The sequence below is a fragment of the Anguilla rostrata genome, chromosome 10 (assembly GCF_018555375.3).
Source record: "Anguilla rostrata isolate EN2019 chromosome 10, ASM1855537v3, whole genome shotgun sequence".
Taxonomy (NCBI): Eukaryota; Metazoa; Chordata; class Actinopteri; order Anguilliformes; family Anguillidae; genus Anguilla; species Anguilla rostrata.
This window is the reverse complement of record NC_057942.1, coordinates 33,982,768-34,104,663: the sequence shown is the minus strand read 5'-3', so window position 1 is coordinate 34,104,663 and position 121,896 is coordinate 33,982,768. Positions and strand designations below refer to the sequence as shown.

The 121,896-nt window shown below is 41.9% G+C and overlaps 1 protein-coding gene across 1 annotated transcript; it reads left to right on the top strand.

The window, feature by feature from the left end:
• The first annotated feature begins 19,084 nt into the window (after positions 1–19,084).
• Positions 19,085–80,974, top strand: antxr2a (ANTXR cell adhesion molecule 2a). The gene is made up of 17 exons (XM_064296656.1): positions 19,085–19,662; positions 22,170–22,241; positions 25,905–25,976; positions 26,990–27,071; positions 28,201–28,305; positions 28,700–28,768; positions 29,106–29,186; positions 32,447–32,507; positions 32,618–32,713; positions 33,581–33,650; positions 38,085–38,163; positions 38,856–38,951; positions 43,075–43,119; positions 43,681–43,776; positions 45,515–45,682; positions 46,174–46,254; positions 77,116–80,974. Exons 1-17 carry the CDS (start codon positions 19,520–19,522, stop codon positions 77,152–77,154), a joined length of 1,455 nt encoding a protein of 484 aa, XP_064152726.1. The 5' UTR covers positions 19,085–19,519; the 3' UTR covers positions 77,155–80,974.
• The last annotated feature ends 40,922 nt before the right edge of the window (positions 80,975–121,896 follow it).

Genomic DNA, 121,896 nt, shown 5'->3' with positions numbered 1-121,896 from the left:
GCAGCATATTATCATTTTGCCACAGTTGTTCCACTTCTATCTTTGTTATGTATCATTAATGTTCTGTTACAAATACACATCTGCCAAGCCAAGTAAATATTAGTGTGTCCAAACAATTTATAATTTCAACAGCATTATTAAAACTCATAAATAAAACACAATTACATCTTGTTTTGTATTGCCATCCAAATTGTTTTGACTCAGGGTCAGGGTTGTAATTCCAAAAACTATATTATAGGAATGCACAAAACGGTGTAGTAACGATGTTGCCCTGTGGTTATGTTTATTGTCAGCCTGTGTTAATTAGATCAGACAACAATCGACTTATGTTATTCACAAAATAATGTTAACTCTACAGCTAATTGGCTACTTGTTTGCAGTGGCAGGAGAGTTACCACAGCTTGTGTTCGATATCACATAACCACTTTAGTAATTTGGCTGTTATTCACTGAACCCAAATGCATTTCCTTTCCTTAAGTAAGCCTTTGTATTTGTAAGTGTTTCAAGTGATATAATGCTTTAAAATGTAACATCACAATCATTTGCTCTAAGGAACCCGTACAGATATGCATGCTGAGCCTGCACATATTTAACATCAGAACCTTTTTTTTGTGATCAAATGTAAAACGTATTTGTCAAATACATCTGCGATATGTTTACAATATATAAATGGCTTTGAACATGAATAAGCAAAACAAGAACATGATTTTCTCTCATTTTTTTCTCCTAAAGTCCAGGTCTACTGGCTTTCCTCAGCAGTGTAAACCCACATTCGATTTAACTTAATAATCAGCACCAACTCATATTTACTCAACTGATAAATTCTTTATTTCTTTAATCACCAAACATCTTTGTGCTGCTGCTGTAACTACTGTAACCACTGTTCTGTAATAGCAAACCATATTTATTATGCATGGATTAGATTGCTTCCCATATGAACTCCAATGCTTGAGTACAGATGTTGGATTTATGCAACAATCTATTTATTCAGGTTACTGAACTATTAATCACTTGCTGTTAAATATTGTTGTTGTTTTCTCTCTTGTGATTAGGTGGCCTGAACAAGGGGAGCTGGCTTTCATCACAGTGCATGTTATTAATTTTCCTTTCTAATTTATGTGATCTCTACAGTGAATTATAAAATAGCGAGTTCAAGTGTCAGTTGGGCATTGCAGTGGAAAAGACAGAAATTCAAAATCATGTTGTTTGGAGCAAAATAGAATAATATCATTCACAGAAGTGTGTTGTTTTTCATTAATCATTTTTTGTTGAAATTTATATTGTAAAAAAAAAAAAAGTGTATAAACTAGAATAAATATATTTATTATGATTATGGAAATATCACATTTATTCCGATAGCCTGTATGTGACAGCACAGGAAAAAACACAAAGAAATTTAACTAGCTTTTGTGCAACCGGGCGCAATAAGAATCGCAGATGATAAGGGCTTTTATTTTTTTGCGTAAAGTTGATTTTCTCTGTTTTGCGAGCTGCAATGTAAAAAGATTTACAGGGCTCTTAGCAGTAAATCTCCTCCTGTTCCTCTCTTGCCCATCCAAGCATGATAAGGACCTTTTCCATACAGTACCCAGAATTAAAACCGCAGAGCTCGCCCAATCAGATGCCATCTGCTTCGCCCCTAACTGTGGCTCTGGGTAGCAGTCAGAGAGGCTGGATGGACAGAATGGATGCCCCTCTCATTGTTTTACAACAAATGGCCATGTTAATACCAGTGTTTTAAAAACGCCTGCTGCTCTCCTGTCTACCCTCGACTGTTTTGTTAAAAACAGCATGCCATGGCCAGAGTACAGACATATTTTTTTTGTGTGGCCTGACCTGATAGGCTAATTGCCCTCTCTGAGGTTAATATTTTATACTGGCAATTACAGAGCGGTGAAGACGGACGATAAAATATAACGAATAAATGCCACATATTTATTAGGCTCGCATGTTTATGTACTGCATATTTAAATATTGCATATCTGCAATATTTGCCTTTTGTTGTTGCAGTACCATTGTAAGGAGGCCAGTTTGGCTGTCGCAAAATAGCAATTTGTCATCGCGTAATCCCTGGGAAAGTAATGAAAAAAAGATTTTTGTATTTTATTTTAAGCTGTTTGTGGATTAAAGCCTCGTCTATTGCGCGGATACTTAGGTGCTCTGTGTTTACTCACAACAGATAGATAAAGGGTTTTCCGTTATCTATCTCAGACACAGGCATCGCTGTTCCTAAGTACAGCGTCAAGTGATGGAACAATCAGGATCCGTCAGTTCCAACTGGGACAGATCTATTTGAATGTTGCACCAGTATTACAGTGATTTCTATCTCGGAGATTACGAAGGAAATCATATACTGCTCTTCATAATTACAACGGGTATTAGGATGAGGATAAAGGAGGTCTGGTGTATTTTAAACCTGTAATGGTCTTGACTGGTGCTAAATACACCACACATGAAAAGCGACATGTTTGCTACGGTTAAATAAACATCTTTCAAAATACCGGTTATGCATTATGCATATGTTTGTTAGTGGAAATACAGTGTGATTTTGTCGCCAGATTTCCTGAAAAAACAGCATTGTGCCTCATTGCGATGTATGTCTGATTCCTCTGAATGCATACATTGCACTGAGAGGCTTGTTAGATAGATTTGCAGCGACATGCTCTCATCCTGCAAATGCATTAACACTAGAGCATTTGCTGCACTCCAAACAAAGCAAACCGTTTCCCTTCCCCGCAAAAAATGAATACCAACATTCAAAAATTTGGATAATGAAACAATGTGGTCGTCATAACTGACTGGCAACTGAATCTAAAATACTTTCTTGCAGTCTCCTCTTTTTAAATATTCATATTCAATACATTTAATAATTCCAGTGCTAATATATCAATAATTTAATTTATTTTTGAAGGACTATTAGTTATGGGGTAGATTAAGGATAGAGCTCTGTAGATTTTCTTTCCACCTCAACAGAACATAAGAAAAAGAACCCAAGAACAGCTTGAGCCACTGTATAATTTAAATGCACGTGTAATTGCTTTCAGTTTTGACTTGTGAAACACTCACAGTCAAGACAAGCGTGCTCCTCTGTGCGGAGGGACGGTTGTTTCTGAGGCGATATTTTTTTTATGGTGTGATTTTGTGTGTGGGTCCTCCAGGCAGTGATGGGGGACACAGAGAGGGCGATGGGGGACACAGAGAGGGTCGAGGCAAGCCCGGGACATCTGCAGCGGGCTGGGAGGTGTGTGTGTGAGTGAGAGAAGAGCTCACTCTTAGCTGCTGCAGACTTTGCTTAGTCTTTCCAATGGAGGGCAGAAGAGATAAGGAAAGAGAGAGCCTGAACCAGAGACTGCCGTGAGTGGAGGAGGAGAGGAAGTGAGCGTGCCTGTGTGTGAGTGCATGTGTGTGTGTATGTATGTGCGTGTGTGTGTGTGTGTGTGTAAGTGCGTGTATGTGTGTGTGTAGGTGTGTGTGTGTGTGTGCGTGTTTGTGTCTAAGAGTCTGTGTATATGTTTGTGCGTGTGTCTGAGTGTGTGTGTGTGTGTGTGTGTGTGTGTGTGTCTTTGTCCGAGTATGTATCTGAGTGCACATATGTTTGTGTGTTCCTGTATGTGTGTGCATGTATTTGGGTATGTATTTGCATGTACATGTGTATGTGTGTATTTGTGTGAGTGAATGTATATGCGTGTCTGAAAGGATCCAGCTTCCCCTCCTTTCTCCCTCTTCACGGACAGCCCCGATACCTGTGTACGCTCGACCTCGTTTGCATAACCACACCCTCCGCATCTTGCAAACGCCTTCGCCGGGTCGTTCTCCTCTAATACGTCCGCCGCACCTTAAATCGACAGGCCGCGTCGCGTCTGTCTCAGACGCTTCTTCTGCGAGAAGGAAAGGAAGGAATAAATTAATAATGAGCCACTTTTTATACCGCGTCCAGCGATTATACAAATGGATGCAACAGCCAAAAAATATTCTGTATGGCATATGGCACTTCAGCTGGCATATGTGCCAGTATTCACAAAAACTGGCACCGAGGCGCATGATGGTCAGTTGCAACTGCCAAAAACACAGCGAGGGCTGTGGAAAAGCGCTTCGATGCCTCTGACGGCTACGCTGATGTCCCTCCACACTTGCCGGTGTACGATCAAGAGGAGGCGCAGGATGCAAAAGTGAAGATTTCGGTGAGATGAAAGGGATTTGGGCCTCAGACTGCGCTCCCTCTGTAACTCCCCGCCATTTTGTTTCTGCCCGGGCCAACGGCGGTGGCCTGCTTTCATTTTGCCCCTCCACGCTGAAGTGGAAATGAAACTTGGTGTCGACTCACGGTCGGCAGAATTAGATTGGCTGCCGAGCCCGGGTCGCCGCGGCGATTCCAATCAGACCGCCAATCGCGCTTTGTAGAGCGCCTTTGTGTCGAAATGAAAAGCCGGTCGGTAGACATAAACACAGCTTTGACCTTGCTTTATTGTGAAATTGTGTCCAATGCAAATAAGCCGCTTTTTGTTGTCTTAATTGGCAGATAGTACCTGGTTTTTTGTAAAAAAAATATTTTCATATTTTCAAGAGGCACATGGGGGCCTCACCACCTCAATTCAGACAAGCAATTAGCTTGGATGTCTCATTTAAAGCACTGGCATTAAAATCCAAACAAATCCATTTCAATGTATTTTAATTTATTGGGGTTAGGAGGTAGGCTTGGATGGACTTCCATAAGATTCTGTATTTCCCGTTTCCCATCATGGAATGAAGACCAAAGAGCAATCCAGGCACTTCTTACTTCTATAATCAATATGTAATAAACTGATAAACTCTGTTCAGTGATGTGCTATATGAGCAATAATACATGTTACGTTTTGCAAGGCAACATCAATGATAGCCCATGATAGTTTGAATAATTAAATCTTGGAAAAATGTATGGTAACATTCAGTCTTCTTCCTCTCCTTATTATTGTTATAAATGTTTGTGTTGTTGTTTAATTACTTATGTTCAGATCATTCATCTGTGTAAAATGCTGCTGTATTGCAATGCAAAGATGTACCATACATTGGTTTTCATAGAAAAAATAAAAAAATCAAGCAGCCATCATGAGAGAAGCCATTTTTGCATTTTTAAACAAATGTTTCTTTTGCGTATGGGAGTTTTTTTATTTTTTTGGGGGGAGGGGGTGTGTTTTGATGTCGGAGGGGAGGAGGAGATGACAGGAGGAGTGGAATGCCTTGAGGAGAGCTGTCAGCACTGCCTCGTCACCTCAGTCACCTCGCCGGCCCGGGACAGCCACCGAAATGCAAATCAAAGCGAGGCCCCGGACTCCCGGGTCCCCCTGAACACACGCAGTGTTTGTGAGGACCGCCGGCGCGCAGCTGCCCGTCTGCGGCGGAGCGCCCCGACCGCACGCATTCCTCTCCGCCTCAGGGGGGCACTCCGCTCTGAAAGTTCATCAAAGTTTCATTTCAGAAAAAAAGGAAAGGGAAGAAGAAAAAAAAACAAAAAAACAAAGGGATGTCCAGGTTCGGGGGAAATGACACAGTCTGAATGCCAATTTGTTTACATTTAGTTTTTTTTGTTTTTATTCAATCTTCTGTTTTTTCTTGATGTCTGATGAAATCTTTGGTCTTGAGGACTTGGCCTGTATTTAATCAACACTCGCCCTTAAATTTGACATCCAAATAAATGCTCTTTTTTTTAATAAATCGCAGTTTGGCCAGTTAATTTTGGTGACTGTGGAAATCACTAAAGTTTGTGTGAAGAAAAAACTAACACTTCCATTTATTTGTAAGCCAAAGTTAAAGACAAAGGTTTATTGAATCCAGAACCTCAATCTGTGATGACTAAAGTATAGTACATAACCCAAACTTGAAGTAAAAATAATCTTTTTGGGAAACATAAAGTTCTTAACTTGGATTCCACATATTTATTTCACACCAGATAATTACTGATGTTCACACAATAACTACTGTTTTAAAGACAACTCATGATTTGTCGAAAACACTCAGAACAATACTTCTCTATGTTATGTATATATGGGTTTGGTAAGAGAGCTCTTTAATGTACACTCTATTTTGGGAGGTCTTTTGAAGCCATCATAGCTGAGAATGAAAGTTCAAAGAAAATGGCAATTGGCCAAGCCAAAGCAATAGCGATACTACTCTTACTGTAGAAATACAAACTAAATATATATTAATCAAGGTCTCACCCTTCTTGGGTAGCTGGACAGCACACAAATGCAGGAAGACAGTCCACAAGAAGCAGCGCTTTTTATCATCACCTCAAAGAAGTGTTATAGCTGGAGACTGCACAAAGAATGTGGGCTCCTGTACCTTCTAGGATTTGTCCACAATGGAAGTGCCACCATGGCAGAGTGGAATCATGGGATTGCACGCACTTCAGAGCCAAATCTCATGAGCACTAGCTAATGTGATTATTTTAGGACAATTTAAAAACGCTGAACTGTGGGTTCAGAATATTCAGAGAGGTGAGAAAATGAAGGAAGGTCTCTGTTCATTTTGATAACATGCCTCGTAGACCCTGAGTACTTGGACTTTTGTTCTCAAGGAGATCATCTGCACCGTGGACCGAGCTCATTATTTCCATGTTATTGGCAATATCATGGTCTCTCACCATGTATTAAAGCAGCGATTTCAGATTCAACTCACAGCGTATTATCTCTCCCTTTCCCTACTCTTCCATAACAAGCTTGACCGGTCATGATTCACGCTGCTGTTCCCCCTTTGCTTCATTTTAAAATATTTCAGACCGGACATAACCGCAGAGCCATCCGGTTCACTTGTCTAACGCGGTCCGAACACCGCCCTGATAACGTGAAGAAAGTGAGAGCGGGAATCTTCCCAGGACTGTCACCGGCCCACAGCCTCAACTCTAATTGGTTCCACACATTTGGCCTCAAGGAGGGCTTCATTGTGCCTAACTCGGAAAAGGTTGGACGAGCCGATGAAACGCTCTCGCGGGCGAGCGGCGAACGTCCCTGTCGCCGATCCCGCGTACGAGACTTGAGTTCGAGCGCCTGCCGTCGGCCCGTCTCTCGGCCCAATGAAACTTCTCACGGAACGCTCTGTCCGGTCCCTCAGTCCCACGCGTGTGGCGCCTCGGGTTAGCCTAACAGGGGTTGAAGTTTGATCTCCGCGGCTCAAAGTCCGGCGGAATATCGCCAAGATTGGCCAAGAGTTTACTGGTATCGTACGCGTGTCCATTTAATGCCTCGGCCTTCAAAAATACACTCATTACTGTCAGAGCTCTTTAATATTACATTAGGGAATCCTCGTAAATTACGAGGTTGGCCCACAGGGCAGTGCAGTTACAGTGTGGAATCTGGTAGGACATTACCCATCATCCATCCCGACCTCTTATGTTCATCTCAGAAAACCCAACGCGTGAGCTGTACTCGTGTCGCCCATTAAAAGTTCACTCAAAGAACAAGAAGGAAAAGTATGTTACTTTGGGCCCCTTATGAAGTTACAACCGAGAAGAATGGAGGGCTGCAAAAGAACTACATTTCACAAACCAGATTGTACAACAATTAGTAAAGAAGAAGAAGCTTTTTTCAATTTATTACCCCAAAAGTTCAAAAAAGATTGTTATACAGTGGGGAATCCGTTAACATGCTACACTGTTATTTTCTTCACAGGAAATGTTGTAACACCATAAATGACCAACTCAAATAGTGATATTCATCGTTTGGGGAACAACCCAGTGAGACTGTTGTAAGACAAAACTTTCGATGTCCTTACTTCCCTTAACTTAGCATGCACTATCCCACAAGCCACTTCACCATGCTCTGATCTTGCTTAGTCTGGATTTGATCAAAGAAACTGGTTACACTGCTGTGGAAGTTCAGGAAATGCAGTTTTGAATGCTGATATACACCTTGTTGCAGAACCATATGGTAAACAGGCCCAAGTTCAAAGTCTGTCTGCAAAGAACTTTTGTACATAACCTTAAATGAGAAATTTAAGCAAGTGTTACATTTACTTTTGTTCACACATTTTTTGTGAGCAAAATTTTTGGCAACTGCTAATCTATATGTTTTATAAGCAAGGAAAAAGTAACACTGCATTTCTAATTCAAAAGTAAAGTAGGGAAAGTGATACTGCACTGGGGACTCCTTAACTTTGACTCAACTTTAATTGTGTTTATTCTCTTCATCAGGTTGATGAGTTCAGTGATACCAAAATGAGTATGAAAAACGTATGTGGACAGGCGGTAAGGTGCGGCGGTGTTGGGGCCCAATATCCCCGGTGGCACACCTGTACATGAATTGAAGATAGCACTTGCATTTACCTGAATTCCACCATTCTGTCACCATTTTCTCTGATCAAGTTTTTAAACACGTGGTACACAGTACACTACTTTCAGTGTACTTTAAAAGTGTGCAAGACTTTTTTATAGTGCACCTGATGTGAATTGTTTACAAACATTCCCCATTAAAGATTGGTGTATTTAATGTATACGTAAAGGTTGTGGGAAGCCATGGAGATCTTGCTTACCTTTCTGTACATACAAGAACAGAAATATCAGACAATTATACTGTCACACACCGCGACACACCCCTTTCTGAACAGAAGAGTTGGACACAGGGAGATACGTGAATCCGGAAATATTCCGGTTTTTATTTACACACTTTAGAGCAAGAGAGAGTGGCCATTGCCACACTGTTTATTGCATTGTTGTCGTTTCCACAATGTTGTTTGTATTTCATGTTTCCTATTCCTGTTTCTATGTGCACGCTTTGGCAATAAGTACAAGTGTATTTCATGCCAATAAAGCATTTTGAATTTGAATTTGAAATTTGAGAGAATCCAGTCTAATACAAACAACAAACAGCTTGGCCCTTCACCCTCACAGGATCAGGGTAAAAATAAGAAAGAAACAACAAACTAAAATAACAAAGACAAAATAATGAAACTGTGACACTTTCCAGCCTCTTCTCATGCTGGCACATGTCTCTGTTCGCTTCTTTCTCAGTCACAGACACCTACTGGGAAGAAAGCACACTTTAAATACCTGGATTAATTACTGATGCACTCCAGGTGCGTGTGCCTACTTAACCAGTAGGCGTGTTCCTCAGACTGCCCCGAACCTCTCCCACAAACTGAGCCCTGCCACATATACCAATTAATAAAACGTGAAATCAGAAAACAAAGTAAAAGAGTGAAAAGTGCCTATAATGTGAAAGGGGACATTTTATTTTTGCACGTTGTAAAACAATAATTTACAACCAACAAGGGTGAATTTATAAACTGTGGCACTAATTAAAAATCTTGCCACCATTTGGGTCAGCTAGCAGATTGCCTAATACTTACAAACAAAATGGATATTATAAACAGTACGTACAGACCTTATACCGTATTTTCATAACATTGCATACATAGGGAAAATATTGCCTGAATACCAGCTTCTGTTTATTAAATTACACTACAAAGATGAGAAGCAAATCAGTCATAACAGAGAGCAGCCGAGGCCAACACATTTCAGAGAATTGATACAGCGTTTCATTTCAACATCTTGAACCCCGCTCATTCAGTCCACACAAGTAGCAATGGGAAAAAAAACTCATATAGTTGCTTTCCATCACAGTGGAAATTAGAACGTGAAATCACATTCAGATTCAAGAACAATTTCTACAGCGATCAAAGTGTATGCTCGTGTTTTACACCTGTCTCTACCTCTGCACCAAAATACACGGGGTCTGAAACAGTCTCTAAAATCCAGGCAAAATTACTCCTTGTTGTTCGTTGGCTGTGACAGGGTGCCTTCACCTCCATGAAATCTTAATTCCCTCCAAACCTGAGAGAGATCGAAAACGCGGAGATCACAAAGTTGATGACGACGTGCGGTCCGTGGGCACGTGCGCTCCGCGCTGAAAGTGGCAGCTGTCAGGGGAGCTGAAGGAGAGAGGCGTGCGGGTCTCTCCGTCGGCCGAGTTTGTCATGCGCTGTTGACGCTTCGCGACTCCCGCGTAAATGCTGAGAGGCAAGCTTGTCAAGTTGAGTGAGGGGGCATTCCGCGCGCAAAGTCACGAGCGGCTACTTAGGTAAATCTATTAAAATAAATCTCCCCCCTGATTCGGGACGCAGTTCTGTCCTTGTCAGGCGACGGTGCACGTATTTCGCTGTATGCTGACTGCAGTTCCATACAGCCTTCATGGAACATACTCCACTCAACTCTGATAGAGTAACTCTAAATTACTATCACTCTTTTAGAGTATTTTGCTGTGTACCCATTTAGCATGTTATCTAGTAACCAGGGATAGCATATTGTCTAGTAAGCAGAGAAGGAAACATTCTCAATATATGCTGATATATTTGATAATATTCATGCCTTTCATGATACATGAATTTACATTAAACATCCTCATATATGTATGTTTGGCTTTTGTTGGCTCAGCTTAAATTTCCACTTCAAATGTATTGTCTGGTGTACATCCTGGAGAATGGTTCTGTTGTACTTCATACAGGTGGAAGTGGAGTAAGCTACATATATGTTTTTGCAGGGTGACAGTAAGCCATGATAGATCTTTCAGATGCTAAGGCTCTGGGGAGGGAAGCCATGGTGTCCTTGCATAGCACACAAACACATCCAAAGTCAAGCTGCGCTGATTAGTCCATTGTAATCTGCATACCTGATTGCATAGCAAGTTCTGGGTTAGCGCTGCATGCTGCTGGGTCTTAGCTCACATCTTCGCCGTGTGTCGTGTTTGCCGTGAACAAACACGCCAGGCAAATGTGTGAACAAACGAACGGAACACTGAACCAACAAAACGCCTGTACTGCTCGTGCTGAAATGCAGTCGAAGCGAGCTTGCGTATAGTCGCAAGTTGTTGCTTGGGAAAAGATGCGCAGACGTCTCCCTTGATGGGTTCTGTGAGCATTTCGAAGATGAGGGCTAAACACAGCGGTCGTCCACAGCTTCGGCAAAGCGCTCAGGGCAATATTGGCGGTGGCGAGGCGTGGGGAAGGAGTGGGGGGGGGGGGGCTGATAGTTACCGGATTATTTGTTGCGCATTAAGTAACGATACGACTCGTGCATTTCCTGCTTTGAAAGTGCCTGTTTCCCCCCCAGGGACTGGACTGTGCATAACAATCTCCAAGCTGCAAAGCTATGCCTCTGCCCAATCAGCACACGTCAACATTTAGCGCCCAACGGTAGGGAATGGGAAGCAACAGCAATTGAAAATATATTATAGTCTGATTTAACTTCAGCTTGCCTGGGATAATGACTGGAGTCTGCCTGTCTTTGTGTGTGTGTGTGTGCGCGCGCGTGTGCATACATGTGCATGTGTGTGTGTGTGTGTGTATATGTGCTTGTGTTAATGCGTGTGTGAGAGTGTGTGTGTGTGTGCATGTGTGCGTGTATGAGTGTGTGGGTGTTTGTATATGCATGTGTGCCTCTGTATGTGGGTGTGCATGTGTGGCTCAGTGTGTGCGTGTGTGTGTGTGTGTGTGTGCGCGCATACGTGAGTACACGCAAACTCGCTTATTGGGCCTCTGAGACATTTCGTTGAGAAAAACAAAGGTGGTGGGAGAACAACACTGACAGTAATCTATACAGCTCCGGACAGGAAGTTGAGCAAACAATCAGGGGGAGCAGGTGCCGTTTGATGGACAGAGGTGCCAGCGCAAGGCTGCTTGTCAGGCAAGCAAATAGAGAGAAGAAACAGGATCCAGGGAAACAAACACCCACATGCACAAAGAATCACATCCTCAGCACATGACATATTCAAATTGATGCCGGAAGGAAATATTTTAGAAAGACAGAGCATCATGCCCCTCGGATAGGTTTCGCGCTGCACACTCATTTTACTGCTCTGCGCAATTCATCATCTGCACTGCTGTTACAGCCACCAGCATTTCCCAGCAAATATCTACTCGTATGCTAGGCACTGTTACATTGTTGTGCACAAGCTTTCTTTTAAGCTGTGTTTCCATTCAGGGCAATAGCATTCTCCATGGCTGCTCCTCTAAGTATAATCTGATAATTGAATAACAGAAGACATCAGACAAGGTACATTTCTCTCTGCTTTTTAATACTGCTACTGATTTAACAATTTATTGGTGAAATAAATTGATGAAGTGGACTTTACACATTTGAAATATTCAATTGAATTTCTATTTTTTAAGTTAAAGGTACACATGAACCTCTAAGGTTATTACCTTTACATTAATTTAAAAACCTATAGCTTTTACAGTATTTGTTTTTTGAAAGAAAGTCATACGTCTACTTCCCTTGTTTACAGTTACTTTTATGGCACTAACTGTACATAAATAGATACGGCCAACTTTGTTTAAATACAGCGCATTTGTATTCTTGGCACTGTTTGAATGGGTGGGCAAGTGTCCATGTAAAACAACCCGTTGAAAGCTCAAGCGGGGCGTGACGTCTTAGCCTTCACTCTCTCGCCATGCGGGCGGTGGGCTGCGGCCGTCACTCACCAGTCAAAGGAGAGCCGCGCTTAACGTTCTGATTGAGTCTTCTTCGCAGGTCGGTCTTCGCCAACCTAGCCCTGTCCGCTTCGATTTCCACCAGGCCCGTTCTGGTACGTTTGCGGGGGCGGAGTGGGGTGGGTGGGTGGGGGAGAGAGCAGGGGCTCCGCGGACCACTCTCATTAAATCGACAGGCTCGGCAACAGCAACAATTAACTCCATTCAGCCTAGATTATCACTGCTACCGCCGCGCGGGGTGGAGAGTGATGAGAGTCGACGTGGGGGTTTGAGTTAGATTCGAGGCGCCCATTCAGGAGGATGCTCGCGCACCCTTATTCAACGTGTCATTGAAGGAGCTCTGGCTAACCGCGAGCTTTTGCGCGGGTTGTCTAATTCTGTACAATAATTCATCTGGGGTTGCCAAGTGGTCGGTTTATAGAATACAACAGTGTGTTCTTGGTGATTTCAAGCTCAATTGGATGTTTTCGTCTTCCCTTCTTCACTTATTTTGAAACAAGTGATCTAATGCCATAAAAAGGAGTCTAATGGCTTTCCACGCCAGCAAATGGTTAATAACAAAGCTCACGTTGCCATACTTTGTGCAGTCACCATTACCCTCACTCCTGCGCCGTCAGTGGGAACTTGGGACTTGGGTATTTGGGTATTCTTTGACATTAATCACTTTTGATTCTCTCAGCTGTATCGATATATGCAGTAGGCTATATATATAGTTAAATTCCCTTTCCCTGTTACTTAATAGTTGGTTTTGCTTCATCATATTATGTAAAAAAAAAAAAAGGACTTTGAAGTGGCTTCGTCACCTGTTTAGAGCCTGCATTTGAAAATCTATTAATACCGACTTATTTGTTATCCAATTAAGCCCTACCACTGACATCGTGTCAATGCGAAACATGTTCCTATGTGAAAACTGAATAGAACTCTCAGGACAGATTAATCAAACGATTCTTAATTCTTTAATTATAAAGCGCATGCTGTCACTGAGAACACAGACAAACTTATACTGGAAGACAGTTCCCAAATTTCATTTGAAAGGGAAAGTTTCTCTTAATGAAATCAAGATTAAATTAATGTGGCTGTCACTATCTAACTAGCTTTCAAAAGTGTTATCTTGCATCTCCTAGGCCTGGAGTCCAAAAATATTGCCCCTTTATTTTGACTCCATAAATGAATAAATGAAAGTGGGTTTTCACAAGTACAGATTGGAAAATTTGGCAACAACCAAAATGAATGGAAATATATATATTTGCAAACTGGGTAAGATAGCCTGCACATTTAGCAAGATATTTAGGTCTATCCAAACTCTTTTGGGGAGCTAATACCATTATACACCAGTATATGACTTGACCGTTCACTGCAACAAAGCAACAGCTCTATACTGCCTACTGCTGATTTCACTGGTTGACCTGAGTCCAGGCACGTCATTTATTTATTCCCTCACTGCCAAATCAAGGACAACATTAAACAATCCCCTTGGCGTTTGAACAGATGCATAAAATAGATAAATTCCAAAGTAAAATTTCAAGGACTCTTATGCGGAGCTTTGTTGAGGAAAAATGTTTGACCTGCTTCTTCTTTTCTGCTATCCTCACGGCTGTGGTTACCACTTAACTTTCCTATTGTTTGGAACCTATTTATTGTTATAAAATCTTTTTATTTTTGTCATGGGTTTATGTCTTAATGAGTTTTATCACCTCAGTGCTTTTCACCATTAGCTGTGCCGTTTTAACTGTCACTTTTAATTATCAGCATAACTTAAAAGTGCATGACAAATAGGTGAAATAGAACTTATTCTCAATCCAATGCGTTTTCAAATAAATAACTATAATCAGATCATCAAAGGAATTGGATATGAATATTCTAGGTTAACAATAGCCATGCCATTCAAATTGTGTAGTAGGGCACATCGTGTAGAGCAATGAAGAGGTATGCCAAAACATTTACATATTCCTTCACATTAATTAAAATTTCATTCTTTTTTTGATCCACTTGATAATTGTATCCATGCATTCTTGTTTACTGAAAATTTCAAATTTGATAAGGTTTGATGTTTTTAATGCAACATTTTAGCCGGTGGTGAAGCAAGTAGAAATGAAAACCAGATCCAATTTTCAACACTTTTATTTATTTCACCGTAAAATTTAAGTTTAATATTTTATTTTATGAACTGTGTTTTGGTTTCTATGCTGCTGCTACTCCAGACTACCACTGACATAACTAATATGCCATTTAAAGCTATTCACCAACATATTTACATATTTATGTTTCATATTAAGAAAGAGAGAGTGAGAGAAAGAGAGAGAGATAGAGAGCTATATAATCGATATTATATTAAAACAACAACAAAAACATCAACAACCGAGTACCACAGGAGAGTGGCAATGCAATGTGTTATTACAAATACAGTCATACTGGCTGCCTTTTCCCTTCTACAAACATAAGAAAACAAAACTCCCACACGTTGTATGCTGCATCGTGCAAAACTTCACATGACGTAATCACATCCCATGGTGACTAATGTTTCGTTCTCCAGAACTTAGTCGGGTATTGACAAAGACCATCTGCAAACAGTGACATACTTAGGACTGTCAACCAATACTGGCCAATAGAGGGAGAAATCACTCAGGCACATTTGGAGGAATTATTATGACCTTGGCCTCCCTGGATTGTTAATTAAGCTTACTGACATCTGGACCACCAGTACCAACAAAGCCTGTAGCAATAGCAATCTGTACAGCCCCTGAATCCATGTAGACCTCCCTGCTTTCTTCCTTTGGCTCTGTATACTGTGTATTGTATCAGCCTAATTCAGCTTACGACTCCATTCATAGCAAATTGTTAATAAGATGTACATTTTGTAAACAATACAAAACAAGTAACTTCACAAGCAAAACAAAAATGCCATCTGCACTGCAAACAAACACTGCAAAAATAACAAGTCATATAAATAAATAACTTATTTTTCAACTTGTGCATATAGTGCTCAAGTGAATAAGTGAAAAAAGCAAGAAAAAGGCAAATGTTTCATAATTCAGCTATCATCGGCACCATTACTGAATTGAACAGAAAAATGAATAACTATAAATATATTCAGTAAACGACACTAGAAATCACTCTCTGTAATTATGTAACTTCTACTTATTTTGTAGAATATCAACATTCCTTGTCATTCAAACTGCAATGTTACATTTTAACGCTTACATGTCCCATCACTTGCTTCACAGATTGTCCATCCATCTCCACCTATCTGTATCCTGGCAGTCACGGGGTTCTGACTATCCAGCGTCATTGGCGAGAGCAGAATCCTGAGCCATCTTGTAGGTCACAGATGGCATTATTAATTTAAACTAGGCTATCTATTTTCAATTTTTTGTTGACCACTACTTATCACTATAAGGTGCCATTTCTTTATGGCAGCCAGGAGTTGTGCAGGTGTGGGCTGCCTTCCCCACTCCATTCTACTGGCTACACTCATATTGTTTCACTGCTTAAATCTCTGGGGATGCATTGTAGCAGCTACTAAAATTGTTATTAATATCTGATTTATCCTATTAAAGGAATTAGCAAGCCACATCTCCCAATGGGCTACCATCTGAGATTATCATCAGATTGGACGACTTAATTAATTTAAAGTTTTCTTAAAATAAACAAAAAACTGTAAGTACTTGAATATTAACCATTGGGATAGTGTTTTGAGTGTGCCAGCACAAAATAGATGGTATTTATTTATTTAAAGCTACTTGATGTGTCTATGCAAACATGTTCCCTTCTTTTTTTCCCCCCTTATACCATCCAGGTTTTCTCTATTGGTGTAGTCACCATGGCTTCAATACACAGTATGCCTGTAATTTACATTCGTAATGTTTGTAGATGAAACAAGCACACAGAACAATCTCAAATCAATCTCTTGCCACAGTTACAAATGCCAGTGTAAGTGTATGACTTTGATCATACAAAAGCATTTTGCATTTTGTGAAAAAATAAATCTTGCTTTTCAAGAAGCAGCAAGAATTGTATTGTTGTCAATGGGATGACAGCTAAAAGGGCAATGCAACACATAAGCATGAGTAGGTTACCCACCACAGTGAAAAGGGAAAGGTTAAACACTATTTCCATATCCTTCCAAGTGCATTAAATATATACACATTCCATAGAGCATGTTAGAACTATATCAAAAAGCACCAATGGCTTATTTCAACTGTCACACACATGGCCTAGATATCTACACTCTCTTCCTGTTCTTTAAGTTGCCAGACTAAACAATTTCATGCAAAATACTGTTCATGGAGATATTGCGCGTCTGCCTAACTTTTATGAGGAACAGGCAAAATATTGTAATCAAGTATTGAAACTGGAACTGTATATATTTACAAAAAAATAATAGTCACTTGCAGGTCACATTATGTTATATTGTATTGAATATTGTTAATGTTCTGAATATCCATGCTTTATTTATAGGAAAAGACAACAGGCTTAATAAAGACTTGTGGAGTAAACACTGAAAAGCACATGACTTTTTGCTTGATAGCAATAGTGCAGCCTTCTGTTGTAAATGATTTTAGGTTAACTGGCAAGTTGACTATGTATGACAACCTTAATCAATAGTCTAAAGGACTACAGATGAAACAAGCATTACTGTGCATTGCATGTGTGACTATTTTAACTAAACAAAATACATGAATTAATAAACATCGCATGGCACTTATTTAGTTTTACATTTGAATCAGTGAAATTATTAGTAAAACAAATCAGACAAACAAGGCTCAATGTCATAACATTTTGTTAGGAAGATTTAGTTGTTTTTTTTCTTCCTTTCTTTTTGAACAGAGGTCCTGGCTCATTGTAATCAATCCATGGCACTTATTCCAAAGAGTAGCGGGTTCCCTGGTGTCCTGGCAAAATTCCCAAACTGGCTCTCTAAATCTGGCCATCTAATTATTCCCCAGTTTATCTGCCAAAAGAAATTCCATCCACTTCACCCCAGTTGATATGCCATGAGTGTTCTGGTGCAAAATGGCTGCAGGTAGATTCAGTACATGATAATGGCTGAAATGAGTAATCCTCTGCAAAACAAACACAATCATTGAGGGACCTGTAGAGAAAATGTATTATTGTACATTATATTTGCTTTAAATTGTGGTAACATGAACAGGAGCTTGCATGTACTAAATTAAATGTCCAATCCCAGTTCTGTATGGTTCAGTTAAGTTTGAGGTCACCGTCTGACACTCCAAGATCTGAATAGCCTACTGCAAGTGCCCCTGTCAACAGTCTACAAATATGTGGTTAACAGTGCAAGCAGAGACCACAAACCCTAAGTTGTCAGTTTTTGGGTGTGGTTGTGGGCCTTATAGCTACGATTTGTGAGTTTCAGTTTGTCAAAGAGCAACTGCCCATGTTTCGCTAACATTTCAAATAAGCCTAACAAACAGCCTTTCCAACACATAGGCCTAACGAAGAAATTAAGTTGGCCACATCATTGTATTCAGCACCTACACTAGGCCCACTTAAATCGGATATTTTCCCTGTTCCCACCGTAGAAACATTGGGCCTCATTCATCAATATTTTCGTAAAACCGTTAGTAAATGTATGCGGTATCAGATTTATCAAACGCTCGTGGACACAGCTTGTATTTCGTATCCACATGCATATGCTGATGAATACCAGTCAATTGTAAATGAAAAGTGCGCTCACAGAACTTGTGATTAGCATACATTTACGCCCCTAAAATGCCATATAAGGAGCTTGGAATTCAATTTCAGGCAATTTCAAGAGATTATTATTAAAAATTATTTAAAAAAAGGTTTGTCTATGTGAAATTCAGCCTTCTATCACTTCCCAAAGTAACAGAGCATTGTCGGGAAAAAATTCCAAAAAACTGTTTTTGAGCTAGCTAAGTAGACTAAAAAGCCGTTCGGGGAGTAATTTTCGGGTAGCCTACACGGCTTTATTTTTATTTACAATAAATAAATTCACGCATCATTAAGTGTGTAGGCCTATCATAGCTAAACATGATGTCCTCATCTGTTTAAATGTAACAGCTGTTACAGTTATTCCGCCTGAGTTGTTATAACAAACAACGTGCTTTTTTTCTTTTTCTTTTTTACTGTTAGCCTATATATTTATAGAATGCCATCTAAATGGAAAACTAGAGGGTTGGTACCCAGGAAGGTCACGGAGAGGGTTTCAGATTAGACTAGGTGGTATGAATGTAACATCGGATTGCATGCATTTTTGTTTTAATTGTACCTGGATTGATTATGAATGTATCCTAATTGAAACGGCTTATGACCACTGACATGTTAAAGCTGTTTTCAGTAACATTTCATAAAGCTAGGTTAAATGAGTAAAATCCCAAAACTGTTACATTTATGGTGGCTCTCGCCTAGGTATTGCTGTAAACCTTGTCTCGATTTCTACGTAACAGGTAAAACGAAAAGGTTTTGACATGGAACTGGAGGCATAGAAGAAAATCTTCATTACTAATTTCAGTTATAATTGTGTACATTCAGGATGTGTGGTAGTGGATATGAATATTTTCATTTAAAACGTTATTGTTCGTGCGGGGGAGTGGGGCGACTGACACTTGGATTTACATTTCAAAGATGCTGCAGCTGTTGGGTGTGCGCTCCAGGCTGCAGGACGACTTTGAGGGACTCCAAAACTGCACATCTGTTTGCTGCTGGCGCATGCTCGTTACAATAAAAAGGTTCAAGTTCACGTTTCAGGTCCCATGGGTTTGCCTGGATTTTTAGTACGATCGAGCCACATAAACAAAACAGGAATATTGCTACACTAGTTTAGGTAACAGTCAACGTGAATAAACGGAGTGAAGAAATTAATGTTGACGTCAGCGCTCTGATTTCCTATTTCGCAGGAAGCAAACTTTTTTTTTGTTTTGCCTTAACTTATTGCAGGAAACTTTGGGATGCATACTTAGTCTGCGTTTATGCTTTGTCGTTATTCGGTTTAACTGAAGAGCTTTCTCGTCTTCCATCAGAGTTTGTATCATAACTTTTTGTTGTTTAGGCTACTAGCGATTTCTCGAGTTGTGTGACCGTCATGAACGAAAAAAGGACGAACGAACAGAAACACTGGACCTTAGTGACAGCATTTGTACTTCTTACTTTAATCTTTGCATCATTTTGCACGGCTGAGGAAGCGTCGTGTCACGGGGCATTTGATCTTTATTTCGTATTAGACAGGTACGTATACATTCCAGATGCTGTTCTGCTACATCTGTTTAAACGACAGCTATCATGGAAGATTCACATAGCAATCTTATGACCAGTGAAGAGAAGCTGGCTAACGAGCAACTCAACTGTTGTCTATATTTTTCACGGGTTAGCTAGATATTTTTATTATGGTCATCACCGTTGCATACTATTACGTTAGCTAAGCTGTACATTTTCTTTCTCATAATTAGTACGGTATAAGAAGTTAATTGAGGTGTGTTAGAGTTTTGGCAGCCAGAAGGTTAACTAAGTTGTAGCCTACATTCAAGGCGTTCAGATGTTCTAATGATACACTGAAATTAGCTGAAGGCATCTAGCAAGCTACTTTGGTTGGCAATTATCGGTTGTTAATGATTGACAGTATTACTGGTTACATGCATCTCGTTCCAAACGCGCAAAATCTGGTACATAACTTAGGCTACATATGAAGTTACACAAGTTAGACTTAAACTTGTTACTTCCTTTGTTGCTGTGTAGCTAGCGTCATCTATGCTAACACAGAATGGTCTCCTTTTGAGGGTGCATACAAAAGGTGATGATTCTTAGGGGCCTGTCTGTATTTTTATTGCGATGTCCCGTTCCTATGCAACTTGGCCCGATGTCTAAACTTGAAGACTTTTCTTTTTCTGGCTGTATTTTCTCCTTGCTAGCTGGACGTTTGGACCGTTACAGATTTAAGACCTCCACCCGTGCGATAATTATAAAATTACAGGATGATGATTGAGATAGCCTACTGTGTTTGTGCTGCCTCTAACCGGCTCCATACACATTTCGGGAATTTTCTGCAAGGTTTTGTGTTTCCGAGTTCAAATAGCCTATTTGTCTTTTTCGTTTTCATTGTTTGACAAATTGTTTGCATTTAATAAAGATTAGTTACTGCACAGCATACGCGTTCTGTGATTATTTTGCTTATAATTCAAGCATCATGGGAGAATTCCAGGGCAATTAGCAAAGGTTTTGATACACAAACTAAGATTTGACACGAGTATATAAACGGCAGTGTTGTGTAGTAAAGACACGAACTCATTCAACTTGCCCGGGGTGCCCTCCATGTGGTTGGACAGTACACTTTCAATGTGACCTTTTTGTTCTTTCCAAACATATCTCATTGACTTTGTACAAGGAGAGGGTGAGGGGGGAAAGCTGAAAGAGATAATTGTCCTAATGGCCTGGCTCTATTTTATGTTCTCTGCACATACATTGAACTATAATTATTAATTTAATTAACCCCCAGTCATTACCTCAAGGGCATATTTTACACGAGGTGTCCAGTTAGGCCGTGTTGCCTTACTGAGCTCAGTGCATGTCATACATATTTTAGTTACTCTCCACGGTTCTATAATAGCGATTGATAGTTTACTCTGAATGTAATTAATGTGTATTAAGGGGTTTTTGGATTCTGTGTTTTTAATATGTGCTATTTTGGTTAGTTTTGTGTGTGTGTGTGTGTGTATAGTATGCATATGTGGATTTGTGTGTGTGTGTAGGTTTGTATGTCCTTTTCAGCAGTCATCAGTGGAAATGACGTGAACTAAGTTCATGTTCTGAAGTGCAGCGTAGTAATTAGACTGGTATGAAGAGCGGCAGAATATCTTTGAATTAGTGCTGCTCATCTCTCGCCCATCGAACTCTTTGAGGTGTAAAATCACAAATATCTGATCAGAATGTTCTTAACTGAACATTCTAATGCCGATGTAACAATCACTACTAGTTACTGAAAGCAATGGAGTTCTAGAACACTGACTTGGAATTTTTATAAAAACAAAAACATCCCAAAAAAGTACTTAGTCTTGGGGTATCACATCAAAACACGCTGGGTTAAAATGATGCATCACATAGTGCACAGTCAGCAGCACACACCACAGTTAGACACATGTTTGATAAATGGCAGACCTTACTCAGCAGTCTCTCTCATGGTTGGACTAAATGGACTAAATTGTTTTGTTTTTTTTACTTCCATGATGTAAATCGAATGTACCCCCCCCCCCCCCCCCCAATAAAACAGCCTCTTTTTGGCCCGGTACACATTCTCTCTGTAAATTACATGCAATACATGTCATAGATGTTCTTTCAGATAAGTCTGTGGCTGTTTATACTGAAAGGTGATTATTCACCTTGGTATGTGATATCTTGGTATTGTTAGTCCTTGGTTTGGCCAACTTGACCAAGGTAAAAAAAAAAAATAATAAAAAAAGTCCTAGATGCCTTTCAGAAAACAATGCAGGTTTGAGGTTTGAGCTTTGAGTCTCTGTGACCATTATTTAGACCCTTGCTAGACAAAAGTGTTTTATAATCGTCAAGAAACTGGGCCTGTAACCAAGGTGTTGCAGGTTCGATTATGAGGTAGGATGCTGCTCTTCTAGCTCATCATTGATACCTGTAGCAAAGGCTTGCTAAGGGGTCATTTCAGGTGAGGTAGTTTAGAGTGGTATTAGTTCTTCTCTGAATGACTATACCCATTATTTTCTGTATTGCAGATCAGGAAGTGTGTCGAACGACTGGGGTGAGATCTATGGATTTGTTGAACAGCTCACTAATCGTTTTGTGAGGTGAGTACCCTTTCAATATATACAGTTGCTGAATGAAGGATATTGGACAGAAGTCAGGCAAAAACTTCCTTTTGAAGTAAACTGACTGAACTGCTATTTCAACAATGTGTTAGCCAGATTGCCTTACACATGTTTCTTAAGTGTAGTTGAATATTCTAAAATATTCCTAAATAATGAAGGCAGCATTCAAAAAGGGCCGATTTGGTTTTGTTCAATTAGGATTGTGGACACAAACCCACATATGTGGTGAGCTGTGAAAATATCTTGTCCCAATTTTGTCTAGAGCACCATTAAGAACAAACCTAAACTACACGCACACACTCGTGCACAGACACACACAAACACACATACATGCACACACACACACACACACACACACACAAACATGCTCACACACACACACCTAAAATAGGCAAATAAAGATGACACCAAAAATCCAAATTCCCTGTATCTTAAAAAGAGAGGAAAAAAAGAAATTATATTTGTTAGATGAATTTGAACTTACGTAACGTTGACTCAATGTGTGTGCCAGTACAGACGGTGGCCACCCAGCCAAAATAAACTGGTTTGCTGGAGAAAATAGCTGAGGGACCAGGTGGGAGTGGGTGGCAGAGAGGATTAGTCTTCTGGGCTGTGAGGATGGCCATTTGTACTGGGGAGCTCCATAACCACACGTTCTGTATGCAACAGGGAAGAGGCAGATCATGTACAGTAAAGAACGACCATAGGAAAGCAAGCACAATCTGCTGTGCACTTCTGATTTACTGTAACTGTCTGCTGTTGTACCATTTAGAATGTCTTAAATTCAGATATCCGTTAATTTCATTTTGTATATATTTCACCCCTTCAGGTGTAAGATCACAGATATGATTGGAATGTTCTTAAGTGAGCATTCTAATGCTGATGAAGCAATCACTACTGATTGTTACAGCAATGGAGTTCTAGAATGCTGATGTGGAATTTTGAAAAAAAACATTCCAAAAAAACTAGGCTAGTCTTCAAAGGGTTAAAACTTGTTTTCCCAGTCAGTATAAGGCCTTAAACAGGGTTGAACCAGTGGGCTTCTGTTATGTCTTAAAAGGAATGGTGAAATCTTAGGATTACATTTAAAGTTCTATAACTGTGTAATACACTCTAGAGCCAAAATAGACCAACATTCCCACATTCAGTGAAGTGGTGGAGACTTATTATCCCAACCAGGAAGTAGCACTCACGCTGTGTAGTTCCCAATGGGCTGTAAAATAACAGTGGTAGTCCCCCAGGTATATCTGGGAAGGCAGCAGAAGTGCCGCGTTTAACGTAAATTCATGGGCTGCAGGGCTGCGTGCATCTCTCAGTCTCCATACTGAACTTGCTCACACCCGAGCAAAAATTGTCTCGCGAAACACACGTGAGAAAAGTTCTATCGCAAACGGGAAACAAGCCGGTAAATCGCCGGCTCGGGATTTTTTTTTTTTTCTTTCTGCCGCCTCGAGAGAAGTAACGTGCCAACATGAATGTTGATTGGAATGAGCTGGCTGTCATCTCTCCTTACCAAATCTGGCCATGGCACTTAAAGGTTGTGCAGAAACTGTGGGGGAGGATCGCAGCTGCAGCATTCGTCTGTGGGTGAGGAGAAGCAGCACCGCTCCTTATGCTCAGACGCCTCAGAAGTGCTGAGGTTGGTCCAGAAAAGGCGATCTCCATCACTTCCCGCCCGCAAATTGCTTTGGAAAAAGTAGAATTCGGACATTAGCACATGCGTAGGCACTGCGTTTCGTACTCCTAAGGCACCGGGTCAATTTACATTGGCTTATCCCTGCTAATAATCCTGTTTCTTTCCTTGTTTCTTTATTTATACGAGTACAGATTGTGGCCTGGATTCGATCAATATTTGACCTTAACTCTGACTTAAAAATAGAGGCAAATGTTTTTCTTAAACATGGTTTTGTGGGTTCATTTAGAGTGATCATTGAACTTTCCAAATGGTGTTTGTGCAGACAAACGAACACGTGCATTTATATTTAAGTCAATATTAAACTTAAATAATCACAACAGAACAAATGCCGATTTAATCCAGGCTACAGTTTTCTGCAGGACATTCTAAATGGAGTCAAATCAAAATAATTTTATTTGTTTTGTGCTTTTTACAGAAAACTGTTATGAAGATGCCTTACAATGTGGCGGTAGAGAGCAAAAACGTAGCAAACATTAATGGCAGGGACTTGATATGTGCACTTATCAAATGAACACACAAACAAATACAAAAAATTCATAAATACGTTCATTAGCAGAGGCAAAGCAATGTTAGTTGTCAGTGTGAAAGTACAAACTAAAGGACAAATGTTGATTGAAGGCAAGCCTGTTGGATTGGTTGAGGAAAAAAAAAAGTCTTCTGCCATAAATGAGAAAGCAACTGGCTTTAGAAGCGTTTGATGTCGTTCTACATAGGAAGGGCTGATCAGCCGTTACACTGAAAAAAAGAGGTGATGTAATGAGTCATTTTCTGCCCTGTTATGGTGTTATGAAAGGCACATTCTTAGGCCCACAGCTCTCTGCTCTACCCGACAGCTGCATTTCATCATGCTTCATTGCATGGGGGCATCTCCTTTTCATTTACTGCAGACAGATAACGGCAACCCAGAAATAGCCACACGAATGTAGCCGAGTTTAACTCAGATATAACTAGGAGTGATACATTCATAGAAAATATTAGCCTCTTGGTCAAGAGAGACAACAAAGAAGAGCCACTGTACAGTCCTTAATATGCATAGTTATTAAAATAATGTATAATGGTATTACGTTTCCAAGCCTGATCATGGCACAACATGCCATGGTATGAGACTGAATACAATAAAAATAGAAAAACAGGTTTTCAGTAGTAGCGAGTCACTAAAAATAAATAGACTGTTAGTGGTCACAGTCTTTGGAAAGTTAGCGATCCAGCTAGTATTTTACACAGGCACCCCAGAGCATTTTATAGAAGTGTTTGGAACAAAAATATAACATACGACAGGAAGTGCCTCTGTGTCGGCATGAATCATACCATGACAGCTCGCATCCTGACAGTTTTTCAATTAATCACATCCTTCCTTTCCAGGAGAGGCCCACCTCACTTTAGTCCTCTTCTATAATTAGATCAGTCAAATATACAGTCTGTGGCACATACCCTCTATGGCTTTTTTACATGTGGTTAAATGCCTGTGCTTATGGTTGCGTTTCATTACATGGCAATATGAGCATTTACAAGACGCTTTTTTCCAGAGCGACTTGCACATCTTTTGTATTTTTGACATGTGATCCATTTATACAGCTGGGCAAGGGCACAACAACAGTCTCCTACTTTGGAATCAAACCTGCAAATTTTAGGTTACAAGACTAGTTAATTAAACTGTATACTACACTACCAAACTACATTTCAAAATGGGGGACATGGTACCCAGGTTCTTTGTATCATTAATGCTACATTTCCTGTATGTATCCAATGATCCAGTCACTTGTACAACATCTTATCCATGGGTGAATTATTGGGTCCAATGTCTCAGGTCCTAGGGAGGCACAAATGAAAAGAGTAGTATTAAAGAGTTAACATTCTCCTCAGGATGGTACATTGATGATATGTCACATCTAATAAATAATTTAAGCTAGCACCATTGTGTAATCATATTTATGTATTTTTTGCAGCCCAAGCATGAGAGTGTCCTTCATAGTTTTCTCCACCAAGGCTGAGCTCATGTTGCCCCTCACTGGAGACAGGTATAGTGCAGCTATGAGGGTATTTCCCCTCAGTTTGTTCCTCCTTACTCATTACTTTTTCTTCCTCTAGTCTGGCATATCACTGTAATCCTTATTTTGTTATTTTTCCTTTATTGGTTTTGTAGGTGGCTGTGGGTGGAATTTAAAATCACTGTCTCGGTGCGCTATTCAGTCTCTTGGTCTCAGACTTAGTGTCACAAAGCTCACCGTTTAAAGCCGCCCCAAACCCGGCCAACCTTTGAAGACTAGATAGGGTCTAGTTAGTTGCTTTGGGTTGGGCATTTAGGGACCAGAGTTAATCGCCTATTTGCAATAGCCTTTCCCATAAGCCATTTCGCTTTCATTTCACTTTACCTTAATTTCATGTTTCGGTCTGACCTGGGCCTGGCTGTAACACATTCTCTATCACTTCTGGAGAGCACAGAGTGTATCCTCAGAAACTTGCGCAGCCGGCTGCAGCTGCTTTTCATGCTGCAGTCCGGCAGTGGAGCTGCGCAGGCAACGCGCTGGAGGACTGCGTTAATTGCGCGGCTAGCAGCAGCAGGCCGCAGCCACCTGGATGACTCAAGGACCTGCTCTTGCACACTGAGACGGGGACTACCCTCCCGCATGAAACCCCTCCCTCCCTAAGCAGCATCACTGCCGGGTATGCTCCACCCTGCAGGGTTGCCAGATGCAGTTGCTCCTGGCTCATCCGGTTTTAATTCTGGAAGGTGGGGTGCACCACTGCACTGGAAATGAGTGCTCTAATTGGACCCAGCACCTGATGGCCTTGGGAAGGGTTGTGCATTTCTGTAATGTAAATGTGTTAACTTTAACTGGAGTAACCATGAGATACACAGAAGCAGTGTGTTCTGTTCATTTATTTGTTCACAATTGGTAAAAAGTACAGACATACTCAAGCTATTTGGCAGTTTGCACACAGATGCGAAATGCATCAACCGCTTGCTAGTTTAATCACAGCTATTTGTCTTTGGCTTTTAACTTTGTTTAACGGATAAAATTGTTTTCAGCGACAAAATTCAAGAGGGTTTACGGCGGCTGAGTGAAGTGAAGCCGGCAGGTGAGACGTACATGCACGAAGGATTTAAAAAGGTAGGCGATCGCAGCGAGCAGAATTGTTTCTCATTGTGCTGTAGTTATAAAAGCAGAATCGTGCCTTAGCTGGGTTTTCAATGGAAGGCAAAATCCAAGAAACCCGTTACAGACCCTGCTAGAAAATGAATGGAAATAATTTGACTGAGCACTGCAATTGCTGCAATGGTCACTTACTTTATGAGCACTCAAAGTAAAGATATCGATTAGCCTTCCTGATGTACTATATCATACATAAATAATGTGAAATTGATTTATATGTACACGTTAGTGAATGTTTTATTTTGCAGGAATGATACATTAAATGCATTTCACAGAAGCAACAATAAAATCAGCTTTACTGGTACAACATTGGGAATAGATTTTTGTAAAAATGAAGATATGCATTCTGTACAATGAAATAATGAAATTATGATTACTGTGTTTGACTCTAGTCCCACCTGTGTTCTTCCTGTTGTAAGCTCTTCTGTATTGTTTTATTGTCGTGACAAAAAGGTAAAGATCACATGATTGTGTTCTTATATCTTATGAGTCAGATAAGAGTATAGTTGGTCAGGTAAACATTCCTGTGTAATCCTGTATCCTAGCAGTAAATAGACCCTAGAACACCCTTACGAAAAAATCAGGTGTTCAAAAACAACGTGTCCAAAAATCATGTGTCTACTGTAAAACCACATGTGAACACCCAACATGTGAAGAGTACACACTGTAAAAATAATCCCACTTATTAGATGAGAGCGTGAAAAGGTAACCTATGTCACATGGTTTGTTTTCAGGTGAAAAGTGTAGTTCACAAAAAAAATCGATCACGTGAAAATGTGGAATTTCACATGATTTCATGTCACATGTTTTATTTTGCAATTGGAAATTTTCATTCATATGTGAAAATATGAATGAAAATGTGTTCAGATTTTTTCATAAAGGGCAATCGGTACATGCCCTTAACTTTCTCAGAAAAAGAAATGCCAGTGTTAACATTCTCTTTCAAAAACAGCATTTTTATCTTCACCAACACACTCGACAACTCGGTTGGTGAAGATAAGAATTCTAAAAGTTAAAATCAAAGGGATTGTCTCATTTAAATTAAATAAATTGCACAACCCCCCTCCCCCAATGTGTTGGCACTTAGGCTTCGGAGCAAATGAAGGCGCAGACCACAAAGTCCTCAAGCATTATTATTGCCTTGACTGATGGAAAGCTTGAGCCTTACCTATTCAAGCTCACGGTAGACGAGGTAAGATGACCCTTGTGTGAATATGTCCACCGTCTTTGTGTGTCTATGGGACATGCAGGTTCCCCAAAATGTACCTGGTCAAACCAGAACAATGTATAGAAATACATCCATAAATATGCTACAGCCTGGGTTAGCGTCAACCCTCGTGCTTTAACTGACAGAGAAATGTGGTTGCACTTTTTTATTGGAAAAAACACATTCGTTCAGTAAATCTTGTGATCACACTTGCTAAAAAGTGTCCATGAACGAGAAAGCTAAATCTTAATTGCGAGCATTTCATTGCGAGTAAAACATAGAGGTTGATACACATTCCGATATTCTGTGTTGTTTTCTTCACCGTTGATCATTTTTAATGACAGCCCACTGTGCTTTTTTGCACGCATTTGTCTTGAAGGCCAACACTGCGAGACAGTATGGCGCGAGGGTGTACGGTGTCGGAGTGAAGGATTTCGACGAGGCGCAGGTAAGAGGCCGGCCTGGCTTTCTCGTCCAGTTTCCCAAGCTTTTTTTTTTTCCTGGTCAAAATGTTCCTCAGAGCCGTTGAGTCCATTTGCTATGTTTTTATAAAAAATACAGCTCCAAGGCTTAAATGACTCAGCTTCCTGTTCCTTGTTGCATAAGGATATGATCAAAGCCGAATAATTCCGTACCAAAGCTGGCATTATAAACACGAGAGAACTTCATTCTCAAAACGTGTTTTTTTTGTGATTAATTATATATTTTTTTGGTGCTTCAGACTTTTTTTTGTTGGTTTGTTTTCTTTTCTGTTTGGTCACTGCTGTCTTCGTGCTTTCCGACAGCTCGCCGATGTTGCTGACACAAAAGAGCAAGTATTCCCCGTTAAAGGCGGGTTTCAAGCTCTCAAAGGAATCGTCAATTCGGTGAGTTCAATGCCTCTTTTGTGGATACGCTTGTGTTAACGACTTTGGCACTGACAAAGAGTCAAGTGAATTTGAGGAGACCACTTCAGTAAGACTACTTCATTAACATATTTTAGGCAAAACATCTGCATTTATTTATTTATCATTTTTTATATGCATATACAGTATGCCCTTTCCTGGTAAAAGAATCCAGTCATTTCTGTATAATCGTTTGCATAAATGAATCTTCCCAAGGAGCTTTAATTTTTTCATCCAACTGATCTTGGATGTGCTGTAAGAAAAAAAAGAATCCTCTTCACACAACAGATGTCAAGAATTACGCCTGGACATCGTTCAGTGTGCTCGACTTTCGCCTCATGCTTTCTGAAGACCGCCCCTCAAAGTCTATATGACATCAGCGAGTACACTATTCCAAGGGGTTACAAGCAAACCTGGTCATATTGTATGGTTTTTATAAATACATTAAGCTATGGCTGCGTACATTTTTGTCCTCGTAGAGGCTTAAGCCTGTCGGAATTGTATCCCCGCTTCTGCGCAGTGAATGTGGAAGAGGCGATGATTAATTGATGTATATAATGTGTACGTTATATTTTTAGTTTCTAATTAAACTTGGGTCTGTGGCATTATTGTTTTTTATAATTTATGTGGAGAGCACTCATATCCTCAGACATATGGCCCACATATTTCAGCGTGGACAACCGCAAAATGGTTGCTTCTGAAACCCGTTATGACCTCATGAATTACTTGTTATGAGGTCGGCCTGTCATTGTGACGGGTGAATTTCTGAATTAGTTTTTTGCTATTCATACACAGGCATGGGTGGCATACTGTAAAAGCCTCCAGTATATTCATTTCCAATTCACATATTTCTTCACTGTTATGCTACCTACAGTACAGTATCTTCCTCGGAGTGTTGAGGGGGAAGTTGTCAGATTAGTTTTGAATGCCCTAGCTTTGGCAAGTGTCCTTAAGTTACACTTTTTCTCCCATCCCACACTGGAATTAATTTGCATTAATTACAGTGTGACTTGCAGGGTGATAATCCTTTGCTGCATTGATCAGTTAATTTTTTTTAGTTTAATTCACCTGTCATATATCACTGTTCTATAAAATGTGGTTGCTATAATCCCGTAAATCACAGTTCCTCTCCTGTTTTACTTCATATTGAATCGGCCCTGTGCTGAAAAAAGGCATGGAAGACTAAGCAAATAAATAAAGAAATCAAGGACTTGGCTTGAAGAGAGGACAATATTTAGCCACTGCCCACAATAAAATGAGTGGTCAGTCGGTCGCAAACTGTCAAATCGCCATCTTGACAGATATGTGGAGCGATCGGGGGGTTAAGTTCTCTGTCACCATATTTATGCAGGACTGCTGGAGCGGCCTCTTCCTACGTAAAATGGCTGCCAATGTGCATCTGATACTTTCCATTCCCTGAACTCCTTTAACAGTCCTCTGCCAGGAGCAGTTTGTGAACTGTAATGCTCATTGCATTTGTCCGGCCTTCAGGAAGCTGGAGAATTCTCTTTCATATTTTGTTGTTATTTGTTATATGTTTTTCATATTTTCATATTTTTGTCCTTCAGAAGATCTTTCATGAATGCATTGAAGGTAGAAAATATATAAATACCTTTCCTGTTGCCTGGATGTAGCTACATCAGAACAGGACATTGGTTATTGCTCAATATTGTTTCCATAGAGGCTAAAAAGGGTTTGGTGTTTTGATGAAGGACCATCACGTGAACCTGGAAATTTAATCATAATTCCTTAGGAAAAGGCAGGCTGCAACTGAGACATTTTTCTGCTGTGTGTTGTGTTAGGATGTTGGTGGAAATATACTACACTATGTGTTTTCTTTTGTCATTTTTCAGTCTTAAATGGCAACAGATGTAGATGTAACCACTTGAAGAGTAGGATGTTTGGAATGTTGTTTCAAAATTCTAAGTAAGTGTTCTACAACTCCATTGCTCTCAGTTACCAGTAGTGATTGTTACATCCACTTTAGAATGTTCAGATAGGAACACTCTAATCACATATTTGTGATCTTACACCTTTTAAAGGGTTAAACATGGATACAACCCCTGAAAGCAAGCCTGTGTGCTCTGCAGAAGTGAGAGTCGGACGCAGTTTTTGTTATTCAGTTGTGAGAGGAATCCGGGGCATTCTCTAGTGATTAGTAATTCTGGACACAGGAACAGTTGGCGCTGCGTTTCTCCGTGGTCGGATTTCTCGGATTTCAGATCATCTGTGCAATTCTTGACACTCAATTCCGAGTGATTTAAGGGCAAACATTGCACACGTGTGTGTGCCAGGATTTTGTTTTTTAGCCAGGTTTTTGTTTGCTTTATTTACATGCCTTTAGTTTTCGAAAATATCGGGACCACTCCCAAGCACTTTAGGCTTATGTTGTTGTATTACAATCCTTTATGAATAGTGCTTTGTTTAATGTTTTACGATTGCAGTACATAGAGTACTTTTTGTTGTTTTTAGGTTTTAAAAAGTGAGTAATGAAACTTACTAAGGTATTACAGTGTGGCATTGTTTGACTCTTAATGGACATTTTTATTTTATTTTTTAATTAGCTTTCTTACATTTAATAATTTACTTTCTAATCATTGCTGCCTTGTTTTTGGCTTAGCAGCACATTGTGAGAAAACTTGGTTTTAAAACCCAAACAAAAGGCCTCAACAATCCTTAAAAAGGAGTATATTACACCCATATAACCCTAGAGGCCGTACCATATAGAGTCCGTACTGGTCAATCTGTGGTGTTAGGTGTGTTTACAATGCATTGATGTTTCAATTTTATTTTTCCACCTGCATTTTGTAAAACATGCCCCTGTGAACAGCCCAAATGCCATATATGCTCGTTTTCAAGCGATTTTGTACAGATATTTACATAGCTTCGCCGTTTCTGGATTTATCTGATAATAGAAGATAGTCCTTGTGTGTGGTTGTGGATCGCAAGGGCCTGTTTATATGATAATGGCGGCTTGGAGACTTTAATAGACTTGGAGAGTGTAATAGACTTGTATAATTTCCCCATAAAGATGGATATAGTTTCCCACCCGCTTCCTTCCAATGAAATCATTATTTTTTTTTCTTTTGCTGGCTGAGTGACAAGTAGTGCTTAGATGTAACAAATATTGCAGGTACCTTAGTTGTAGCATCCTAATAAATGTTTGAAAGGGACAAGACAGATGTATGATGCATTCGTTATGATACTGAATGACGTGCCGATACCATTTTGTTTTTGAACAGATTTTAAAGCAGTCCTGCACTGAGATTTTAAGCGTGGAACCCTCCAGCATTTGCGTGAACGGTAAGCGGGGAGGGGGGGGTCACACTGCATGTCCTGTATCGATGAGGTTTTTTCTACTGATTGACACAATTAAATTGTACCTTGCGCCCATTTTCTCGACCCTCCTTCAGAGTCTTTCGACATTGTGCTGAGAGGAAACGGGTTCACTCTGGGAAGGAGCGCGGAAGGAATCGTCTGCAGCTTCATCCTCGATCAGCAGACCTACAGTAAGTGTCGCGGAGGAGTGTCATTGCGCCCGTTCGGCGTAAGGAAACGCCCCCTGGTTTACATCGACCACTTTGGACGCAGTGACCCGCCGTGGTTGGCTGTGGACCCACCTGGCAGTCCACAACGATGAGGCCGTTTCTCTCTTCCCTCCTCTTAGACACAGCAGTTATCTGCCACAAAAAAAATTAAAGGAAGTAGCAGCTGCAGACTTCAAATATTTCCACAACCTCGATGATACTTAAGGTACAAGGCTTTGAATCAGCTGCTGCGGGGTAGTTTTTGTTCCAGATCCTTGCACCATAAACCAAGAAAAGCAGTTTCTTTTCAAACAGAGTGGAGGCTCATATGAAGAAAGGACGAAGCTGCTAACAGATTTATTTCTGCTGGTCATGTTCAGTGCTGGCATGTGTTTCTTTTCCTTTTAAGACACCAGAAGCAACTGTCCTTGCTGGACCTCAGAGAAGCAGGGCACTTCGAGATTGTTTTCAGGCATACTGATGCCTCTAAAATAATTCTACACAGATGGGAAGCACATGGTTCTGTCCTGCCTTCCAACTTGTAGAATCCCATAGTTTTCATAGAAGGCTTTAAAATAAAATAATAAAACCATTCCCGGTGCTGCTTTTGATGACATATAGTGAAATCCTCTGGCCCCATGTTGGACTGTAATGAAAATGCTGGTGGTCACACCAAGTTGATCATTTTCTGGAATGTATTTCAAAATTGTGATTGTTTAGATCGTCTGCACGTGTTACTGTAGAGGACCCATGCTTGCGGCTGTACAGTACGTTACACGCATCTGGAAACAGGTTTAGTGCAGACAAACAGCACACTCAAACTTTTTTATTTTATTTTTTATTTGCCAGGCCAGAAGCCGACCGTGGTGAAACACAACTACCTGCTCTGCCCGGCGCCGGTGCTGCAGGAAGTGGGAAAGTAAGTAAGTGGCCGCGGAGAGCTTTCGCGGCACCGTCGTAAAGATCCGGGCGCGGTGGCGGGACTCTGTGAGGGTCTGTTAGGGGGCAGCGGTTTTTAGCAGTCCCCGCTTCACGGTCTGGTTTGAGTTTCCCGTGGCTGCCACGTGTCCTGGCTCCCTTTAATAGCGCGGCGGCGTGCGTAAAAGCTAAAAGCCGGACGAGGACCCGCCGAAGGTTTCCGCACCGCGTGCGCGAGCCTCCTCAGAAAAGTGACAGCTTTTAGCTGCCATATGCTCTGTAAGGCTAAGCTTGCAAAGCAGTGTTATGTAGAGAGGAGTGTCTATACTGCACGATGGGAAAAGCGAAAACATAGAAGCAATTTCATGAGGTAGCTGTTCTATGAACTGGGCCTGTTTGCTTGGCACAGTGCCTTGACCTTAAAAATCCCTGCCAACACTAGAATAACACTGAGAATGACCCACTTAAAGTTCCTGGTTCTGGAAGCAGAGACTCTTTAGCGTTTGCTGGGATGTAAACTTGGGGGCAAGCTTGGGTTGCCCTACTTTCTAACCATTTGGAGTGTAAGATCATAAATGTGTGATTAGAATGTTGCTAGCAATTGAGTTCTAGAACACCGACTTAAAATTTTGTAAAAACATTCCAAAAAACCTACTCTTCAAAGGCTTAAAGTTATATCTGGAGATAATAATTCAAGGGTGCTCAGGGGAACAGTTATTTAATGCATTATGTATATGTTGATATAATTCACACTACTGATACTTAAATGACTGGAATAGCGTAAATGGTAGTGGTTTCTACCCGTTTTCATCATGTTCATCCAGTGATGAAACTGCAAGCAGACTTGACAGTAATCAAAGGTGAATACAGTGACAGGTTCTCATGTTTTTATTTTGTTATTTTCTTGTGTTAAATAATCATACGTAAGTCCAGTTATTAGCTCGGTCCTGCAGTGCTACGTAATGTATGTTACTCGGCGGATTGTGTTCAGGGGTTTAATGACTGTGTACAGTGTACAGTAGACGCGCGCTACGTGACGCAGAGGCGGGGTGAGCTCGTCTCCGCGGCGACCGTTCCGAGCGCTCGCTTAATTAACTCTTGGCTGGCGACGGCGACCCATTAAGTAGTTAGCTGGTATAAGCAGAGAATAAACACATCTGGTGGAGGGTTTTAAAGGGATGCGTGGCAGATGCGGCGATTCCCTGTCCTGCGGTCCCGTCTAAATAATTCACCGCGCGCCGACGGTCCACGCGCACGCACCACCTGCGTAGCGTCTGAGCAGACGAGGGCTTCGTCTCGGGCCATCTGGCCGCTTCTGCACCACCGCCGCCGCCGTATTCCGTCCGCACGACTGTGGAGAGCGCGGAAGCCCGCTCCCCACACCGATTTCCTGAGTGTCGACGACGGGATGCTCTGTTGTCCGTTGCCGCCCGGCTCTCGCCTTCAGTCCGCATTTCGAAGGCGTTTGCGCTTCGTCCGTAGCCGTTGTGTTTCGGGGAAGAGTTTGTAGGCGTTCTCGCGATAGGGTGGGGGTCGTGGGGGGGTGGGGGCAGCACTGCGCATACATTCTGGAGCCGGGGGAACCCGGTCGGACCGGCGATGTAGCGCGCTCGTCACCGGGCCTCGTCTGGCGTGACATCTGCCGCGTCAGTTAAGGGCGGCGGCATCTGTCAACCGTTAGTGACCCCCCCACCCCCAGCCACCCCCTCCCCCCACCCCGGCCTCCCGCACCGGCGGTTGTAAAGGTTAAGTGCCTCTGCTCCATCGCCACCTTTCCCTCACCTCCAGGTTTTCACAGTAACGGTGGGCTGAGCCTGCAGCCTCATCAATAATCAATCTCACCCATAGAAGCTCGGGGTCCTCCATCGCCTAGCGACGCACGTGGACGTGTGAAGGTAACGCGTGAATGCGGTCGCTCACACCGTTGGTCGTCCACCATTGTGGCTCAACCTCTGCACCTTTTCTCAGATACCCATGTTGTACGTCTACAGTTCGATTGAACTTATCAAAGACTAACAGGAAGAACAACTTGATAGCTGAACGGCGTGCGGTTGCTCAGTGAGAAGATGAGTCTGGGATTAAAAATGAAACGGTTTATAGTCTGCATTCTTTGCCTTTGACTTTCCTTTGGATAACCAGCTTAAAGAAGAGATCAAACGGGCTTCCAGGTATTCTCCTCCTTTCTTTCTTTCTCAGTTGCCGTTCGGCACTTGTCACGGTTTGATCTCCTTATTCTTGGCCTTTGATGCCTGTACAGCATCTTCACATTCGAAAGAGCTTGTAATGACTCCATGCTTATGTTGGAAAAACTGAATTATTCAGACCTTTCATTTTCATCTCCTACAAAGCAAATACGCACAAGGAGATATAGGGACTCATTTAATCCAGCAGTCGAAAGGTTTTATAATCATAATTTAATTATGGTTGCTGTGTTGATTTGTCATGTTTATGTATCTGTTATGGCATGGAAACAGCAGACAAATGAATATCCCTAATTGGGACAATGAAGTATCACTTGACTTGAAGTTACAGTACAATAGGTTGACATTTTAAGTGGCCATAAATTGACATGCCTTTATAATTATTATTGTTCATATCTGGCCCCGTGACATAGATGTCAGTACTGTTTCCCATATACGCTTGGCTGTGGTCTCTGTCTCTTGGCCCCCATAAAGGCAACCTTTGGTCCACAAACTGGATGTTGTTGTCTTATTCTCTCAGCGCTCATATTTCATAAATGGTAATTACTGTGTATATTTAGGAGCTGGCTGAGAGGCGATTATCCTCGCCTCATTAAATGGCGTGTGCCTGTTTACCTTGGCCTACTGTTTGACCTGGCCTCAAAGACCTGGATTTATGTTTGTTGTGTCTGTGTGGGGCTGTATATTTAGTAAAGTCATGATTCAAGCATAGGACAATGGCATACAACAGCCGTGAAGACAGAACGCCCTTCACAGTTTAAGAGAGCTAGCTATGTAACTTCATGGAGCAGCACTGAAAATGTGTGAGACCATGTGTGAGACTTTGTGCTCCACCTGTTTGCATTTTAGTATATATGCTCTAGACCAAGTTTGTCTGATGGCATACCTGCTACTGCCCCATTGTCTGTAATGGGGCTTGGAGCATCAGAAATGCCCAATGATGTCTCAAAGCAAAGAGAGTATTTGATACAAGTCGCTTGGCAGGTCCCAGCGTTCTCTCTGTCTAAAATCCCTCCTTTAGTGACCGTTTGCCCACCATAGTCATCCATTGGTGATGTCAGATTAATTAGGCTCTCCCTTCGTCTATTCAAGAGAATTGCTTGGGTGACATTCAGGAAATTGTAAAGGCTTTCTGCAGATGGTGAGTCAGGCAGCCCAGGGTACTGGGTATACATACATTTGTGTTTTATGAGCTTTTTGACCATTTACGTCTGCAAGAAGCCGCGAGGGCGTCTGTTCATTTTGCAACGTATTAATGTATTATGGTTATTGAACAAGGAAGTGGTGATGAATGTTTATCAGATCTCATTACAATGCTGTTATTTTTTTCTGCGGCTCTTCCCATGGCAAACAGGTTACAGAGCGGTGCATGCTGGGAAGGGAGAGATAAGCACAGTGCAACGGCACAAATTGTTTTTTTTTTATTGCAAAGATGGCTCTTGAACAAACAAAAGAAAAAAAAAAAAACAAAACAAAAACTACCTTCAGTTCTTTTGCCATGCCAATTTATTGTGTTGCTAGTCCCCGAGCGAATTAAAAATGAGCTTTAGCAGTTTTTAATTTATCAGGAAGCAAAGGACAAATGGCGTAGTTTCCAGTCTCTACTTGACCCTCTTGGGAGCAGAGGGGCCCACGGCAACGCCTGGGGCAAAAAGCAAAGCAAAGCTACCTCCCTGGTTATTATTCCGGAATAATCCTTCTCAGAGCACTCCTGCACAGTACCACAGTCAGACAATAGACCAGTCTTTTATACATATTTCCTATTTTTTACATCTTTTTTTTTTTGGAGTGGGGTGGGGGTGGGGGTGGGTTTGAGGGCATTGAAGTGTTCTATTTCCTGGTCTTCGACTCTCATTAAACCTGAGGTAATTGGATTCCCTATAATTGACATATGGAAATTGCTGTGCCGTTCATCATTAGTGCTTTAATTGCACCCATTTTGGTTCCCTCCTTGATAAATAAGTCATATGTATCTTCTCTGTCTTGTTGTCATACGTTAAAAGCGTGTCCTTTTTAAGTGGCAATAGTAAAAGAATTTTAAGCTCATCGAGATATTTGTCTATAAAGACCCCAAACAGTGTTCTGTCTTGGATTTGGTCTATAAAATAATACATTGACTTGGTTGGTTAATAGAGGGAACATTTATTTTTTATTTCTTAGCTACAGTGAGTGTATGACACCTGGCATTTAACGTCAGTCAATATCAACGCTGTTCCTTTTCTCTTGCTCGATAGATCTATAGATGTGCTGATCAGCTTGAACAACGGCAAGTCCTTCATCTCGAGCGCTTTCACCATCACTGCTACCACATGCGTAAGTATGAAAATGAATTCAGCTCCTTTAGATCTGAAAGGTCACCTTTAACGTCATGCTTTAGCATGTTTAGCACACGGGGTTAAACATGTGAGAGAATACCTTTCGTTGATCACTTGGGTAAGAATAGACAACGTCACAGGACATTAATGACTGTTGAGCATTGCTGTTGTCAGTCACTAGGGATATTGTAAATAGCTTCAATAAAGGCCGTTACCTCGCCCTTGTCTTAGCAAAACACTTTTTTAGTGCTGCTTGTTGGAGCTTCCAGTGTCTCCCCAGTGGAAAGACTAGATTTGGAGAAGATGCACTATGCTAACCTCACAGATTCATCCTAACTAAGGAAAGATTGGATTTTGGTCTGATGAATTTTGCTAGCTTGGTACGCCAATTCATGTGCAGCTGTTTGGAGAGAATGGACAGGCACTAATCTGCAGTAATACACCAGTTATCTTCATTCCTGGTCCTGGTGGACTGCAGGGTCTGCTGGTTTTTGTTGTTCCTCCACAATTAATTGATCAGTTAAAGCAGTCGATTACACAGTTAACTCACCTCACCTGGTTTCTTGGGTCTGAATCGGTTGCTGATATTGAGGCATAAACAGACCCTGTGTCCTGCCAGGACCAGAAATGAAGTCCACTCAACGAGACTAGGCCAGGCTAGGCATGACTTTGACATGTGGCCTTTTTCAGTCTAACGGGGTGGCTGTGACAATTGTGTTCCTGGTGCTGCTCCTGTTGCTGCTCCTGGCCCTCATGTGGTGGTTCTGGCCTCTCTGCTGCACCGTGGTGAGTTTTTCTCTCAGGAAAATAAGGTTGCTCTTTCTTCATCCCAACACCTTGTTATGTCACTTCTCGCAAGAGCATTTGGCAATCTCCGTATGTCCTACCGGATTACCGTTTCAGCATCCGGGAACAATGATGTCAACCTTTGTGTCAGTTGGTAGGCTTCCTTTTAAGGATGAACGTAATAACATGCCTGTACAGAGTCCTTGCCTGGTCATTTTTCAAAGCGTTTTATAAAGATAGGTTGATTCCCACATCTATGAAGCTAATATATTTAGCTAATATTGCTGACACAAGTGATGGTTTGAATGTTCACCGCTTACTCATTCTTGAGGTAAAATTGGTAGTGTTTCTGTTTTTTTTTTTCTTGGGAGCACCATTGTACAGATGCAACATCTTATAGGTACATCTCACATGACTCTTAGACCTGTGATATTTGTGCTCTTCACACATCTACATTCTGAGTTGTGTGAAGAGCACAAAGAGGAAGTGAGGGTTTGAAACAGGATGTTGAGCCTCTTCACATCACGCCAAGCTTCTATTTACGATTCAATTGTTTCCTATAACCTCTTAGGAAACATTTGTTGAGCCGCCTGCTTCACATTGCTAAGAAACACTTGCATCCAATTTCCTGGCAAGAAAATAATTAGCACTGAGACAACGAAGCTAGAAGACACAAAGAATATATTTAACCATCAATAAATTACAGCACCTTTAATTGTTATTTCTGCAGATTACTGTTGTAACAAAGTGATTGGAAAGAAGTATGGAAACAAAGCAGTGTTGCAATCAGAAAAAAAAAATCATTAAAAAGAACAAGACAATTTCACTATAATTTCACAATAATTTCACTGAAGAACAGTGAAGAACAGCAAGTTTACTTTGCTTGGAATGTAGTAATATATACAGGATATAGCTGTCCAATATCAACTGTGCAGTTCGCAGTAACTCCATGCTTCCTGCCTGTGCAGATGCAGTTTCTTCACCTATTCCAAAATAAACCTCCTATCTGGTGGGGTTTTTTTTTGGTCTGAAACTCATCTGTTGTCCTTACTGGTGATGCGTGAATATTTACCGGACGGCGGCTGAGACGCGTCGAAGGCTGCGACCCTAACGGACGCCGCCGACAACGTGCCTCTTTCGCTCGGCCGCCGAGGCCGCGGTGACGGCTGCGGACGGGCCTGCCAGAACCGCCGCGGCGTTCGACCGCGACGGGCCCGAGCCTGGCGAGCGTCGCCGTGGCGGGAGCAGAACAACGCAATACGCTTCTCTTTGAGAACCAGGTGGGACCCCGGCCAGGACGGGACCAGAGCATATTTTGGAAAACCAACAAAAGCATTAAAATGTAAACGCCCTGCAGCGTCTCTGGATGCGGCCGTGTTTGCCTTGGTGGCGGGGAGGCTGCTTTGGCCCGCCGGGGGACTTGGAGAACAGGAGGACCATGTGTGTGTTGTTAATATTTAAACTAGATGGTGCAATCACAACTCAACTCGGCATACTCCCTCTTTACAGGAAGCGGAGTGTTCGTTTTCAATCATTGTGTGAATCGTCTCTCCCGCTGTGTCCAAAAGTGGTCCATAGGCACTGTCTGTGTCCACCCATACACCGGTGCATGCATGATGCAGTTAGTGCGGTTGCAGAAGGTTTATTTTTTATTTTTTTATTGTCAAAATGTGGAAAATAAATGGGAAAATATTATATATATTTTTTTAAGAGAACCGGTATCATTAATGATGCATTTTGACTCCAGCATAGAAAGTTTAATCTTTTGTACTTTGATGCGACACCAGTTTCAAACCATGTTGTCGAGCCAACCAGTGTTTGCCAGAGACACATTTGGTACGAATTTAGTTCATAATTTTCTCCAACCAATTCATTCTGCAGCTCAGGGACTGAAAAACTGACACGTCGACATTCTCCTGTCCGGCGTTCTAGGAAACCGCGCTTGATTTTGAGCTGGCCTTGAGTTCGCCTGAGCCTCGCATGGGAGTAAATCTTGTGCGCAAAAAAGTCACCGGTGCCAAAAGACACACATTTGAGTAAAATTAGGCCATTTTTGTTCGTACAAGTGGGCTGTCCCACAGAAGGTTCTCGGTGTCATTGAAACTGCTTTACTTTCATTTGCAAATATACTAGCCTCCACTTGTCTGATGTCATATTAAGCTGGCAGCTTGACGCAGCATGGTGTGTTTTGGGGTTGGGGACGGTGAGGGGGGCGGGGGATTGGATTATAAAATCAAATCCAATTGGACAATTACGGAAAGGCCATATGGGAATGGGACCTGCGGTCTCCAGCCCGGCCAGGTCTTGTGTTGATGTGGCGGTCTTTAGCGGCTTGCGCTGCCGTCAGATGGATAAGTACCTTCTGTGATTTTAGTTTTTAATTACTGTGGGCATTTTAACAGCACGGTGTGGGGTGTGTGTGCGTGTGCATGTGTGTGTCTGTCACATCTGTATGCCAGGTACTTCCAAAGCCTCGTTGAGTGTCATTTGGATAATGTTTTATTTATTCCACAATATGTCCCGGAATATAAATCTGTCTCTTAATTACTTAATAAAAGAGGTAATCGTTCAGCGTAAGGTCTGCCTAAAATTATGTTAATCATTGTACCCAAAGCTGACTAATAGATATTACAGGATTTGCCAACAGTTAGCTACAAGTCAAAGAGTAATTAATTAACCCAGAATGATTATTTTCTATTATAATAATGGCAACACTATATTGGCTGTGTAATGGTATCAGTGTTCTTTAAATGTGAGTGAAACAGCTGTTCGGCCTATGATCTGTGATTATTATGTGGCTTTTTTTAAACTAATTTGGTAAATGCATAACCTGTTCTGATAGGGTATCCGTCTTTCATGAATAATGCACTGTGGATCTGCCTCTAATTTTGGAGTGTTCCTCAGGAGAGTGGAGGGATTGAAAGATAGTGACTCATTCGTACCACAGGCAGTTCTGTGGAGAACGTCGAACGCTGCCGTAGTGTAAGCCAGTGGATTAATGTGCTGGGTGCATCCAATCTAGGGTAATTATTCAACCGGTCCTGTCTTCACTTGAAATGAAGAATCACAGCTGTGCTCTCAGAGAATCATGATGTCCCTGTAACGGTTCCAGTGGTAATGGTGCGTTGATCAGGCCCTGGCGTGGTCTGACTTCCCCGTGCCTTGCCGACAGATCACACCTTTCAGGTGTAACATCTGAAATACGTGATTCGAATGTTCTTAAATGAACCTTCTATTGCTGATGTAACGATCACTGCTGGAAACTGAAAGCAATGGAGTTCGGACCTTTCTGGTTTTAAAGTGAACAGCTCATTCTAGTCTGTGTGTGCCAATCTGAAATGGTGAAGGTCTCTCATGTTTAAAGCGCCATGCTGTGCTGTTGACACAAAAGGCACTGATGGGACAGTCTGGCTACTCATCTTAATTTTGTTCCTGACGGGGGGAGAGGTGTGTGTGTGCGTGCGTGCATGCTTGCGTGCCTGTCTTTGACATGTGATTCTGTGTGCGCTTGCACGTGTTTGCATGTATGCACTGTGTGCTTACGTGCGTGTGTGTGCTTGCGCATGTGTGTGTGTGTGTGTGTGCGTGTCTGAGTTTGTGTGTGAGTGTGCTGAGCCTAAGTACTCATCCACCAGACGAGGTCTGGAGCAAAGCCCAAGCCGTCCCTCTGCATCTGATTGAAACTAATTAACTCCTTAGGACTTTATGATTGGGGATCGCTCGGAAGCGCTGAACCTCGTCCAATTAATTAAGAGATAAACGGGCAGCCGCCATCACCCTGAAGACTCCCTGTCAACAAGTTGATTTTGAGCTTTTATTATTACTTACTTTTATTTTTTATTTTTTTACCCGTGCACCGAGAGGCCCCGTGTCGGTTTGCAAATGGCTCCCAGTAATCAGCCATTTGGGGGACCGTTGTCAATTTGCGAAGCAGGCCCCGGCGAGGCCGCGTGGCGGTCGCGGGACGCGGTCGGACCAGCGGCGGGGTCGCGGCGCCCGCTAAGCCGCTCCCCCCACCTCCTCCGTTCTCCGTGCCGGGGGGCCGGCGTGCCTGTCTCCCGCCGCCTTCCGCTGATCGCTTCCGTTCTCTTCCGCTGATCGCTTCTGTTCTCTTCCGTTTCAGGTCATCAAAGACCCTCCTCCACCGCGCCCTCCAGCTCCTGAGCCCGTGAGTACTCTTTTACCGCTTCTTTTCCGAAAAAAAGGCAGCCGGGCCAACGGTTTGCTTAGTACACCTTGAAGGGTGAAAAAATAACACAGAGTTTTAGAACACTGACTTGGAATGTTGAAAAAGAATTCTAAGGGTTATTAACTTTTATTACTCACTTCCTTTAACGTTGATTTGAGCTGTTTCATTGAATAGAAAGGGTCTGATGCACTCTGCCCCTTCCCCTCCCCCCTGAGCTCTCCTGCCTGTTTCCGAGCGCCCTATTCATCTGTCTGTACTTGTTCTCATCAGCTCGGGCGGCCTTGACAAATCACAGTTCAAGAGGCGCTTATAGTCCTCGGCGATGAAACATTCTCGCGCTTCAGTTCCCATTTGCATCACATTTCCGTACTGTAACTTTTAATATTTTTTTTTCCCCCTCCCCCTTGTAATCGGGGAGATCACCGTACGTCTCCCTGTACGTCTTCATCTTCATTGCGAGGGGCGTGCGGTTCCCCGGTGGGTTGTTTTTTTTAAAGGAGATGACGCTCTCTCTCTCTTTGCTGTCTCAATGCCCCGAAGGAGCCGGAGGAAGACCAGCTGCCGAAGAAGAAGTGGCCTACCGTGGACGCGTCCTACTACGGCGGCCGGGGGGCCGGCGGGATCAAGCGCATGGAGGTTAGACGCCCGACCGTCTCCCCTCTCACCGCTCACACGCACCCCGCTAACAGCCCCCGCGCCCTCCTGGGTTTCGCCGTGTTTAAGAGGCTCAGTGGCACCTCCAATATGCCCCGGCCTGGCATTTGCAGAGTTTCACTAGATAATGAGTCACTTCGCCTGATGTTATCTGTTGACCGCAACCGCTGGTGGCTCCTGTTGTGGTTAAAATGGCATTGCTGCCACTCCCTTGAACCTTCTTAGCCCTGCTGAAATGGTGGTGGGGGTAGAGTGAGTTTGAGAGCAGTGGCAGCCATTTTCTTTTGCTGAACAGCCTGAATTGTCTTGCTCAGAGAGCAGACTGAAAGATAGAAGTTCTAGTATTTACGCAGAGGCTCATTGACTAGAAAGAGCTCTGGGTATCCGTGGTGTGACCGACCTGATTTGCCACCAGTCGGGTTCAGGGCCAGAATTGCACACAGTTCAGCTTTGTGTCTCTGGCTAGAACAAAAGAGCTCAGCGGCTTTGTGCCCGCATGGACGTTGAAAGGAACTGCGCTGACGTCTCTGTCTGGACGGCTGAAAGTTTCGCCGTCCGCTGGCGAGTTTTTTTTTCAGATGCAGCGGGGCGCCCCGCTCGCCGTGACGTTGACGGCTTTGACGTGACAGGCCCCCGCCGCCCCGCCACCGCCCCGTCCCGTCCTGGCCGCGGAGTCTGACGGGCTCGAGCCGCGGTTAGCGTGATGGGTTTGAGGGACGCTGCCAGTCTAATGAATTCATCGGGGATGAACTTTCAGGCTGTCAGTCCCTTTGTTCAACCTGCTACGCTGCATTCGCGGCCTCCCCCCCCCCAGCCCCCCCAGGGGGAGCGAAGTTTAAAGAGCAACCTGTTCCCCCTCGCTTTACCGTGCATCCTCTCATAAAAGCCCTCTATTGTCGCTATCGCTAGGAGTCTGAGCTCCCGTGGGGGGGTGGGGGGGTACCTCCAGTGCTTCCCACAAGTGCCTGAATGCAGCCCCCCGACCACCACCCCCTCCTCAGGTGGAGAGCCTTTCTTCTTCCAGTCATCCCCTCTCAGCTCAGTTTCTGAAGGCCCCCTCCCCCTGTCCTCCCCCAGAGGATTATGGGAGCGACTGCTCTTAAGATACACCCGATCGGAAACGCGCTCCGGAGACGGAATGTTTTATGCAGTCTGAATTTTCTGCGGGGATCCAGAGGTGATACGGAAAATCTGTTATGCATTGTAAAGGCTTAACCTACAGCTTGAAGATTGTGTTATTAATTAATCACCTCTCCTATGTATGGGCTGGTGGATTTACCATGGCAACAGATGTGATGAATTTAATTAAAATCGAAGGAGGAGGAAAAAAAAAAAAAAACTCAAGATGCACCAAGATGGTGTGAAATTGTGTGAATTTGTATGTATGTGCAGAATCGCGGTGTGTTTGCATTTGAGATTATGCCAGTTTTCAGCTGTAAAAATCGGCAATGCCTCCAAGTAGCTGCCAGCCACCGGCTGTGACACAGGGACACTTGCCCTCCATGCTGATTGTTCCATTGTTAATTGATTGCATTGCACATACATAGCAGTTGTAAAAGTATGAGTAGTATAGCTGACCTGAGTTCATGCTTACATTTCATTGCCCATTGATTTAGTTGGTAAAACTGTACTGAACTGAATGTTCTGAATTAATAGCCCTGTCATTTATTGATCTGGTGAAATAGAAAGTTCTGTCTAAAAGAGTCTGTGTTCACTGCAGGTCCGTTGGGGTGAAAAGGGATCCACGGAGGAAGGGGCGAGATTAGAGAAAGCCAAAAATGCTGTGATCTCCATAGTGGAGGAAGCGGAGGAGCCCAATATGAGAAAACCCCCGAAGCCTAAGCCAACCTATCAACACCGAGAGTCCAAATGGTACACTCCGATTAAGGTGGGTAAAAATGACACCTCCCATTTATGGTGTATACAAATGGTATGACCCAGTTACGGTGAGACAAATTGGCACACTCCAGTTTAGGTGTATGAGAATGCTATGCTCTACATATAGTCTAAATGATGCGTTGCTTTAAATCAGTGGTGGGCAATTTCATTCCTGGAGAGCCAGTGTGAACGCTGGTTTTTGTTTCAGTTCCTCTAGCTCAATTAGCTAGCTGTTTACACAGTTGCCGTTTTGATTCCATGTAGGTACGCTAGAATCACCTTCAACTGTCATTCATGAGCTTATCAGAAAGTTTAGCTAATTGACAAATTACATTATTAAGAGCAGAAGTTGGCAAGCTATCAATAAACGGGCCCTACTATCCCACTTACTGTTTTAAATAAACACATTTTACATTTTAAATAAATGTAGTTTGGTGTAAAGTAGAGCACTTTGTGAGTGTGCACATTTAGCGGTGATTTGGTTTTTCTTGTTCGGTGCAGGGCCGCCTCGACGCACTTTGGGCTCTACTGCGGCGGCAGTACGACCGAGTTTCCCTCATGCGGCCGACGACGGCTGACAAGGTAAGCCGCTGAGGTTTATAAGATTACATGGTAGAACGCAGGCCCACGTGACGAAAACCAAAAACCCACAGGAAACAGGGCCTGAAGCCTGAAATGAAACTGGGTGGTTTAAAAAAAAAATTGAAACAGATAACTTTAAATTTCATTAAAGTAAATGAAACGGACAAACGTGAAAAATGTCTGCACCTAAAGTTTTGCAACCGCTTGTGCATTCAGCACAGGATGCAGCGTTTGCACAGCAACAGGAAGTTTGTGGGAGCTTCGCAGTTTAACATTTCTGTTACCCGCGCTGGTCACGTGACCTACATCTGGAGACGCTCACAGCAGAGCATGACAGGCGTGCCCTTATACGGGGCGTGGATATCTGGCTTCTGGAGACAGGATGTTGATATTTCGGCCTCCTTATTAGTGCGACCAGAGGAGAGCGCTGGACACAGAACTGGCTTCCCTGAATGAAAACACACACACACACACATAAGTTGTTTTAACCTTCGAGTTTGTTTCAGGTGGCACTGCGCGCAGTTTCTGAGCGGCGGGAAGCGGAACCGCGAGCGTGGCATGTTCTCGACAACATTTACACAGCTGCGCAGAACACGCCGTCCTGTATTCCCTTGTTTGCTAGCGCGCGTTAGGCAATGCTCCGATGAACCGGCGGTGATGCAACACCAGGCCCCGCACGTTAAACTGGAACAGGGTCTCCGTTCTTTGTGTGAGGGATTGGCCGCTGCAGCCGTCCTGTGAGCCAGAGGACGGTCTGAGGGGAGGCTCGTAGGGAACTTTGGACAGATCTCCGTTCCATGAACCCTGTATGTCAGAGGCTGTGCTTTCAGTATCAGTGTTATTGCCATTAATGTGCAGTATTGCATTTCCAGCTGTTGAATAGGTTTTTATTTATTATTATTTGACGTGTTGGTCATGATGATGACTTGATCTTTTATTGCTGCACAAACAATTGTTGTCATTTTTTGTGAATATTTTTGATCCACGTAGGGTACAACAAAATTCAATTATTGTTGGGCAAGGATTTTAAAAAATACATTTGAAGGAAAATTATTTTGATTTAATAATTTTTTTAAACATTTTAAACATAAAAAAAACTTATCTTATAAATGCAACTGACATTGTTTCAGGACTGTAAATGAATCCTTAATTTGCAGGAGGATGTGACACGAACATGGTAGAGGCAGAGGAGAGTCAGATGAGGGGCACTTTTGTTATTTTATTTTGTTTTTTAACAGCTCTCCTGTGCCTGTTAGTCTGACTGCCGGTGGCTGGGGGGGAGAGGGGGGTGGCGGGTGGTGAGGGGGTCAGGGATGGAAACAAAACAGGGAACAAAGCGACCTGGACTGACATTGGCGCAGCTAGTGAAGGGGGGTGGGGGGGGACAGAAAGGCATTGTGGGCCGTGACACCCTTCTCCGGTGCGCCAGAGAGCCGGAGCCACGGACTTTCAAGCCCTTGATGGAGTCGCGCGCGGCGGAGTCGGGGCGCTATCAAAGCCGGAGGGGGCCCTGCCAGGGTGGGGCGCGCAGGGCGGCGAGGCGGGGTGGCCCGGGGGGAGAGAGTACTCCCCCCTCCTACCTCCCCTCCCCTCGCACACCCGGCCCGCTCCGGAGTGGGGGCCCTTTGATGGCGGAAGGGAACCCTCCGGGGTCATGAATTTTTCAGCGGCCGGCTCTCGCGGCTGGAGGGCGGGGGGGGCGGCCCGGCGGGGGCCCCGGCGAGCCGCTCGTACAGGTGTAAGGAAGCAGGTTGTCGCCGACATCTGTTCGGCACGGAGAGAGAGAGAGAGAGCCTCGGGTCCCCCGCCCGCCCCGCAGCCAGACTGCTGGATTGTCAGCAGATGTAGTTTTCGGGAGCGGCGGAGCGCTTTTTTGGTCTCACATTTACCGCCTGAGGGCCTTCGACACCAAAGGTAGAGCGGGGGGCGTGCGCAGCTGCGCTGCCGAACTCGCCCCGGGCGCAAATAAAGAGATCTGATGCGCTTTGACTGTGTTGTTGGGGGGACCGGGGAGCCGGAGAGGCACTTCAGAGCCAACTTAGCGCGCCAACATCTGCCGCCAAGTTTCCAGGGAGCGGCTGGGGACAGCAGGTAGGGAAGGTTTGGGCGAGGAGGAGGAGGAGGAGGAGGAGGCGGCCGCTGCTGAGGGCCCCCAGATCTTTTTTTTTTCCTTTTCCGTCAGCCTCTCATCGCTACCCGCTCGCCTCTCCCAGCAGGGCTCGGTATTGTTTTACAAAGAAGCGGCCTGGAAGTGTGCTAACAAGGCGCTGTATAAATGATACATTAACATATATTAACCCACCGCGCCTCAGCGCTAAAGAGGAGCAGGGAGGCTGCTTACCGGGCCTGCCGCTTCCTGCGCGCGTTTACATAGTGTTACACTGCGTTTGGGCGTTTAGCTAATGCTCTTAGCCTGAGAGACTTGCTTAACTGCATGCACGTAGGTTTATAATTTACATTTACATTTTTTGTGGTTTAGTGCTTTTCAGGGTGTGTGTGTGTAAAATTTGCACTCCAGTGTTTGTGTTCATGTCTGTTAGCTCTTGCTCAGACAAAGCAAGGCTTTTGTTAGGCTGGTGAAAGGAAATGACATGAGAAGTAAAATAGCTTCACAAGAAAATGTTTTGACCACAAACTCTGTTCCCCTCACCGGTGGGGATTTTCAGTTTGACCTTAATTCTACAGCTTGTATATTTAAACACTGTGCTTTAATAAACTTCTGAGTCTATGTCTAAATCATATGCAGTTAACCCTCTGAAGTATGAGATCGCAAGTATGCGATTAGAATGTTCTTAACTGCACATGCACTCTAATGCTGATGTCACAATCACTACTGGTAATTGAAAGCAATGGAGTTCTTGTTTTGAAAAGTTAAAAAAAAAAAAAACTATGCTCCAAAGGGTTAAAGGAAAGGAAAGAAGAAGAAGAAGAATAGGAGAGAGGGAAGGCCAGTAACAGGCTGTTTCGAAAGAGCACCATGGCCCCTGTGCAAGACCGTTCAAGACATATAATGTCACTTGATTGCCGGCCCCCGCATGTATTAAAGCCTATTAAAATCACCCTTACTGTAACGCATACCTTATTAGCCCCCGCAGACGGCTCGAGTCCTAAGGGCAGCCCTCGTAATGAGGCGATGGAGTATTTTTAAACAGTGGAGACTCCAGCCGCGGACAAAGGGAGCGTGTCAGCTCCGTTCCCCGGGCTCCGGGCCCGCGCTTCCCTCCAGCCCCGGCGGGGTCTGGGGGCCTCGGCCCGCAAACGACCGCGCCTCCGCTCAACAGCCGTCGGCCGCGTAAACAATGCGGCGCGGGCTTTTTAATTAAGCGCCCGCCCCCGTTCTCCCCCCCCCCTCCCGCTTAAAGAATGTCACCCCAAAAAAGGAGGAGGAGTGGGGGTGGCATGTTGGCATGGGAGCGAGGGTGAGGGGGGGGGGGTGAGGCAGGGGAGAGGAGGTTCTCTGGTGGGGGGGGGTGGTAGACTGGGCTGGCAGGATGTCCCCTGGGTCATGGACGCACATGGCAAAAGCTTAACCCCGCCCCGCCCCATCAGGGGGACAGTGCACAGGGAGCGCATTTGCCTGTTTGCGCTCCGGAAGCCAAGTGACATAAAGCCATCTCCCTCCCCCCCCTTCCGTAGCGCGACGCCGGGCCAGCCCTGCAAGGCTCGGAGCTTCACGGGGAGCCCCGATCCAGCCGCTCGCCAGCGTCGACGGCGCCGAGGCAGACCCCCGACGCCGCGTTCCGCAAACACATGACCCCCGCGCTCCTCAAACAACGACAAGGCCGCGTCGTATGTCCGCGGCTATTCCGCCGCGCCGCCTGTACCCACTCATTAGAGCTTCGTTACGCTCAGAGAAAATGGCCGCCTGAGAAAGCCAAAAGAATTCCAGCCCCAAATGAGCCGAGCTCAACACTGTAACCGGGACACACATTATCACCAATTATCCCTGACCCTAATAGTTTTTTCTTTTTTTTTTTTTCTTTGCGAAGGGGCCAGTACCGCGCAAATACGAAAGGAGCCTGCGATTTTTGCCTTCTCTTTTTCTCGCCCTCGATCCATCACCCTCCGCTCCGCTGACATGTGCCCGGCCCGGCGGTTCGAGGGCGTCTTTAACATGTCCTGTCAGACGGGCCTAACAATCTATTTAATTCTATTAATGCTCCACTTAGCAGCTCCGCGCACGGTTGACAAGGTCCGGCGTGACTTAGAGAGTGCGGTCGCGTGACCCGCACCCCCCCGTCCCCCGTCCCCGTCCCCCCTGTCCGGTGTGAGTGTGCACATGATGTAAGCCCAACAGTTACATCGTCTCCTACCGAGGTCATCCCTGTGATCCGCCTGGAGAATGCCTGTGAACGCCAGAAAACTAGAATTGTTAGATTCACATTCCTGATGCGCGAAGACACAAATTATAATTTAAGCTCATTTGTTTGTGGATAGTGGGGCCTTGAGAGCTCAGAGGAGCGATTGTTTGAAACATGTTAAACTTTGGGTTAAACTTTGGGTCCCTGGGGAGGAAAAAAAAAAAAAAAACCAGAAAAGGTTTCTGTTGTTTAAAATAGGATGTCGCATTTAAAAATAACTGCGGCCTGCGGTTGAAGAATTAGCGGCCTGGCGGGCGGAGTGAAACGGAAAGAAACGCCAGATCACGGAGCATGTGATTTCTAATTAACAGCGTAATTGGAATTAAACCAAGGCCTCGCGAATAATGAATCGCTGGAAACACAAGAGGGCCTTTGAGCCGTCCCCGCTCACCAAAGGGCAAAGGTGACGGCAAAACAAAACCAAACAGAATCCTGTCTGCCGCTCTCAGAGTTCGTCTGGCGGGGACGAAACGCCTTCTCCGCCGAAGATGCTACCCCCTATTTTAATCGCCGCTTCCTGTGGCTTGCGTCACCTCCTTCTGTTTCCTGAGAAGGACGAGCGGTCGTTTTACAAACACGTCCATTTTCCTGTGAGAAGAGGTGTGAGAGTGTAGGGGGACACTACTCTTAATTTAGTTTAACCCGTATTTAACTGGGTTTTTTCTCGTTGAGATCTAAATTTGTTCTGGAAAGACAAGCACCAGTACAGTTTACACTCCAACACAATGCATATAGTAAAGACGATAAAAGCCTAGACTATATAAGTGGAGAGGGGGAAGAAAAAAAACAAAAAAAAAAACTCAGAAACACTTGCATTCTTCCACAAAATGGCCGAGGCGGGTGTTCCATCACCCAGGTATATTGTGATTATATTGTGACTATATTGTATATTGTGTCTTTTTTTCCCCTTGTTCAAGGTGCTGTAAAAAAAAATGTAAGATTATGAACGAGGGGTGTAACGCTGACGATTTTGGACAGAATAGGAGCTGAGTTTTTTGACGGGGTCCCGCTGCAAAACCGAGGTCATTTCTCAGACAAAAAGGTGCTCTGCGGACCGGCAGCGGTTGGGGGGTCTGCGATCCCTGGAACCTGCCGGGGCCCCCGCGTCGCCAGGACTGCCTCAGTGCTATCAGTGGACGGGCTTGTTACCCCTAACAAGCGGTAAGTGGAAAGCTGACAGTTCAATTCAGCCGCCGCTCGCGGGACGGGGCGTGACAGCTCCGGCGATCTCGGGACGCTCGCCGGGTTTGTGTGAGAGGGGGGCCCCCGCGCTCTTAACCAGATTAGCCCCTTTGACGTCCGCCGCTGAAAGTAGGGCAGATGTCCGTGCGGCTGGTTACGAACGCGGCGGCTAATCTGCGCGGCCTCCCGGAGAGGCCGGGCCCCTGCTGGTAACAGGATTACGTTTAGGGACCCCCGCAAGCTTTCCCTGATCGGGGGACGGTGGCGATAGGGGAGGTGAAGAGAGAAGGGAGGGGTTGGTGGGATGGGTGGGGGGGGGGGGATGGTTGGCTAGGGGTTTAGGTTGGGGTGGATTGCCAATTGGAGGTGATGGCGGGGGGGAGGAGCATGACTCCAGTCGCCAAACTTCGTTTGTTGTGACGAGGTGTCGATGACGGTCGTTAATCAGACAGAACCCCCGCCATTGTCTCAAACGTTAACTGATTTGCACCCTTTGCATCTAATCCGAAATTATTCTAATATATTAGCTCACTGGAGCAAATACCAAAATAGACAAACCATTAAACATGAAATATCAAAATAGACATTTGCATTGATTATAAAGGTGGAATCTGTAAAAATAAATAAAAATACCATAATAGCATAATAATTTTTTGTTTGTATAGTAACTTTCTTTTAAACTCACTTGAAATAAAGAATTCAGTTCATTACCAAAACATTGTTTTGAAACATATTTTGATCTAAATTCTATTCTTTGGTTTGGATTCTGTCAAGACCAAATGTACAATAAAATAAAATAACTATTCAGAAACGTTGTTCTCTTTGCTTCTTGCCCCGTCCTCATTTCCTGGTGATTAGGCAGATAAGCTGGTACCTGCACTCTGACCAGGCCGTGCACGTGTCTGTGTTTATGCACCCCCCGGTGGGGCTGATTGAATAGAATTTGATGTTCGGACGGGTGCTATTCACCGAACTGGCTAATGCGGTGTTCGTGCCACTCTGCTTCTCCGTTCTTCATCACCTATTAAAATCAAACTTGAAAAAAAAATTCTCGGACGAAGAATGAGAGAATCTTCGCCTTAATTAAATTACATTATTGTAAATGATGTCAAACGTTTTTTTTTTTCCTCTCCAGTCTGACAGACATATAAGGAAATCACGCGGAGATCAAGTAATGTATTGTAATTTTCACGTCCTCTCGTCTGTTTGATTTGAATTTTAAAATAGATGTAAAGGAGGGTCTGTGGGATCGGCAGTGCAAGATTTTGGGGGGCATCTTATGTATTTGCAATCTGATATTTTTTCAGTTTATTTACTTAAATACTGAATAAAATTATTTTGTTTTATTTTAAAATATATGGAATTATTTCAGTGAAAAAAATGTTTTTTTTTTTTTTTTAAACTTGAAATAATGAAATGCAATACAAATATTAAAATACAAATATTAAAGCAAATGAAAATATAAACATTTTCATTACAGTACATCTATTATATTTTATAAAAATGTTATCACTATTATAATATGTAAATATTAGCATTATTAGCCATCAATACATTTTTTCCTGATACTTTTATATGTTACATTTACATTTTAAATGATATAGAAATGTGTTTAATATAAAATATTCATAAATACATATAAAAATTACAATTTATTTATTTGTAAAATCACTGTCAAGTGTTTCAATCTCCATTTTTTTCCCGACATAGGTACAAATGTTAAATACTCAAATTTCCTGTTGGTTTACTTTGTGAATTTTCTCAGTAGAAATGTCCCCGTCTTGTTAAATTTAGAATCAGTTTTAAATCTAATTTAACAGATTTGAAAAAAGACAAATGAGAAACGTGACACGGAACGTTTCTGCGAGCGTGCCTATGCTAATTAGCTCAGTGCTGGCTAAGTTTTGAAGCAGCTTCTCGTTTTCAATAGGCTGCCGACCGCTGGCGAGTCTCGAACGTAGGTCTTTCTCAGAGACAGCTGCATTGGTGGTTTGGGGGGGTGGGGTTGTGGTTGGGTGGGGGGAGATGGAGGACTCGGGGGCGGGGCTTGGGTCAAGGGTCGTGGCTTCTGGCTGCAGGAATGCGCCGCTGAGGGAAGAGGCGCTGGATTATATAACTTCCTGGGGTGCTGACAGAAGACACGGCTCATCAGTAACCCTGAATATGGGCTTCCCGTCTCTAGTCATGTGAACAAGGGGTGTCCCCGTCGCTGCCTGAGAGGGTCACTCCACTTCCAATTAATAGTCGCACGCTGTTAACCCCATCACTGCTGCCACGGTGGAGGTTTAATTAGCTTGATTATGCAAATAAGCTTTGTAATGCAAATGAGGGAAGCCCCTCTTTACCATAAACCAGAGGCCGAACAGCTACTAATGGACGTTTTATTTGTTTTTGACAGTAATTAATCGCGCTGGCTAAAGCGCTAAGGGTGTTCCTTTTTCGATTTTTTTTTTGGCTGTTTTTATCCGTCGTCCAAAAAAAATGGCGGCAGGCCTGTCTCCTCACAGTGAAAAGTGTCTCGGAGTCCTTCCGCCCCCGAAGACAAACAGCATCGCAGAACGCGCCTAAGTGGATGTTTTGAGTGGACGAGTCGTCTTACGGAGCAAGTTTGCCGTGGCTGCGGCGCTCGGTGGCACGTGACGCGAACAGATGTCTTTTTTATAAGACGTTAGCTTTGCCGTCTTTTTGTCAGTTTGCGTTTGGAGCCCCTTCAACATTTGATTATCCGAGCTTGAATTATTCATAAATAAGTGACATCGTCTTGTTCATTATTGATAGTGGGGGATAGACACAGATGTGAAAAGAGTTGGCTGTAATTTTGAATACTGAAACAGGCTAACCTATCCTCCCCCCTACCATGTGGGCTAACTTATCCCCCTTGTATGGAGCAGCAGGTTCAGTGACTGGGTCCTATAAGCTGCTGAACTGCTACGTTTCAGTGCTGGGCCCACACATTATATAACTGTAGTAAAATTGCTAGACCCATCGCTCCTGTGGGAGCATAACTGATCAATATCTCCTCTCCATCACACCTTGTTCTGGGCAGTTAGTCGTAAAATTATGGCATATCATTACAAATTATTTCAATTTGGTATTTCGTTATTTTACTATCCTACAGCTTCTTTCCATAACCTTTTCAGGTTATATTATATAGACGTACATATGTATTTTATGCTATTTATATTTCAGCTTTTGAAATCATAAAAACAATGATTCTTTCAATGTGTACTGGATTAACAAACCTGAATTTTAATTTGTATAAAATTTATATTTTGCTAATGCCATTCTTAAAATGCATGCATGAATGTTCACAGCAGACTTTTCTATCAACTGGTGTGGGTATTTAATGCGGAAGTGTGTTTATTGTTTGTTTGTGTGATTGTGCCTGAGTCCAGCTTGTCCTGAGTAATCCTGTGGGCAGCCATTTGTCTGATCTTTAGCCAGACAAAGAAAGGGTAAAGAGACATCATATTTTATCAATATGTCATTTGTCATTACAATGAATGTCTGTTATACTAATGATAATAGTTTATAAACCACCATTATAATTAATAATGCTAATGCGCTATTTGATGATTTATAGGGTCACTATTTAATGAAATTAAATAAAGGCTGCATGGATTTAATTAATATGTTAGCTATTCGATTGTTCGAGCAAGCTCACAAGAACATTAAAATTATTATTATTATTATTATTATTATTATTATTATATGATGATATTATTATAATACTTTAGTATATTTTCATTTAGTACAATTTGTATTGTGTGTATTTATTATTTAATGTTAATCAAAAGGTAATAAAACTGATCAGTAATGCATGACATTTTGCACAATATGAAATGGGAAAACCATTGGAGAAGTTCACAGATGGGGCCAGGGAGCCTTAAAAACAAACAAATAAATAAATATCAACTATTAAAAAAAAAAAAAAAAACTAAACAATTCATCCATTGATCTAATTTTACACAGACGAACAGCACATTGTTTTAAAATCTTAATTTTGGCAGCATTTATTCAGTTTTTTTAAAAGTTTTTTTTAAAAGTGGCATTAATACAGAGCAGTGGGTACCTATAAAAAGTAATTCTAAACAAAAGAAAACCAAAGCAATCTGTTCATCCCATGTCTGCTACATGCCTATAACGTTCGTCTGTCCGTGTGTCTCAAGACGAACACGTATAAGCGTCGAAGGATCCCAATCTTTGTGTACACAGATGCGGGCTCTCCGTTCCCGTTCCTCCGTAGTCTTAATGGTGTTAACCCCTCAGATGTCTTCGCCCAAGTCAAGTATCTTAAGTGTCTTCTTCGCTAATCTGGCTTTCCAGCCATGGACCAGCAGCCAAACCGAGAGTTAGCGACACACTGGCGAAAGACGCTCGAACGTGCCAGGTCTTTTTTTCACACTCTTTCTCTCTCTCTCTCCCCCTTTGCTCTCGTTCTCTCTCTCTCTCTCTCTCTCCGTCTCTCTCTCCCTTTGTCTTTTCGAATTGACACAGGCTAGACTTTCCGATAGTGACAGTGGTACTAATTAAGACGTAAAACCCTGGGCAGCAGGTTTCTGAAGGTTAGACTGTCTGTACCGGAATAAGTGGTAAGGAATGAAGCTCCTGATGACATGTGACGTTTTCGCGAGGGGTGATGCAAACCACCGCTAATGAAGGCCGGGAACCCAGAGAAGGGAGGGCAGGGGACGGGGGATTGGAGGGGTGCGGGTGGGGGGAGTATAGGGGCTGGGACACCAGTACAGCAGTCTTATTAGCCAACAGAACAAGCAGCTGGAACTCATGCTAATGGCAAATAAATTGATCAAATGTATAATAGGGCACTGCTCCACCCAATCAGTGGATCACTGTACAGCTCTGGAAAAAATTAAGAGACCGCTCCAGTTTTTGAAGAATCGAGGTTACTCCACCAAATTGACTGTTGAAGCCTTCTTAAGTGAAAATATTGCTATTTTTATTTTTTATTTATGGCTATAAACTTGTTTAGTTTGCATTATTTAATGTATAAGGACCATATTTTAAATATTTTAACCAGCTGTTATTTTCTGCAAATGAAAAAAAGTTCTGAATGACAATATTTTGTTAGGAATTAAATCAAATGCAGTCAAGTTCATGAACGAATATCGAAAGTTTGATATGTATGAAGATATTAAAAACAATCTGACACTACCTGCCACCCAGAGACTTTGAAAGGCAAGTGTTGTCATTGCCCATATCTGTGTTGTGTCATCCATATTTGTATTGTCTGTAATTCACGCTCTGTTTAAGTGGCAGGACTAGTCAACAAGATCACCACTTATATCATTAACATTTTAGTGTATAGCTTCAGCTAAACCAATGTAATTGAAAATCTATTCAAGCTCAATTATATGCACTTGTTTTATCTGCTCTCCACCTGCTTAATGTGGTCGCTATCTAGATTTTAAGGGTGTTACATCCTGTTGGATTTTTATTGGCTGTGTAGTTTTGGGGGCTGGATGGCAGAGCAACCGGAAAAGAACGTACCCGGGACGCGCGTGTTCGTTTCCGCGCCGACGGGCAGCGGTATCTGCATTTCCGTACGCGAGGCTGGCTGTCACAATAGGCTCTCATGCACACGGCCTGATGGGTCACGCGCTGTCACTGTTGAGAGAGCCTCTTGGGTGGCGTCCGGTGTTGCGATTAGTTCCGCAGTCTTAAGACAGAGCCTTACATTGCGAAAGCAAGGCCCAGTAAAAACATCACCACGTCTATCGCAAAAACAAATTAAATCAATGAACAGAAGGTTTGTTGCGGTCCTTTTATCCCTTAAAATTCAATAACATTGTTATTTTAGTTATGTTTTTGTGCTTTGGTGAACCTATTTGCTGACAAAAAAAAAAAATCAGTCGGCACTTATAGCCTTTGCATGAGGCTTTGTAAAATAACTGAAAAGATTAAATGAATTCAGTCATTTTGTGTTTTGTTGTTGAGGCGTGAGTTGGACATTAAAACAGAAAGCTATACATAAAATAATCATACATGCCATCTAGAAATGTTTTTTCTTCAGAGGAAATATGCTTGACATGTTGTGTCGAAAAACACATAATCATAGAATATGCAGAATACCAAGGAGATTAGCATATAACTTACTATAACAAAAAAAAAAAAAAAAAAAAAAAAAAACCAATGTTAAAGGTATAAAATTCTGAACTACAGGCATTTTCCAGTAGTGTATCGAGTCGTTTTTCATTAAATATGCTCTGAGGTATATGCTCATATAGTGATGGATTTCTCTAAGCCTAGCCACTGGGAAACTATCCACGTAATCATTTGCAGTGTGTGGCGATGGCAAATTAGGTTATTTTATTGCTGTTGAAATTAGTTTTAATACGATATCTTGAGATGGAATATGGCCTTTAGGCAACCTTGCATGTCTCGAGTTTTAACATATGCAAATATGTGAGACGATCTCACTTTGTCCTGTGTGACATGAATTAGTATTCACGGCATATATAAGTTTAGCTTCTTTATGGATTCTTGCTAGCAGCTGTTTAGCTGTGAACCCTGCTCCTGCTCGATGATTGAGGCTATGCAGCTTTTGGGCTTGGTTAGGACTTGGATGGAAGACCCTCTGGGAAAACATTGCTTCTGGAAGTGGTGTCGGTGGGCTGGGTTGAAGCAAAGTGCGTGGCTGTGTCCGAAGCAGCCTCATTCTCCATACAATTTTCCAGCCGTAACGTGGAAGTGTTGTAAGACTTCCCACCTGTGAGCAGCCATGCTCAAGTGTTGTTGTTGAAGGAAAATGTCAGAAGCTGTGCCTTGTTTTTAAAGCGGAGCTGCACGTCAGATTTATGGCACAAAAATGGTTGTGTACTTCCTGAAAAGTTTGCTCCTTAATATACTCAACGAAACCCTGGAAATATCTCATCTCGTGATTTTAAGTAGACTACATTTGGAGAAAATTTTGCTTGCTTAACAACCTTCTCATCCAGTGTACTCAACAAGTGTATTCAGTAGTAGGCAAGTGCTCGGATTCAGATATGGCCTGTGACTTTCCCTCAATACCAAATCAATAAAAAACCCAATCCTACTGCGCAGTGATATGGACACTGTGCTGTAGGCTGTCCTTTCTTGTGAGGGAGGGGAAGTGTGAAGACCAGACGCGACTAAACAGGGGATCTATAAGTTACCAAAGAGGCACTCCAGTAACCACTGAGTCTCGTGAGAGACGAAATAAGAAGGGGGTGCTATACTCCTAAGGGACGTATCCCAAAAAATAAATAAACCCCTAAACGGGTAACTGAGGAAGGAGTATATAAAGAAAATAAAGGAACAGGGAAAAGAAAAGAAAAAACGACTTCGACCCGAAGCAGAGAAAAAGAAAATGTCTTTTCAAAAACAAACAGAAGACGTTCTGAGGCCAACTAAAACCAGGGGGGAAACTGGTTAGTAAGGGGCAGAAAGGTTTGTGCCCCAACGGTGACACAATAACCCCTTAAAACCGCCAGCCTCAGAATCTGGACATATACCGTCCTAATACCTTTTTCCCAAAAAAAAAAACAAACAAACTGAAGTCAGAATTCTTTTTAAATTTCTTTGTTCTTAAATTCCTTACACCTTGCTCAGAAATACGACAGGGAACTGGCTAGAGCAAAACACGTTACACTCAAGCACCGTTCCACTGCCTACTGACGCTTTAAATACCCAGCCACAGGTGTGGCTGGTAATCAGCGGAAGATGTGAGCAACCCACAGGTGAAACAGATCAGAGGTAACCCTGCAGGAATGCACGGAATGTTCAAGCAGGAACAATCCTCCCACAGGAACCAAAAATAACGATTAGCCGAGTGGCTAATCTGCAAGCTCGAACTAATCGTCCCCACACACCAAAATAACGATTAGCCGAGTGGCTAATCGGAATGCTAACCACTGAGCCGGTGCAGGCACAGAAAAATGATCTACCCTGCACAGAAACCGTGACATTTCTATGAGACGTTAAACTGAGTTACTTACTCACAAAGAGATTATCTGGGGTCCAGGCCAGTTTCTCAACCTGGCTGTCTCAAACTGCCAACTATTCACCCCCCATTTTCCTGTCTTACCCACCTTGCTCAGAATAGACATTCTGGCTACAAAAATGCCACTCAGCACGTTCATGTTGGTTAATGCCATTGTGGTGGTAATCAGTGGAGTTTGCCCCCACTGTGAACGTCAGGGTTGAGATCATGATTCAAGAGGAAAAGGAAAAATAGTACCATCGTTAATCTCATCATATTACGTGACCCCAATAAGTAGCCAGTCTAAAGCTAACACTAACGGTGTCACACAGAGAAATGACTCCTGACAGCCTGACTTTCTTGGGAGACGTAACATTTTACGTCACAAATTATCAGTCGGGAGTTTTTTTATGTACGCACAAGATTGTGCATACATACTGTTTATAAAAACTTCACCAGCTCATGCTGGATCTCAGTAATTTGTGCCACACAAATCCAGGTTTAATTCAACCTGATTGATTCAGTATTATCGTCTCTCAGTTGAGTCAATTCTATGCAGTACTGGAAACAGTGCTGGCTTTTGTTAGCTGGAAAAATGTAAGACCGTGCTCACCAAGGACTTGGGTGGAGCAGCCTTGTGTAATTGTTGTGAAATGTGCTCATTGAAACTGAATGAGCTAGCATGCCAAAGAGAGTACATTGAAGCAACAGTCGATCATGAAGACTTGCAGGCCTTGAATTTAGGAACAAAGATTATTTGTTAAGAAGAAGCAAAACTTTTTCACTAGTCATGCACCCTTAGCAAACTACACACAGAAAAAAAAATATTTTATTGGATAAACCAAATATTTTTTTACAATTTGTTACACCTATATTTTTAGGTTTACTCAACTGAAAATTTGAGAATTGAGAAAACTGAACATCAACAATAATTTTCAGTTGAGAAAACCTAAAAATATGGGTGTAGCAAATTTTAGGTTTAGCCAATGAAGTGCATCTTTGACTGGAATAGCAGGATTTATTCAAGTTACATTTATTCAGATCATTTTTTCTGCTGTGTTTATTGTTTAGTCTAATCAAGGTCAAGAAGAAATTGTCCTAATATATTTTGCACTTAAACAAGAACAAAAATTCTTAATGGACGGTGCGATGTGCCTATTTGCCACCTCAGAGAAAGTCAAATATTGTTTGTGAAACAAGAATTTCTGACAGTTTGTGAAACGTGTTTATGTGGACAGTTCTAAGCATGATGTATTTATTGCTTCGGAGATGGACACCCTTACAGAGCAATGTATGCATCTTGCTTTTTTCATAATACCATTTACTTTAACATATTTCCCTGGAACGGTTTAGGCAGTCCCCTGAGTTTCAAGCCCAGCTCTTTAAGCTAAAGTTCCCCCCCCCACCCCAGTTCTGTGAAAATGGATTGGGAAGTTCCAGCAAAAGCGGCCTCTGATATATGATGAAGTTCGAAACGCTGTGACTCATTTCTTCCTCTTAAGTTGTACCCCTGTCGAATGCCCACACTGGTCTCACTTCACTTTTTCTGGTGCGTTAATGTGTGCATCTATTGTCATTCGAACTCCTGTGCAAATCAAAGCAGACCTCTGTCAGCGAAACCAGCAGCAAAAGTGTAGAGTGCAGCGCCGGTTGGGCATGGCGTTGTGAGAGGCTGGGTTAGCGAGAGCGGCTTCATTAGCCGCCGTTAGACACCGATGCCCGCGGCCCATCGAGGGGCTCCGCCGGGGGGCCGCGCCTGCCCCGCCGGCCCCCGGGGGACCGGTTGGGGTCAGCCCACCTGGGAGGGAGACAGCTGCCGACGCACCGTCCAGCTCTCGTCAGCATTAATGACTCGCATCTGACACCTCGGCCCAGCCAGCCCTGTTTAGTCTGGGACGCATCGCATTAGAATAATTACTCCTTGTCAGCCTCCGTTTAATAAGGCGTCCCCTCGCACGCGCAGAGCACGCGTATGCACACGCACGCACGCACACACACACACACATACGCGCACACACACGCATAACACACATTGCTAAGTGCACCTGTGTCAATTTCCCTCAATGGACTAAATTGCGTACACATACATTATGTGTGTGATATATTCATTGCGGTCTGTAAGTACGTAAATATTGCACAGTGAACCCCAAGCATGTGTGTGTGTGTGTGTGTGTCCGGTCAGTGCAGAGCACTGCAGAGTCAGTGCTTCATGTGGATTTTGACTGAGGAGGGAGAAAAACAAAAAAGACACAAACACTCACTGTTCAAGCTACATGTAGTCACAGGAAAGTCTGTACGTGTGAGCAGCTTGTTCCCTGGTCCTTTGTTCATACTATCAGTGAATCTGCATAGCTTTGCGCACATGCTTGCAGTTTGCTGCTGCAGAGACATGCATGTACATAGTTTTGTATCTCTTATCACGGTCAAATGTTAGAAGCCTTTCTACAACCTGCCATACAATTTATGTGGTGGCAGTGTAGCATAATGGTTTGGGAACTGCACTCCTAACTCAAATGTCGTAGAATAGTTTCCTGAATCGATTCTGATTCCGGAGTCCTTCTTCGGCCAAATCTCAAGGCACATTCCAAGGGTGTAAGGTCAGCATGACCGGAAACTGGGTGCAGCCTGACACAGTGTCCTAGTTTTCGTCCAGGGTTTTCGGTTCTTGCTAAAGTGCTGGCTCAGGAAACACACTCGCAAAGTTTGGGTCAAAGTCCAGGAAATGAACAATGCAAATAAGCCGAGAAAACACTTGTGCCAGTTTTTCTTTCAGCCAAAACCAAACATGGTCGGAGTAGGGAATGCTTACACATGATATCCACATCCTTTCTGCAAGGGCATATCTGGCTCATGGTTTTATTATGAGAAGGTAGTCCCTTATTTCATGTGTTTAAGGTGGAGCATTTCTCGGTTCTGCGATATAAACTATGGGTCAATGAACACCTGTCAGGGCCATTATTTGTGTTAAAGAGCACACACCCTTCTGTATGTTAATGGTCCTCATGGGACAGATTGAAGGACCATTTTTTGATGTATCCAGTCAGAAGGGTTCTCAGTTCTGTTTTTCTGTAGACTGACCAAAGTTGGCAATTTAAGTATTATTGGACTTTTAAAAAATGCAGAATGTTCTGGAGGCTCCTGAGGGAGTTTGTTGCAAAGTTTTTCCTGACTCTAAATCAGGATTGCCTCCCAAGGATTCAGGGTGGGTCGAAATTAATCTCTCTCTTGCCCTCTCTCTCCCTCTCCCTCTCTCTCTCTCTCACTCTCTCTCACTCTCTCTCCTTCTCTCCCTCTCTCTCTCCCTCTCTCTCACTCTCTCTCTCTCTCTCTCTCTCTCGTGCTCTTTATCTCTCTGTCTCTCTGTCTGTTTCTCTCTCTCGTGCTCTTTATCTCTCTGTCTCTGTCTGTTTCTCTCTCTCTCTCGTGCTCTTTATCTCTCTGTCTGTCGGTGTCTCTCTATCTTTATCTTTCTTTCAAAGTAGTTCAGGAATGTAGTTGCACTGAAACGTGGCACATTATTCCAGGAAAGGTTTAGTGGCAACATCCAAACAACTGTTCTAGGTCCTGACTTGTGTGTGACAATCCATGCGCTGACAATTGACAGTTCAGTGTGTACATATGGGCCATTCACAGGTGTGGCCTGTTAGAATCATAAATGCCTTAGAGATTGTATGAGAAAGCCTGCAGCATATGGCCAGACAAAATATGTGATGCAGGCTAATCGATTAAAGTGTCTGTAATGGTTGCACTAGGTTTTCATTCATCTATACTGTAAGTGGGTCCGATTTGCCATTTGTCGTATGTTCTTATATTTGTACCGAAACGAGGACTACACTCATGAATTATTTCTGTTCCTTTTTCTTGTACATCCAAATAGCCCTGTGCATCGTTTCTACTTCCTGTTACTGTACCATATTTTTATGCATTACCTCAGCTCAGGCTTTGAATAAATATTTGTCGGTGTTTCAGCGCTCCAAATTTGAAAAACCTTCACGAGGCATGCCAGAGGATCTTGAGCTCAGAGACATATTGCAGTTAAAAATCCTGCCGTGCTATTTTTTTTTTTTACTAGTCAGTTGCTTTTATTCAGATTTCTGTTTCGGTGCTTCGCATTGTGTTTCATCCTGGCATTCCCTGGTTTCCAGCAGACGCTGTTCTTTAAAGTGTGTTGCCTTGTGGCGTATCATTATCCGTAGTTGTTAAGCAGTGCTATTTTGATGGACGGAGGGGGTGAGTGGATTTGGGTATGGGGCACAGGTGCTCTTGACTTTGATTCTCCGGCCTGTGTGTGGGTGTGCTGGTATGTGTATGTAACAATGTGAGTTTGGGTCAGAATTTGTGTCGTACTTTTGTGTGTGGCAAGCGCATTGTGTTTCTGTATGTGATTTGTATATGTGATTGTACAGTATATGCGGATGTGGGGTGGGCACATATGTGTGTGCTTGTGCCGTGTGTGTGCTTGTGCCATGTGTGTGTGTGTGTGTGTGTGTGTGTGTGCATATGTGTGTGTTTGTGTTTGTGTACGTGTGTGTGTTCGTGAGCATGTGTATGTGGGTTGTGTGCTTGCAAATGTGTACGTGCGCGCATGTGTGTGTGTGTCTGTGTGTGTGCCTGTGTGTATGTGTGTGTGTGCATGCGTGTGTGTGTATGTGTGTGGTGTGTGTGTGTGTGTGTGTGCATGTTCATGTGTGTGGTGTGTGTGTGTGTGTGTGTGTTTGTGTGTGCATGTGTGTGTGTGTGTGCCTGTGTGTGTGTGTGTGCATGCGTGTGTGTGTGTGTGCCTGTGTGTGTGTGCGTGCATGCGTGTGTGTGTGTGCCTGTGTGTGTGTGTGTGCATGCGTGTGTGTGTGTATTCTACCCCTGACCAGGCCGTGTCTGTCCGGCTCAGGTCACATTAACCCAATTCTCACAGTTGCAGTTTAAAAAGCAGCATTTCTCTTACCCGCCATCCCCTGGAGCTGCATCATGCTGTTACATTTCCACCATCACTCTGCAATCATCACATTATTTACTGCCCACATTAACATGCGGCTTGATAAGCATATTTTCTTCAGTAGACATAACAAGGTGTTTTATCACCAGGGTTTTCCACGGCATATAGCAGGATGTGCGCCATCTTAATATTTATATGCAGGTGTTTTATCACCCGATGTAAATAAAACTTTTCTGTGCGGAAATTTAGGGCTTAAAATTTACAATTAATACTTTACTTACAGTTGAAGGCATTTCAGATACATACATCAAAGTTTGTCCTCTGAAAAGATGAGACATCACAGCAGAACTGTGTATGTGTGTTAGCCGCATAAGTATTACCCCGTGCTTAAGGTATAGAAATTTGGTGCATGTCTGTTTATAAAATGCCAACGCATACACTCACAATGAAAGACATTGACTTAGTCATCGTTGCTTATTTTATTCTGCTTGACAATAGAGATTAAAAAGAATTAAATGATTAAATATAATTAAGTCACATTTTTTGTGCTGGGTATGGAATCGTTTACTTTGGTTTTAATATCTCCAATACCCAAATGGCAGTTTTGAGTGAGGATACATATTACTTGTAATGTACTGATTATAGACGAAAATCAGTACATTACATTTTGTATGGCCAAACAATGCTTGAAGGAGACATCAGTGTGATTATCTATACTGTGCTGATAATTACTTGTGATTGTAATGATCTTCTGAATAGTCTACACTTTACCCTTTTGGAGCTAATAATATCAACTGTGTTCTGCATAATTGTATATTTTTTATAATTCATGCACATAAATCAACTGTGAAGTAGAATATTTCGATGAACACTTTTAAACAACTGCGATTAGTCAGACCCTTTTTTATTCTGTTGGATAGAAACTGAAAATGATTCCACGTTTATGCTTTGTTAGCTTTATGCTTTGGAAGTCTTTGTAAGTAAATCAGTGATTAGATTTGCAGTATACCTGAGATTTCCCATCTCTGGCTGCAAAAGAAATATGTGAAATACCAAACAGTAAAGTCAAATTTAAACAGCAAACCAAATTTGTCCTCTATGAGTCACAAATCACCAATAGAGTCTGCATTATTATTTGATCATGCATTCTTGTCGAACTGCCCCACCTCAAAACTTGGGGTTCCTGAACCATGTTAACCTTTGACCTCGTGCGGGATCCTTGCCAAACTCATTTCCTCCCGCATTAGTCTCGTCACCGAGTTTAGCGTGTGCCGCCCTGCGAGGAGACAGGAAGGAGGCCCGGTGGAGGTGCGGCAGTGTCCGACCGGCGGCGTCTCAGACTCGAACCCGCCGCGCTCCATCCTGACAGCTCGCTCCCCCAATTACCGGCCTCCCTGTCGCGTGCCCGCATCTCTGCTCTGCGCAGGTCGCATGTGACCCCGCCCGCCGCCGCGTGCATCGTGGTATGCTAGCGCATGGCGCATGCTAGCCACGCGTGCTAGCCGCAGCCTGGATTTCATGCCTCTCCCCACATGCAAGACAAATTATTTGACAAATTATTACCTCTTTCCTTTATACCTCAGAGTAATAGAATTAATGAATAAACCTAAAACTGGGGTAATGTCTTCAATGATAACACATTTGGTTGCATTTAATATTGAAACAGAAACCGCTATTAAATATAGTGTTTTTATGTATTACTCTGGTGTGGAGCTTTTACAGTTTTCACCATTTTGACTTAATTTAAAATAGTTATATTGTTTATCTGGTCGCAGACACTTAGCATATTGAGGTTAATCATGGACCTTTTTGCGAAAGCTTTCTGATTTATCGTATTTTAATACTCACTGTATTATGGGTGAATCATGGCTGGGTAAACTAGACAAATTTAATGAAGGGAAAAAATAGTCTGCGCACAGTTTGATCTTGCAGTTGTATAAATAGAACGGAGGCATTCTGGAGAGTGTCCTAATGCACTTCCAGTTTACATGTTTTTATTTTGTTTTGTGGGAGGAATTATATAGGCTTATGCTTTTGCTGTTGCTGGATGTGTATTGTGTCTTAGAGTCTCTCCAGAGGAAAGAAGCGCGTGTATGGGATAAATATATGTTACCCACATCCCAGAGATTCATGTTGAATACAGGCAGTTTAGATTCACAACCAATTCAACAAGACTGCACAGGCTATTAGAAAAATCCATATGTTAAGTAACTCAAGCATAAACAATAAACAAGCAAATACAATGCTCCAAATGTTTACTGGGTTTATCGGAACAGATTTTTTTTTCTGAGTTGACTATAGCCACTATAGATTTTTTATTTTATATGTATGCATTCATATACAGAAAGACAAGCTTATCTTGGTCAGATACGTTAAACACGCAAAAACAATAGGAACCACAAGAATGAGACAAAACAAAATTGGTATTAATTCAAACAAAATATCATACAAAGCCTTAGTGATGTACTTTAACCTGTATACACTGTCAGTTCACAAACAATACAGATATATTGAGTTACATAGATGTTGTATTTTGGAGAGCTGTCTGTCAGAGAGAGTTACTTGCCACTCCAAATCCCACTTATTCCCATGTGACAGACAGTCAGTTGCACACAGTGCCTCCTTCTGGTGCTACCTGTACTGACATAACTTGTAAAATGTGATTCTGTCCTTCTGAAGTTTCTTCTTCCAAGTTGGATCAAAGACATCCTTTTTTTAAAAGTACACCATGTAAGGGGTTAAGAAGAATGTATAATAAGAATCTAGGCAGCTTTGAATGTAATTTCATTATTTAATCAGTAGACAACTTATTAGAATAATGAGATAATGAGTACACAACTTGTAAACACAACATTTATTGACAAACACAAACTATTCTCATAATTTGCATTAGAATGGCTATGCAAATAGGGGCGAGGGTGGTTGAATTCACACCCAACCGTATCAGACAGTAGATTTGGACCTCTTAAAATCAATCAGAAACTAATCAGTTAAGAGGACCAGTTATAGATCCCATGACACTCTTCCGAAAAGATGCCATGAGGTTATTAATTACCGCTGTGAATCAGGACCTGAGTTTACCGTGTCTAATGTGGAGGTCAGCACGTCAGTTCACGGTGCACTGTATTTAGTCTAGCGCCCTCTACTGGCTCACCTGTACCCGCCTCTAGTGTAACCTTGCTTTCCCAGTAAAGTGGCAGTGGGACATGAGAAGGTTACAGGACGGGGTAGCTTTTGCCAGATTACTGTACAGTACCTAGGTGGTGAGCTACTCTAAAGTAATTGCATTGAAGTTCACCTGTGCCACTGAGTGATGGACAAGTGATGGACCTCCCTTTGGAATCGTGTGGCATGGCCCCCGGGCACTGTGATATTTTTCCTGGACCTCACTTGCGTCCCTTTTACTTTACTCCAAATCAGTCATATTCTGCACATATTTACTCTAAGCTCCGATGTCTTCAAATGATTATTAGTCGAGATGCTCAGTCTGTGTGGAAATCGTTGCATGCAGCTGTCAGTTCATTGTAGGAGCCAATGTGTTAAGGCGGTATTGAACATGGAACTGTGTGACCACATAATGGAATGCTTTGGTGCTAAACTCTTGCAGCTGAGTCTGAGAACTCAAAGAAACGCCGGCTAGTTCATCATTGGCCATGCTAGAGCAGAAGAGCATAGGTCACCCTTGGATTCAGTCAAAACTCTCAGGTCGTCTCTGAAGACTGTTGCTGTTTAATAAAGTCAAAATACATTCTCCAGAGCAATGTATTAAAATTAAAACATATTAATTCAGTCAGCTGAATAAAATATTTTATTGAATGGGGCCTTATTAACCTTTGAAGGGGGGTTGAATTCAGAGTTAGTCTACCCTTGTGTATCAATCAACGTTTGTCATAAAATTTGACTAACAATTAAATGTTGGTGAGTCCAACCAACGCTAAAAGAGTTTGTGAAGAAAAGTTAAATGCTTGCATTTACTTGTACTGTTAGTCAAAGACCAATGTTTGTGTACAGGCCTTAGTACAGGCCTTTATCAGCACTGATGTCTAGCTGAAGAAGTGATAGCCTTAACTCAACTTTGGTCTTTGGTCGCTGTGTGATTGACTTGATGTCACCATTACATTTGAAACTAGATACTAGTTTCCAACTTCTCAATCAGTTATCTCCACTATTCGAGTTTATTTAATAAGATGCTATTCCTTGGCTCACAAAAGCTATGTGGAATGTTTACAAATGCAATTGATTTATCCAGATCATGTTCAATTGTGCTATAGTTTAAAAAGGGTGTTAATAAAAGCTTTGTTAAATAACCAAATTAGAAATTGCTCATGTCATACTGTGAATGTTATCACTTTTGGAGTTCTTGTAGACTAATTAGCATAGAAATCAGTAACAACAGAATTTGAACTTCTCATTTTTTATTAAAATAAGCTGTAAATATTTAAGAAATATTTGAGGCCCTTGTTAGACATTCATTTGTGTTATCCTGTTCATTTCAAGAATTGAGCCTTTGTAATATATTATCCGAGAGCTCTTTTAAATATCAACAGTCCCTGTTGCATTATGGGAAGGAGGAGTAACAGCTCAATATTGTTTGTTTGTTTGTTGAGGTCGGACGATGCCTCTAAATCGGAGCGTTATATTTAACCGCAGGACGAAATCCCACGGCCCGATCCCATTGGCCCGCCTCCAAACAGATTTTTCCCGCCTTATTATTATTTTATCGTTTTTTAAATTCTTTATGGCGTAGCGCGGCGGCGTTAGCCTCGGAGCCGCGGAGCCGGAGCCGGGCGTACTGCAGCTATTTGGAAGCCGCTCCACCATGGCTAAGTCCCGGGCCTCTGCTGGATTCCGCCCTTCCATTAGCGCCATCTGCGCCTTTCAGCGCCGTCTGTGAGCTCGCCGACGCCAAAACGACTGGCATTTCTCTGGAACAACCAGGGACGGTGCCCAGAGCTTTTAGCTGGCAATGATGTGCACTTACTTTGACAAAAGCAGAAAGCGGGAGGGGGGGGGGGGCTAGAGACGCGGGATGCCGAGCAGGAAACAGCTGCAGCCGGCGCTCTTCGCTTGCGCGGTTTCGGAAGGAACGACTTCCTCGCGCCAGCTGACAGACAGGGCGTATTTTCGTCCCTCGTGTCAGAGCCGAGCGGAGTTGCTCCCGTGGCCTCCGAATGACGACGCCCGATTATGCGTGTTTTCCTGGCGCAAAATCGTTCTCTTTCGTTCCAAATTAACTCTTAAGACGTCATTTGTGGATTGTATTATAGTTTGAGCTCAATTGCATGTCTTTGCAATCGCTCATATTGTAGACCTCAAATAACCTGGTTGTAATACTTTATTTTTTTCTTAAAGGGACTGATAGATATTTTGTTAAATTAGGTCTAAAGTCAATGGAAATGGCAGTCAATAGATAAATCTCAGTATTTTTAACCAAGGAATGTGCTTTTTTATTGATGAAAAAGAAATGTTAAATTTGGACATCCGCACATGATTTAATTTTGAATTGGAGTTTTGTCAGAACCAGAATACAGATACAGATACAGGTTAATAGAATCTGAATTCCCAAAGTTTGTGCAAAGTCCTTAAATGGCCAATGCAATACCATTTGGTTTTTCAGTCTTCGCAATCTGTCTGTTTCAAAAAGTAATCTGTAATAGTACTGTCAATCATTTATAAAATCCTGTTCACAATGTTGTCAGGATTACATATATATTCTTGACTGAATCTGAAATCACTATTGTAACTGCAATTCTGAATGTTCTGAACTTGTGTAAATGTGCTAGCATTCATTTCACAAAACAAGCTGATAAAATATTTACAATGGGAATAATCCAATATCAGAGATAGGCATTTTAGTCAGAACTGTGTTTGTATTATGCTCTGTGCTACACTGTAGTCAGATACATGTCGCCATTTCCAAGCAGGGTGGGCTGTTTTTGGCTTGAGTAAAGGAATCCAGCATGCTGGTTTGTAGTAAATCTACGGGAGAAGTTTTGAGTTGTATTTTTACTGAAGCAGGGCAAACTCATATTATTCAACGCTTCAAATAATTTTCCATTTACAACAGAAGAGATTACGAGGAATAAGATGAACATCTGCACGTGTTTCCAGGTTGTGTTGTGTGTAAAACCTTACGTGCGCGGTGTCATAATTCCTCCCTGCGGTATTTGTTGAGTAGGCTTGTCTTCCGTCCGGTTCGTGTTTCCTGTTTCCTGTTTCATGTTTCCTCTGTCGTCCGTTTGGCCCAGGGCTAATCGCAGAGCGCGGGAGCAGAAAGAGCGGACGCTCTGTAGGTTGAAGAACGCGACACCGGGTCTTCGTTCGTCCGCCTCACCTTCCGGTGGCCGAATTTGACCGTGGCGTCACCTTCTAAATCCTGCCTACGTGATTGGCCTTCGCCCGACGACCGAAAGCTAGCGAGACGTCATCTTCTAAATCCGGCCTCCGTGGCTGACCCCGGCCCGTTTAACCCGTAACAGACATGTCAGCGCGTGCCGTTGGACTGTTATCGCCCGATGATGGACGAGTCGGGGTGGACAGGTGGACCTGGCTGCTCCCCACCTTGGTGAAAACGTTCTCTTGTCAGGGCGGAAACGCAAAGCCAGTGATGTACAATCTGTAAACAGTGCGACACCGCCAGCCCACATTAAAATTTTACTGCTGGCTCGAGATTAAAAAGCGTCTTGCTCTGGGGTCAGTCCGAGAGGCATCGGAACCCGATCGCCGATCATATGCCGCTTTATTTACGCAGAAGGACTCGATTTGAGCCTCCGATGGGCGATGAAGGGCCTCCGTTGTAAATATCGTGTCGGCTGGGGAATTTTATGTCCTTGTAAATTACGCTTCTGATTCTCTGGCGAAAGGCCTTTTTCGCGGTGACGCCGCGTCTGAATTGCGGGCGTCGCCGTGGCGTCTCGACGGCTTTCCGCACCTGTGACAGGAGGGCGCGGGTGACGTTTGCAGGGCTTCTGCACGTTGAACGAGCAGCCAGTTAAAAGCATCTGGGGAGGCAGTACGATTGAATTAAACCCATGGAAAAGTTCTTGGTTGGACATCCAAATCAGCCAAGGAACGGTTTACGAGAATGAGAATAAAACAAAACAAAAGATCATTGGCTTGACGTTTGCTGTGTGTGTCCACTAAAAACCCTAGTGTTCATTTTGAAATGTTTCTTGAACTTTTCCGGAAAAAATCTAATTAATTTCCATCTCCAGATATATTTACATATTGAGTGGACTGATCAATTCTGTTTTCCTGAGGCTCTTTTTCACATACAGTTAGCATACAGTGCTACACCAACAACACAAATATAGACATTCAGACAATAGATAAACAATATAAACAACATATTTAGTGCAGTGTTAGTGTGTCATGATAGTTAAGTGGTCAGCTACTAATTCTCCTCTGTATTGAGAATTTTAACCTTCCTAGGCACAAATGACTTTGTTCTAGTCATCAAATACCTGCAGCTCAATGGCATCAGTGCGTACTTGAGTTCAGAGTGCATGTGAGGTCACCTGCAATCCCCCTTACTAGACTGAGAGTGGACTCCTCTGTCAAATAATTAATATTTGGGAATGTTGTCCCTGCTATTTTACCTGCCAGTTTAATCATTTTATTCAGTTTAACCTTTCTCTGGACTGACAGAGCTCTGCTCCTTGCCTGCACACTGAAAACTCTTTGCTCACAGGCTGCTGTGTGATACCATATCCGCTCTGCTGTCATATTTACAATGGGGGTAGAGTTGTCAGTGAGCAGCCTTACGTTGGCTGGATGACAGGGATCTTGGTCCGTTCTCGCGGGGCCAGATGGAGGCCGTTAGCGGCTCCAGGGCCCGTCGCATGAGCGCGGGGGCCGCTCCGTTTCCGGTACCGCCCCGGCCCAACAGCTGAGCTTCCCCCCCCCCCCTTCATTTTCAGAGTTTAATCTGTTCAGTATGCACAGAGAGAGAGAGAGAGAGAGAGAGAAAGGACACGCGTACAAAAAAGGAGGGAAAAAAACGGACCACATATGCCACGGAGTCGATAATTGGGGCAGAGGCTTAAGTGATTCTGATGGAGAGAGCTGATGCTTATTATGGTCAAGTTCCTTTTGCCACGCTGCTCAGAAGAGCCAGCACTTATAGCCCTGCCACCCTCCCCACTTCCCTGTGTTGTGAAAAAGACATTTTTACGTCAACCCTGATTCCTTTATCAATACGAGGTCCGTTCTTCCATAAGTACGTAAGAGCACTGTAAATAAATGACTGTTTAATTTAAACCTCTTCCCCACTAGTTATCTAAAATACTTGTTTGGAAGGTGTTTATATTTTCTTTTAAATTATTTTATGTCTTATAATTTAAGAATAAGATATTATTTCAGGGGTACTGGTCATCTTTGTGGCTGTACTACAAAATGCAGTGTCATCAAGTACTTGGTTTATATTTTATTTTATGGTAGAATGGAGTAAAAACGATTTGATTAAGTTTTATAGAGTCGTGTAGACAGATTGCAAAATTCTGCGAGCCTGGATCCAAATCTTGGGTTCCGCCCCCCGGTTTCTGGATCTCTCCCCTCTTGTAGATATTAAAGTGCAAGACAGTTCCTGAGGGACTGGCCGTGCCGGGGGAATCAAGCTGTTCGGTGCGTGAAGAGCAGGATATGAGATGCGGAATCACACGCGGACTCAGTCTCTGGACCTTTGCCCAGATAGATGCCAAATTAGAGCGGCGAACGCGGTTCCGGAGAGTCTGGTCGACGTCGGACCGGGCAACCTCGGCGTTCAAAGAGTCGCCGTTCGCGGTTGAACTCGCGGGGGCGGCTAACATTAGCAGGGGACGGACAATATGCTGTCTGCATTTGATTGAAAGCTTCAGGTGTGGCATACGCACAAGGTCAACAAGAGGCTGCTCGTGTTCATCCGAGACATGAATTTCCGATTTGCGGTATTCCATAAAGCTTTATGGTTCCTATTGTAAGCAGAAAAAAGCAGAATACAAATCAGATCACAGCCTACTTCAATTATTTTTTTATTGTTTTTTACTTTGGATTGTCTCCAGCTTGTAATTCCACTTGCATTAATTGAGATCACTTAAGCATTCATCACTATTATGGCACGCATTTAAAAAAAATAATCATGTACACATAAAATTGTACACGTTACGTTACATGCATGTTAAAAAAACGAAATGTGAAGTAAAAAAGCATGCTACCATTTTATAGTAAAGTATACATGGTAGCAAAAATATAGGAAAAATAAAACAGTGGTTTTGTCAGGTTGAGTATGTGTTTACTGTACACAATGTAAGATGGTGAAATATGACATTGCTAAATACTTCCATTGTTCTTTGAAAACTTCCAGCGGCACCTTTGTATAACCAGGCTGATTATCCAATCAGTGATAAGGTTTAAGTTTGCTTAAATCTTGATAATTTTGATAACCAAAATGAATATTCATATAAACAGCTGGGCTTGACCTCATTTAGAGAGAAAAACAATTTCCTGCCATAGTTTGCAATGTTTAAAAAAAAAAAAAAAGAATTAATCAAATTTGCAAATAGTATTAGCAAAAATTGGAAGGCTTATGCTGACAACAGTTGGCTACAGTCAGCCAGGTTCTCTACAAATGCTTTGAATATTTTCCAGAGGAGGTCTTATTTTAAAACAGTGTAGGTACTTTCCAAATTAGAAGTTATGTTTTGTGTGTGGGGAGGTTTCAGCATTCTGCTAGTTTAAATGGTGGGCTTGGTTCTCAGTGGCTGAATGTACGCAGACTCAGCAGGCCTTGTGCTCAGGGTGCAGTGGGTTCCATGGAGCGCAACCCAGACTGGTCACGGATGAACTTAGCATGGTTAACCCATATTGGTCATGTTCATTTGGTCACCATCACTTAGGGCCATGTTAGTATTTTATTTGTTTTTGTTTCGGTTGGTTTTACATTTGTTTCTGGATGGCTAACGGACATGTGCATGTTGGCTGAAGAAGTTTTCAGAGTACCCGTACGTACAAACTGCTTCAGCGCTATGAACTGTTAGTTTAGCCTCGATGCGAAGCATTTGTTTGTAATGCTTTAAACATAGTGATGTGTCCATGGACAATTGGAATTAGATATAGAAATAACCTCTCACAATATAGAATTGTATAGTATGGTTTTAATTCATTCATTCAAAATATAGTACAGTGCCTTTTAAGTATACGCGCATGGTTATTTGAGCATGGTACAAATGTTGTTCCAGTTTTAATAATTGCCAGTAATTGCACCCAGGATTCATGTCAACCACTCCTAGTTTTGAGTTCCTGTTTAGTCATTTTGAAGCTCAGAGAGAGTGTACGGAAAGACTGATCAAAGATGTGTACACACTTGGCACTGTCAACAAATCAGCTTGGTCTCAGTTTTCCAAAAATTCTCTACGAAGAAAAGGCTTGATGGCTGTCAAACCTGAATTGGAGGCCGACACAGTGAAACCGTAGCACTGAACGCTAAATATCTGGGCGTTTGCTAGAGTGTTAATTGATGCCATATGTGTCCTCTTTAGTTCTGCAGATGTGATTTTTGATTCGTCAGACTATTTGCTCCATTTAAAGTGCAAGAGCACAGTTTCCCAAAGTCAGTGGGGAATAATCGGACTGGCAAACCTTCGATATGTGAAATTTACAGGAATGACACAATAGATTGCAGGCCAGCATGTAAAAGAAAATGAGTACCATTTTGAAATCAAGTCAATCCCAGTTTGGATCCAGTTCTTCTGAAACAGTTAATTCTTCTTTAGTTCTGTAATATAATATGCAGATTTCTTTAAAAAAAAAAGATGGAAAAACACCTCCCCTTCTCTCCTCCTCTCCATCCATACCGAGCAAGTCAACCACGCATCCATCTGTCTGTTCGTCTGATGAAATCGAACCGACATCGTGGTTGACATGCGGGACCGGCGTCCCTCTGTTTGTGCGGCACAGGTGGGCTGCGGCATCCTTTTCTCCGCTCGCGTGGTGACGTGGCTCGGTTTCAAGGAGGCGCGCCAAGCCGCGGCTCCCCCACCCCTCCTCCCCCCCCCCCGGCCGTGGTAGGGCTGAACGTATCGCGCCTCACCTGTGCGGCCCTCCTGGCACAGAGGGGTGGGTGCTGGGGACGGCTTTGCCCCCCCCCCCCCCCCCACCAAATCTGAAAATCCAGTCAACTCAATCACTCCGATGGCCGCGGCCAACGAGGCATCTGACTCGCCTCGCTTGTTTACCGCGCGAGATTAAGCGAAGAGGGCGCGGACGCTGAGGAGCTTAGCGCGCGGAGCCCCCGCCGGTCTCCCCACCGGTGCTCGTACGGAGCGCCGCTACACGCTCTGTTGGCGCGGACGGTTTAAAAAAAGAAAAAGGCGACCGCTTGAGGGGAGCGCTCGAAACGCTACCTTCGCCCGGTTGGGTGGTGTGGCGACAGCTGCGAGCAGAGGCTTCCCGCTGTAGCAGGGGAAACTGTGCTGGAGGAGGGGTGGCTGTGCTGGAGGAGGGGAGGCTGTGGTGGAGCAGGGAGAGGCTGTGCTGGAGCAGGGGAGGCTGTGCTGGAGGAGGGGAGACTGTGCTGGAGCAGGGGAGGCTGTGCTGGATGAGGGGAGGCTGTGGTGGAAGAAGCCAGAGGAGCTGAGGCGGCAGCAGCAGCCAGCTCCCCTCCCTGTGCTGCGTGGCTGGAGTGGCATTTGCACCCCAGTGTGGGGCGAGCTGGGTACAGCAGGGGGGCTGGACTCACATCCTTCTGTGCAGAGATGTGCACTGAAGGCACTAATGCAGTAGACAGGCTAGAGGTATACAAAGCACATGTTTATTATTTTTTTGGACACTGTTTTTGGGAACCATTGTAGATTGTGGGAAATATATTAAGATAATTCTTTGTTCATTTGATTAAATTATTATTATTAGTATTATTATTATTGTTGTTGTTAATAATAATAATAATACTTTTATTTATAATTCTTTTACATTTATTACACATTTATTTATTGTACTTTGTAATGTAGCCTATATTTACTATGCAGTCCAAAGTACAATATATTATTAAACCAAATATGCCCCTTTGAAAAAAGTGTGAAAATATTTTATGGAAATTATTTTTTAATTGAATATATATTTCCATAATTGTGTCATGTTTGCTCATTTGCTGTACATAATTAACACGTCGCGTGTTTGGTTTGTGCAGGTCCTAGCCATAGATTCTTGTTGGTTAATGTGTTGGCCATACATCTTCGTGGTTTTAGGAGGACATTATTTTATATTGTAAAGTTGTACCAAGAATACAAAAAATAATTTAGATAATTGTGAAATTTAATTAGCAATGTAGTAGTTGAGACAAAATATATAATTGTAATGTTGTGTTTACACTTGCGATGGCTAGTGTCCCTTTTTGGCATCTTATAACCGATGCTAATGAAACTATTTTTGTGTGTGTTTATCTTTTTTTTCAGGGCCGGTGTATGAATTTCAGCCGGATTCAGAACCGTTAAATCAACGTCCTCCGACCTTCGACCTTCGAGGGTTTCTATCTACTGTGGAAAGCAGAAGAGGAGGAATTCAAGGTTTTTTTTTTTTTAAATCGAATGGCTTTGCCCAAAAACCACTATTGTTTTGCATCTAACCACGTTGTGCACTTAGGACACCTCTCACCTCGGTGCAGGGTCATTCATAAATGCAGAATTACCATAAGCATATTGTCACATCCTCTGATATTAGTAGCAGTGGCAGATTTCCTTTTCTGTTGTTAATTTTACTTAGGGACGAGCGAACATGGCGAGCACTCTTCGCTTTGTGCCGTTCGGTTTCGCTTAGCTTCTTGTGCACACCAAAGGCTTAACATATTCTGACCATATTGTGCCTTCTGTGGAAAACCTAATTTCATGGACACAGACGGAAGCTATTTAAAAAAAAAAGGGGGAAAAAAACAGAGTGAAAGAGGCTGTTTGCCATTGGCATGGAAGTAGAAATAATCCCAGCGGGCCTAGCAAGTGCACAAGTCCATTGCCTCTTGGCAACGTCTCATCACAAAAATCTCTCCAACTCCACTATCATTCAGTGCCTGGCGGGAGCTTTCTGACTGGCGATCTTGTCATTTTAACACTGAGAAGTGCACACGCATGACAAATCGTAGACAGGGTTGCCCCAAGGTATCGGGAAAGCAGCAAGACTTTGCCCTTTAGTTTCTGGAGACACCTTTCTTTCATTGTGCACCAGGGACGGGAAAATTAATAGAGCGTTACTCTACTGAGAGACAGCCCAGAACCAAAGATCTCCGGCTAGGTTTGAGGGACCGACGCTCCAAGGCCTCGACGTGGCAGCTGGTGTCCCCCGCAAACATTTATTTTTGTTTTCGCTTTGAGTTCCGTCAACACACAAACAAATAAAATCTATAAACCTAGCTATCGCTTAGCATTTTTTTTTAGAACAGGGACACGGCCATCTTAAAAGCGTTATCTCCTCCATCTTTCAAATCTCCAAGGGCTCCACTGCGTCACAACCCAGTAATTTTCGCTGCGTGGGAATCTCAAAGTTTAATTAATATAATTAAAGACAACAGCAAGCAGCAGCCTGTGAAGACTCCGCTCATCTTTTTTATGCCTTTTGACATTGAATGACCTATTACTGTATTCGCATCGTTTGGAGTAAAAGTGTCGGTAACGTGTAGCCATGTCTGGAATAAAAATATGTGTTAAAAAAAAAGTGGGGCGGATAACCAGGCGGATAACCCCATTGTTCATTTTAAGAATTACGCTCATAGTCGCGTCAGACCCTGACAAAAAAAAAAAACTTGCGATATATATATATATATTTATTGTAAAAAAAATTTCAAGCGCGCTGTCACGACGACGATCCCGGATGATGTTAGCACGAGTGGAAACTCGGTGGGGGTGGGAAAGGGGGGAGCAGCTGAAGAAAAAGGCTCGAACGATCCAGTCACTTTCGATACGGTACTTCAGATGCAAAATGGATATTCGAGTCGAAACCTGACAAAGCGCGCCCACTTTGACGGGAACCGGTATAGACAATGACCAGTGGCTGGGTCAGTGGGATGTCTCTGTGCAAGCAGGGAAGCTTATCAAATGACACTAAAAATAAGTTCAACAACCATCAAGTTTGAGGGGAATGGGCGAACGTCTCACATTTGGTGGGCATGCAAGTGTGAGGGATGGGGAGAGCGTGGCGAGGCGTTCCTGCTCTAATTATTCCTTTGTGCTCTTTCGCTGAAATCGCGAGGGACGCGAATGATTCTCTCGGTCGACGACCAAATTCGCGGCCCGCCACAAACGCACGTTTGTTTGTTTGTTTTTGTTTCAGCCACTTGCGTGACCGTTAGCGCTACGCTTGTTCTTGTCGACCGTAATGCTGCTTGTTTAGATTTCAAGTATATGGATTCGTTCAGGTTTCTATTATCCGAAAGAGGATTTTTATCGCAAGAACCGCTGACCGCCTAAGCACATGCCAGTCACAGTACCGCTGTCTGTTTTGATAAGAAACCCTTAGAAATCTAGGACCAAGTTACTGAGCCATTTGCCGAAGGCCTGGTTAGTGTTTGTTATTGGCAGATAAATAAGAAATTCGACACGTAAAAATATTTTCAACTCTTTGTTAAACCTGTGATATTTCAGATGGAATATTTTATCACTGATTGTGTTTTTCGGGCCAGTCGACACGATGTGGAATTGTTTGCCAGTGTGTCTGAGATGCCCAATGTTTTTTGCACAGCCTGCAACCAAGTCGGAATGTTTCTATAAGCACGTGCTTTATGTCTTTTACATTTTTGATTTGAAAAAAATAATTATTTTACTTAATTTTTTAAAATTCAATTTCATTTTTATTCATTTTGTTCATTTAATTCATTCATTTTAAATTGCTGTCTTTTTTTTTTTTTGTTTGTTTCAAAATTTAAATAGAAAAATTAGTTGCTTGGCACATAGGAGAAGAACACTTTATTTTAGATTAAACCTGCATAATGTATTATATTTTTGTACCAGTTAGTTAATGTCCATATAAAATAATACCACAATGCTTTTTCATCGATAAATGAAATGACAGAAAATAAGATAAACTTGTTTTGACTTCTTTATTACTTCAAACAACAATCCAACCAACAAACGTTAAATCTGTAAAATTTCCTTTCAGTTTTTTTACTACCCTTTAAGTGTTAAAATTGTAATTTAAGTGTTACTGCACCTTGGATTAATGTAACTCATTGGTCAAACAAGTACTGATTGCACTGTGTGCAGTTTACAAATAAGGTATTGTAATATGTTGGTATGTTTACAGGTATTGTATCATCTTAGCCATGTCATAACTGCAAATTACATCAAATTGATAGTTTCTTTTAAGACATCCTTCATTCATCAAAATGTGTATGACATAGTACAAAAATTTTTCAAATATGTTGACCCATTATGTCATTTTTTCCCCAGTTTTTGGTCACTGGTAAATCAGCGTATCCTAAGTGGACAGGCCCATTACTGTGACTGTCCCTCGGTAAGAAATGACTGAAAACAAAAAAGCTGAAGGCAATCTTTTAATTGGGCCCGAAAAGATTTATAAGGCCAGACAGGGGATGTAATTATGTTTGGAGAAACGGGAGTGAGACGAACGTGCGGTGGAGTGGACCGTGGGCCAGACCTGGCAAAAATGTCCGCCACCAGAGGCGCCCTGTGTGCCCCGAAGCCCAGCCAGGACCCAGGCACCCGCAAATGAGGTCTCCCCCCGTTTGTTAAAAAAGACGCGTGTTGCACACCTACTGTTTCCTCGTCGTCCGCACGCCGTGACAGGACGCTCCCGGTGCCGGCAGGCCGCATTTAACCCTTCCCTTCCCCCCCACCCGCCCCCCACACTCGCCCCCCGCCCCTCTCTGGAAAGGACAGGATAAAACAGATGTCCCTCTGCAGGAGTTGGGCTCCCTGGAGGAGAGAAATGGGCAAGGGGAAGGGGGGAAGGGGGGAAGGGAGGAAGGGGGGGGGTGTCCTTCGTGCAGAGGCTGGCGAGCGTGGTTTTTTTAGCGCGCACGCGAGGGTACGATCTGCCTCAGCCTGGCCCCTCGCCGCTTTTATGTACGGAACTTAGCGTGGAAATTAAATTTTCAGTTTGCCGTTATCGGGGTCCAGACACTGATGCTAGTGCTTAAACTTTTTTAGTCTTATTTTTTTTTTATTGTTTTACTTTTTTTTGGTTTCGGTGTGAATATATGCTGTTCTCAAGCTTTTCTTAATTTTAATTTTTTTTTTAGAAATGTGCTTTGATATTAGCATTGTTATGCTGTTTGTGCACTTAATGAATAAAGATATCTTTTAGAAATGCTGTTGTGTTGGCTGCATCACTTCATTTAATTTGATACAACGCAGTGTTTGCTGATGCTAGCATTCCCAGGTAAGCAGATTACGCGAGGGTAGCATCGCACATGTGTTTTAAAGCTTCTCCTTTCCCAAGCATTTGTTTACCATTGTTATTTACAGTAACTCCAGTGCTTATGAATTAACTTCAGCCCTAGTCGTGTATGCAGAGATCTTACATTCTTATGAGATATGGAGCTCTTATATAAACATACATTAAATGCTATTTACACCTTTGAGCTAAGTGAGCGCTCTTCAATGGCTGAATTGTAATTATTTGTGTGTAATGCAGTTTGTTTTATCACACAGTATTAAGACTAGTTTCTGTAGAATTGGGATTCTGTAGAATTTGGGGCGCATACTTCCCATCAGCCCTCAGTGGGAAATGTTTTTTTTCAACAGAGCAGACGAAATTAGCTCTCAGTTCTAACTGAATCCAGTCATCCTTAAAGAATAATGTTTTTTTTTGCATGTAAGCATTTATATGTATGACGTAATACATTTTAAAACTGTTGCAAAAATAACTCCGCTGTTTGTTAATTATACCAATGAAATGGAACCACTTCCTAAGAAACACCCATGAGTATATGAAAGTCACCACGTGAGAAGAAGCAGAAACTTACAGTAAGCACATCTTTCCAGTAAAGGCATAAGGTTTAACGTGCTTATTTTAAGCGGGCGCTGACACGCTATGGCTTGTCGATCTCCGGTTTGACGTCAGTGATTAATGGGCTTTCAGCTCCCGTCCACACAGAGGCTCCTTCACCCAAGAGGGTGCATCTTCCTTTCAGCAGCCAGCCGAGTTCACACCTGTCAATCCCCCCCCACCCCCGCCCCCCCCCTCGCCCCCCTCGCCCCCCTCCCCCTCCCCCTCCCTGCGCTCCACAGCCGGGTCTTGTTAACCACGCGCTCGACCTGCGGCGGAACTGTAGGGGGTTACCGCGCGCTTCGCGACCCCCTCCACTGGAGGTATGCACATCCAAATGCTTCCCATGATCCCGGGCCTAGAACAGCCTGTGAACAGGAAATGGCCGGCACCTGGTCTGGATGGAAATCTCTGCTCATAAAGCAATGTGGGAAAAGCCTTTTATCCGCCGTCTTTGAAGACCAAGTGTTTTGCTCAAACCAGGAATGTGCACTGAGTGAACAAAATGACATGGCTTATAATAAACATATTTGCACTGTCTGGTGGGTTGGTTATGCCTCATAAATGTCTAAACTATTTATGAATTTAATATGTACATACACACATACATACACACATGCATTTACTATAGGTCATATATATATATACACAGTGTATGTATTTTGCTGTTTAGAAACAGTTCTTTAAACTTTACAATGCAAAATGCAGTGTGAATATGTATAAGTAGTCTTTAACATACAGCACATGTACGGTTAGCAAAAGAGTTTCAGAGTTAAGCGATAAAAAAAGTCAGAGCGTTATAGAAGTTCACAATAAATAGTCTCTTTACCATCATAAAAATGATAATCTCACTCCCATGAGTGGCTCTGTCAGCCATGGGAACCGACTCCAGCAGCTGCTTCCCCCTGTAAGCCTGTCCGAACTCGCAGGTTATTGCGATTTGCACAGTTGTCTCTGAAATTCGGCTAACTGTGGGATCAAATGCTCCCGCGCTGCTAACTTTTCAAAGGGGGGCTGCCCTGCGAACACTTGCATGCAGAATCCATCCTAAGAGCAGCTTGTTAGAGTTGACACTTCATTTTTATTCACTCCGTTTCAAAAGCCCATAAAACAAAAATCCTGGTGTGGTAAACAAAGCGGCCATTCAGGCCAGGAAATCCCAAACGCAGGTGGACGGAAGGTCGAAGCTTGCGGTTGTTTGTAATTCACAGTTTCACTATTTGATTTTTTTTTTTTTTTTTCATTTGTTCAGCTCAGAGGTCTGGTTCTGTTGGTAATGGCCCAATAATGTCACCCGCCTCAATCATTGTTTCTCTTCATTTTAGAACCTAATTAACTAACTAAAAGTTTATTACATTTGTTTTACATTTTACATTTGTTACAGTTGGATCTACCACAATCACATTATGCAGATTTTGCAAAAGATTTTGCCTTTTGTATTCTGACAGTCTCTTCTGTCTTCTTGTGTCCAGTAATGTAAAATGGCATAGTAATATTTTTTTTAAATGCCTGTAATTTTCACCAGGTTCATGACCATCATGAAACTTTCGGAATATGATGTTAAGGTGGCACAATGACAGGAAATATGTTACTCATTTTCACAATAAGGGTCAGGGCCCATTTTAGAAAAAGGTATGAAATACGAAATTTTATGTTTAATGTGTCATGTATCCTAAAATATGTTACAGTAAACTTTTACTTTTACAGTAAAGCTCTTTACCTATCTTTATCTTACAGAAGTTAGCAGCTCAAAGGCATTATCTCATAAGATGCTTGTGAATAAATCACCTAGATCTGTGCTGTGCTGGAAAGAACTCCCTACAAGGTAAAAACAATATGTGATAAAACAATATGTGAAGCAAAATACCGTGAGGACAGTGCTGACTCAGACACCAACACACTCACCTAGGAGGCTGAAGGCCAAAGATTTGCCTGGACCCTACTAATGATAAATCTGAACATACGACTGTCCGCTCATGGAGGGTCTTTAGACGAGATTTTAAATGTTGTTGAGGCAGCCTTTAGCTGTGTTAGGTGTCTGAGCCGATGCAACCTGGCATTGTGTCTGAGTGGCAGCCCTTTAAGCCAATCAGGTGAGTTTGAGTAAGGGCTTTAGAACTGGGTGACTTCAGGGGCAGGAGCAACAAATGAAAAGTCACCTTGCCGGAAGTCATCCAAGCCCAGCTCATTCCAATGACAATGTCGGTGTCTGCAATCATGTCCCTATCAAAACTCCTCATGTCACCGGGAACACACAATAGCTTGTGTCTTCTGCAGCATGTTGGAAATGCAAATTAGCAGAAATTAGCATGTTAGCAAGAACTGATGATGACGATGATGATGATGATGATGATGATGATGATGAATAAAATGTGAATTAGTCTTTGATATCTCATTAGAAACAGAAAAGCAACACTGCACTGTGAAAACTGCAGGATGAAGACGCCGAGGACAGTGGCATCGTTTCAAAGATTCAAACCGCAAGGGCCAAGCCAGTATAAGGGACGCGTCACAGAGTAATACAGGGTTGAAAGAAAAAAAAACCAGAGAGGCAGAAAGTTTAAAGAAGAGGATGAAGGCCATCAGAAGGCCAGTGAAGGGTGATAGTGAAGGGCAGAGTGTGGAACAATGTAAAAAAAAAAATTACTTCTATAATTTCAGGTAGAACCTGTGCACTGTCCTTAAAATCTGTGGCCGCTGAGTATGAACTATGTGGACTATTGATAGAGGATTTGGAATGGCCAGATGCAGCTGTGGAGCCTCAGTCTCTTCATCACCGCAGGATCCTCTGTCGGTTCCGGAGGGCTGCCGACACCTCCATCCATAAAACCAGCCGACTGTTTCTCCGCCACTCTGCAGTCCATCACCTGAGCTGGAACAGCTACGCCGCTTCCTTGTGAGCGATGATGTGGCGGTTGCCCTGCCAACGGAACCCTGCCCTTCCTGGGCGATGCTACGACCGATCGCTCGGCCAATCGCAGCTCCCGCTGGCGCGGCCCAGGTTTTGCGGGGCTGACGCGTGCCGAATGAGCGTCTAATGCGTCACCTGTTGATTGGGCTTTCATATATCAGCTGGGGATGGACAAAATATGTGTGATCCTGTGGTGCTGTATGTGATTTTAAGATGTCAATTTGGGAACCAGAATTTTTACTATAGGTACTGGAATAAATGTTACTATTAAATGTTACTATTAAGGAATAGACCTCAGATCTATTTCTAGTTCCTTTCATATATATATATATATATATATATATATATATATATATATATAGTTAGCTCCATAATGTTTGGGACAAATACATATTCTTCCTTGATTTGGCTCTGTACTCTACAATTTTAGATTTGTAATGAAACGTGGTTTCACATGTGGTTAAAGTGCTTATTCTCAGCTTTAATTAAATGGTATTTTATACATTTATATACATATATATGAGAGAGAAAGAGAGAGAGAGAGAGAGAGATAGAGAAAACTCAGTTTGCATCATCGATCTCATCTCCCTCATGTCGCTGTGCCTGTGATATTACCGGAGGCTTTTTTCTTTCTGAAGAGCGACAGCAGGGCTCGGAGTCTGGTAGCCGGCTCGGATGGGTCCAGCTCCGGCCCACCGTAATCCCACGCCGGCCCCCGAGACGCGAGCGCGGTTTTACGGCTTCAGCTGCCGCAACTTCGCCGAGCAAACAGAAGACTCCCCGCTCCGCCCGGCCCGGCCCGTCCCCCCCCCTCGCCGCCGCTGGCACCGTTTAACGTGACGATATTTCTCCGTGTTTGCTGACGGATGATGGGACCCTCATTGCTATGCATGTGCCAGATGAATCATAAACCTACACCATATGCCATTGCAATTTACTGATGGGCCCAAGCTGTTTTGGTAGATATAAAATCCCGGGATTATGAAGGCTTGATCCTGGGTGGATAGAGAGGCACAAGGTGGGCTGTGTTGCCTACTCTCTTTTCTCTTAATTTGGGTCAGGCAAGCAGTGCCGGCGGCGTAGGAACGACGACGTCGAGGAGATAAGATGACACGGTTAATTAATCTTACGAAATGTGAGGCTAACCTCGCGACATTAAGGCGAGCTAGAAAGCAAACAAACAAACAAACAAACAAGCGACAACAACGGTGACATATTTGTCACCTTTTTCTCTATGGCATAGCAATTTGCTAAATGGACAGAACTACAGAAGGCCTAATACAAGTTTGTTTATCCCCCCCCCGCCCCCCCGCACCCCAATTCTAATTGAAACTTTTAGCTGGGTCGGCACTACTTGATGTAGTTTGTGGTTTGCTCTTCGGCTTTTTTTATGGTTGTTGCAATTCATGCCTGGCATGAGACTGCTATGCATCTGTGTATCTATGGTTTGGTAGCTCATCTCCCAGCTTTTGATCATTGTTGCAATCAAGATATCTGAATTTCCCCAAATCCCTGTGCACCATATTATAACACCATAGTTATTAAGAAACAAATCAGTTCTGGAAAATTTAACACAGCTCTTTCTATAGTAACGCAGTCATAACCATTCATAACAGTGCACTCATAACAACCATAGCATCAACTGAATAGAATTGTAACGCATCCTAAAATCAATGATCGAATAATGGCCTCTCATTAACCTGGATGGAGCAGCAAGCTAAATTCCTCCCTCACTGTTGTGGAAAAAAACCCCTGTAACATGCAAAGATATTAACTGACTTTTAATGTTAACAGCAATTCATGCGGTCACAAATTTTAATTACTTGGCAAGGACTGGAGTTAATCCTCAGTGGGACTACATTTCCGCACTTGTTAGGATAGGACTTGGCAGTTACTCTCCCTGATTCCGCTCTGTGCCACGGGCAAATCGGCCTGTTCGGACCTCTGCAGGTAGTACTGTGGCGCAAGGAAGAGAGCTCAAGTCTCATTTTACCATTTTCTGTTTGAACAAAGCACACAGTAACCTGTGGAAGAATAAAGACCCCATGCTAACAGCAGCTACGGCTCGCTACTGCACAGCTAATACCTGTGTGCCGTACTTCCCAGCAAATGTCCAAGGTCATGAAAACAACAAAATGACGAAACAACCCCAAAACAAAAGAAGCTTTACCTTAATTCAGTTTGTATTTACGTTAATTTCAATATTTTGCGGAGGGATTTAGAATTATTTTCAAGCTCCAATCTGAAACTTTCTCAGAGATTAAGATCAGAATAATCATAATATTATTCAGATGGGAAGCATATTATTTTTCGTATAATATTACAGCATGAGGCTTAGTGTTTAAAACAAACAACAGCCTACTGTTGTTCAAACACATTTATCTACTTTCTCACAGCTTATATCAGCATCGTTATTGCTGCTTGTGATTTTAGCAGGTACCTTTGTCCAAAGAAATTTTGAAAAATAGACAACAGCAACTGCTAACCACCAACTCATTCCACCCCATCCCACCCAATCCAGAGAATGTATAAATAACATAAAAAGTGAATCAGTAATATATAAAACTTTATAACAGAATGGGGGTTGGGTCCCATGGAGCCAAAATGGCACCCAGTGGCATGCGATTCCCAGATATGATATGTGACTGCCATATTCTGTAAAATGTGTGACAGGACCTTCCCAGCAGATCATAACTGGTGCACTTTCCTTTAACTTGTTGATGTTGCATGATGTCTCTTGTGGGATCTCCCCTTGAATTCACCAGTCCAAAGTGACAAGCCAACATTAAAGTAGAAGGTAGGGATTTCTGCTGTGATGTGTCTGAAATGCTTAAAATCAGTGTTGATTAAATATATAATAAACTCTGTAATGCATTTGTGAAACTAGATAAAATTAATAAAAAATATGGATTTATCAGTGAACAAATAATTCCACTGGATCTATGTAAACATTGCTATATTTTTGTTAAACCGATAAAATAATAAGAATAAGCCTTAAATCGAAACATACTTGAAGCATAATGTCTGATTGGCAACAGCAGGAACATGCTATGCAGCAGGAACAGTGTGTCATGAGACATGGTATTCAGTAAAAATGGGTATAGAATGTTGCTAGAATAGAAAGGGTAAGAAATGGTAAGAACATCCAAATGATGATGAGAAGAGGTCATTAGAATAGGTCATTCAGCTGTTCTAGGCTTACAAAGCAAGATGCCACTATAACTTTAAAGTACGTACTGTATTTAAGGCTAGTAATAAAAATGGATTCTGAATAGCTGTGCATCGATTACAGTAGTAAGCCAGGCTACTGTATCTCTGTGTGGTGATATGAGGTACAGGTGGGCCTGTGACCAGCATTTATAATCAACTCTGAACTTCAACAAATCAAATGCAATATGGATCTCAGCTGGGTTGCTTCCATATTACAGGAGGGAGATGTTCACACTCTGGTGAAGCCTGTTGACCTTAATTAGTGAGCTGTGATTATGCGCAGCTACACATGGACTTCACCAGTCCTGTGATGTATTCAGACTGAAAGATTCTCATGACTTCTTTAGCGCTCCATCACTGCAAGAACACTCTGATTCTCACACGTTGGCCAGTTCTCCGATAAAGCCGCAGTTACGTTTTCGGTTCGTGACATGGTCACGCAGTAAAAGGTTCAGTGTTAAATGAACTCCTACAGTGTGCATGTGGTCCCTGTTGGACTCCTATAAACTCTGTTAGAGCTGCATTAACGCTGCACACCGCAGGCTTCTGTTATTTATTTGTGAAGCTCCGGTCGTCCCTTGGATAGAGCTGTCTCGGAGATTTGAACTACGACCCGTTCTTACAGTCTACTCGGGAGAGACAAGTCAGGGGGTCTCGCGGACGAGCCGCTCTAGCCTTGGGCACCGCCAGGTAAGAGAGATGGGCCGGGAGCCGCAGATCGGGTTCTCTACAGCCAGTCGACGTGGCCCCTGCGGGCCCGGTTCATTATGCCAAGGTCATGTGTTTCATACAACAGAAGGCGGTGACATGTTAAAAGCTGTCCCAACGGATGGAGAGTACAGTATGTCACGGTCAAAGGAATCAACAAGACAGCATGCTGTTGAGGCGCATTAAAAAAAACCTGAGATTTTAAAGCCATGCGATGCAATGTGTATTTTTGCATGAGTGGTGAACCGAATGGCACATTTATTTATATAAAAATATATGCAAAATATGCCCTCACTCAATGAACAATTGTTTCACATATGGACAGGATGAAGAAATGGAAAAGACAAAGGAAAGAAAAGAATAAATAAAAATAAATAAAAGACAAAATAAAAATTACTAAACCATGGCAGGACTGTTCAATGTGGTAGAACTGTAGCTGCATAATTGGCCTTTCCAAAACCAAAATGTTGAAGAAATGATATAACCAAACAGAATTCAAAAGCAATAGTGACACAGACATTTAGAACTGATTTCTTAAGAGTAGTCATCTGTAATTTCATTATGTAGCTGTGTATGGATATAGTGATGTTGGCTAATAAATATGACTTTGGATCATGTATTTTGTTCCAGTTAGGGGGCACAAGTTAATTAAGTAGTGTTAACAATTAGGAATAATTTAACAACCGATATCTTTAATTTGAGGTCACTTTTCTTGGTTGAACCCACTTATTGTAATAACACAAGACTGCATAATTTGTAACGCAAAAAGTAACACAAATAATTTACAAACAAGCCCTGGAGGAATTATTTGCAAAGATAACGTGTATTATTCAAACACACTAATTATCATATGTTCTTTCATAAAGCTTTAATGATTTGAGGTTATTATGCAGAGTCTTTCTGTTGGCCTGTTGAAGACTGCTGAGAGTGCAGCTGGACTGCAGCTTGGGTGGGGGTTCTTTTTAATGGATCTTCTGGCTGCAGGACTGGATGATGTCCTTTTCTGGTGCTGATACTGTGCTAGCTCAGTGAAATCCTTTGCATTGTTTCTCATGTGCAAAGGCCTCCTGGTTTGGTTTTCTCAATGAAACCTGTCAAGATTCAGGGGGGTTGGACCCAGGCGAAGAGTCGGAAAATACTCAGGAGGCTCCAAAAGGTAAATTTAAACAAAGACTTTACTTTCAAAAATAAAAACGCAAAAACAAACAGGGAACAAAATAGGCCACGATGGGCAAAACAACAAACTCAAAATCCTTACATCGTAAAACACGCAAGGAATCTCAAAATACTCTAAATATCGAATGTGCTGGAATCACACAGGGAAAACAACGGTACAGGCAGAACACAGGCAGGTCAGAACACAGGCAGGCAGAAACACACGCCGGCCAAAAACATACAGGCAGAATACAAGGAACCAGCACCCGAGTCAAGGAAACAAAGAACTTAAATAAACAGGGGATAACAAGACACAGGAGAACATAATGCACAATTAACACAGAGAGGTGAGGGATAACGAGAGGCAGACAAAAACAATGATTGAATAAGTGAACACAATAATGTAATTAAACACGGGAAAGCAATGAGGGAAACAAACTGAAATACAAAACTGAGACATGCCACCACCTGGTGGCCCAAAAAAAGGAATAACTGTAAAAAAAAGACAGAATCATGACAGAAACCAATATCTTGACCTCAGGCTTAATCTCAATCATCAGTTTAGCCTTGTTGCAATGGCCATTCTCAGCCAGTTGCTCTTACAATGCAAGTTTTTTGTAAAAACGTGAGGCCTAGCTTCATGCAGCATCCATTAATATGTTCTTAATGTGAAAAGGAAGAGACACAGACTGATTGGCTCAGGGAGAACAGGACATTTTCTCAGTGAAGTATGGGGTTGGAAAGGCAGAGATATCAAGATCTTTTACTTAGAATGCCTTGAGCAGGGTACTGTGAACTAACTAGCAATATGCGATTAACAACTAGGTTCCATTGGTATATCGCTGAAAATTGACCTTTAATCACTAAAATGAATCAGTTTTACTTGTGTGTAAAACATCCACCAAGATCAGTGTTTCCACCTGGCTTTTAGTTGGGAAAAGTAGCAACACAGGATTTTTTGTAACCCCAGAAAGTTTTATACACTGGTTTAGAAAACACTTTTACCCTTTTGATGTCTACACTGTCGTGATTTGAATTTTCCCCTTTTATGTTCTGTTTCCATTATCATTTGAAATCTTCCAGTGCTTAATTTTGTATTGTGTATGGACCTCAGATCCAGTCCACAGCATCATTTAGGAATTCACTGCCAAAAGGTTGTTGTTGACTCTCCAGTTGAATCCCTAGCACATCAAAATTCCATTTAATCTAAAATCAGTTGCTTTTATTTTAATAATGCAATAAAAGCTTGTTTTTGCTTGCTTCCCAGAGGGCGAACATGAGACGGTTGCCTAAATTAATGTGCTCATTTCCCTCTCATCAAAAACTTTTTTTAAAACTCAGAATGTAAAAAATGAAAAATTCCCCATGGCCTGCTCTGCATCGTCACAGACAATTATTGTGTCAGAACAGAACTGATGTCCCCATCCAGAACCATTAGAATGCCTTGTTTGAAACGGAGACCTTTTCTTCTAACTGAAGAAAAATCCCATTCTAATCATACGTCTACTGAATTGTAAATGTAACATCAATTGCATGTGACTGCCTGATAGCTATCAGAAAGCCACTATCAAAATTCTACCACTGGAATTCAACATGCTTTTTGTCTGTGTTGATTTTTCTGGCTTTCCTGCTTGTCATGAGGTTTCATTGGACATAATTTAGCATTTACTTCAATACTAATAAACCAACATGCTATCATTTAAGACATGCAACATCATGACAACTAATAATACCCAGTGAGAAACTATTCCACATTGTATTGCTCATAAACATGGAAGTCCATATGAATCATTAACTATAAACATTCAGGGGAAAGAATTAGTATGGATGTCAAAAATACAACTGCGGAAACCATTTGGTTTGGCATGCCATGCATTCACCAAGTCAGCTTACTTTGTAACATTGGTGTATTAATGTCTTAAATGTCCAAATAAATACCTTCAAACAGAAGGTAAATTCAAAATAAATTCAAATAGATTTTTGCTTTTTGGCATTTGTATTGCTTTGGGTGCTGCTGAATTTAGTATTTATCCTTCAAACAGCATTTCGAAATAAGTTAGCCGCCATGGTGTAGAGATCCCTGCTAACAGCGGACATTACTAATTGAAAGAAGATGGCATATATATTTTCTTTCCATCAGAACTCTCTACCCTTCAACAGTCACCACTCAAGATTCAGGCATGTAACCCAATTAGTTAATAATTGATGCACTTTGAAATTCATTAAGGCCCCCTCTGAAGCGCAGGTTGTAATTAACTGTCGACTCTGCATCCTGTATTAATTTTCGGGGTCCCGTTGCTAATTGTGATGGTAGCGTGTTGGTGACCCAGCTGATCCACTGTTACCTCCAACTCTCCCCTTTTACCCCGCTACCAACCCCCCGGTCAGCCATGTAGATGCGAAGGGATCTTTGGTCACAAAAAATGCATTGTCATTATAATTTTACATTTTTTCAGCACCCGCACATCTTTTTTATATGAGTGTCACCATTTTCAATATTCGTAACAGCATTTGTTTTCAAAGCCGATATAGCTTACTTGTTGCTTACATCTCCCATATCAAATTATTTTTTGTGTGGAAAAGGTGGAAACCACCCCCCCCAAAAAAAATGAATTTCAGGCAGGCAGTCACGACTATGTAGTTCGTCGTTCAGCAAAAATGGAAGTTTCGTGACTCTTTTTGAAAGCGCTGACCCAAAATCTCCATGATTAGCAACAATAATTAAAGCTGCTGTAACAGTGAGTGAATGGATGATTGCCACTAAAAGGAACATTCTCATTAATTAATCACAGATCTGAACTCGACTTAATTAGGACTTGACTAATGAAAGCTCTTTAGGACTCCAGGAAAGGTTGTGGACATTGACACCCCAGCTTTAACCACCTTAAGAAATATAATTCATGCATATATGTCCACAGTATCTGTCCAGTGTCGAAAAAATGTTCCTTGTGACCTGAGGTGTATTAAATTAATATTTTACTAAACTGATAAATGCATTTTATATAACTGTGTATTCACCTAGCACAGGGGTCTGCGACCTTAATTGTGGTGAGCCACAGAATTGTTAAAATGTATTTTAACCTGTCCTGTAGAAGCTGAGGTTGTTATTGTAATTCATGTGTTTCATGTCAACTACATTGTACATTGTTAATATTCACATTTATCGATTTAGCAGATGCTCCTATTGTGACAAACACCTTAGTGTACAGTAAGAGGCCAGATTAACAGTAGAGCAGATCATGCATAAGTGCCATAGTGAAGCGGAAATATTATTATGAAAGTCAATAGCAAACAATCGACAACATTAATAGAAACTGCCATGTATGACTTTCCGTAAGAAGTCTTTGTTTTTCAGATGTATGAGATGTGTATTCTGTTCATGGTGCCCTTAATGCAGGATTAGTTCTCTCGGTCCCATTGCATCAGTGGGATCACATGGTAAATAAAGTCTCTCATCATAGGGGGTTAAAATGCTTTCCTTTTTTCCCTCTCGCTGTCAGTTTCTTGGCCAGTTCTAGGCAGGGTAAATCCATTTGGCTTCCATATCCGAGCCGCTCAGATCACCAAATCATCAAAACACCTTGGTTCTGGGTGGTAAACAAAAATCCTGCCAATTTCACTTGTATTTTCAGGAAGTCTCCATACAGCTATGGGTGTGATATTGTATATGAGGCTGATCTATGGGTTGAGAGAGGTTTAGAGGTTGTGATTACAGCAAGGAATCCATGTTTCCTTGGACATTAAAGCCACCAACGTCAGAGGTCAAAAATCATCCTGTAATAGTGTATGTGGTGATGACTTTTTATACATATGTATGATCATATGTAGTTTATATCATCTATCTGCTTATACACTTATCCACTGTAATCTGTGTAATCCTGAGGATGCTATGCCTTCGGTGACCTTTAACCTCTGAGGGCTTTTTCCAATCGAGCAGCCATGCCTGTCTCACAGCCTGAACAGAACTTTCTGTTCCTTAACCCTTTGAAGAGCAGGTTTCTTGGATATTTTATTTTTTTCCCAAATTACAAGTCAGTGTTCTAATACTCCATTGCTATCAATTACCAGTAGTGATCAGTATTATAATGTTCAGTTAAGAGCATTCTAATCGCATATTTGTGATCCTGCATCTTAAAAGGTTAATCAATAGAGCTAACAGGAGATTTATGCTGTGATGACAGAGCTGTACACTGCAGGGTTCTGAGTGCCACACAGATATGATGATATGATCAGTTATCACACTGTTGGCCTAGTGCACTGCAAATAGTCTACATGCCTTATAATTTAAGATTTTAATGGGTACATCCTGTTTTTAATGAGTAAATCCTGTTTCCTCAGGATATAACAGTTAATGGGATTCAATGCAAATGGTTTTGTTTACTCATAATCGTATGTTTTTACTTATCTGGTCTGACTGAGGGTTATTATAAAAGAAAACCGTAGGTAAAAACAGGCATGGAATGAGCGGTAAATGCCTTTGGACTGATACCTATTCCGTGCGCGCGGACGATGTGCCCCTGACCATGGCACCGCCGTCCGTGAAGGCAAACGACTCATTTTCATGGATGTCTCTCGTCAGCCGGGGAGCCACGTAAAAGTCCCTGGCTTCTTCGCTCGGCTCAGATTTATCGCCGAAAGGCTATCCCTCCCTCTCCTTGGGAAGACTTCACAAACATGGTCGTCCGCCTTCCTTAAAGGCGACGTTCATTACAAATACGGCGCTGGCCGTATAGCGCGCGCCGGCAACCTCGTTAATTTGGGACGAGAGCACGGCGCCAAGCCCGTCACGTGGCGCGTAATTGAAAAGGCATCAATTTTCCCAGCAGTCTCTGCTTTCGCGGCGCCAATTATGGGCTGGGCTCGCGAAAACGCGAAAGCCGTAAAGATTAAACCGCGGCAAGTCTGAACGGAACGAGGCAGACTGACCAGTGAAAACAGCGACGTGTAAACCTGTCACCGAACTGGTGATTGCTATTCATCCTCCTCTGTGGTCGCACGGCCACACTGTCCGTGCTAGGATTTATGCAAGCATCATTATCGGTGTCATTAGTCTTACCTTTTAAATGACTACAGAATTAGGAACAATAGCAGCGAGCACAGAATACTACACACTGGTCATATGTTCGAGATGCACCAACACTGCACCATGGACTAGTCACTGAACAGTGCACTTTCATGGCTAACTTTAACCTTTGATCAATCAATAAATAATTAATGCAAATGCACTAGACGAAAATTGACCATAAATTGTCTTTTCTATTGTCAGTGACAGAGGCAAACAGCTGTTCTTTTCATTTAAGTTTAAACCAAAAAGGTAACAGTGGTGAATATGGAAGCAGGCAGCTTACATAGTCCTTATGAATGAGTGCCAGTCTATGGAGATGAAAGGACCTTAAAGAGCACAAGGCCGAAGCCTTGGGGCTTTCCCATTGGAACTTTTCCATCAAATCAAACAGAAACCCAGGAAACCAAAGCAACAAACCTCTTGACATGTTTGGGAGTGTTTCCCATTGCTCGGCTCAAGTTTGAAAAACATCGCAAAAATGTTTTTGTTGTGTTTGGGAACAGGTCTGGATTTAATAAACATTTGTCAATAAATTTGACTCATGAAAATGCTTTTTTGCCTTTTATAAACAGTTCGACGAGTTCATTTTGGCAATCATGTCGCTTCAAGCTGCATTTGTGAAGATGACTAACATTTGCATTTGATTGTGTGTGAAAATCAATGACAGATTTTGAATTAATTCAGGTCAGAGTCACTGAAAACCAACGAAAACCGATGTCCTGCGTTCTACTGCAACTTTTCCTCCCTCTTCTGCCCAGTATCAGCGTTATGATCTTCCCACAGTACACTGCACACTTCAGCTGGAAACAGGTTTCTCATGCATATTTCAAAACCGTACATTTAATTGAGTTTCTTTTTTCTTTTGACAACATGTATATTTTATTCCCAGTGCAGGCCATAAACCGAGTCTTCAGGGGACAGCACTGGGTCACTGCTGAACGACTCTCAACAGGGACTTCTCCAAACAGATGCTCTGAATTCGAAATTGAACAACTTAGGTTCCACATATGCTGCACACTGAACACTTCAAGTGACTCACTCAAAAGTCTAAATAATGCACCATTGCATTTTTTTTTCCCAGGACCCTGGAAGCCAACTCAAAAATATCAGTGTGCAGGGTATGTGATGGTTAAGTGGTTTAAGAACGTGCTCTACATATCAAGCTGTGATCATGCTACACCATGACATTAGATCATATTCTCTTTCCAAAAAAGTATCATCTGTTTTATGATGGTCTCCTGGTAGCTTGTCATTTCAAAGCATTCTTGGTTTCTTAGAGAGTGCAGTGTTTGCACTGAATGTGCCAAACTATTTGTGATGGAAAAAAACCCCCACTTTCATTAAATTCATTAAAAAGGTTAAGGAGGGATGTCAATTAAATCCTGGGCTATATTGGGTGAATTCAACAAAATTCAACAAAATGATGAAACAAAAAAGATTCCTGGGCACTTAAACTGCAATACAACCCACATACTTATGGTACATCCTTTTTTTACAATTATTTTTAACAGTATAATATGAATATAACATTAATATTCAGGTGAGGTGAGTCCTTGTTCTGGATTCGCAACAGGGATTAGCATGGAAGGGGTTAATTATCCTTGCCTTGACACAGAGGGAAATGTGGTGTTAAATAGTGGAGTTACAGTAGTTATTTAAAATGCCGCAGAGTGTAATGGCAGTGCACTGAAATAACCATTTCATCTGCCTACATTACTCTAAAATTAATGAATAATGAAGCAATGTCCTTCACATCTCTTCCTGTTCCATTCCAAGATATATTGATCTGATGACATTTATTTAAGTTTGGGATAATGTATTAATTTCAAGATAATTATTCAATATACTTTTGTCAGTGTTGATATGCTTCAATGTCACCCGGGGTATCTGGGATGAATAAACTGTCGCTTGACATTGCCGGACGGGGTGGCGGGAGTGAATGCAATTTTTCTCCTTGAAAATCGCCATATGGGCGACGTAGGGAGGGGAGATTGTAACACGAGACGAATTGTTCTCGGAAGCGGACCGACTGTCCGGCCTGCTCAGGCGGAAAAATGAGAAGAATTAAGGTGATTTGAAGATTAAGTGCAGTGAATTTGCTGAGCTTTCCTTGAGAATGGTACTCTGTGGTTTGAAGACGTTCTGCATGAGAAAAGCCACACTTGTTGCGTGCCACATGTGGATACCCTTCAGGGGGTGGACATGTGTATCTCGGCTTTTCAAGTGAACGCACACGCAAAAATAATAACACAAACAATGACTGGTGCACAACAAGCACCGTGACATTGGTCATGTTATTGGTTTTGCGTGTGCTAAAAGATTGTGCATGCGGTAATGGTCTTAGTAAATCAGGCCCCTAGGCTTCATGGTGCTTGTCACAGCGGTACTCTCCCTCCCAGAAGGCCAAAGCCATCAAGTACAGTGAGCTCCATATTGTTTGGAACAAAGGAATTTTTACAGTTTTGATAGATTTATGATCAGTGAACATGTCAGGAAATAACTATAAGAATGTATAGTTGTGGTTTGCGCATCCGTAGAATTTATTTAACATAGCTGACTGCCGACACCCACAGATAATATGTAGATTCAACACCAGACACATCGGATCAGTGATTAGTGGTGGTTTCAACACAATCTGGGCTCAGCACGTGGTTAATCCAGGCCAGCTTGTTGATGTCCTCGTTCTTGGCCTCCGCTACAGCCCCATGACTCCACAGGCTGATGTGGCTAGTGGCGCCCCCTGTGTGTGATAGATGGTGTGGTGGGGGGGAGGGGGAGGGGGAAGGGGTGCGCTATGCTTCAGCATCTGCTTCCTTCACACAGGCTGTGTTTCGTTACACACTCCATTGTTCCTTCATTGGTCGGTCCGTGCAAAATTAGCATCAGAAACGAGTGGCTATTTTAAGCATGCCAAAGCTGTCATATATAAATGTTTCTTTACTTATCTATGACTTTGATAATCTCTTTACCCCAGTGACAGTCCAGTATTTGAAGGCTAGAGATTTGGATTTGTTGGCAATTAAATGTGTGAAAGGGCTGTGTTTACTTATTTTTTTAGCAACTGCGTATAACTCAAATGACAGGTTAATAAACCTATCCATGTAATGACTTGAATATCATATTGTCTGAAGCACACTAGATTTACACAAACCTGTACATATCACAGACGCGCACACACACACACACACACACACAAATACATGTCAACAGTCTTTGTATTGTCATCCTTATTACTGTAACCCACAGGAGTTAACTTCCCCTGCCCACTGGCTGGGGAAACAGATCTGATTAGACAGACGGTCAGACAGACAGACAAACAGAAGTGGGGGTGAAAAATGTTTCCTTTCAGCCAGTTTCATAGGGACCCGCTGACACTCACTACATGTGACGGGGCCCGTCCATAGAGGAGGCCCTCTGCAATATTAACTCTCATTCAGCTGGGGAAGAGGGCATGAAACATAGAGCAAACAGCTGCCGTGAATCAAGCAGCACGGCGGAGACTCGCACTGTCTATTAATGCATCTCAGCTCCCTTATGACGACCAAAGACTGACCCTTTTTTCATCCAATTCCCTCCTGGGCCCCCCTCAGACTGCAGTGTACTGTGGCACCAAAACATCTCTGTGTCCTTGGGGTAGCTCTGCTCCTGTGGGTTGTCATGGTCACTCACTGCACACACTATGGAATGTAAACAGGAAGGTGGCGTCATGCCTACAAAAAGTGATATTTTTCAATTGTGGGTTAAAAGCCCCCCTGGCTTTTAACCCACAATTGAAAAATATCACTTTTTGCATTCAGTAAGTTTAGCATTTTTGCATTCAGTAAGTTTAGAGTTCAAGGTCATTGTTTTGAAAACGAAGCATTTGGGGAAACTGAATATTTTCATCTCTGAGATCCGACTTTGTTTCATTCAGCATTCTCTGCAGAACTTGTGAGTGAGTGCATGTTTATCAGCTGCCTGGAAAAAGGTCACTTTTTATTATGCCTTGTAAATTAGCTAATTAAATGAATAATAATGACGTGGGTGAATAGCCTACATCAGAAAACAATCAACACAAAATTTTTCAAATTATTTATCGCGTTACTATGTGAGTGAACAGAGTGGATGCGTACGTCGCCATCAAGAATTGAAGCTCGCCCACTTTTGAGCTTGGACAGAGCCATCAGAGGCAACGCAATGGTGACGCGATATGGACAGTGGAGCACCTTTCCTTGATTGCAAAGGTTGCATGGCTGATGGCAATGGCCAATGGAACACCCATTAAACACAATGCTCAATGGGATCTGCGTGGAGCAGGCCCGTTAAACTCAAAGGCTTCTCACTGTGCTGCATCCATCCAGATCTCCTCTGTAGCGAGACCATTCGGAGTGCCGCAGTGCTTCCCCTCCATTTTCCACCGCACGTTGAGGAGGACAAGCTGCACTTTAAAAGACCTCGGGGTGTAAACCGTTTCCTTCGAGACCCAAACTAATTTATTTAAGAAAGGGGGGGGGGGGGTCGTGCGGTAGAGGTTCACTTTGATTCCTAGTGACAGGTATAAAGTGCATGTCGCTCTCTTGAAAAACAGACACTGAACCACGTTCCTCTAGGCAAGTCTCTGGAGTGCAGGGGCCCCTGGTGTTTTCCAGTGGCGATACAAGCTCATATTCGCGATACTTAGTGTCAGTGACTGATTCAAAGGCAAACAGCGCTAAATAATTGATCAGTGAAGCTGAAGTGCTCTGTATTCAAATGGCGAGGCCCGCATTGATTTCACAAGACAATTAGTTACAGAAATTATTACACTTATTCCTCCCTTGAGGGGAATCTGCCCTCCCAGCTCCTCCTCTAAATGATACATGCTAATTTAGAACAAGTTGCATCCTTTTTTTGATATATATTAGCACACAGAGGCTAAAGATGATTAGAACGGAAATTTTGTATTTGTGTATCTGATGAGCCTTTTTTGAAATTCAATAACAATTACAATACATTATATTTAATAGTCTTGAGTAGTGAACAAACAATCTTTCAGGTCAATTTTGGAGTTCCAAGACAGTCACTTGACTGGGTGAAAACTTGGAACGACTTACTATCCATGGTGAGCTTGAGAAGGAAGAGGTCTCTAAAACTCTTAGGATCTCGAAGGACAGGAGTCGTAGGAGCTCTGAAAGCACACAGCTTATGCCCCAGTTCTGGAGAGCTGCGGTTTTCCACGGGCTTTGGCTCCAGTGAGGCACTTAACCACCCGATTCCTTTAATCATCATCTTGATTAAACCAATTTAGCTTCCCTACGCATTTCTGAGAGCAGTAGCAGTGTTAAAGAGTTCTGGTTGCCTTGCCGGTTCACGGCCATCCAAGCCGGGAGTTAAATAGCCCTGCAGTTAAAGGTACAGACCCACAGAGCAGAGAACAGAGAGGTCAATGAGAATTTGGAGAGTAGAGATATTATGGGGTGAGGGCAGCATTTTACTGTAGGAAAGGCCATTTTGGAAGCAGTACTAGAAACCTTGGATGGATGTGAATAGAAGATATGAATAGAAGTGACCAGTCAAAGGACTGGTCAAGACATTAAAATATTTTCCTTAATTTCTTTACAGCCTCTGCTCTCTTCTCCCCTATGTTGACTGCACTATATATTTGCACTGTAATGTACTGTAATATTTTCATGGCCACAGCAACGACACTTGTCTGTATTGGACGAAACACCCACGAGTACTGGTCTGTGTCCACTGTATCAGCAGGAGGACTCCATAGTTCCCAAACAGACGAGTCTGCTGACAGAATGAGATAGGAGCTCAGCCACTATAAATACAGTACTCGGGGCAAGCTAGACGACGTTCTGGGCCAATATGCCATAAAGTGACCCGGTTATGACAGAAGGTCAACTTAGGTCCCAAGGGACTCTTCTACGATGGGCCGTTTCAGGAAGAAAAATAAATAAATGGCGGAGATAATGTCACGAACGCTCGACCGCGAGCGGAAGCGTTCAAACGCTAAGAGGGGAGAAATCAAGACTTCCCTCACATTCAGGCCGGACCCGAGAAATGATCAAAGACAGCAATTTGCATCCTTCATCTGCAATCAAGGAGGGGTCCGTCACATCCGCGGATCTCTCTCCACCGCTGGCCTCCCAGTTCAAAGGCTACGGCAATGAGCTATTAGCGTGCGGCCTCTCATCCTTTAGGGGAATGACTGAATGTTTAACCGATTCAGAAATATCTCCGCGGACAGCGAATTAGACTTGTCACCTCCTAAATTGTGTTCATTTGTAAATATTTAGAGTGGTTTACGAGTCTGTTTGATGCATCCGGTGGCAAAGTAAATGTTTTGCTCCCCTACCCCCAATGTATACAGGCCCGGGTTGGAACAACACAGTCGAAAATACAGGGGAAAAAAAGGGAACGGCTTTTGATGTTAAAGTTTGGATCCAACAGACGAATAGTTAAGGCCCTACACACACAAAGAAATCTCTTTAATACGACTTGAAGTCATGCGCGTTAATGTACTACAAACCAGTATTAATTATGCAGAAAGGTGATGATGTGTCTTCCTCTGATGAATAATACAAAATTCCAATCTTCATCGTTTGCCATCATTTGCCTGAAATGAGGAGGCAAACAAGCGTTCCGCTAATTGGGTGACAATTAAACGTTTAAATAGTAATTAGGGCAAAAATCCTATTTTCACAGTCATACTAATTCATATCCACTAAATCATGGTTCATAGCACTTCGCTCGGGATAGTCTGTGAACATTGATATCTAATTATTGTCTCAGTCGCATTCTTTAAATATGATGGCCATGCATTATTTAAGTAGATCGATCTACACAATATTTATGAGGTGTTAAACTCCAATTAGGGGGCAGTTCACGCTCATTTGCTAGGCCCCACGGAGGCAGTTTAGCTCCTGGTTCAGCGTAAGGCTCCGCTGCATTGCCTTTGAATGCAAGCCGAAATCACACACTGGCCTGGATCTAATCACAATTTGTCCTTAACTCCGGCTCACAATTAACAACTCACTCTTCTATTTCCTTTTTATTACGGCCACAAAGCTTAATGTACAGGTTCAAGAGATTAAATCACAGGTATGCAATTGCTTTCCACAAGCACAAAAGGGATACGAAATTCTTGTATGAAGATACAAAATTGTGTCATTAATGTCTTTCCATAAGTTTGGAGCCAATTTAGCTGGAGAACAAAATAATAAATTGGCCAAGACTAGTGGCCAGGATTCAACCAACATTTGTCCTTAACTTAGACTTTCAATTAGATCCAAGCGTTGCTTCTTAATCACAATAACACAATTGTTTAATTAGTTCTGGTGATTTTTGTACTTGCCAAACGGTGTTTGCAGTGAAACAACAAAAAAAAATGTGACAGATTGTTGCCGATCTGAGCAGAAACCCTTTTAGTATATTGTAATTTGATTAACAGATGAAACTAGCCAATCATATCGTGGGCAGTATTTGATTAGCTGAGATGCTTTTGGGAGAGCTGGTTCCACCTACTTGCTTGTGAAGTGAACTCTTTACAGGGTCACAAAATTCCTGTATGAGGATACAAACCTTGAGTTTGAGTTACTGTAAAGCTGACAGAAATCCCAGAATGCTTGTACACTTGTACTTCTGATTCATCGTTGTAAATGGCATGAAATAGTCATAAATGGCTTATTAAAAATGTTTGTGAAGCTTTCATTTTAAGGTTACAGGTTTGTAGTTACATTTTTTTACGAGCAAAAATATGATGCACAGACCGCAAATGCTATACAAAAGTTTAATGTACAGGTTAATTAGAAAAAATCAAAGATAAGCAAATCCTTTACAAGCACAAAAAAGAATGTTATGGAAATACGGAATTCTTATACAGATGTACGGAATTGTCATTAACGACTTTCCATACAGACCGGGCCTTTGCCCACAGAGCAGCCCACGTCTAATCGGCCCTCAGGTATAGGAGCAATCCACCCGGGGAATACCTGGCATGACAACTGTTCCCCCACAATTCATGTGCAATTTGCCCTTTGCAATTAAACCTCCGGGTTTCTTACTTAAAAGAGACAGGGAGAGGGATGTTGGCATCGGTGGGCAATCAGTCACGCGTGCCGCGGGTCGCTTGTTAAAAAGCCAGACGACGCAACAGTCTTTGACTTTACAGGCCTCCTCTCCATGTCTGTCTCCATGCTCCTCTCCCTCCCTCATTGGTGATTTGGCGCATTAATTGACTCATTATTCCAATTGGTATTCAGGAAAGGAAATTGATTAATGGAGGCAGATGCACTCCATCTCCAGGCACATTTGGATCTGCGTTGTTTGCCCCATACGTTGATGTGACTTATTAGAACGCTTAGTACCCATTGCCTGGAGCCCCACAAAAAGAAACTCACAGACATTGGCCCTAAATTCAGACTTATTTTTTTTTTAAATCCATGGGATTGCGCCTGAACAAAATGTCTTAACTGGAGCCAATTTTTTTATACCAACCAATTTTGTGTGCTTCTCTGAAATTACTTTAATGGTGCAGTAATGACTGTGGAATCTGATTCAATGATCACATTTATAAACATTGGTCTCCTGCGAGCTTTTCAACATTCAGCCTCAATGTGATGGAGAGAAAAGGAGGGGAGGGAAAAATGTATACAGTGATAATCACTCACACCAACAAAATGTAAACGCTTAGACCCAGAAATAAGCACTTGCAGGTTGGCAGTTTCACTTGAAATAATGTGATGCTGTATTACTTTCATCCAATTAATTCAAATTAAGGCAATGTCAACGTGATTCAAGTTATTTGTGTGAAAAGCACAATCTCCCCTTCCCTCAGCCACCAAAAAATATTTCGAAACAAATGCATTAGCTCTTTCGTTGGCTCTGTTTTCCTTTTTGATGTCTGCACCCCAACATGTTCCACAGATGACAATTAGTATGATGTTTCACAGAACAATGGTTTGGCCGGTGTTGTTAAAGCATAAGATTTCTAGGCCAAATCTTTGTTCCCATTTCCCAGCGCTGACAGCTGAACATTTACCAGGCCTGACATGTGCAGTTAGCTACAAGCCAAAAGTTTACCTGACACAGGGTGGCCCAATTAATCGCACCTCCTCCCCTCTCTCTGCCTTCCCCGATCCCTACGTAACCCCTCCCTCCCTCCTCTTTCTCAAATCCCGATCCCCATCCTATTTGAGGAAATTAGGAAGGAATCAATCATTCGTCGGAGCTACGCGGCGTCTCGGGCCTCCCCGTCCGAGCGCCGGTCTCGGGTCTGACGTGCGCGGCGAAGATCACGCGGGGCGAGGGGGAATCGAACCGACGCCGGCTCAGTCTCCGGTGCCCATTGAGCTTTTCTGACATCCTGACTCGGAACACCCCGGGGCACTTCCCTCTCCTCCATCCCCACCCACCGCGACAGGAAGCCGGGCTCATCGACCGGCGCGGGTTCACACTGTAGGGTCTGCCCGATGCTAACGCGCGGGTTCACACTGTAGGGTCTGCCCCATGCTAACGCGCGGGTTCACACTGTAGGGTCTGCCCCATGCTAACGCGCGGGTTCACACTGTAGGGTCTGCCCGATGCTAACGGCGCAGAAGAGGCGGCGCTCTCGCCGAAGCCAATTACTATAAAGTCGCCGGGATACGGGGATACGCTGTCCGTAATGGCATACGTCTGACTTACGAGAGGGACGAGATAAAAGGGGTTTTTTACGGCGCTCGTGACAAAAAAGTGCTTCCCAGGCACTTATTCCTAAAATATGACAATAGTGCCGGAGATCCTCGGCCAAGTTAAAATGTGTTTAATGTTTAAAGATGATCTTAAACACCACGGATTTAATGGCTGCTGCACAGTCCCTGTGGAAAAGGCCCAGCTATTTGAGTTTACGAGAATAGTACCATTTGTCTGGTGACCCTTACACTTGGGTAGATCACTGGAAGTTGAAAATGGGCAACTTTGAAATTCATTAAAACTTAGACCTGATTTATTTATTTATTTATGTATTTATTTATTTATTGGATAAAGAGGTGGTTTTGTTTTTTGTAGAAAACAGTATTAGAATATTAACAGCATAATTGTGTGTCTGTGTGTGTGCGTGTGTGCATGCATGTATAACAATGAACAATTCAAAAGATAACATTATTATGCATTGTTTGAGGTGTATTTTAAGTATTTTCTATGTACAGATATTTTATTGTTCTGGACTATCATTCTGCTATGTAATAAATTCATGTCTGGCCACAATATAATCTTTTTTTTATTTTCTTTGAAATCAGTTAATTTAATGATGATTTAAGTGTTAATTCCAGTGGGGTTCATCTTGCTAAATCCCGTAACCATAAAATGAGGGCGTGTTGTTCTACCTCTGAAAATGTGTTCCCCTTGACAGCCCAGCAGAAATGTATCCCCCTATGGCAATTAACATATTACCCAGCATCCTCCGCTGTCTCCGGATATTAAATGAGAGGACCCTTTCGCAGGTGCTCTTGAAAAACCCTATTTATTTCAGGTTAACTAAGTGACCCTGTTGCCACCACTATAGTGAATAAATTATGCTTGATCTGGTAATGCATTGTCAACAGCTCTTCTGTGCGTTGTCAAGATCTTTAGTGTTGAGCCACTGTACCTTCGTTCCACAAAAAGCCTCTCTCAGTCAAGATGGTGAAAATGTTTTAAAATATGCATGAATCCGGTTCAACTGGGGAAAAAAAAAAGCTATCGTTTCAACAAGCTGTTCTAGTGTTTCAGTCGAAGGAGCCAACTTAGCCGTTTGGTCTGTGCAGTGAAGTTCGAATGTGTAAAGTGGTTCAAATGTGGAAACTGACAAATACATATGAGAGAAATACTAGCTTAGATAGCCTTTTCTTTCGAAAGCATTAAATGCATTGAAACAAATACACATTGTCATTTTTAATCTGATGAAAAGGTCTGAAAATGCGTTCATATTTTCATGCTGTTAATCATGTTATTTTAAACAAGCAGCTCATAAGCAAGTGTTTAATTAATGCAGCCACAATGATATAGCAATATATGTATACTTTAGCATGAACTCATTTTATCATAGCAAAGTGCACTGACTATTTAAAACTAATGATATGGATGCCACCCAAGTTTATGCGTAATGTTGGCTACATACATATGTGCGTACTGTATATGTGTGTATTTGTATATGTGTGCATATTGTACATATCACAGACACACACAATACATGTGCATGCACACACACACACACATACACACACACACACACACACACACACATACATGCAAAACTGCAAATTCAACAAACAACAGTACTTGTCAAAAGACACATTTTAAATATGACATTGCTTTACCATAAAGACGTGCACATATGTTAGATTTTTGTTTGCCTCTGTTGTTTGCAATTCCGCGGGGAGGTTCCGAGAGGAGGTGGTTTCAGTAAATTGGCAGGTCACTCACCCGTCCTTAACGCACATCAAACAGGCACCGGGCATGAAATGAAACGTTCATTCCTCAGTTCCTCACACGGGACATGCCCTTAAACATGCATGGCAAATTATTACGCTAACCAAAGACAAAGATCACTCCATATCCTCAGGTTCCTGCACTAATGCTATTGCTTATACATTCCGTTATGTATTGATGTCTAAAATGCAATATGTTGTTTAATGTGAGGATTTGTGGTCTCAATAAACTGCAAAACAGCTTGTACAGCGTAAGTTATGTGTCCAGGGTTAGTGCATATGAACAGATTTTTAAATAGCATGTATTAAAAATGATAAAGGTAATTATATGTATGTTAATCATATATGTTTTATATTGTTTTGTGGTTCTGTTCCTGAGTGCAGTGGTCTCAGATTACATGAACCATATCAAATAATTCCGTATGTATAAGATTATACATGCATGTGTTTTTTTTGAGAATTATAACCATTATGTTTTGAAGAATACACTGGTAATATGAACATGCTTTGCATGCTGATTTGGAGTTAATTGAAGTGTATTGTCTTAAATAATAATTCTTTTAAAAGCCCTGGAAAAGGAACCATCCCATGAAGTTATCACAAACCACATTTTTATTCATCAAGAAATTGCACTTTAATTCTACCATTATGATTGAAGGTATCACTTCATGGTTTTATTTATTTTACCTCCTACATAATTTAAACTCCCAGAAGTAGCAAACGGACAAGAAACACCGCTCCCAGCAGCACTGCTGCAAGAGGGGAGACGAGACCCACTTCATTAGCTAACAAAGAAAATGAAATGTATTACATTTCAATGAGCCTTTTCCATTGCACTGCCAAACACTTTCTCTAGTCCACAAAAGAGGGTATTCACTCAGGTCACTTCCTGAAAACACACAGTGAGTGTGTGCCCAACATGTGGACTATAGCACACAGCCCTTTCCTTCTGACCTCAATATAGTAATTGCTCCATTTTCATTCAGCTGGTGCAATATGAAAGCAGATTAGAAGGAGGTTAAAATTCATCCTCTTTAGGTTTTTAGCTTATAGAAAGATGACTTGGATCTTGCATATGTTGCAGATTAAAATATATGCTGTTTCTAAGAGCACTTATTTCCTTAACCGAGCAAAATACTTCTCCCAAAGCCGTGCTGTTTTTTTTTTTTCTTCTCCAAAGATGAAACAATTTCCCAGGCTGGTTGCACGTAATACAAGCGCGTTTCACTCCAAACAGTAGAGGGCGCCCTCGGCTGCCTGCAGCTCTAAGTAATGATCGCTGCTGGTTGTCAATGAAAACAGCGGCTGGGGGAGCGTAGCCTTAGCCCTTTTCTTTTGTGTCTTAGCTGTTCTGGAACATCACCACCAGTGTTGCCACGGCATTGCCACAGCGATGGCACTGACTGCAGCACAATCAAGGGGCCTCCTATACACATAGGCCTACACGAAATTCAGCTGCATTACAACTGCTCAGATTCACAACACATATATTTTAGGTTGCATCTGAAAATGAAATCATACACCTACATTTCTGACACCCTTACATTTGGATTCTATTTGAATATTATTTGCCCATATCTGAGGAGGAAGGTATTGTGAAGTTACCTGTTTTCTTGATAGCCTCTCCCTCTCATACTACAGTTCTCAGACCTGAGGATTTCTACTGAACTCAGTATGACTGACATACTGTATTAATTATGCTTGCATTTAATTTCAGATTAAATACAGAATTAAGAAACCCCTTTTATACGCTGACAGTGTCCTATTTGCCAGTTATTTCTGACACTGTATTGGCCACCTAATCAACTAAAAAAATGTTTTGTAGATGCCACATAATATCTACATAATTGTTGATAAAAATCAAGGTACTTTTGATATTTGTAAGGAGGACATGAAAGATTTGGACAGAGTGCATGAAACGGTATCTTGTCTAGCTCTGAAAACACACGGTATAAGTTTGGTGAACAGAAGGATACTTTCATGACAGATTGTTTTTTTTTTTTTTTGCTTCAGACCAAAAGATAAATAAATAAATAAAAATCCCAGGTGGCTGGATTGGGAACATGAAATTATGGGAAGTATGCCAATACAATTCTGATTACATAATTCCAGGTTCCAAGAACTAGAGTTTGTGATTATAATATTTTTGTCAATTATTTATTTTTTTTCAATTCTGCTTCCTCGTGACAATAATATGACAAAATATGTCCCCTTGAATGTAAAACAGAAACTAATAAAGTTAGAAGAATATTGTGGGAAACATATAGGACCAGGGAAAACATTTTGTAAATTTTCTCAGGGTTTAATGCCTTGCTAACTTTAATGAGCAAGTATTTGCTTAACAGGCATATGCTGCAGATTTTGCTCTTGTAAAATGGCTCTTTGAGTCAGTAAACATGCTCCCAAGTGGCTCACTAGGTAAAGGTGCTCTCTGTGAGAGCGACATTGGCTCTCAGCCACTGGCGCTGTTATCCCACCAGGGGTACAACAACCAGGGTTTCTCACCTCCCAGCAACACACCAGGTGACCACAGGTCGAGTCTGTAGCCTACACTGTGTAAATTAGCCACAGGTTTGTCAGCCAGTGTAATGAAGGAATGAACTTCTTCATGTATGGGTGCATGTGCCTCAGTTCCACCCACTTTAGAGACACAATTGGCAATTCTAATCTGGGAAGCAAAAAAAAAATAATATTATTCAAAACTTTAAAACTGCTATTAGCACAGTTACAGTATTAGAATATTAATCATCATTCAGTTGTTGATTTACATTCTCAGTGATAATTGCCGAAATAATAAGCATTTTTTCAATATTATTATTTGATTACTTGATTACTTTTTATATTACATTGTGATCGCTATTTTTCAATCACGGGCATGCTTGCTCATTTGACTTTGTCATTTAAAGCATTTGAATAACTTCAGAAAAAAATTAATGAGTATAAGAATTGTAAAAGAAATCAAATTACTGCTCATGTAAAACCATTAAACACAGAGTGTAATGGATTTACATGAATTCAGTTCTCTATCCAGGGCTGTGGGCCCTGTTACACATTGAACCAATTGCAGAATGATACTAAAACATTGTTTAAAAAAAAAAAAATTAAATTAACATTCAGAAATTGAATGGTGTATTACTGCCCCCCCAAAAAAGGGCCCCTTTTTCTTTTTCTAAACAAGTACAGGCAATGATGAGAACACCCACATTTGTCTCAGATGTTTCCACCCACGTCCTGTATCCGCCTTTACTAAAGTCAAAGGTTTTTTTCAATAAAAATAAAGCTGCGGAAATTTGCAAACATACTTCTTTTCTTCTTCCTCCAGCTTTGCAGTGTACTTTTATCCATAATGAAACATTTGGTCCATGTCCACCCTAGCAACATTTCTCTCACAATGGAGTAAGCTATGGTGTTACACCCAATGATAATACGTGCCTTGCCAAAACATGGGCCTCCGCTAGTCACTGTGAAAATTCAATTGCAGCCCTTCTGGTGGCCTTCTCTGGATGGGCAGCTTCCAGAACCAAAACCATCTGGACTAGTGATCATCAATCCTGGTCCTGGCAGGGCCACAGGGTCTGCTGGTTTTTGTTTTTGCCTTAATGTCAGCAACCAGTTCAGACCCAAGACACCAGGTGAGTTGAGTTAACTGTGTAATAAACTGCTTTAATTAAGTGCCGAGTAACTACAAAGACTAGCAGCCCCTGTAGGCCCAACTCGCCAGTTACCCCTTAGTGAATGAGAGTGTCAGAATGGTACTGCACTGCTCAGCACCTTACAGTTCAACCAACTGCACCTGCCAGAAAATAAGATAAAATACTCAGATATTACAGAATCATCCTTTTAGAGTTGAAGAAACCTAATACTCTTCTGAATGCACCCACAAAAACTCTGGTGCTTGTGTGAGTACGTTCTATGAAGATGTTCTTAGTCGTACACATCTAATTAGTCTTTTGTACCCAAAATGCACATCAGACATCAGTTGAGGTAGAAAGGCAATGATTTTTATGTTATGCTAGTCCCATGTACATCCAATCTATGCTAGGCCAGAAAAGCTTATGAACAAAAGAAGTTAAACCTTTGGCCCGAGTCACTGTAATTATTTTAATTTCGATTGAATTAAAATAATTGGTCTTGGAAAAAAAGAGTGCCCTCGTATGGCGCATCCAGAGTGTATCAGCATAAAGTTTTGGGAATGGGATACAACATGTAAGGCTTACATGCTAAAAGTCAGTACACCAGAACTCTGCAACCCTGTAATATATAAAACAGTGTCGGTATGGTTTTTAATGCAATCATAAAATAGGAAGAGATTTTTAATGCCTGCGACACTAGCCACTAAACTGTCAGAGAAATTTATTGCCTATTTTGATGGTGTTATTTGGTTCCAAAGTACCCCTGCTGAAATAGTATGTTTAGACATGCTCATCTCTGCCGTTTATAGAATATAAGATGTTTAAAACATTAGCCCTCGGCCATATTTGTAATCATAATCCGACACAAAGTACTTATTAGACCCCGTGTCATTGCAGATAAAGAAACACCTCTGTCCCAGTCTCCTACAACTGTCCTATGCATGGGCCCTTCCATGGTTACTGTTGCTATGGTGAGCAAACTTTCAATGTTTTTGAGAAGAAATGTAGGTAGCTACAGTATGTGCATGATAAAAAGCAGCATTTAGTTTATTTTGTGCGTGTGTGTGTGTGTGTCACCAGTATCTATTATTTAATGATCAAAAGTGTTTTCTTCTCCATCTTCTATTTTTTGTTTCTCCATTAAAGTTTTCTGTGACCTATGTGACTGACTTAATAATAATCATTAGGCAATGCAGTGTATCCGTATGGACACACAAATATTATTCACTAAAGATCTGGATTTTTGCTTTTGCTGAACAGTTGAAAGAAAGATGTTTTGTAATAGGGAGCAGTCCATACCTACAACATGCAAGTGCTGCAGCAGAGATTCCATTACATCGCATCCCATTCCATGGATGAGTATCACAACTAATACAGGAAATTGTAATAATCCATCTAATGGATAACCCATTTTTAAATCCACAGATAGATACTGCTTAGTATAAATACAGCGCTGAAACAATAATATAAATTAAAACAGTAGTGATCTACCTTTGTAATCTCCATAATGGTCATTGTAAGTGGCTGCACTTGGATTGGGGAGACGGGTGGGGGGGCAGGGGCGGAGGCTGTGGGGGGGGGGGGGGGTGGGGTCGGGTGGTCAGGCTTTCAGACAGAACCTGGCACTCTGGAGTGAAAGCCAGAACACGCGAATGGGAGCATGAGTACAGACCCTGATCCATAGAAGTCAGCTCATCATATCCCAGAATTCCATGGTGTGGACCTACAGTGAGAGAAGAGTGGAAAGAGAAGCATTGCAGATTAAGATTCTATGCATTTCTTATTATTAATAATAACAATAATAATAATAATAATAATAATAATAATAATAATAATAATAATAGTATGATATCTACTTCAGTTCTTTGTCGAGCTTTTTTGTCATTTTCTTTTCAAAAGGGTTTTAACTTTTAATATGTTAATGTATTGCACAGCTAAATGTGTGTGTTCATATGGGTATGTGGCACAAAAGAGAATGTGTTAATACAGTGCTGGTATGGTGTTTAATGCAATCATAAAATAGAAAGATATTTTTAATGCCTGCGACACTAGCCACTAAACTGTCAGAGAAATTTATCGCTTATTTTGATGGTTCTATTTGGTTCCAAAGTACCCCCCATACAGTAAAATGTTATGATTATACAACCCTAAAGTTATTACATCAAATTATTCTAAAGGTAGAAATATGGCATGCATGAGCAAGTGTGTATTTTATGATGTTGTGTGAAAAGGATGAATTCTACTCTGACTCCTTCTGTGTAAAGATTAATTCAAGATGCATGCAGTTTCATCAAAAGAATGGGGCTTTTCTTAATACGTCATAGTGCTATCCATGCCCCCTACTAAGTCATGTCACCATCTTTTAGAATATATAATTGAATGTATTGTCTCAGTAAATGCAAGCTCATACTATCCTTTGTAGGGTATTTTCACCAATCTCCACAAATTAATTTAACAGAAATGAAACATAGGCAAATATCACATCAGGTTCACAATAGATCTTATAACTCACATTTCCTGAGCACCTTTAGGTTATTTGAGCCCATCCATTAGATTATTTTGACTCTGCTTGGGGTATAATGCATTCCTGCTTGTGGTATGAGTAATCAAATGTATTCATCATATTTAAACAATCCCTCAGAAAAAAAAAATAGTTGAATGGGAATTTGTTTTGATGACAGTGGAAGTCAAGAGAAGCCTATTTATATTTGTTACTACCTGCAGGTCATTATGCCACTACAATTCGTAACTCGTCAGAGAGCGTCTGCTTCTTCCTACTGAACGGCTCACTCATTCAGCCAGAGCATTAATCTCCCATGCTCCAAGTTACCAGGTAGAAATCTAACCCATAATGCACTGGGGGGGAGTCTGCATGGTTGCCATGTAGTCTGCTTACACGCAGTTGTACTGTGTATATAACATGCCCGACACAAATGTGTAAGCCATTTTGCTTTAGCAGGGTCTTTATTTGTTCAATGGGTTAAATTCTGTTCAGGCACCATAAAAAAACTACTAAAGAAGCTGAAGAAACAATACTTAGAACATTCCCCTGCATGTGTGCTTGTCTGTGTGTGTGTGTGTTTGTGTGTTTGGGGGGAGGGGGGTGCAGGGTCATTGAGGGTGGTGTTCATACCTCTGAGGACTTAGTAGAGCCCATCACCTGTTCTTCTGTGTCCTTCCACCTATCCTACCTGAGAGTTTTCCCTGCAACAGACGTCTTATCAAACGTGACTGATTGCTGTAATCTGTACTCTGGGCAGCCATTAAGCAAATTACCTGAATCATTGCAAGGATTAGTCTCATTAACACATGATTAGCATCAAATTAAAATAATGAGTGTTTAACTTGTGATGTCTTCCAGTTGTTGGAACAGCTTGATCAGCCACGCCAGGCTGGCGGTGAGGTGGTTTGTGTCATGGAGCTTTCAGGGGGTTTGGGGGGAGGGGGGATGGGGGTGGGGGGTGGAGCAGGCCAGCGGTCATGTGACCGAACGCTGGCAAAGTGAAGCATGATGAAGTTCCCAAAGCATCAGTCAAGGTGATCCTGCAGGACAAGCTTTCATACAGGAGAAAGTTTAGCCCCTGATAAAAACATTTATCATCTCTAATTTCAGAAAACTTGTGAGGCGTTGTTGTTACAGTTCAAAAAGGCTGATGGTTGATGAGAGTTTGTCAAGGTCATAGGTGAGTGGTCAGCCGAGTATAGTGCATTGACTTCTTGCTACCCCTATAAATATTCTCCTTTTCTGAGATATTACGTGACTGAAAACACTTTTTAGTTCAATTAGCAGCAGGAGCAGGTGGTTGTGTAGCAGCCATAGAAGCAGTTTTAGCATGTATAGATAAAAGTACTTTCATCATGCTTATTCAGTCAATTCCTGTTGAATAACACATGATTTTATATTTTCCTGTGTGTTATTCCTTTCCAAGAACATTACAACAAAATATAATGGTGTAATTATCAACAAACATGTATTCCCCTTTTTAACATAGCATTGAATTAGCACATGGAGTTCCCAAGGTAATGTTATTATACAGTCATGCTGACTACTGCATCAAAGTAAAAAAACAACATGAAATGAAAACAAACAATTAAACAAATGAATAAATAAATACCAATATAAATTTTAGACTAAATGGTAATGACAGTTTATTTAAAAAAAATTAAAAAAAAGATTTTAATTTTATTATTTGGCCTGTCAGTTATATTGTACCTTGCTGGTCTCTCTAATCTCCCAGGCTAGACTAGCACAATTTTGGAAGAGCGCCAAAAAAAAAAAAAAAACAACCAAACAAAACAAATTTAATTTCTGACATTTTCATCTGTAATGTAAAAGGTGTAAGATGCACCTGTTTGTCTGGGCATTATCTTTTTATCTCTCATCCTGCAAAAACCCCTGGAAACCAGAGGAGGAACATCTGTACAACAAAAACTAATCAGCTACACTTGTACATGCAGTTTAACCTCAACCTGTTGAGGTCTGCTGGACAAAACACTTTAATAAAAATATTTCCTGCACAAAGCAAATAAATAATTAAATGTTATGCTATTATCATCATTTCACATGATTGTCCTCTTAAGGGAAAGTGGGCAAATGGTCAACAGCAATACTGTGTAATGCACCTTCTGCTTTTATCTTAATAAAAGATTTAGTTTAATACCGCAAATGCATATTTGGTACCGTTAAGTGTAGTTAAAAACTATAATGCTAACCTGCTGTTAAGAGATTATAAACCAGAATGAAATTATGCTTTGTCAAGAAGCTATGGATGACACCAGCTCAAGGGTCTATTTAATATCATGTGCAGTGAGCGCAAAGTCTTTTGTAGTAATGAAAACAATAGCGAGGCTAAATACCCCAGCCTACATTTAATTTAATCTCGGGAGGATTATCTTCCTCATAATGTCAGTGTTAAAGAACCTGGGTGAATATTGAATACATTCTCGCCGCAGATGGTTCGGTAATGTCATAACCATGATGTCAACAAACCGGCGTTCCTTCATATAGGAAGAATTACCTTGGACAACGTTCATGTCAAATGTAGCAGTGTGCCTAAGGCCTAATTTATTGCACAAAACCTAATTTATTGCACAAAACTTGAAAAGTGTTGTGTGACAAAAATGAAGGTGTAGCATGATGTTAGGCATTTATACTTCAGTGAGCGCCTATGGGGGGGTTTGGGGGTTCTGTTGTCTTGATGGTATCGATACGCATTTGATTACGCACGTAATCTGTTCAATCGCAATTGCGTGACAAAGTATGATGGTGTCTATGACACAACAAAATTCCTTTCGCTTTACATTGATAAAAAGCATCAAGACTTCAAAAACTGCTGTTTATCAAAGAAAATTCCAAAGAAGAAGTGACATGTTTTGAAACACTCATTTCCCAGAGTTTGGTTGCATTGGTTTACAGAAACATTTGGTTAAATGCATCCATACCCATCAATTTAGATTAGTGTTGCTAGCACTTCCCATGACTCCTTTGTTATAAAACATGCATAGCACTATTATAAACATGCCATAATTAGCTGTTCATCACATATTATGGCAAATGATCTGACACTGTTATGAAGCATGCAGTTACACATTACAACAGTCATGATGCATGGAAAAAGCTCTGATAATATTCAAAAGTGGCAAAGGCTTAACCTGATAAATGTTATAATTTTGCAAGCTAATGTACTATATAGTAATTTTCTTTCCTTTCATTATAAGTATATAAACATATGTAAATATGCATGGACACACATAGAAACACATGCAAACACAGTCACTTCACCATTATTTTTACCCAATTTCTTCAGCTGTCTGCAACAAGCAACATTTGTTTATGGAATAAGCCCACTTTAACATTGCCGGAACAGCTGTGAGAGAGAGAGGGGTTTACGATACAGTTGCCAGATTGGCCAGAAGTCTTCTGACATTGCGTTGACTCATTAGACCCAAAGCCAGTTGTCACTTTGGCAAATATTAGGCTTGTTGATGCTCCATGGATTACTTGGCCAAACAAAATGACCCTTTACTTTTTATTCAGTTAAACAAACAATACGAAGCATATTTTGTTAAGAATGTTATCCTTTCTACGGAATCTTTGTAACAAAAAATGGAAATGAAGAACGGCACTGTGTCATCATCTGGCTTCTCTTGCTTATATCTGAGCTTGCTGAAATCTGTTTAATAAAAGTGTTTAAACCATTGGCAGGCTCAACTCACATGCCCTATTGCCAATGTACTAATGTTCTTTGATGAAGTGGGCGTAACATGTTTGGAGGAAGCGGAACATTTGGAGGTGCATTCTGGACAAAGGCTCAATTGTATGGCTGTTGAGCATGGTGGCCAGCTAAAACACTCACATCTCAAAGTACCGATGCGCCACGGACTGCCATGTCAGTGCTGACTGCAGCTGACAGCCTAGCAATATGGCATATGATTGGTCGCAGCATTGCCCAGGGATGCAAGTGCAAGAGTGACCCCTCACGTCAGTCACATGCCCACAGTCTGCCTATAGTAGGTGAGTAAACAGTGCAGTCGTCTGGCTGAAAAACCCTGAAAAAAGCAACAAAAAAAAAGAAATAAAAAACAAATTCTAAATAAATAAAAACAAAAATTAAACACCATAACCAAAACCCAAATCTACCCATACACTAACCATAACCCTAAGAAACCCTAAAATAATAATAATGATAGATGTATATTTTTAAAAATGTTATATGAATATGTCTGAATATTCATGAATTTCTTTACTGAATAAATATAAAACAGTCTTTGGCATAGCATCTATGCTAGCATACCAGAACAATCCATGATACTCATGACTGTCTCCCATATAGTGATAGGTAGTGTAAAACTTAATTTAATATAAACTACATAAGATACCCCCCCCACCCCCACCCCCACCCCACACACACCATTAAAACCCTCAATATACTGTAGCCCCACACACAGCTCCTCCCAAGTCCATACATACAGTTTTATTAGCTTCAGTAATATATGCACCAAGTTACTGCAAAGCTGAAGGTTTATTGCTTCAAAAAGTAAATGAGAAGTCATTTTAAGGACATGGCGTGCATTCCTTAATTGCACTTGATTAATAAACTACCAGCTTTGGGGATGGGGGTGTGAGCTATTAGCATGCTGTTTAAGCAGATTAATTGTAGTAACAATGAAAGTCTGCCACCCAGAATATTGAACTTTTAAACTTGTGATCAAGACTGAACACTACACTGATTAGGCAATGTAAATATCCCAAGAAGAGTCACCATGGGGACCTTTTTTATTGTTTTTGTTTGTTATGCTTGTGCAACACAATCACTGTACTACTGAGAGCACATCAGTAACTCAAGGGGTCCTTTATTTAGGACCACTTCAATTACTGATGCAAATACTGATGTAAATAGTGCTATTACATGTAATTTTACTGATGTAAAAAGCCCTAATAAATAAATAGTGCTTATTTATTTATATTTAGTGACAGTTATGGATGGATCAAAGACTGCTGAGAAGCTTCCAATAGCTGCTATTTTTGCAGCAAGTAGGCTACCCGTAAGCTACCCGGCCTTCATTGACTACAATGACAAGCTTACAGGCTGACCAGGTTCATGCTGAACCAACAATTCAAAAAAAAACATTTGCCATAAAATATAAATGTCCACATGCCAAAAGGCAAATGCATACTCTAGATCCACTGTAGACAACTTTTGTCCTTGGCAAACCGTGATGCAGAGATTGAAAGTGCCAGATTACATCATAATGCATACATTATGAATTCAATGTGAAGTCATGAACCCACTGTGATGTAATTGTGTATCAGTTCTATGTTTTGTACACCATGATTCCTTAGTCCTCATATCTGTAAATCTTTCAATGAATGTACTGGCAATTACTGTGGGGGTGGAGCCTGGCCCCACAGTACCTTTTTATTGGTTTGTTTTTGCTAGACCAATCTTGAAAGTGCTAGATTTGTTGCAATGTACTTTCGGAAAGAATGAGGTGTTTCAAAACTGGATTATTGATAACAGTCAATTTGTTGCATGTATAGTACATTGGCTATATTTTCTGGTTTAAAAATGCAATACTGAGCTGGTAATGATTGACAGCGTGATTGCCAAATCCACAAGTGAGATAAAGATATGATGTATTTATGGAGCACCGTGATTGGATTTTAGTACTTGCTCCAGAATGTTATTATCATGTCTCTGTTCAGCCAATGGTATGAAATATTTGGCTATCAGGTAAATTTCTCTGTAAATTCAGTCTGACTCCGTAGAGACAGCCAGTTTAGGGCCGCAGTTCTCAATTTTAAACAGGAATACTTTGACAGTTTGTGCAATTGTAATATGTTGTTGTAGTGTACATCTAATTATTTTCTTTGGATTGTATTCATTTTCATGCCCAGTTGGACTAGCCTTTTGTAAGACTCCTCTGTTTCAGGTTAAAACCGACGGTAACGGTGAATGCTGCAGTGTAAATGGCCATAAGTTGCACAAGATTACAAATTACAATTTAATCATTTAGCAGACACTTTCAGCCACGGTGATTTGCAAACGTGCATTTTACATGGTGAATAAACACCATAACACCTAGAGATGTGTACAGTTACAATCATATAAGTGCCACTGTCGGGGTGCTTAACCTATGACTTGCAAGAAAGTGAGAGAAGGATTTGTTGTTGTTGTTGTTCTTGTTGTTGTTCTTGTTCTTGCCATTGTTGCTCATAAACTGTAACTATTCCCTGTGCAGAAGTCGAGAATCAGTAGATAGGACAATGGTTTGCTGTAATAAACTCAACAAGTTTAGAAACCTGAGCTATGCTATCATTAATGCTAATAGTGTACTGACACAAGGTCACCTGGAACTGTGTAATTCCAGGTAATTCCATTGCACATCACATGCAAATGAAAGCTGGATGTGAGCTCATACCTGGCTAATCCAGCTATATTATGCTTCTCAACAACACAGGCTGAAGATGTGTTTACGCTGTTACGTGCACTCTGATTAGTCCCTGCCCTATTTGGCTATAGGTTTACAATTTTGAAGGGAGTTTCCCGATAGCAAACACATTAACACACGTCTAAGAGCAAGTGACAGTCTACATTTTATGAGGATAAAAGTGTTGAGATGCAGACAAAAGTCTAATTTAAGACTTTTGAACTAGATAGATATAAATATGCAGATAGGTATCAGCAAGAAGTACAGCCAGTTTATTTAATACGGCCAATTTATGGTTTTGTTTGCAATTGACTTTTAGCACCAGTTGTTAGATGCATAGACATGCTAACCTTGAAGCACAAAGCTTCTTAGTACAGTACACAAGCAAAAGGTTAACCACCTTCCCAAAGACATCTTTTTTTTTTAATTCAAATTGTTGGGGCTGGATGAGTTAATGAACTTTAGATGGAAAAAAGGTCCCTTCCTGGCAGTAGCAAATAGCCAAGGGCAATAGCCGATAACTAATGTGTGGAATATTGCAATTAGCATAGCAAAGTACTTACAGGGATCAAATTAAAAAATTCATTAACGCACGCACTTAATTAAGAAACACTTTTCGGTTTACATGATAAATTATGACACCTATTAAATCTTCTGGTACAAGCTGTAATGGCTTCTTTGCTCCTGGGCACGGAGAGAGTTGCCTTTCAGGTTCAAGGAATTCTCCAAGGACCTGCAGTGTTTGTTACACTTTTATTAGAAATAATGTCTCCTGCAAGAGGTGTTGGTACACGTAAAGTAATCCAGGTCAGACAACTTCAGGGGCTTCGCTGTTCATCTGTGTCTCGCTCAGACATGTATTCATTAACTGATACATGAAATTGTACAGAAAACTCAATTGGATGCTGGGGTTTAGGGAATTGAATAACCTTATAAGCCAATGAATTTCTCCAGGCAATGCAAAACACCTGGAAAAATGCAAATCTTAAGTGATTGAAGTCTTACAAATACGCAGTTAAAACTGAATCATCTCATGATACGGCACAGATACGTACTCCTCGGTACATTTAACTTTGCGTAAGGTCAGTAAGAATCATGTATAGTATTTGCAGTAAAAATATGTTACCTGTTTTATATGGACGTGCTCATAAATTATCCCGTTAATAACATCCTAATACCTTTATGGGGCTATCTTTTAAGGGTTGGCCATAAATATGCTGAATGATTCACCTTACTAGAGGAGTATTGGCTGAGGTATTGCCAAAGAGGTCCACCACTTTTCAGACAGAATGCCCTTTGAACCTCTTTAAACCAATCAGATTCAACGGTTGGACCTCTTTGGGAAAGGACGCTGCCACGCTACGGCACATAGGGAGATTTGAGAAGGGCCGTTCATTACGAGTTAATGTGCTTCGAGGTTTGTTCCTGCAGCGGGGCTGCTATGTTTGTAGGTGGCAATCAGTGCTCGAGCAGGAAATCGCTAAGAGCTAATCACTTCATTAATATACCAGGTGTGTTTCCAGCCATTAGAGCCCTTCGACACAAAAAAAGAAGCTTCCTGTTGCAAATTATGAATTATGAAACTGTTCCTTTTTGTGAAATTGATGAACATATACTAGCAAGAGAAATAAAATCAATACAGCAATGTTCCTGGAGGAAATCTGTTTATTCATGAGTGAAATTGGTGAAGCGCATTAGCGTTGACCCCCGTCGTGTCTGAAAACTGCCCACGAGGTCCCGCAGTTGTCCTCTGATAACGGCGATGTCCTCTGATAAATTTCTGACTGAATGATTCAAATGCAACGTTTGTACAGAAGTCTAATAGGGCCGTTTCCTCTCAGCTGAAGATGAATTGGATCCCTCCATTGATAATTTCACCTCCTTTAATATTAATTCCACCTGGGTAATACTGTTACCACGGTGATATCAGAATACATTAGCTAACCGTGTCAGATCTTCAATAACTGACTTATGCCAATGGGCAAAATGCAAAATATATCACATCAGCCACAGCTCATAGGGAAATGTACTATTATATTTTATGTCATAGGCACTATAACTTGTAATGGATCAATGGAAACAAAAACGTGGACATAGCTCATCACATGTAAAGAAGTGCGCACAAGATCAGATCTTGTACTGTGACCATCACACCATATATGTTCAAATCAGAATGTCATGTTAATCTCATAATCCCCAGGATGGACAATTCTTCGACATCAATTTAAACATGTATTTTCCTTTATTATTATTTTGAATTTTTTTTTTTTTTTTTTTTTTAAATAAAATTGTTTATGAAGCCGAGCTTTGTCAAGCTTAGTCACTCAGACATTTGGTGTCACGAGTGTGTTCTGTGTTGCAATATCATGAACAGCAGGAGGGTTGTGTCTGTAGCCTAAATAATTACTGGTTTTGAGTGTGGTTTTTTAAAATTACTTTATGTGCAGCAGCTGTCGCTAGAACTGTTTTAATTAATCGAATATAACGAGACAAGTTACTGTTTTAGAAAATGTAAGCAACCATCAACATGTTATAAAATTGAAAGATGGTATTCCATTTCTACTTTAAATCTCAAATTATACGAAGAAGGCAGTAAGCACCGCTTTTAATCTGTCTTTTGATAAAATATATGTACATGCCCCGAAGACCATATTATCATCATCCAGAGAGTAGCAACAGTGTGTAAACCAGTTCTCCTTGCTTCTGTTACAGCCACTTGGTTAAACTCACATCTGAGATTATCTATATCATTTATTATTATATCGGATCTAGCTGTGGCCCCTTCCACCAGTCTTTTAAGAAAATATTGGAGGAGCACGTGGCAAAATGCTAGCTGCATCCACCGTGAGCAGTTAAAGTCAGGTTTAATTTAAATGTAAACGAAGGGCCTACTCCGTGTTTATATTGCTTAAACAAGTGTCCAGAGTCGGGTGCCATGACTAAATTATTAACTGTGTATTTCATAATGTTAGTGACAATATGTTAACGTGTTTTTTTCCCTACCCCTGCCGAGAACAGATGGCTGCTTTTACTTTATTTTCCACATCAAGTATGATTATTTCTTTGTGCCAAAAGCCACCTACCGTTCCTTGGTCTCCGTTCTAATTATTTATGTTGGTAACACACAGCAGGACTTGTTATCAGTTGGATGGTGTCTTAATAAAGGAAGGCACATCAACATATTGACATCGTGTTCAAGGGGAAAATTTATCTTC

Excerpts from the sequence above, each read along its gene's own strand:
- antxr2a (XM_064296656.1), top strand. The coding sequence starts at position 19,520 with ATGAACGAAAAAAGGACGAACGAACAGAAACACTGGACCTTAGTGACA. Across the intron at positions 25,977-26,989 it reads TTGCCCCTCACTGGAGACAG|CGACAAAATTCAAGAGGGTT; the intron begins GTATAGTGCAGC and ends AATTGTTTTCAG. Across the intron at positions 46,255-77,115 it reads GGCCGACGACGGCTGACAAG|GGCCGGTGTATGAATTTCAG; the intron begins GTAAGCCGCTGA and ends CTTTTTTTTCAG.